The following is a 115,561-nucleotide window of genomic DNA, read 5'->3' as shown; positions in this document are numbered from 1 at the left end:
CGATTCCCCTCCCATGGCACAGTGCTGCTTCCTAATGCAAACCTACCTTCGGCTTAGCAGCAGCTCCCGGAAAGCTCTTGTTGCTGTAAAGAGAGCTCACCACAAAGCTGCAACGTTCAAATCCAGCCCCACTCACTTCTGCTTCAATTATTTAGGCCGGTTTTAAGCAAGAGCACCCACTTGCATTTAATATGGTGCTTGGAGTGGTGTCACTGCTGGGTTTAATGCATGCTCCAGCGCTCTGCAGGCTCTCGGTCCTCTCCCCCAGCGGCACAAGCCAGCGAGCGGGGATGTCCCCGGGCTGTCCCCTGCTAGGGCAGCCCTGCCTGCCACCAGCCCTGCCTGCCACCAGCCGCAAGCCACTCGGAGCTTTCCTGACCCTGACCCCAGCTCGCGACGAGGTTGTCTGCATGATTGCTGCTGTTGCGGTACGAGACCTGCAGTTGAAGAGAGGCAGGCCTCCAGACAGCCTCGCTGAACGCTTGATTCGGTTAAAATCGATGGAATAATTAGCCCACAGAGTCTGCCCAAAGGTCAGGAAGCAGTGATTTCTTTTTTTTTCTCGCAGCAGCTTTGGTCCTGAGCGCTTGCTTTAGTGCAAGGATTGCAAGCAAAGGCACTTCACCAGGTAGGTTATAAAAGTGTTATGACTGCTGGTATTAAGCTGACAGGCTAATGTGACAAGTGCTTAACAAGGTCTCCCAAAATAGAGAGGTAAATGCTTTGCAGTGCTGGTTTCTCGGACAACCCCGAAATGAGCTGACGGGCACGGCGCGGGCTGGGCTGGCTGCCTGGGAGGCAGAGTGCAGGAGAGCCTCGGAGAGCGGCGTGGAGGAAGAGGAGGAGGAGAAGGATGCCAGGAGAAAGAGGACGGGACCAGGTAGGGGCACCCTGCTCTCGCACCCCGTTCTATCCCGTGGCCCCAAAGCTCGTTCCCCCCCCCCATCCTCTCCCCCTCTGTCACCCAGCTCTGTGCTGCTCCCCGCGTGCTGGCAGCAGGCGTCTGCGGCGACAAGGGACACGAGGACGGTGCCATACAGGAGAATCCATCTTTCCCCCTCTCATCCCACAGGGGCACGTATGCTACCAGCTGGACACGCTGCATCCCGCGGGCTGTGTTTGCAGAAACGCTCTGATCTCTCATTTTTAAGCCCCACGTTTCAATCCCCCTCGGAGCGAAGGTAAACGGCTGGGATGCTGCTTCGGTGGATTCAAGGTTTCAAGTCAAACAGCAGTCATTTAACCACTCTTTTAAAGTTCATATCATTTGAATGTCATATGTCAAACTAATGCTACTTCCAGTGAAGGCAAATAGATATTTATTCCCCTCTCAGCTGTCCAGCGGTCTGACATTCATTATTGAAACATTGCAGCTGCCAGGGATTGAAATTACCTGTAGGAGTGCATCGAGCAAAGCCTTCCACCTCTTTAAGGGTTATTCCCTGTAATACTTTTTAGTTCAGGCTCATTTTACAGCTGCTCTTGGTCTGCAGTTGCTTTTTCCTATGTCTGAACAAGGTCAGGCATGGGCTTTTTGACCATTTCCTCCAAGACGATGTTGTAACTTCATTTTTCACAGCTTGTCTTTGGCTCGGACTTGCGGTCACTGCGCACCTCGGTGCAGCTCCAGTCCCTGAGGGGCCAGCACTGCAAATTCTCTTCCTGGGGAGTCCCAGGCAGGGATTGTTATTTATTTGTTTATTTATTTCATGTATTATTTTGCATGCAATAGCGAACATTTTGTAGCTCATTGGGCACTAAAATATTCAGTTGGCTGTGTGCGAGTTCAGGGACAGAAGGAAAGACAGTGGAGATGACTAGATTAGTCTGCATTTAGACATTGCCCCGAACTTCACAGAGCAATTTACACCTGTACGAGGGTCCGTGGAGTTATATTGAATCAGACCAGGAGCATTTTACAGCCACTTTGCATGAGCATAAATGATAGCATAAGGTGCAAAGGAAACAGCCAGCCGGACAATTACATAGCATCTTCACACGCCTTATTAATTCTCATTACATTACCCTCTGTGCTGAGACTCAGCATCTTCCCTTCCCCACGAAGGGAAGGACGGGTGAGGCTGCAGAGCCAATTTAGCCACCTGCCAAATGTACAGCCTCTGGCTGCTGGTAGCTTCACTCCTTGGGTCTGGAGAGCAGGCTGCCCCCTGCCAGTGTCTGAGAAGCATCTTGCTAAATCAGTGATGGAAATCACAGCTGTCTCCTGCCCTACTGGGCTTCTGAGCAACCTGTGATGTTACAATCAACCACGCCTATGTCTTTTTATTTTATTTTATTTTATTTTATTTTATTTTATTTTATTTTATTTTTTATTTTATTTTATATTTTATTTTGTTTTATTTTATATTTTATTTTGTTTTATTTTATTTTATATTTTATTTTATTTTTATTAATTTTTTTTCTGAGCTTACCTCCATAGGTATCTCAGGAAGGGGGGGGGTGCCGATATTCACCTGAAGACCATGCACCCAGTTCCTGCCTGATACTGAAATTCCTTAAAAGAGAGCAGCTCCTTAGCACTCCCAGAGCTCTTGCCCCATTTCCCACTCGGAGCCACTTGCTTAAAAGCTGGCAGACCTGAACCTTTCTAGCCAAAGATGACCAGAAGCACCCGGTGAGTGCTGGGCTCCTCAGGCAGCAGACAGCTTGAATAGTCAGACCAGCTTTATGCAGCTGGGAGAATGGCTATCTGATGTTCTTTCTGGGAATCTTATTAATGTTATCTTATTATTTCATAATAGATGTAACCCATGTGCTAGGGCTGGCAGGCTGTAATTGGGCCTTGCCAGGGAATTACTCATATTTTTCATTCTTGAAGGAATGAACAGCGTATTCGGTTACGCTAACTACCTCATTTGTGTGGATTCCATTCACTTTATGTGTCTCGCTCCTGAAGTATTACGGCTAGGGCAGCGATTTCTCACCCAAAGTAAATGTCGGAGAGTCTCGAAGCAGATGCTCTCTTCTCCCGGCGCTGAACAGACGCTGGCACTGTGTTCTCCTCTCCTTTGGATGCTGCAGAGTTGCCCAAAGGTGTTTTTGGTTTTTTTTCCACAGAACATGCTTTGTTGATGGAGATCCACAGCTCTTCTTCCAGCTCAGTGTCTCAGGGTGCTGCAGCAAAATGTGGAGCTCTCTGAAACAGGGGGGACAATATTATTTATTTATTGTTGCTTTCTAAGTCCTCTCTGCCTATTCAGTAACCTTTATCTGGGCCTCAGGCCTTTTGGGCTGACTTGTAAAGCGCCAGAAAAGGTAGAGCATCTACCCAAGGTCTCAGCCAAAGAGTTTTTTTTACTCTCCACGGGGTGTAAATGATAGTTTCAGCCATAACGAACCCTCCTCCCAATACTTACAATTACGCTCTTTTGTGTGCGTATCAAAGCACAAGCAACATATCCTCGTCAATAAAAGTCCTTCCTAATTCCTTTTTATCCTCCCCGGGGGAGTCCTTAGAGCCCCGTGGATCCTTGAGCAACCCTTTAATTCCTCCCGCCTCGGCCCTCGCTGCAGCCAGCAGTGAAAATGCTGCTCCCGAACCAGGCTGCGGTGGCTGCTGGACGCCACGGAGCATCACCTGCCCACAGGGACGCAGCTTTCTGCAGTGTTATCAGAAATGTTTCCACGCGTTTGTTTGCAGAATGTCTTTATCCAGCCAGGAGAAATGTCCCTTGAAGTCAGCTAACCAAATAAATAAATAACAGTCAGAGACAATAGAGTGGAAAAGTTTCTAGAGGGAAATAAGTGATGGATTGGAAGAGATTTGAGGCTGTTATGGTGTACAACTCCGTGCGTGATGTGACAAGAGAGAATCCTCATTGTGCCCCTTCCTGGTCTTCCATTTTAAATGACGTCCTAAAAATGCTGATTTAAAAGGGTTGGAGAAGCAAAACAAAATAGGCAGATGTACGGGGTGACATTTTTTTTTGTAGACTTGGAATTTTTTTCATAATACAGCTGCTGGTAGCTGTGTCAGAATAGAGCTCTTTGACCAGGGTGCAGAAGGGATGCTGGAGCTGCTGGCAGCTTTTTAGTGTGCTCATGCACAAGTCTGAACAAAGAGAGCAGTGATTTCACTTTTCAACCATAGTAATAGCAAGCAACAGGAATTCTGACCTGGAATTTGTCTTTGCATTCCAAGACCATCCTTGAGCAGTCTGTGGAGACCCAGGGAAAACAGCTGATTAATGCCACCATTAATGAAAATAAACGCAGCACAAAATTCCAAGTACCAGGACTGCTTCCCAAAGCATCCAGGGGTGAGGGATAACAGCAAATGCAATAAAGCAGAAATCTACTTTGACTGTCAAGGGATAATGTTTCTTAGCTCAGACCCAGGCCTGTGAGGGGGAACATACCGTCCGTAGCAAAGCAGTCTGCGACCTTGAAGAGCTCATATGCTTGAAAAGCGATCTCAGAAATGCAGACGTGAATGTTATTGGTGGCTGTTTCCCCCCTCCCAGCCCCTGCAAAGGGTCCCGTGTTATCTCCTGCACTGCACAGGACCTGGCTGCTGTTGATGCCCAGGGTGCTATTGCCCGAAATGCAAATCAGAAGTTTTTGGGTAGGTTTTGTGGCAAAATAGCAGTAAATGTTCTGCCCACCATCAACAGGCAGATTTGTCAAGGAGGTGCCTGTAGTGTGAGGGGTAGGGTGTGCAGGTATTTGTGTGCATGAGCCCACGTCTGGGAGAAGTCTCTGCCTCTTTCTCATGTGTGTATTTATCTCGCCAATTTGACCAAAGGAATTACAGGATTGAAAGGAAATTAATAGCTTAGCACCCAGTCAGCTTCTTGTTTTGAATCAATCCATTCTTGTCACTTGGACTGAACTAAATAATTAACCGTGCTACCTAAAAATAATTACGGCTAATATCACAGAGATTACACTAGCCAGTTCGAACAATAATGTTGTTAAGAACATCTAAATAACCCTATATTTAATTACAGTCTGGCTTGTTTAGTGATGTACAGGTTTGGGGCTTGCTCTCACTGCAAATTTGGGCCAGTTACATTTATTAAATGAGAACTTTTTATAGCTAGTGTTCAAATTATCAAATACTTGCCTAAAGCAATCCCATTGATCAAGTGTATCATTTGTAGTACAAATGTTTTTATTAGGAGGCTTTGTTCAAGATAAATGAAGGATCAAATTAACTGGAGATTGGTTTGAGTAGAAAATGCTGCAGCTGGATAATTTCAAGCACTGAGGCTGAACATTTCTTTCAAATGATGAGAAGTCATCAACTAAGTCTTAATATAAAACATGCACGCACACAGGCATCTTTGTATTGATTCCTCTCATTTCTATGGCACTCTTTATACAAAGCACATCAGGTTTTGTAGGAAAGGTTGCAAACCCATCACATCACTGCAACTAAACCGGTCTGAGATTATTTTTTTTTTTTTCTGGCCAAAATTGCGTATGCTGTCAATATACCAACATGCCCCAGAACCCTCTTCCCACTCCCTCATTTTTCATCCCCGTTCTGCTACCTCTGTTCCCACCCAGGACGATTCCTTGTGCAGCTCTGCTCTTAATTCAAACATCTCCCTTGCATCTGGGCTGGGGCGGTAGCGTGCCTCCTTTTCGGAAGGGAAACCACGAGAAGGGAGCCTGGACACGTGAATATTTACCTCTTTCCAGCATTTGTGGTAGCACAGCAGGGTCTGGATGTGATTGAGGGTTTGCCCATGATCAGCCAGTGGAAAATGAGCATGTGAGTGCAATGCTGTTACATTATATATATACACACATTAATACAGTCTGCGTTAGGAAAGCTATTTGTCTGGGGTTACATTTTTGGCTGTCATGTAGAACTGTAGGTATTAAATAGTTGCTTTCTAAATTAAGCTCTCCCCTCACCACATCCCACTCCCATAGCGATGCGTGGAGCGTTTGCTGATACAGGCGGTACAGATGTCTGGGGAGCTGCTGTAAAACCTCCCAAGATTTACAGCTCCTCCGCCAGGTTTCTCCATGGGTTGGCTTCGGAGGGAGAGGTCTCACAGGCATTCAGGATCCTTCCAAATCTATCTCCAGAGGCACCCGCAATAATCAGAGGAAATCCCTTGAAGCCCATCAGATAAAATTTACAGACCTGGAAAGGCAGCAAGGAGGTCAGTTAATCCCTGGGGACAGGCTATTTCTGGCCTGTTCAGGGACACGAGGCCAAGTTTCCAGCACGTGCTGAGCACGGAGAGACGCTTTGTGAAGAACTCCAGGTGCTCCAGCTTGGTTTGGCTTACAGCAGGAAAATCGATGTAAATCGCCTCAAAATGCCGGGTTTCTTCTTAATCTGAAGTGGGGAGGAATACTCAGCTCATATACTTGGATCTAAACATCCATAATGCCTGTCCCAGCACCCTGTTAATGTACCAGGAGGGTGCTCAAGCAGCGCGATATGCAGCACAGCTTTTAGGGAGAATTATTCCTTTATTTATCACTTTAGCAGAGGAAGTAATGACCCCAGGTGGAATTACAGGTGGTAATGAAAAACAGAGACTTGTTTTTCTCAGCTAGCATTTGTGGCTACTCCAAGTACAGGGATATCTATGCAAGAACCAAAAGTGTGTACCATATATACATACGACAGATATTCACAGGATTACATATGTGTATATGATGTGCTCGTCATGTTATATCTGGTTTTGGAGCTGCAGAAACTGGACTGGGAGAGCTTGTATTTTGCTTTTATGCTGTGGCCAATAATAGCTTGTTACCCTCATTGAAAGGTTTAAAAGCTGTGACCATTATGGTTGATGAAGGTGGTTCAAACTTTGCTTTGGAAAACTGCAGCGTATTGGTTGGAGATGTATTTCCTCCAGAAAAGCTACAGCTATTGTAGTAATAATTAAAAAAAAAAAGGCAAACCATCAAATTTAGGAGTTATATTTAAAGAGACAGAGAGGGAGATCAAATTAACCCCTTTACTCTGCAGACAAGGCTGAAGCACAAGGACATCACTGCAGTCTGCCCAGCAAAGTGAGGAACGAAAGCAACGGCGTGTATTGGTAATGGGTAACTTGATATGAGCCGAGCAATTTAATTTCTATAGGGAACACAGTGATTGAAAGCAGCACTAATGCTGATTAATCCCCCTCCCTCTTTTCTGTCTTCTAATTTCTCGCTCCTTGGTGCTCTTCATTCCTTTCAGACGAGTCCCATTGTACATGTACACCAGGACACCTCGTGCTACACGCGCTGAATACATCAAAATCTTGGGGGTCACACTGCTGCTTTTCTTAACCTGTATTACACTTTATAAAGCCGTGTTTTTCTCTACTCATTCCAAAACATTTTATATAGTTCATTTAATTACTGTTTTAGTCATTGACCATATGAAAGTCATTTTCTCATCAGATTTTTTTTTCAGCATCCAAAGATGGGACTGCAGCATCGCATCCCTGTTCAGCTCACAGGGCTGCTTTCAGAGGACAGCTACTGGTGGGACATACGGCCTCTCCAGCCTCTTTCCTTAATCTGGTCCCAAGCACAAGGACAGATAATTTAGAGGAGAGAAATTCATGCTCATTATACATGTGCTGATTTCAGGAAAGCAGACTCAGATTGATTTCACCAGGAATATTTGTTGTGTTTTGTTTTAGTGTAGTAGATAGTCTGTTTTCAGGGAAAACAAAACAAAACAAACAAAGAAAAAAAAAACACAACAACAACAACAAAACAACAACAACAAAACCAGTGTGATCTAGGTTTAGAAATGACTCAAGTTTGGCCACCCAAATAACATGACAGTTGGGAAATCTCAGCTAAGTTCAATGTCCTGCCTCTGTCTGCAACATCTCCTGGAAAAGCCACGGAAGTGACTCACAGGTTGCTTCATCTGCCAAGAGCTTCCCTGTCTGCTGTCCTTGCAAAAAGAGATTTCCTCATCTCAGGCAGCAGCTGGGTTGTTGTGTGCAGTCAAAACTGCCTCTGAAAGCAGAGGATGTCTGGGAGAAGGGCTGACACAACACAATTTTAGGCAGGAATACATCTGAAAATAAAGTTTGGCAAAGAAAGCTTAAAAGGGAGAAATGTGCAGAAGTTACAGGAGCAAAATCCTGATTTCTCCAGCATTGTTTTCAGAAGGGGAGTGACAACTTTTGGGAAAATGCCAGGATTTTAAATATGCATTTTCTTTTTCTGAATATTGGACATGCCAGCCCAATGGGAACAGTGGATAAGTTTAATTGAGTGGTTAGATTTAATTGATTGGTTTAATTGATTGTTTAGGTTTAATTGATTGGCTTTGATAAAGTGTTCCTAGTCACCAGAGACACCAGGCTGTACAGACAAGTGAAGAGTAGGCACTACTTGTCTGAGCATCTTTGTCACACGTGTAGATAAATAATAATAATAGGAGAACAAACAGAAATTCTTCTCAGGGTGAAACAAAAAATATATGGTTTGGGGCAAAATAGTTCTGATGTCTGCCTGAAGTTATGGACATGAGGTCTATGTTGTCAAAGAAACCCAGTAAAACCACAGCCAGCTGGTGTCAAGATAATGGCTGGGAAAGGCAGGAGCCAACGCAATGGTCAGCAGACAGCTCCCAGAGCAGAGGGTGCAGAAAGTTTCCCTATGGGCACAGCAAGGTCTTGCTGAAAATCAGCAGGAATTCTTCGGGAAAAAAACTTCAAAGTAAGTGTTGTCTATGTTAGCTCAGCTATTGCCAGGACTCCAGCAGTCGGTTAACAGTGTCACCATCTCCTGCTGCCTGATGTCGCTTGTGAGTGGCACGGAGAGGGCAAAGAGGGAATGACTTGTACCGTCCCTCCCAGCAGAACTAAAGACATCAGTTGAAACTGGAAGGTTTTCAGTGCAAGCACAGAGAGGTATTTCCCTTCCTGTGCATATCTATGGACTCCTTGAACCACAAAGCCCAGGAAGCTGAGAGAGCGTTTCTGACAAGTACCTCTAACTCTCACCCTGCTCCCAGGCTTCTCCATGAGCATCTGCTGTCGGCACTGTTGGGAACAGGCTGAGCTGCTCACACTGATGTTTTTATGCTCCTCGGTTACTTTATTGTCTTTATTTGACCAAGAAATCGCAAGCAGAAGAGCAGTGTCTTGGAGGACTGAGGATCCGCCGGGCTGCACTGAAGACCAACAGACCTCAGACTTGGTTCCTGCTGTCACGAGGAGCACAATCTCCGTGCTGCTGACGTTGATTTTACATCTGACTTCAGCCGCAACAGGCTCAAGGATTTCATTATTCAGCAGCCTCTCCATCTGCTTTATTGAAAATGTGTGCAAAGATTAAACATGACAAGGAATTTGTTTCCAAGATACTGATATTTTGGGATGGATTAAGAAGTGTAAGTACACCCTTCTTTCCCTGGAGAGCAAGGCAGGCTGTGCCTCTCCGCTCTGGTCCCCTCCAGGCTGCCCAGTGTCGTGGGGCTGCACAGAAAATGGTGTCACAGCTGTGTGCCTTTGCAAGTTATTTCTCTTCTTTTCCTACAGAGCCTTTTAATTCGAACTCCAAAAGAAAACAGGTTCATCAAATGTCATCTTGAGAATATCCCCCTGCATCCAGGCACCGTGAGTGAGAAATGATTTGTCGGGCACCACTACAGCTAGTTTTCGCCTGTTCCTATCCATCTCCTGTCAGCACTCACACCCCTGTTGACAAAACGAATTTCGCTTTGATTTCATCTTTCCAGATAACACAGATTAACTGGAAGCTGTCTCTTTTCTGTTGTTGTGAAAGCGTACAGAAGGAGCAATCCTACAGAAGAGATGCAGACGTCTGAGCAAAGCTTGCAGTCGTGGTAAGCAGTTCAGACCAACATATTGCTGGAAACAGAGATACCAGAGGTACCAGCCACTTCTGTAAGACTTTGAGCACAATAAATGCAAATGCCCATGTTACTATGCCGTTTTAATACTGTTTTCATGTCTCCCAACCAGCATCTCCTGCAGGGTTACGGTCCCCATCTTCTTGCATTCAGCCTTCCTCCTCCTCTGCTGCAGCTGTCATCCCGTATGCCGCGCGGGAGGAAGAGCAGGGTCAGACAGCCGCCGCCGAGCTGCCTCGTGTCGTCTGCCTTGCCTTCCCCCTGCAATTGTGGTGTGACAGATGCAGGAGAGAAGAAGAACTCCTGGAGGAGCACACAGGTTTATGTATTAGTGAAGATTTCCTCTGTTGTTTCAAGGGCGTAATACAAGGAAAAGGGAAAGAGAGAATTAGATGAGCCATGGCAATCCTTCCCGCTGGGAGACAGCAGCTCCACACTTACCGTTATTGCCACGAGGAGACAGTGATAGTGCAGTCAGGGACTTGTGTGACAGTTGTAGCGAGAAGACCCAGGGAAATTAAGATGGATCCTGCAGATAAGCAGCATTTAATAAAACTAAAGTGGATGCTTTTGGAGGCAAGCGATTTGCTCACCTCTGGAGAGCCTGGACAGAGCTGGAGTTTCTTGGAGTGACCTCATGAGCAGAAGAGGAGCCGTGAGTCACCTTCATCATCATAACGCTTCACAGGGCCAACAATTTAAAATGTCAAGAAGCTTTTTCTGGAATAGTTGAATAAGTTATTACCTAAAGCATCTCCAGGCAGCCCCAGAGCATCTAATGTGGCCTCATGTGGTAGGGAAGGGCAGTCAGCCCACGGCCCAGGCAGGCAAGGATGGAACTGGGGGCTTCATACCCTGGAAAAAAACCATGTGTACTGCAGCATATTCAGTGTGTTTTACAGTGTGCACATACACCAGTGAGAAGAGATCATTTGCTCTCACTCCGTCCACAGAAAGAAAGTCAGGGAATGGAGGCTGTGATGAGATAAATGGTTATTATGAGATATAGACATTTTTAATTAGCTCCTGCAGACTGCACCACACTCCTAATGAGCTCTTGCCAAGTTTGCTGTGATTCCTCTTTACGTTTTGTAACTCCGTAATAGTAACAATATAATCATTTTCTATAATAACCATGATAAAACCCAGATAATCCTTCTGTAACTCCTGCATAAGCTTCATGTAATTAAATCAGTTGGTGAAACATTCTTGGTCTAAGGGACAGATGAATGCAGCACAGCTCTGTCACCCAACAAAAGGGGCTGATGCAGAGAACACATTTCCCATATCTTCCTACACCCAAAGCATTATAAATCCAGTTAATGGGGTTAAAATGGTGAACAGGTGTGTTTGGATCTCAGGTTTGGCCATCACTGCCAAAGCAGCAGCCAGAATATTGCCAAACCAGTAAATCTAGTCTAGTCTGATTTGTGTTACAGGGGTTAGTGATCAGGCAGCTGCTGGAGCACAAAGCAGTTCCCATGTGGGTGGGAGGTGTGAGAAGGGATGAGGGGCAGAGACATCGCAGCACTCCTGCTTTCATCCCTCCTTTATAAGAAGGAGGAGTGCTTCTCAACAGTGCTGAGAAATGCAATTTAGATAAATAGTAGGTGGCTCCTAAGAAGAGTTTATGCAGCCTGTTATCTTTTGCTGCTCTGCTCTGATTGATGTATCCCAGAAGGTGTCATATGTGCCCTTTCCTTTCCTTTCCTTTCCTTTCCTTTCCTTTCCTTTCCTTTCCTTTCCTTTCCTTTCCTTTCCTTTCCTTTCCTTTCCTTTCCTTTCCTTTCCTTTCCTTTCCTTTCCTTTCCTTTCCTTTCCTTTCCTTTCCTTTCCTTTCCTTTCCTTTCCTTTCCTTTCCTTTCCTTTCCTTTCCTTTCCTTTCCTTTCCTTTCCTTTCCTTTCTTCATTCAACCTTCCAAAGGAAGGATCAAGGAGGGGACGTACATCTTGAAGACAACAAAATGCATTGTGAAATGGACACAATGCCCCCAGAACAGAAGTCTGTTTCATTAAGAGATGGGAAAATCAAACTTCAACAGTAAACTCTGAGAGCTTTAGGACTCGTTCTGGTTGGTAGAGCATCCAGACTTTACTGTTTGCAGATTGGGCTCTTAACTGAACCAGGTGCTGAACAAGTGTTTTCCACAGGTCACTGATTTCCAACTTTATTCAGAATAGCACCGGCCCCAGGCCAAATTCAGTCCTGAAATAAATGGACTCTTCTCTCAGGCCGGATACCCTGGCACGGTGCATCTTCTGTAGCAGCCTATGGCATCGGGAAACGCGTGGCAGGCTGATTTCTTCGACTCCACTGCAGGCAATGGAGCTCCACACTGGCCCTTGTGTGGGTTACTGCCTTTCTGCTCCACTTATTGCTGCAGTTTATGAAAGCCTGCAGTGAAAATGTCACATTCATGTTGAGGGGAGGTGAAAAGACAAAGTGTTGTTTGACCATCTTGAATTTTCCTCAGTCTCTCGTGTCCCACACTGCTGGAGCAGCTGCCAAAATGCTGCTCTGTTCCAGCCTTTCCTGCCTGCCACCTATTACAGACCCGATCTGATCTTGTACTGATTCCTCTCTGCTAACTGCTGAAGCTGCTCTCTTCTGAAGCTAGATGCAAGCAGCAAGAGGGGATGGATGATCACAGAACTTGAGCATCAAAAGTCCATCCCAGTCACCTGAAAGCAGAAGTGTTACTTTAAAAAATATTTTTTCCTCTTGCGGCTAAGGGGAAAAAGGACAAAATAATTTCCAAATTAACTAGTTGCTTCCTACTCTGACAGCTGGGTTTCTGGGGCTGCTTACAGTCTCAGGGCTCATTCTGAATTACTAGTGCCGTACCCAGGCTGTCAGATCCAAACACCTGGTGACTAAAGGTAGAACAGATCACACAGATTCAGTATTTATGCCCTGCAATGGGCCTTTATAAACTTCAGCTTTAAAACCCAGGCACCAAACTTATTGACACTCGAACCCATCTAGACAGGCCCTAAACTGTCAAGGCTTAACAAAGATTTTCTCCAGCTGAGGCTGGAAGAGGGAAATTTTCAGAGCCTGGTGCAAAGCGTGAGCCTGAGCAGGCCTCAAGGCACTGACTGGTGTTAACAGCCCTGACCAGCCTCACCTGGGTCTTGCACCCACACCCAGGGCCCTGGGGCCCATTTAAGCTCAGCTTGGTGCCCTTGTTCCTCTTTGAGTTGTGCTGGAGGAGTGCAGGTCTCTAGCTCAGGCATAGCTATACTGCTTGGCCTTGGACCCTGAAGATCCATCTGAAGAAGGGGGGCTTTCTACCTGCTGCTACCACAGTAAGGCTCTCGTTTCAGATTTAAATTGGGGGTTTGGTGACTCATGTTCTCCTCTTTGCACTGCAAAAGAGTGAGTTTGCTGCAGGGGCTGCAGAGGTTGAACAAGATCTGTGCTCAAGGTGGTGCAAACTAAATGGGGATGGCCCTGCCCCTGCTGCCCAACAGGCCCCCCTGGCCCTGCAGCTGCCAGCCTGCAGTTTATATGGTGTTTCCTCAGCCTGCTGCATTGCATGAATTCAACCCAGGATTTGCATAGAGCTGTGACTGTGTCAGAAACCCAATTCCTGTAGGATCTGATGTTTTTGGCCATGAACAAGTGCAGGGCCCCAGTGCCTGTAGGCAGGGGCACAGCAAGCAGCGTAATTCCCTGCTTGTACAAGCAGGTTCATCCTTTCCTATTTACTTCTGAACGTTTTTCATTACAATGTTCTTGTGACGCTCTAGGGCTGGAAACACCAGGAATATAAATCAGAGTTTGTCATTGGCAGACATCATATTTATTATACATGCATACACTTTTATTGTTCAGATAACACACATTTACTTCTGAATCTTGCCTATTATCAGATGTTTGCTATTCTAACACTTTTCTTTTTCACACACGTGAAATAGTATGCTTAATGATTGGTTTCTGACTGGAGAAATCAGTCTGTTAGAAAAGTCTCAGCCTGCATGCCCTCTGTGCTCTGACTTGGCAATTTAGTTGCATCTGGTCCCCTGGGTTTTGCCTTTTTTCCCCACTGGGGAAGGTGGTGAGGGAGCCCAGAAAGCCCCTTCTGTGCCTCTTTTTCACTGCTAATGTGAGAACAGAGTCCAGTATCCCCCTTAGACTAAAAGTCTGGGGATGAAAGACAAAAAGAAGGCATCTATAATTCTGGAGGGATTTGAGGATTTCCCTGGAGAGGCAAGAGCAGCGAGCCCTGCTCTCTTCACCTGCCACCACGAATGCTGCTCAGCTGCTCGAGGAGTGAAGGCATGGAGAGGGGTGGCTCTGGGTACTGCAGGCTGCTGCTAGCAATTGGAAGGGAGGCACATAGCCAAATGCTGTTTTTTGGATGCCAGCCCCCAGCTGTACACTTCCAATTATCCAAGCACATCCATATGCATGTGCAGACCCCTGCCTCGCTGGTGTGTGGGCAGAGGACCCAGCCCCGCTCCCGCAGATGGGCGCAGGCAGCTCGCACAGCCTGGCTTAATGGGAGCAGAACTTTGTCCTTGAGATCCCCACACGTGTGGCGTTCAGCAGCCTTTTGAAGTGCAGTCAAAAGCCTCATCTGAGAGCAAAGATGCTTGTTTCCCATGGAGCTGTTCCTCTGCCTGATGCTTTATTTCAGGACCATGGGCAATTAGTGGAGTCCCAGGCAGAGGAGTTTGGGCATCCTGCAGGACCACATGCGGGTTTCCTGGGGGGTGTGAACAAGGATGCTATTGCTTCTCCAGATGGGTTATTAGTGATGGCAAACTTGCCCCTCTGCTGGGGTAAAAGCTCTTACACCCACACAGTGTCAGTGAGTCATGTCCCAGATAACCGAAGCGGGCTGCCTGCAGTCAGAAAGCACAGGGTGGGGGGGGGAACAGCCCATTATTCTGATCAACAACCACCGCTGGCAGGAGAAGTGGGGGGAATTTAAAGGAAGCTTTTCTCCCAAGTTCTCAGGAATAGCTCCAGGGCCTGGGCTTTATAAACTTTCCAGGAAGGTTTGTTTGATCAGATAGGAAAAAATATCTAAACTATTTTTCATATACGCTTCATTTTTACTCATCAGAGTGCTACAAGTAGTAATATCAGGAAATAGATTCACAGGCAGAAGTATGATTTTTAAGTTAACGATGTTCATTTAATTTCAACTCTTGTCTCCTCGATGTGCCTCCTCCTAATGCTCTAAATAGCTCTTCTGCCTCTTTGATGTTTACACCCTTCAAATGCATAAAGACAGTTCTCTACAATTCCTCATTTTGCCAAGCAATACATACTTAGTGCTTTTCATCTCTCTCCATAAATCAATCCCTTTCCTCCAACAGGAGTTAGAATAGGATTTTTTTTTCCTTATTAGATTTGTACTGAGAATTTCTTTTCAGAAACAGATAAATGATACAAGGCTTTTTCATGACAAAGCATCCTATCATACATTATTAGCAAACACTTCCACAGTGTAACAGGAATAAAAATAGAAGTGGGCTATAAAAAAGAATGTATAGCGGGATGGCATCTAATCTCACAGCATGGCACTAAAAGTGGAGCAGTTCCTTCACATTTCTTTGCAGATCTTCAAGGAAAGATCCAGGAGTCCTAAGAAATGCTTTGCATCTTTTACTTAAGGATTTAGTTAAATTCTATGCAATCTTTGACATCAAGTTAATGAATTTTCTCTTCATTCAAAAAGCCCACCTATTGCTTGCAGCGGAATTGAAGTTGCAGATCCTTCCCAGCCAGCTCTGCTGCTGCTCCCTGCCTTGCTGTCCTCCCCTGTGTTTTGGCTCAGAGATGCCTGTGCACGTCCTCTTCCACAAAACTTTAACTGAGAAACTGCCTGGGTTAAAAACTCTTTCAGTTCCCACTTATCTCAAAAACAAGCATTTTTTTATTACCAATTTCCAGCAGAAGCAGTCAGATACAAACTAGCCAGTGCTCTCACCTGGCAGGACAGGTTAACAAGTATGTGATATGCTTTTAGGATTGCTGCTTCTGATGGATCCTTCCTGCACCCTCCGATCGAGGTGGCTGTGCTTTAGAGGCTGCACTGATAAAGAGTTCCTGGGAAAAAGTCGCCCTCAGATTTCCCATATTTCTGAAAGCAATTTTGGTTGAAGTCCAGCAAACCCTGCAAAAATGATTTTCAAATGAAATTACGAATGGAAGACAAATACTCAAATAGACAACAATTTCAGCAGCTATTTGTCAGAAGCAGCCCAGGACCTGGGAGCTTTCCCTGCCTGGAGATTGCTGCCCTGGGACGTAGGCACGTGCAGCTGTGCACGGGTGGCATGATCTTTCCTGCATTGCTCTTCCAGCTATGAATGTGAGGAAAGGTGAGGCTGATTGATGGGTTTATTTCCCCTGCTTGTGGCTTCAAGGGTGGATTTGAGAAGGGGATTGTACCCTGGGGGCCTGAACACCCCAGCAGGGCTGGCTGCTGGGTCTCCAAGTCTACCTGGGAGCAAATACAGGGACAAGCAGGGGCAAGAAAGGTTAAAATCCAAGCATTTGGGGGGAATTTAAGTAAATGTAGCAAATAATAAGCTGTGCTGCTGCAGCATACATCCAGGGAGGGAGCCTGGAGGTAGCTTCTATCATCTCACAAAGGAGCAGGTGCTCCAAAGGAAACCAATATCTGAAACTTTCAGCGAAGTGCCAAAATCTTCTCTGGAGCTGCTGCCAGCCAGCAGAGAGGAGGCAGGAAAACCAGCACAAAGCCAGCATGGCTTTGTAATGAACCAAAGCAGTGCCAGGAGTTGCTGTGCGCTGGGGTTTTATGACCGTGCATTTTAATGTTTTATTGTTCTTGTCCTTAGCCCTGGGTTAGCACAGCAGTGGGTCAGACTGCTTCCCTCTGATGGCTCCTTGTCGGACGCTGTTGGCATCACTGCAGATTTCTGTCTGACACAGAAGGTGCCCCTCAGCCAGCCCAAACCTGAAAGGTAGACTTCTTAAACTCAGTTTAATATTTCAGAAATGTATAGTGCTCTTTTGGCCTCTTTCAGCTGTCTTCCCTGATACGTGCCTGAATGTCAGCTCCCCTCCCCGGGGAGGCTGAGAACCATTCAGTTCTGCTATTCCTCCAGAAAACAGATTCCTGTAACTGCTCCTGCTGTTGTTGCACAGAATTTTAGTGCAGCAAGAAAATGACAGGTAGGAAGTGGGGGTTAAAAGTTGTTTTTTTTGTTGTTGTTGTTTTTAATTCAGGCTGTGGGTTAGTGAGGAGCCCAGATTGACTGCTTCAATTTAAAACAAAATATAAGCAGTATTTTTGGTGTTTAAATGTTGCTGGTGAGAAGCAGTTGTATACCTTGGTGTATAGGTAAGGACACAGGGAAGCAGAAACTAGGCTATGCCATGGTTCAGGCACTGAGCTCCTCACCCCAACCTTGTGGCTGCTGCAGCTCTCCTCCTGCTTGTGACAGGAGCAGCAGATGCTCTCCTAATACCAAGATCCTCAGGCAACTTCCCAGATTTTTGAGTCTCCAGGAAGTTTCTCTCCCAGGACAGATTTTGGCCACAGATGCACCGAGCTGCCTGCGAGCCCCAGGGCAGCCAGGCACAGACAACCTGCTGCTTCCCCAGGCAGACACCCCCCCCAGCCCTGCGTTGCCTCGTGCTTTGACCATGCCGGGGGCTGTGCTCGTACCTTCCCCAGGCGGATATCAAACCTGGCTTTGGAGAACCTCTTCAAAGGCCAAATAAATGCCCTCTGCCCTTCTCGCTGGCTGCATGGAGGTTTTTCCTTTGGGCTCCTGCTATTATCTGGAGTGTGCATGTAGGTGTTTCTATATGCTCACACACATACAGACACGTGTGTGTATAAATACGCACGTGCTTGCTAAGTCAGTACTAGCACAAGCTGTCTGTGTTTGTGGCGCATTCTGTTTCTCAGGGCAACATTTAGACTGAAGTCCCTGAAGAACAGCCTCTTGCTGAGTGTTTCCAGCATGGCTAACCCTCCTGGGCTTTCATTTCCTGACTGGCTTTTAATGGAATGTAAAGAACAGAAATAATATCTTCCATTAAAACTTTATTAGGTAGCTCTTCCACTTAAGAGAGCTGTTTCGCTTACTCCCAGCCAAATGAATCCTGGTGATTGAAAGCTAAACATGAGGATTCAAGAGGAGGAGGGGGAAGCAGAAAGCCACCTGCAATCTTGAAATGATGGAGACCAGCAGTGTGGGGGCTCGGTGACCTGCCTGGGAAGATGCTTGCAGCTCAGTGTGGAGTCCTGGGCCAGAGCTAGATGTGATGGGACACACTAAAACAAGAGCCAGCCTGGGCAAGGCACTTCATTTCCTGGCAGGGGGCATCTGCAAATGTACACCCCCCCACTTTTATATCCTGCTGATTTCCACTGAAGTCTCTTATAATTACTGGGAGCATCAGACATCTGCTCACTTCCATGGATGTTGCTAAGGCTACTGGTGGCTGACTGATGTGTGGTTACCACCAGAGAGCAGCCTGAGTGGCAGCAGCTGACCTTCTTTGGAGCATCTGTATCGCTGCTCACCTTCCCTCTGGCTTTTGCTGTGACCTTTGGATACAGATCGATCCCAGATTAGTGTCTGTTAACAATAAATACTTTAAAATTAGGATCCAAGCAGACAAGTTCTGAAAAGGTTAGATAAGCTTGGGGCAAGTTAGTGCAAGACCCTGCTCTCCGTGCTGGAGGTTGGTCCGTGTGATCTATTTTCCAAAAGTGTCTTCCAGTCCTATTACCTTTGATTGCAGAGCACAAACAGCTGGACAGCCCTAGGATGGTGGAGTCTGGCACCTGTGTTGTCTAAACAGGGCTTTGTGCAACCCAGCTACAGTCTAGGGGATGGGCTATAACTTATTTTTCTTGGCACTCCCTGGTGTGTTGATAGAACTAGCGTTCTGCCAAGCAAAGATGGATAAATGCATCCAGCTGGATTGGCTTTAGTTTGTGAGTGGCAGGTGAGGGTTTTTCATTTTTCCCTTGGACGGTTATACCATCTTTAACACTCCATTTGCGAGCTTCTGACTGCACAAATATATCAGTATACACATACATGCAATATGGAGGCTGTAGGCTGTGTAACAGACTTGAACCTAGATACTTGCAGAAGCTATGTAGGAAAGCCTACGATATTTCCTGATCAACAGCTATGAACTGGTTAAATGGAAACTTTGATCAATAAAATCAAAGCTATTTTGTGCATCTTTGCAACATCATCTGTTCAGTAACCAAGAACTCTGGGGGTAAAAGTGTGTCACGGGTGATGTAAAGCTGCTTCAGTGCCCCAGCAGTACAGGAGAATGGAAGTAATGAACAGAAATGCTCAGTTAGAGCTTTTTCCATATTTTATGTTAATCATTAGGGTAGAGCTGAAATTAGCTTTAATTGATATTAAGCACTGAAAAAATGAATCCTCTGGAGAATGAGTCTCTTTAACCTTTAATGATGCAGTAAATAAAATATGCTGTCAACATTTGTGCAATAGTAAGGGTTTTCAAAATTCTGTATCTGTATGGTGAGGAATTCAATATGCCTAATTCTCCATTACAACAGATAAAGGTTATGTCAGAGCATAAATCCAGCTACAGGTTTTCCACATTTCCAAGCTATCTGTCATGCCCCGGTAATTCCCTGCACTGGTTTGTTATTTCTAATAGGGAGATGGAGGAAGGAAGGGCTGTGACAAGCATGCTCTGTTTGCCAGCTTCTTTCTTTGTGCACCTTCTTGCACGTAGGCGTCCGGTGGCAGGGTATCAATAGAGAATCTATGGAATCGTAAGCAGAGGGGAAAGAAAAAGGACCAACACTGCCTATTCCTCCTTTTGGGTGAAATATGTCTGAAAATGTTTCATTTTTCACTTTAAAGGCAAGATGGAGTTGCAAAAGACTTCAGTGCTTTAGGGACACTTAGGTTGGTAATAGGCCATTTTTCTGTCTGTCAGGGCTCAGCCTGATTTTGAAACACCTAATAACTGCTTGGGTGAGGCACACGAAATATTTCTCTGCTGTAAGCATCAGGAAACTTGTTTTTTCATAAAATCCATTTGATCACTGCAACCAACTGGAAATCTTACATCATTTAGGCAAGTTACTGTAACATTGGTGGTTACTCTGTCGTAGCTAACTAAGAGGAAACAAATTTCCCCACTTATATTTTTATCTTTGCTCAGAAATGATGCAAGAACAGTTCTCACGTCATGGGGTATGCATCTGCTTTGGAGAGTTCCCAGCAGATCTTTCAGTAGGCTGGGGAATATATTTCTGCATGCTTCAGGAAGTCTTCCTGAGTGATGAGTTAATGCTTCGTGATTTTTCAGGGTGCCATCCCCTTACTCTTGCACAATGATAAAGGTTAGCCCTTTGGCAACAATGAGGCATGCCTGAAAACATAAGAGAATCTTATTGTTTAATATGCTGCTGCATTGCTCTTTCGTTCTTTTCTCATTTTCCTTATTTGGAATCTGGGAGGATTTAGGGATGGGAAGGAAACAGAAGTGTCTCCAAAATAACTTCTATGTTTTATGGTGTTAGAAAGCTCTTCCTTCTGACAGAAAGACACTGATTTCTTGGGACAACACCATGTCCCACGGCTGCCAATGATGTGCTGAGAAGATCAGTGAGATCTGGATAAATACTTCTTTCATTTGTCAGTGAAAACACTCAAAGTAGAGTGCACTGGGATTTTTAGCTCCAACAGTGGTGCCTCTGGTTTTCTTCAGAGGAAACAGCCAAAATGGAGAAAACCAACCTGAATACTGCACAGCTACCAGGACAAGTAGACGCATGGCCACAAGTGATGACAGGCAGCGAGGCAAGGAGAAGTGCTGGGAATGATGGAGGCAGCCCATATAGGCAAAGTAATTTTATGGAGTTAAGACACAGAGGATCTAATTTTCTTCTCGAAGGCTCATTACCATGATTTTGTTACACATTATTTATGGGCTGTTATGATAGTCCTGGCAGGTCATAATTGGCTGAAGCTGGAGAATTAGTCACATTTTTCACATTTGGAAGAATGATCTGTACGGTTACACTAATGACTTCATTCCCGGAGATGCCATGTGCTGGGCAGGGAGTGCCTGCATCGGGGTACGGCTGCGTTAACCCTATCTTGCTCTGAGCACTGTGCATGGGAGCTTTACTTTGTTCACGAGATACCTATAGGCTTTCCTATACTTTGAAGAGGCTGTTTGGTCTGTAAGCGACTTACTACTTTTGTGATGGTTTCTCCTTTCCTTCCCCTTCCTTGAGTCTGGAACTTAAACTACGACTGTTTTTCTGTATTTTAAAAATGCATTTTTTAACTAGTCTGTCCGTGCAGGGGCGTTGTTCTCTCCCATCAGAGCCGGCCGCTGCAGCGTTACGGCAGGTCCAGCTCTTTCACTGGGGGTTGTTAACCCCTGTTAAGAGATGAGCAACAGTTTAAACCGAGCAGGGGGGTTATTGGCAGCACTTCCAACCGTGCCTTTCTGTGTACATAGCAAAACCCAAACAATTTTTCACAGATGATGAATCAGAAGGGAGCACTATAATTGTTTTATCTGCCTTTTGGGACAGCACAAGCTGCTAACTCTTGAATTAAAGCCTGGGGAATGTTACTCTATCTTCCTGAGGAAGGGATAGATTTGGTTAAAGGATTTCCAGTGACAAGGAGCCTACACAAACCTTCTGACCTCTCCCAAGCTGTTAATTGCTGTCGTAGCTAAAGGGATATTTATTCTTGAATAAATTTGTGCTATGTTGGGTTGTAGCATTTGGATCGTGTCACTGTTTAGTCTGCTAGGCTAAAGAGAAAAGCACACTGCCATGAGAGGAAACTATAGATAAGTGGATTGGAAAACATGCCTTGGAGCAAAGGATGCCAGAAGAAAGCTAAAGGGTAACTTGAACCATTTGCAGATCTTCCATAGACCTTTTACATTTTATTAACTCCTCCTTGGTTTGTAGGTCTCGGGACCAGCACAAGATAGTGGGGCTAACCAGCATGTGAAATTCAGATCCAGGAGAACCTCCCACCAGTCTTTTGATATTTAAGCCCTGTCTATATGGTCAGGGATGGCCTAAATCTGCTCACACCAGGCCGACCTCCCACGATGGCAATGCAAGGCTCTGGGAGGAGGCAAGGCAGCCGCTACGAGCCGTGTCCAGGAGCAATAGTCGTCCTGTCCCTCCTCCTGGAGCACGCGCTCTGCAGTCTGTCCTCTGCAGCTCAGGTGTGGCTGAGGGCTGGACAGTGCTGAACCCAAGGCAACCTCTTAATCAGACTAAGAGGTGGGAGTTAGTGTTTGTAAAATACTGTACAAATGGGAGGGCTTGATCGCATTAAATGAAGGATCAGATTCATTAAATTAAGTGGAAAGCAATGTACATGGGTAATTTCAAGGGCTTAGGCTGAATACGTTTTTTTAAATAGGAAGTGATCAGCTGCTATACACAACACAGAACAGCTCTCAAACATTTTTAATGACAGTATTTGTACACACTTTAGTTTAATTAACACATGGCACAAGAGAGGATTGGTAACTAGGATATAGTCTCACACCAATCGGCTCAATTATAACACAAAATTTCAAGCATCAGTACACCAAGAAGAAAGTCACCCGTCCCTGCCCAGCAAGGTCTAGCAATTTGAATTTCCATCACACCTAGTTTCTCTTGGATGCGACAATAATTCCTTCTCTCCAGATGGAGAAGTCCCCTTAGAAGTGAGTGGATGATCAGCTTCTCATTTGGATTTATTTCTTGATTTCTGCAATCAAAATTAAGGGGGCTGTATATTGTCACTGCCCAGTGATCCGCGTTACGTTTTTGACAGCTATGTTATTTGGTAAATATGTAGTAATTGCTTCCAGAATTAACTAGAGTTGCTCTTCTGTGTCTGTGTGAGGTTTCCTGTTATGTGCGATCCCTTCGTTAGCGCAGTGCTCATTAGACACCGGAGAGCTGCTGCAGGCGCAGCTGGGTTTTACGCCTCTGCGGGTGTGGCGTTGGTCCGAGGGACTAACTTCAGAATAATCGGCTTCTCTGGTGCTAGGAGTCCCTGTGAGCTCAGCTTGAGAGGGATCTGCAATGGTGAAAGGGAAAAAGCACACTTGAAGACAGACAAATGAAATAAGGAGAGATTAAAGGAAGGAAGCTTGGCCGTGATTTGGGCATAACTTGGTCCATAGGGATGATTTTTTAGGGGCTTGAGATGGTCTCTTAATTTTGCTTCAGAGCACAAATCTGGTCGAACTCCCTCCCAGCCTGGAGCTGCATTTCAGAAAATATACATTGGAAAAAACACCTATTTCTGGGAGTTGCTGAGCTCCAGTGGAAATACAGACCTGCCTCTTCTAGGTTTTTTGCTGTTCTTCCTCAAGGAAGATTTTCCCTGCACTTGCTCATTGCAGCCTCTTAAGGGACCAGGCAATCTCAGAGCAGTGAAGGGAGCTTTAGTTATCCAGGCCCTTCTCCCAGATCCCCTGTCACCCACCTCTGGCCTCCCTTAGCGCTCAGGAGAGGGACCCAGTCCCCCAAAGTGCAAAGTATCTGCTGCCAGCACCCAGGGTAACCAGGCTCCTGGCTCATGTACAAGTTTCCAAACATAATGCAAGTTCCTCACCTGAGTTTCTTTGCAGGTTTGGAAGGTGAAATGTTGTAACAGGGCAACAATGGCAACTTTCAGGCTCAGGAGAGCAAACCTCATCCCAATGCAGTTCCTGGGACCAGCTCCGAAGGGCAGGTACGTGTATGGGTCTATGGCATCTTTGTTTTCCTTACTGAACCTGGATAATAACATGTGTTGGGGAAACAAAAAATGAAGACGACAAGAAATCCAAAATCTGTCTATTTACTTATTCAGAGATCTCTTGCTGAGGCTCTTCAGAAACTTGCTCATTTTTATGCAAAGGTGTCTCAGCAATTGAGTGCTGTGTTGGGGCCATAGTCCAGGGCAGGAGGTGGGATCCCCCTCCGGTGTTTGAGTTTAATTCTGGCCATCCAGACTAGGAGGAACCATGTGGAAATCCAGGCAATGTGCTGTCCCAAAATGACTGATGTTTCCTTCCTGTTGCTTTTCGTGAGAGGGAAACCAGGAGTCACCTTTGGTAGGAGCATCCTATGCCTTCAGTCTTGTTTGGGAATGAGAGGTAGAGGCCGCTTATGAAAATAACCAACTAGTGATAAGTATCTTCCCTGAAAACAAGGGGAAGGCAACTCTTGGAAGATCAGCTCTGATATACTTCGAAGCAAAGCTTGTGTGGGGGAGGGAAAGAAAGGGTTGGCAATGAAGGTGATACAGAAAGATGGACTAGGAGTTACAAAATATCTACACGTGCTTTTCCAGCAAACCTAAAAACTGTATACAAGCTGTTGTAAAGTATCAATATTATTCTCCTAATTAGATTATGTTGTTTGAAACCCTGCTTTAGCTGCAAAGCTCATTTTCGTCTTAAAATTACATTCCCATGAGCCTGCAATTTCTCTTTGGTATTGTTTGTGGAAAGATAGGAAGAACACCATTAGGAAGCTAATCAGATTAATACTTAATTACTATGTGAAGAAAAAGCAGCAGGATGTTTCTTCCCTTTCACTACGTATTTTGCAATTTTGTACCTTTCTGGTCTGAACTCTTCTGGGTTTGGCCAGTGCTCGGGGTTGCGGTGCAGGATATAAGGTGGGATCATAACAACGGTTCCCTTTGGAATGATCACCCCGTTTATTTCCACGTCTTTCTTGCAGACTCTCTCAAGCCGTCCCCCAAGGGGATAGAGACGAAGGGTTTCATTCACGGTCATGTCAAGATATTCCAATTGCATCACTGTTTCGTATGTGAGAGGAGCCTTCGGATAACAAGAGAGTGGTGATCAGGTATGTTGGTGTGAGGACGGGATTTTCCCAAAATGACCGCTGAAACCAGACTGCCCCCAACCCCTTCTGCCCCAACTATGTCTGACTTCCTGAAGAACAAAACACAAGGTAGAAATTGCATAGCTGGTTAAATTTTCTATCCTTGAGTGATGGAGAATGTGAATAAATTCACATCAATTTGCACGTGGATGCAGGGTATGGCAAATGGGTTTGTGCAGGGATTGGCCTGTAAGGCTGTAGCTGCCAAAAGAAAATCGCTACAGGACTGAGTTGTCAGTGAGTGTCTTGGAGCTCTTGAAAGATCTTGGGATGATGCTTAGGAGCTAAAGAGTCATTGTCTGGACTGAGCTAGGAGGACAGCAGGGTCAGAGGTGTGTTTGCTATTGTTCAGCATCCCCTTACCTTGTTGGGTAAAATGGTATCGATTTCATCTATCAGTTTCTGCTGCACGTCGGGGTGCAAGGCCAGTTCGTAAGCCAGGTAACCAAGCGTGTTGCTGGTGGGCTCATACCCAGCAAAAATAAAGATGAATGCTTGAGACAGGACCTCTGTGTCGGTCAGGGCTGTGAGGAGAGAGAGCATGGGGAGATAAGCAAAGCTGGTGTAGGCAGCCTCAGCAAGGAACAAGGAGCAATGGGTGGGACTAGGGCAGGTTTGCTGTGGTGTATTTCTGGTAATGCATAGCTACTCAATCTGTGTGGAAAGAGTCATTTGATTAGAGGATCCAGGAAATTGTCTGTGTGTAAAGGATTGATTCCCTGCCAAGGGACCTTGGGGATTCTGGTGCTGGCAGCAGGGAACAGACGTCTGCCTGGAGCTGGTCGGCGGGGAGCTGCTGAGTCTTTCTCTGCGAAATGGCTCCCTATGTTCTCCTTGCTCCCACAGGCCCTGTTCCCCTGATGAGTATTTGGACCTTGTTACCTTTATACGTGTGATTCACTTCACTGTTCCCGTTACTGGTTGATTTCTGGGATTCAATCATCATCTGCAGGAAATCCACCCTGCCCTGAGGAGAAAAGCAGGAGAGTTTCTTTGGTGACAGTTTCTGCAGGGAGGGCTCGCACAAACTGCTTCCAGAGCCCAAGCACTGCTTCTAAACTGAAAGTGTCACCACGATGCACATTGACTCCCTTGTTGTAAAATGTGACACCTACTTTTTATTTCAGAAACCAACCTGTCCTTTTTGTGAAAGCATTGGGTGGGAGAGCAGTGTCTCAAGTGAATTTTAGGAAAGGAATTCAAATTCTAAGAGGGAGAGTTTTGTTGGGAAACACCTTCTGTGTCTGAAAAGTGAGAGGGGAAGGCACAGATCTGAAAGGCAGCACTGCTGTCCGGTGCTCTTGCACAGCTTACTCTGCTTTCCCTTATCCTCTTACTAATCTTTGAGGAAGATGAGTGGCTTAGTTTGCTGACTTATCAGAAATTTTGCAAGCCCAAGCTTAAAGCCATTCTGCCAAGCCTTTATCTGTACTCCACTTCAGATCATGGATGTACAAAGTCCACCATGCTTCCCTGCCAGAACTGGTCAAATCAGACTTCTCCAAAGGCATTAAAATCAAGTGTTTACAGTTTAGTAACTTTGGGGTTTTACTGAGTCATTGGACTTTGGCTTCATCTTTGATATCATCACCTTTGAATGATGATATCATTTCACTTGTGTGTATTGAGAAGAGGGAATTTGCTGCCACAACTGCTAGCAAATTCGTGCTTGCTTACCTTTTGACTCTCCTTTTCACGATCCTGCTTAATTTTGGAGACGGATCTCATGAAGAAATCTACAGCATCACTGGGGAAAACGCTTACATTCATCTTGGCCAAAAGAGGACAAAAAAATGGAAATACAACTGAAAGACAAATTGAAAATGAAATTGAATAATGTAAACAAACTCCACGTCATATAAGATAGCTATGGATGTTACTGAGGGAAGTAATCATGGTAATCACAAATTATTTCCTTTGTTTTCTTTTCTTTTTTGCCTAGGCTTTGGCTTTTTTCCCCTCTTTCTCTTTCCCTTGGGATTGCTTGTCTTTGCACAACTCTCTCCCATCTTCCTGTTAACTGGGCATAACCGAACTGGGTATAATCTTAGCTTTAAGAGATGACCAAAGGATATGCCACCTTTTACCACTGTTTCCTAAGGACAGGCTACTTCTGTGCTTTGTGCAGCACTACCACAGAAAGGTGGCTTAGAAGAGAAATATTTCAAATTCTGATTTTTTTTTTTCAGGCTGAGCTATTCAGTGCTGTGCTGTGCTCATACAAACATTTTCAAGTCCCCTTCAGACCACTGCCTTTATCATAGGAAATCTCCATCCTGAGCTTGCTTTATAGGTTCATAAAAATCTATAGCACCAGAATCTCCTCTACACACAGATCACAACCTTCCCTGTGTATTAGCAAGGTGTCTAATCTTGACTTAAGGCTGCAAGTGATTTAAGGTCCATCATCATTACTGCTAGGAAATTGCATCTAATTACAATCCCCACTCAGAACTCTTCCAGAAAATGCATTTCAGATAGCACCACTCTCCTCAAGCCTCACACCTGAACTTGCTTTTCAATTCAAGGATCATTTTCCAGCCTGTGTTTGGATATTGGCTGGGATGTTCTTGTTTGTTGCACTGTGGATGCCAAAAGTCAATGAAGCTTTTACTCATCTCCTTCCCAGAGTTCTAGTATGAAGCTAACAGTGAGGAAACAACGAGACAAGAGCCCTTAGGACTTCCATCCTGGCTAGTGAGATTATCTAAGCAACAGTTGGTTGGCCAATGTATAGGATTCACAAGTGTCTGATATGCTTGCTAAACTCATACATCAATAGTACTCTGACACCTGAATAAAGCTTTCAACAAAAGGTGATTTACATGACACGATGAAGACTGGATCCAAAAAGTCAAACTTGACCAGTTTCTTCATCTCTCTGACAAAGGGGTCTTTGGGGTTGTTCATGGAGTCAATGTTCACACCAAATGAAGTGCTGGTAACTACGTCCATGCTGTAGCTTCCAAAGATGCTGAGAAAAGATGGAAAAGGTACTGTGATTAAACATTTGCGTGATGTGAATATATTTTTCCTAATGCCTAAGTCACATTCAAATATAAATTCTAGTAAGACCTCCTGCCCGGTTGTTGAAACGGAAGTTGGATGTATGGCAACTGGGAGGCACTTAGAGTGAAAGGGATGAATTTTAGAAAGGTCTGGTGCCTGCGTGTGTTTAGAAATCAGACAGCCTTCCTGGGGATGTTAAACAGCATGTGGCTGCATGAGCATGTTAGTGCAAGGACAGCATGGGGCTCTTGAGCATCTTAGCCCTGTCTTCTCAGGGTGGTTACACACCCTGCTTCAAACACGCCATGAAAACAGCGTTGTTTGACCCCGTGAAGCCCTATGATGGTACAAACTGTCCTTCAGGCTGCTTCTACTTATGGGGCTATGGTGTCTGCTGGTGTGCTGCTGCTCCTTCTGCACCTTAGCTGCTGTAGCAGGGGTGAAACAGGTTGTGAAGCATGTTGCTTTTGTTCCAGAGCCCATTTAAAGGATGTGGACAAGGACAACAGACCTGGGGTCATGTAACTGCCTCCCTGTCCAGTCCCACCCCAGCAGTTGGGGCAGGTGGTAGAAGAGGGTCCCATGGTGCTGTGTGGGGCTGGGAGGCCAGTGGCCCTACGGGCATCCCCAGCTTGCTGCAGGGTGAGGAGGCAGTTCATAGACCCCAAGCAAATGTGGGGAAAAGTGGGTTTTCCTGTGGAATTTAGTTGTCGTGGCTCTGTGGATATACAAGGCTGGGCTCATGCATTTTTTCTCCCATCTAATTCTCTTTAGAAGGCTTCTTTGTGGGTCTCTGCTTCTAGGAAGTTTCTCTAACATCCCAGTTTAAATTTCCCCTTATGAATTTCCAGCCAGGCTCGCAGCCAGCCCTGTTCTTTGTTTCAGAGGTCTGGTTTGCCTAGCAAGTGATCTGTGCTGCCAGTAATGAACAAACCACAGCACTTGCTAACAAGGCTTGTTGCTTAGCCTGCTGCTCCTAGCAGCTACTTACTCCTTCACTGGTATAGAATTGTCCTTTTCCACTCTTTTTTGAACATTTTTCACCAGTATTTCCCCGTAGTGCTTCATTATAGGAAACATCTGTAACACAAAACAAAGATGGTCACTAAAGTACAGCACATTTAATTCCTTTAAGACAGGCTTACAAAGACTACAGGGGTTTTCATGAATATTTACAAATAAGATCTTTCCGTTAAGTTTTTTTCTTTGTTTTTACATTAGGCATAAATTAAACAGGCCAGCTCAGCTGCCAGGCTCTGACTACAGAAATCAGACCCCTGTGACTATCTCAGCCTGAAAACAGTCTACTGACTTTCTGATTTAGCTTGTACTCGATCCTCTGTGTTTTACCTCCTTTAGCTTCCCACTGGTGAAGGTTGGAGAGAGCACTGTACGAAGCCGTTTCCACTGCTCGTCTTCAGCTAATGAGACGGCGTTTTTCAGCACCCCTACTAGTTCCATGTGCTGGAGGGAAAAGGCAAGGTGTTAACCTCAGAAGTTTGCAGCTTCCTTGCAAGAATGGGAATGTGTACACATTATACATGCAAATACATAATGCTTTTTCCTGCAGTAAGTCATGTGAGAGGCTATTTTCATATCCAGAACAAGTAACCAAACGCACATAGTGCCTGGGCACATGCGCCCACACCTGTCCATGACACCCAGCGCACGCCAGCTGGGAGCAGCAGGGTGGCACAGGTACTAGCGGGACCCCAGCAGGTTCCTGCATGCTCACACAGGCTCAAATTCATCCTGTTTTTGTGTATATAGACAGAGGGATGAGCAGAATTTGAAGTGCAGGCATATAGCCCGGGTGTGCAGTCCCCAGGCTGCTGTAAGGCAGGGGAACAGTGACATACAGTGGCCACTTACAGTAATCCCCATAGTGCAGTCACGCAGACCCTATGGGAAACCCTGCTGCATGCTTGTTTCCTCCTGTACTTTGTTTTCTGGAGTCTCTTGTACATCACAGTGCTGCTGCTCTTACCCTGCGGTTGGTAAAGGTGGAGTAACACTCTTTAACCAGCACGGATTTGATGATTTTGGGGTCCATGACACCTAACACAGGTTGCCTGCCGTCGTAAATCCTGGCGGGGGGAGAAGGGGAGACAGATGAACAACCCCAGATAGTTGAGCTGCAGGCTGATGCCTGGGAAAGAAAACATGTCAAATGCTCCTCCATCACCAGCCTCGTTGTTCTACAAATACTGAAGTACAAGAATTTAGAAATAAGGGATGGAAGAGGACTCCCAGGCCATCTCCCATCTGTTTTTGTAAATGATAAAGGGGAAAAAGCACCTTCCAAATTCTCTGGGAAATGAGCTGGGCTCAGACACTCAAAGGAGCAGATACTAAATGAAGCAAGTGTCTTCTCTTTCTCCCTAGACTCTGTGTTTTTCCAGGCACTTAAACACATTACAGTATTAGAAGGAAACTTGTTTGACCCCTTCCAGCCTCATGAATTGGGTGTCTGGAGACTTGGGCTGGCAGCTCTGAAATATCCTCGGAGATAAAACTTGATCCTTGTTTTTGTCAATTTAAGCTGCCAGTTCTGAATGTTTTCCTGGAACAGATATAGATTTAAGCAGGTTTACATGTCTTCCCCTTTCATGCAAAGATATCTTTCCCAGGCTCAAATTTTTAAGTTGCTGTAGGGGCCAATAGATGCATTACAGAGAATTTGTATGTTTGCAGTCCAAGACATAACAGCAGCTACAAAAGCCATAGGAGATGTCCAGAGCAGAGCAATAATAGCTGCCAAAGCTCCCACTTCAGCAGGGCAGGATCTGCACCTGCGGCTTTGCTCAGCATTGGGAATTTGCTCACCCTCCTCTGCTGTTTGAAACCAGAACTTGACTTCCCAGCTCCACGTTCCCCCTAAACAGTGGTGTTGCTATTGATTTTGTTAGGAATGGGTGAGGACCTTTTGTTGTTGGCTTTGAAACAGCTTTCATAGTATAGATTAAAGCAATTTCTGTACAGTGTGGCAGCGGCACAGCCCTGCAATTCACAGGCTTTAAGGTGAGCCCCCACTTGTACCTATTGCAAGCTGCACCATCGGGGCTGCAGGGGAAGGGAGATTTCCTACAGATTTTTTTTTTTCTCCCCTTTGTATGGGTTCTGGTTTTAGCTTCAGAAGAGATCAGTGGTTTATACAAGTACTCACCCCCACACTTTCCCATATTTCTGGAAGCATTCATTGTCAAACTTCAAGAAACCCTGTGGAAAGCAATTTAAGAATGAACTCGGGACGCAGCGGAGGGGATGATGTTGGAGAGGTGGTTGGGAGGAATATCTTCAAGCTGATGTTCAGAGCTGCCCCCGCTGCTCCCCTCCCTGAAAGCACTGCAGGATGGTGCTTGTATCACACTTGTGTGAAGGAGGCTGTGGATGAGCTGCTTGCCAGGCCCCCAGCAAAGGGCAGCTGTAAATCAGCCACCTGCAAGTGTTCATTTGGAGACACAGGAGAGGAAAGGCCCTGTGGTCTGTGCTCCTGAGCCATTATCCTGCGCTGGCCTTTGCACAAGCTGCGTGTTAGAGCGGAGCTTGGCATTTGGAGATAACCTATCATTGCCATGTATCTGCTCAGCTACAGCTGTATGAGCAAACGCAGATATTTCTGGAGCCGGGAGGGCTTCAGTGACTTACTTTGCGATATTCCAGGCACGTCCCAAAGAAAGGCAGAGGTCTTGGCCCAGGAATACCCAGTTTCTTGAACAAACCAAACGGCCAGGTTCCGTATCTGTGGGGCAGAAAACACAACTGAGCACTGTGTCACCGTGGGGCTGCGAGCTTCCCGAAGCCCTGGGACTGCAGCAATGTCCCCTTGACTCTGTGTGAGGGAGGCTGAGCCAGGAGGTGGGAAAAAGTGGCCCAAAAGAAAATTGTCCCGCAAAATAAACGCGGCAAGGCTCACTGCTGCCATGCACATTCAGAGAGATGGCTTCGGGGTAAAAGCTGTTGCCTTGTAAAAGCATAGGTGCTCTGGTGGAAACAGGACCTTAAAGCCTTAAGCAAAATGCAAACGAGGAGCTCATTGCCAACTGAAGGAGAGGCAGAAAAGAAAGCTGGAAGAAGGAACACCGAGCTTACATGTTTTCATTGAAAGGAAATCAAAGTCATGCCAGAAGTGATGTCCCAAACAGGGCTTTTGTCAAGCTGCATTTTAATTTCATTTATTGTTCTCCCTCCCCTTAGCCTGTGTTAGCTCAGTCGTGCATTAGGAAGTCTTGTCTTGATGGTGCTCTCTTCAGATTTTATTGACAGCCTTGCAGATTTCTCTCCTCTGAAGCACCCATTTTTGGCAGCTGTAAAGTTATTACTTCTACCTCGGGGCCTTCTGTTTCTCAACAAGGGCCTGGGCTGCAGCCCTTTGAAGCTCTTCTTTGTCTGTGTTGAAAGAGCTCTTCAAAATATTTGGTTTTGGTAAGCAGCTGCAGCTTCCCAAGTGAGCGGTTCATTGCAGAAGGGATGTAAAACTGCAAAGGTTTGGCAAAGGGTTGTTATCAGAGATCGTGTTTGGGCCACGAGCTGGTGGCTGCTCAGCCCATGTCTTGGAGAAACCTTGCTTTAAAGCTGGGGAAAGAGAGGGGTTTCCCTTGAGATTATGAACGCTTACTGTTCCAAACCTGGAGGGGCCTCAATAGGGTCAGGGTTCCCAGCACAGGTTCTGCTGGAGCACAGAAATGGACCTCATCCTGCGGTCCAAAAAAGCGGGCAGAAACCGGGGAACAGGGTGTTTGTGGGTGCAGAAATGTTTCACAGGGCTCAGCTGGTCAATTTTTAACCTTTTCTGTCAAATGTTCTTTCAGTGCAAAGTATAAAACGTTTGTGGATTCTCACTTGGAAAGTTCACAGGCAGCTGAGGAGCAGGAGTGCCAGGAAATGCCCAATTCAGCCGGTTGCAAAGCCCAGCAATGCTACAGAAACATAGGTGAGGCTTAATCTGCTTGAAACACGGCCAGGAGAACGAAATCTAATGCTCTTATGGCTAAAACATGACACGGTTTTCAGCAGGCTGAGAAGGGCCATTCAGTGTAAAGCCAGAGAATAATCATTAGATCTTCTTACCATGGAAATGAACCAGAAATGCCTGACGGTTGTCCATGTGTGAACTGGGACAGCACTGCCCCAGACAGACACAAGGCATTTGAGCAGCCTCCTGGTGCTGATGGCACTGAAATATCTATTTTAGTTCAGATATCAGAGCACAGGCATCTGGGCCTTGTCCTTTTTGCCCCAGTGAAATTACAAGTGGCTGCAGAGGGAGTGGGAGACCGGTAGCCAGCAGTCCTACATCACCACAGTTATTGAAATAGGAAGGTCTGGGTCAAAAATAAGGCTTTTCTTTTTTGGAAGAGCCTGCCCCAAATGAATTTTTGAGTGATCCAAATCATAGGAAAGGGTTCAAAAAACATGGCCAAAAGTTTCAGAGCTTACTGAACCACTGTGTTTGGAGCATTGCCCAGGGTAGATAAATGGATTGTGCCCATGTGCACCACATTAATCATTAAGGTTTATGGCTACCAACATGCTGTCTCTGCCTAAGGGCTTGTCAACACCACAAAGTTTGCCAGTCCAGCCTTATAGGCAGGGACTTCCAGTGGAGGTGCTGCACATCCCAGCAGAAGGGTTTTTTGGCTGGCCCTACGATGCTGAAGTGATGAATGGCAGCTAAGCGGACAAAAGCATTTCTCATTGGCATGGCTGCCTCTATAGCAGCCGGGTACAACTCCTGCCTGATGGAATTTGCCTGGAAAGCCAGGGGCCAGAGCTGACCTTGCTCTCTGGGCTTCCTTTCCTCTCCCTGCAAGGGTGGGCTGGGGGCAGTACATGTGGGTGATGTTCCTGTAGGAACGCCAGATGTTGAATTTCTGCAACATGCCATGCCTGTTGCTGGTGCCTGTGCATGGAGCATCTCACATGGGCACTATGGAAGGGGTCAGGAGTAAGAGCTGATCCTATGGCTGCTCAGTCAGAGAGGCACAGCCTTCCTCAGGCTGTTTCTGCAGACAGTAACCTATGCTAACAAATACAGCCTGTGGTAACGAACACTTGACACCATTATAATTTAATTACTGCCTTGGCACTCAGTAAAAACATTGTAACAGTCCATGGGATTATTCCAGACCTTAGTAAGATCCCTCGTCCATACAACCTTTAGACTCCTCTGCTATTTCCCAGAGCCTTTCACACCTATGTGTTTGCTCTTCAGCAGGCTGGTTGCATGAGAATGAACAACAGCAAGAACAGGAAGAGCAAAGAGCTAATAAAGAATAATTTACTCACGCTATCACGAGGGCTACAAAAATAAGCAAAAGGGCCCAGGTTTCAGAAGAGAGGGAAGGAAGAAGGTTCATCTTGGCTCTTCTCTAGTTGGCTTTGAGTTCTGTCTTGACGCGTGTGACCCTCTGTCCCGGGTCTGCAGGAAAAAGGAGAGTTTCACAATGTTTAGTCTTTGGTGTCCAATCATGATTTAGGGGTTGGCCTCCACTCATGAAAGAGGAGGAGTGAAAGGCAAAGGTAGCACAGTATGCTAATCTGAAAAACATAGTTAATGTGATAGATAAACATCTGGCTGAAATAACTAAGGTTCAAATTATTTAAAATATACGTTTTCAGAATTTCAGCTAGCTTCTCTGTTGCAATAGTAAGTAAAAACTTCTTCAGTAATGCTCCTGGGCTCCTATACCAAAATAAATAAAACCAAGTTACAGTGAAAAGGTAAATCATAACGCAGGTGTCAGAGTTGGTTTACAAAAGGCTAAGGGAAAGAAAAGTGAAAAGGTTATTGGAATATTGTATGACAGGATCTTTTCTGGCAGCTGAATTAACTTTGGCAGAACTTAAGATTTTGTTTAAAATATCTTTATTTCTGTATGTGTTGTGAAGAGGAAGTGCTGCCTGCTTCCTTCTGGGGTGGGTCAGGAACAGCTTCTAACAAATGCAGGAATTGCCCTATTTGCCTCGATAGGCCATGAAGACTTTACAAGTCAACTTTGCTTGCTGGGCATTTTGTAAGAGAAATGTTGTTTCACAACTAAGAGCAGATCTTGACTAAAGCACCGTTGGTTCCAAAGAGCAGCTCAGGGCTCATGAAAAATCTTTTTGCAGTAGTTGGAAGAAAGGCACGAGCAAAGGGAAGACACTAATTTTATAGTGGTTGCCTCCCAAGAAAGGCACAGAAAAATACCAGCATCCTAGAGGTACGGATGTGGTATGAGAAGGTTATGACAGTGGAGAAAGTTTTGCTATTTGGATGGTGTTTGATGTATGTGATCATAGCACCATGGCATGAGGTTACGTGCTTTGCAAAGATGTGTACTATGGCATCTTTAGGTCTTCGTTCAGGACTTTAAAATGAGCAAGTCCCTTCCTGTTGACAGAGCTGTCATCTTCTAAAGGAAGTTGACTGGATGCACAGGTTGGTGTTGTATATATTAGGAGCACCAGATGCTCAGATTGATGCTGGGTTGACGAATGGGTGCGTCTCAGTCCAGGTGGTGACGTGAGACTTCCCAGGAGTTACCATCTGACTTATCTCAAGACTATTTGTATCTCACTTCACCTTTGCCTGGCCCTTGCTCTGACCTTCAGAGAGGGGTTGTTTTGTAATAAACACTCGATGCCAGCTTGGCATGAACAGACAAGTTCGTGACACAGTTACATAAGCCTGTGTTGGGTCCTACGTCTCTTGACTCAGAGATGTTGAAAGCGTGTGTGATTAAATGGGTGCTTTCCCATTCAGACATTTGTCACAGCAGTGATTGTTTTCATTGTGGCATTTCCTTGAAGTCTGAATTTGGTGGGCACCAAATATTCCTAACTCTCTGTGTTAGGAAACCTGTTAATACAGTTTAGCCAAAAAATAAGGTTGATGTAGGGCTCTCCATCCTCACTAAAAATAAGTGTCAGTCCTTGTCCTGTGTAGGTTATTTTTAGGGATATCAATAGTCTCTAAATAGTCTCTCTGATTTTGCATTGGGGTCTTATGACCACTGCCAAGTGGACTGTACCTGTTTCCTTCAGGAAAAAAAAAAAAAAGAAAGAAAAAAAAAGCCGACAACTTGATAGAGGGGAAAAAAAAAAAAAGGAAATCCTGTTGCTAGTCCATGGCAGAGGAAAGTCAATGACCTAGCAATGAATGACTGCTTTTTCACATCATATGTTCAGTCCATCTCAGAGCTTGGCTTATATCCTAACTTGTCCTGTACTGAACCTGTGACCCTCTGCCTCCAGCCTGCAGTGCCTCCGAAGCTGCTGTGATGCAGCGAGCCAGCCGGCCTCGTGGGCAATGCTTGGAGGAGGTCATGTTTTGGAGGTGGATGGGCACCTTCAGAGGGCAGCCCTGGGAAGTCTGCTTCTGCCCTCCATCTTCAGCAGGCAGGAGAAACATCAGCTACTTGGCATCATCTGCAGCCAAGGCTGAACCCCACCTCACAGAAATGGTGGGGAGGAGGAGAACCATGCGAGGCTCCAAAAGGCACGTCGTGCCCTGAGCATTGGCTGTGTGTCTGACAGTGGTTTGAGCCAATAACACACACAGGGTTTTGCCATCACTGCAGTTTCTCCATGTGAAGAATTTTATGGGAACAAGAGAACAAAATGAGCTTATTCCTCCAGAGATGTTTCCTTCTTCCCACAAACTGTCCCTTCACCCTATCCAAGTCCTTTAGATGTGTCTTCTTCCTTACCACCATGACCTTTTGGGCATCCCAGAGGTTTTGAAGTGCACTGCGTCCCGTCATGGCCTTGGGTGAACACATCACCCCAGGCATCTGCTGGCAGCGAAATACTGCTGGGGGCTGTGAAAAGGTGCTCCCCGAAATGGAGGTGCAATGGTACCTGTGGGAACAGCCTCCTGGTGACACAGCCAGCCTCCTTCCTGGGTGACACAGTGGCACGGTGTGCAGTGCAGGGTGCCTGTGCGGTGCTCGCCCTTGCCATGTAGGCTCCTGCACCCTGGGAGCAAGAGGTTTAAAAAGGCAAACTGTGCAGCAAATTCCAAAGAGAACTGAGCTGCTTTTCCATTTCTAATGCTGCTAAGTAGCTCAGATTAATGGATTAATGGCTTTCAGGAAAGCAAAATAACACCACATTGTTATTTGCAGTGTAATGAAAGGAGTACTCCTAATCCAGGTTGTGAACAAGGTGTGATGAGCAGTAGGGATTTCTTGTATAATAATGATAGGGGGCTGGGCTGTAAAATGGAAGAACATGTATTTCTTTCACAGGCCATGAAACCAAATGATGTAGGGGAAGAAAAACACTGTGGAATAGCAATTATGACTGGGGCACAGGTGTGGAGAAGAAAGAACTGCTGAGAAAGGAAAGAACTGTTGGCCAAAGAAAAAAAAAAAGAAGAAAAACCACAGTGGGTAGCATTTTGTGTTGATGATGAAAAGGACTGCATGGGAATAAGGAGGGCCAGGGTGGATAAGCCTGATTCTTTAGGTTTAATTCACTTTTCAGCGCAATCATGACAGATCATGAAAGTATCTCCTGAGATGCCTTAGGGAATTTGTTTTAGATTCCCAGGGCTGAACCAGTTGCAGTAGGGACTCTGCGTTGCTACTTGGGATATAAATATTGCTGGGGAGTTATCTCATTATGGAGTACTTCAGACTCTCTAGATATAGATCAGAAAACTGCTACTGATCGTGGCAGAGCTCAGATAGTCTCTGTGTGGGAGATGGCAGATCTCTGCACTGAAGAAACACCAAAACTGGCAAGCAGTGGAACTGGTTCCTCTTTGGTGTTGGCAAGTAATTTAAGATGTTATAGGAGAACAGTTAGGAGCAAAATGTCCTTGGGCTGAGCAAAATGCATTCATTTCGTTTACCATAAGTGGAAACATAAGCTAAGAGGAAAATTGATGAAATGATCCAGCAGAAGGTCTGGGCCTTTAATGTGGACTATGCCTAGACTCCTCCAGAAGTCAGAGGTGCTAATATTATCAGCTAGTTGTGTGAGAGCCTGAACACGTGGACTCTACACCCAGCTGGGTGAACAGCTGCATTAATAATGGTGCTAGGACCAAGCCACCCCAATAGGAGGGGGAGAAAAAAAACAGCAGCTTTGTAGTTGGACGTACACCATTGCGTGTTCTGCCCGTAAGATCTACAGGGTTAGGAAGTCGTTTCCGTGCCCAACTCAGAGCAGCCCTGTGCTTGAACGTACTGGCTCACTGGGGTCCAATTAGTGGGGTTCAGCATATCAGTGGCATTCCGTGCCCCCTTGGAGATGTGCCCCATAAAACTCTGTTTGTTTAGTCTGGCTAAATAATAGCTGAGCTGGAAGGTGGTTGGTGGGAGATAAATGCCAGGTAGAAGAGCGATTTCATCACATTATGATGTTGGCATAGAGACAAATGGATATAGTCCGGCCATGAATAAATACTGGGCTGGAAATGAGCACAGTCTAGGCCTGGAAAGCTCAAGAGTCCTCCCATCATGGTTTTGGGGTGAAAAAAAAAAACCTCTGATAATGTAAAGTGGGAGTAGATAAGACAGCTGCTGGTGGGAGGAGGGAGCAATATATTAAATTTCTTATCAACACTCCTCTGCCAGAGCAGTGTGAGGAGTTCACTTTCTGCATAGGCAGAAGCTGTAGGGAGGCAACCTATTTATTTTCCCTGATACATAGTGGTTTAGTTACCCAAAGGAAAATACTTCATAATGAAGGCTACATCTTGTTGTCAGTGGTTAAAATATTGATACACTACTGCTGGATAAAAAATCAATGTATTCGGAGGGGTCTCTAATGATACTTTATGTAGTTCTGTGTATGGATGACTGATACCCTCCTGTACATAGATTTCCTTGGGATTTAAAAAGCTCACAAGAAAACTCAACAAAAAAGTAATTAATTCCCCTGGATGTTTTGTTCCATATACTGAGCTTTGGAACTACATAGAAACTAGGACATTTTTCTGATGTTTCTCACTTAAAGTAATATCCCTGATACATACCAATCTTCCTCCATAATCTTTAAAATATATCATTATGTACCTTTTCATTCTAAGAAATGATGCCTATAAAAGCTATATTGTGTCTGAATAGCTAATTAACTCTGAGCACTGCATTTTTTTGACCAATCCAATAAAAATGTGTGTTTCAGGTTCTCTCAGTTGAACCTTGTAAAATGAGGTTTTTTAAAAAAATATTCTACGAGCTGTATGTGCGACAATTTATCTGGGATGTAACGAAAGACAAAGCTGCGTCCCAGAAGCAAGCAACAACAATGTTCCTGGGCAAATACAAAGTAAAAGAGCTGTATTTCCAGCACAAGGTGTAAGGCCATGTTCTTTCCTGGAAGGCATAGAGAGGGTATCTCGATGGGGCGGTTGCATGTGAGCACTGCTTTGTTATGCCATAATTTTGGCAAGGGCATCACAAGAAGCGTCCATGCAAGTCATTGCACAAGCGTTGGTATGTCAGAGCCCGGTGAAGTCACTGCACATGACTCACTCAAAGTGATGGATTTTTTAAAGGGTGACAAAACAAATTGTTCGTCCAGAGTCTTAGGACTGTGTTACGTAAAGCACTGCATAAGATTGTGCCTAGAGCAGGGATAACGTAACGGCTTCCTGCACATCCCCTGCCACCGCTGCAGCCTCCCATGGGGTGACCTGTGCTGGCCGTAACTCAGAAGGCTGAGGTCCACCACCGCTGTGGTTATCCTAGTTAGCAAAGATCATGAGACCGAAGTCTTCTCCATAAAAGAAACAGGAATCGTTCCTTCTCGTGCTTCCAGACCACAGGTCACTTGTCTCTTGACCATCTGACTAGCAAGGTTTGCTTCTTTGCTGCTCCTTGATGGACCAGGATAGGTGAGGCAGCCTCTCACGGTAAAGATGTGTAAAAGAGGTGGATGTCAGTGCTGCTGTGCATGGAGGTTATGGAAAGGGCAGTACACAATAACAAAGGTTACTATTTTTTTTAATGCATTTCTTCTAAATATAAGAGTTTCCACAAGTGCTGCTTTGTCGTCCCCACTCCTTAAGGTCATCCATCTGATATTGCAGCTACCTGTAATGTTAGAAAAGGATTGTCTCAAGGTTATTGACACATCACATGCCAGTGCATCCTGATATATTTTCTTTCTCTTCTGTTGTATAGATAGCATTTCTTTAGTTTCTAAAATTTCAGCTCTAAGTCATATCTTCTCTTTTTGTTAAATGTAAATGGGATTGTTTTAAGAAGCCATACTTGGAATTATCTTATGTAAGGCAAATATGGGCATTCGGGTCATCTCAGCTACAAGGGGTGGGGTTTGGATTACTCTGTAATAAGTTTTTAGGACTCATGTTAAGATAGCTAGGCTGAGATTTATGTATCCAGCAGCATGGATCCGGGTCAGATTGTCCCTGGAACTGGCTTATCTAAGCTTGAGCGCTCGTATGTACAAGTCCCCTGGAATGTCCCAGGTTCCGATTACAGGTCTGTGTGTAAAAACATCTCTCACTGCCTGATTTGCTCCTGCAGTTTATTTTGTTGAATATTTAACCAGTTACAACTCTGTGACAGCATTTCAAAACACTAGGCCTGGAAACATGGAATGGGAGGCATGGAAGAGGACAGGTCCTAGCTGAAGCCTTTCCACCAGCGCCAGAAAACTAGAGATGAGGTTCCTCCAAATCAGGGGGCTTTTATTTGAGCCTCCTGTGCTTTTATGCCATTAGGTGTCCCTCTAGGTTTTGACTTACCAACACCAGCCCCACCTGTTTGGAAGGAGGCACCTTGGCCATATGCAGAGATGAGAAATGCTGGGTTCCACCAAGGGTGGAGTGTCCAGCCCCAAATCTTCTGGGCACTTTGAGGAGTGGAGAGCTTACCTCTGTAATAAGGACACTTGTGCGGCCCCTGGCTTTGTCGGCTGTTCTTTTAATTTAGAGAGAAGTGTATCTTGGAAAGGAGCTTGTGGCAGTGCCTGGGAGGGGAGTTCAGGTGCAAATCTGACAAGACACATATAAATGTATATTTATATAAATGGCACGGACAAAAATAGCGGCTTTAAAGCACAATTATTCCCTTAGGTTGACACTCCTGCCCGTGTGCCCAGCAGCATGCCAGATTCTCAAGAAAAAAGCAGCGATAGGGACAGCAGTTTCAAAACCTGTTTCTGAAGTTTCCTGGCCTCATCCTGCAATGCTACTGCACCCAAGAAATCTTTACACCTGCAATCCACCCCAGTTATCAGGGCTGAGTACCTAAGTGAGGAATGAGAATGAGATGCTGAGCTTGGCTCTTAGGACAGATTTGAGCATGGGCCACAAGGTTGGCCAGGGGACCTCGTTCACCCCTGTGCTGATTTCTGCATTTCAAGAACTGCAGAAATACTGCAAAGCTCAGCTTCTCTCAGAGCTGCTACTGAACCTCCTGCCATTGTATCCCGTCGCCAGGATGCTCCTGGTGCTGCTGTGCAGGCAGTTTTCCTGTGAATGCTGCAGGAAGGGCTCCTTGGAGCCCTGAACACGCTCCTCCCTCCCTTACTCCAGCAACAATTCCCTCTCTTCCCAATAACCTTCAGCTTCCCTGAGCCTAAATGCATGACAAAGACAGACCTTTAAAAATGTTGGACAGAGACCCAAACTGAAGGGCACTGTGATAAATTCCAGCAGCGGTTTGACATGATGGGAAATTCATTCCTCCCACATAAATTATTTTCTGCACTTTTCAGGCTTTAGCCTTTTACCGTGCATTTTCAGCAATAAACAATGAAATATGACATTATTTACTCGTGAAGCACTAATAATGCGTACCAGCCATAAAACCTGATGATGCTCCGGAGAGCACCCCATCACCAGCACAAACACGGGGAAGACAGAGCGTGCCAAGAGCTCACAGAGGTGCCGACCCGCCAGCCCTCCGTGCCTCGTGGTGCGAGCAGCGGATTTATTCCCTGCTTGCTTAGCTGCCCAAATGCATGGGGTGGCCTCTGCTTTCAGGTTCATCTCCCCTGATTTTATCAGCGTCCCTGAGCTGCTCTGTCGCTGCCTGACCCGCCTTGTTTAGTGGCATAGCCCCTCAGAGCCTGGCTCATTTGGGGCTGTGAGATGGATTGGAAGCTGAGCACCCCTCAGCCACGGGGCTCCTCCACCGGTGGCTCGGCGCGGCTCTGCCACGAGGGCCAAGCGTCGGAAGGGATTTTCAACACGTGCACATGGATAATGACATAATGAAGTCTGGCTGCTTTAACTTTCCTGCATGATTTATTGCTTCTCCTGAGGTCTTTCACGTTGGGATTTGATGGGGCTTGACTTTCTGTTGCTGAGCTGCAGGGTAGCTTAGCCTGGCTTTGGGTGATCAGACGTAGCGCCGCATCCTTGTAGTACCCCATCCTCGTGCCCACACCACACCGTGTGTTTCTGGCTCTGGGAGCTGGCTGCTCTGCAGCAGCACACTCTGCCTGGAGAAGAAGTTTGCAGAATGCATTTGTGGCATCCCAGTGGTATCAGTAGTTTTGTCGTGCCAAACAAGAAAGGTTTCAGGTTAAATTAAATGTGAAGCCTGGGATGCTCCTGGGTGCTAGCAAACCTCTGAGCCAGAGGGATTCCCAGGTGTGTGATCGTGCAGAAGGGCTAGATAGCCCACTAAGGGCTTGGGCTAAGTGTGCTGGGTAGCAGGTCGTACTTCTTTGTCCCTTTGGGCTCTGGCAGTGTGAGGAGCACAGTTGGCTTACCAAACAGTCAAAATACATCAGAGACGCACGCTGGCAGAGCGGCGAGCCTGTCTGTGAGGGAGGAGGAGGAACCTGGCCTCCTCCAAAGAAAACACGGAGCAGCTTTGGCCATATCTATTATCATTATTGGAGCTGTCAGACGAGATTCAATACAGAGCTTTAGATAGATGTATCGAGGCCAGCTTCCACGCTGAGTTCCCCCAGCAGCGAGGGAGCCTGGCTCCCATCTCATTTGTGCTCATTTAATCCCATTGATCTCCGCAGAGCCTGGGTGAGGAGTGCAGCAGAGCAGGGGGACAGGACGAGCACGTGGGGACAAACTCTTCCAGAAGGAAAGATTTGTTCCTAAATCGGGTCACTGGGAAGCTGGACCTATTACTTTCTGATTTCTATCCTTCTTCCCCTGCAGTACGTTCTAGCGGCTTGTTTTAACTGTTTCACTCCATCTTCAGGTCGTCTTGAGAAAGGGAAATTTTTATTTTAGAAGAATTCAAGCAAATATTTCTGTTTCTTAGCTGTGCGGCAGTCAGTCTCAAAGGGACAGGACCATGTCAGTTCTCCTATCTGTTAAAAAAATATTGTGTCAGAAGTGGGATCCCTGTGGGGTCTGAAAGATTTACGCTGAGTAATTATAAATTTCTGTAGAAAATGAGAACATGCAGAGGAGGTAGTCAGTTTGTTCTAGGACCTGAAACCACAGCTCGAGTTTGCTGTCCAGATTAATTAGAGAGCTGGAAAGGTTGCATATGTGATTACCTTTTTTTCTTATCTTGTTCCAAAGTCCATGCAATATCTACAGTGCTTCAGAGTTATATATGCTTTTTTAAAAAATCAATAGTAGCAGAGTTCTTATTATCACCAGCCTACAAATAAAGCTGTATTAGAAGCAGAGGGAGAAATACATTGGTATGGAAACAGGCTTCACCTTTACATTTATGAGTGGATTTACCGATAAGAAAAGCTATGGAAAAATCTCAAAAATTACTGAAGGAAAATGATAAAAACAAAACAACAACCCTGTACCCCAGTGCTGTCACCTCCTCTAGCTGAGGCATAAAAAAGCAGTTGTCTGAGCATTCTTGATTGAAAGAGGTGTTGGATTTTGGCTTGGCCACCAAACTCCACCTGGGTGCTTCTGTACCTTTATCTCCATGGACAAGAGCTGTTTAAGAGTAGGTGCACACTTGGCAGGACCCTGCGAAAGAGGCAAGCCCCTCCTTTGGTCCCCGGAGATGAAACAAAGATAGCTCTAGACATCTCTTCTCCCAGGACAAGTGGATATCAAGCAGTTGCTGCTGCTGGAATCACTCTCCTCAAGTGTCAGCGTAAAGGCAGAACGGACGCCTCCAGAGGATGCTCTCTCCCATCCATCCCACCGAGAACTCATCGCAGTTTGGCTCCCTTGCTGCCACCACCGGCCGGACCTTTGGGTGGAGGAAGGCGGCATCAATGCACGGAGGATGCCACCGCGCCAGCTGGGCACTGTCACGCACTGCCACCTGCAAGCAGCAGACTCAGCAAATTTGACCGTGCCCTTTTCGCCCCCTGTGATAAACACCCCGTCACGGTGGTTTTACAACACAGCTCGGAACAGGATCTGCCCTTCGTTATCCAAACGAGGTCGAATTGGTGCCAGCATACAGCCATGAGTCACGGCAGGTTTTGATCGGGATTTCTGACTCCTGAACGAGGACTGATGAGGCTCCCGGTAGCTCCCATTAATCTTATTCCCCCCGAGCAGTGCGTGGCTGCTCTTGCAGAGGTTTTGTGTTCTCCTTCGCTCGTCCGCATGAGAGGTGACAGTGCCACAGGTCTGACAGAGGGGACAGGGACGGGAAGGAACTCACCTGGGTTTCAGGCCGCTTCTCTCACCCTTTTCAGCTTGGGAGGCTTTCCACTCCGTGCTGCGTGGTTCAGGTCTCTCTTCAGCACTTCAGGAAGCTTTCAGACCAATTAAATCCTTAATGATCGCCTCTCGGCTCCTGGTGTGGCGGCAGGCTAGCTGCGTGCCTCCGTACACACAGCTTCAAAGTCACCTGGGACAAGGCAAAATTCATCTCCCTGCTCTCCTCCCCGTCACACCCTGTCCAAGGGCACGGCCCCGGGAAGCCGAGGGGATGAGTTTTCTATCGAACCTCGCATCCTTCCGATGTCAAAACGCTTTGTGGAGCCGGGGCCTGTAGGGAAGCCGAGCTGCTGTTTATGTGATCGATGAAAAGTTTTACACAGAACCTTGGATGCTCACAAAAGAGGGGAAAGGATGCAACAGCTCTTCACGTGAAAACAAGATGTTTATTGGTATTGAAACACCCTGCTAGGCTGAAATCCTAGTGATGTGAGCTCGAGCCAGCGTGGGCCTTGCTTGGCAGGGGGTGGGGGCAGGCTGGCTTTTTGCATAGGACTCTCTAAAATTTCCCTGTCATTACGTGTAATAGTAGAAGGATAAATGCACAGCATGGTGAGACGATTGAGGTTGGAGCCAAGGGGGACAGAGTCAATAACATTTTGTGCATTTTCCTGTCATACGAATTCTTCACACCTTGAACTACTTTTCCTTGATTTTCTTCTTCGTCGTCTTTTCTTTCTTCTTCTTTTTTTATTTTTTTTATTTTATTGAGGCAACAGCCAATAAAAGAAACTAATGGGTTAGAAACCACGTAAGCAGTCTCCCACTGTGCTTTATTCCCCACAGGCTCCTTGCATCAAAGGGAAGGCAGCAAAATAGGGCGACCGAGCGCTACGTAGGAGTGGGAACGAGCTCGCTGCTCCCCACTCTTTTCCGTGCACGGGGATGTCACCCTGCCAGCGAGGGCTTCTGGCCTCGTGAGGACACTGGCAGGCACCTGGCTGGGGTGCAGGGGATATCTCAGGGCCTTACACGGGGCATGTAGTGCATGATTTCATTCCACATTCCTCCTTCCCCATCTCTTCAGGTGCAAACCTGCTGCTCCACGCTCTCGTTCCCTCCCCTGCCACCTCCTCGCTGGGAGCAGCGTCTCCTAGCCGCCTCCTCTCCCTGCATTTCAGTCCCCTTCTCTAGCTGGGGATGCACAGACACACTGGTCCTGGTTGTCTCCTGCTTGACCCTTCATTAGGGAGGATAATTTCAGACAGACCTCGTTCCCACGCGCAGTGCCTTCCTTTCCTCGCCCCAGCGTACTGGCCTCACAAATGTTGAATTAGCAAATCCGGGCCTCGTGGACGCAGCAGACATTATTTCCAGCTCATTTCAAGTTTTACTCCTCTGCTGGTTTTTATCACGCTCCGTTCAGCACTTGGTGATTTTGCTCCATAACAATGGGATCAGTGTCTCGTAATGAGTGTGAGCCACAGGGCTGCATCCTGGAAAACTGGGACACGCTGTAAAGTGCTGACTGTGCCCCCCTTCCTGCGAGGCATTAACCCTGAGATTTTAAGGCAGCGGAGAGGGGATGAGCCCTGGTTATGGGAGATCTGTGCTCATTGCTGGAGAACTCCTCTCCCACCCTAAGCAAGCCACACTCATAGAGCTGCTCTTAATTTCACGTCTTCTTTAGCCACCAGCAGCGCTGCTGGTAACAAGCATGGAAAGGATGAGGGGAAGAGCATTAGGAGACAAGTCTTATTTACAGCTTGGAAAAATCTGCATTTTGGAGTGAGGCACCTTGCTTAAAACTCGGGAAAGACAAAGGGGCACCTTGCAAGGGTGTGTGTTGCCTGGGCAACTAGCACAGCACCTGCAGCCCTGCAGCCCCTGCAAACGTCCTCGCCGTGCTGCTTTGCTGCACGCTCACGCCTCGCGCTTTGCTCCCGCTTGTGTCCGCCTCTGCTTCGCTGAGCTGCCGGCTGAGGAAACGGGCAGGGTCTGGCACAAGGAGCCTATGTATGCTGCTGGCAAGAAATGAATCTTCCTCCAGTCTTTCAGCTCGCCTAAGCTGCTGCATTTTGCAGAGGCTGAGCCCCACACTTACACGCGCTGCAGGCTGCACCCTTGTGCACCTTCAGATGGAGCTGGGTGCAGTCGTATCTTCTGTTCAGAGCTGAATCCTACGTATCTAGCTGTGCCTGGTATCAAAGTTACATTTATGTAGTATTTAGGCTTGAGGACAGATGCTTGCCTCTTTTTTTTCTGCTCCTTTTTTTTTTTAAAAAAAAAAAAGAAAGAAAGAAAGAAACAACACTGTAAAAGAAAAACACACTCATCTTGCAGAGATGGGAGCTCTCTTGACAGCAAAACAGCATGATGGATGTGCCAGGGCATCATTTCATCAGAATATCAAGCCATGAGGTTGGCTACTGCCATTCATTCTTGTCATCTGAATCCTCTTGATGTGTAAGATGACATTAAAATCCTGTAAGAGAGAAGTGCTGCAGCTCTCCTTGTCAGAGCAGGCTGTGCTGGCGCGTCCCGCCAGCCTGGGCCAGGGCAGGCAGAAGGCAGCTCTTCCTTGGGCACGAAGGTAAAACTAAAAAAGCCTGCCGGTACTTAGTCTTCCGAACAAAGGGAAAGACAATTCTCAGCTGCCATGAACATAGGAACAAACTGTCACGGCATTTTATTTTTTTTTCAGTTTTCTTCACTCTGTTCACGTAAAAAGTTGGGGTTTTTCCTTTTGCTGGTGGCAAAAGGGATTTGCTTTTCTTGAGCCTGTTGCTGTTCTCTGCCTTTTTCTTTAACATCTTGAGCAGTGGGCCAGTGGCCAGATGTCTAAAGGTGTTTAAGCATCAACAGATGCATCTGGGTACCTGGAGGGATTTTTCAAAAGCATCTTGCTGTAATTGTTTATGATATTCTGCACTCCTGTCATGATCTCTTCGGTAGCATCACTATTCCTGCCAGCATTGCATTTTCTATTGCAGAACTGAGCTGAATTTTGCTTCTTTTCTTCCTCCTAGTCCCAGAATTCCAGGAAGCTGTACAAAGAGAGAACAAAATGGGCAAGAATTGCTGCGGATGGTTATATCTGTGGAGATATTGGTGTCCTTATAAATACCAACAGCATGCTGACAAGGTGCGTGCTTTCATCTGCAGCAGCAAACTCCAGTACAAGCAGGGCATTTTCGTAGATGTGATCTCAGACCGAGAAACATAGAGAAAAATCAGCTGCTCTGTCCCTTTGAAATGCAAACTATTCCCGTGTTGCAACATCGTGGCCAAATTTGCTAGCGGATTTTGAGCACCTGCGTGCTCTCTTAGAAGCAGCAGTTGCTTTGCAGAGCTTCCTCCTCGCTTTTGTCTGTGATGAGACAACAGAGTTGTGGTAAATTCTGGGGGTGATAGTTGTGCTGTCATTAAATAACTAGGTAAAAACCCGGCAGATTTCAGATAGATCTGCAAAAAGCCCCGTTCCCTGCCCTGGGACAAGCTGCAGGGGTGGTTGCATCGCGGGGCGGTGATCACAGCGAGTGGGTGTGCAAGCTCCATCCTGCACTGCCATCTATAGCGCGGCGCTGAGCACAGCAAATGGCACAAAGCAGACCAGAATGCCCCCAGATCCTTTGTGCAATTAATTAAAGTGGGGATGTAGGGAGCAGGAGGGCACCTCTGCCACCGTGGCCAGTGCCGTGCTGGACAGGACGTGAGCAGCACGCTCGGGGTGTAAGTCCCATCTGCCCTCCTCTCTGCCTGCCCCTCGTCCTCTCTTTTTGTTTGCAAAACAATTTCATCCCCTCCAAATCGATACAGAAATGTCCAGCTTTCTCCAGAGGGCAGCTCCAGATACACCAAATCAGAGGCGTGAAACCAAAACCCATTTTGACTCTGATGAGCAAAGGGAATTTCTTTTATTTTTGATTTTTAAACCAGATGTTGCTTTCATGCTCTGAAACCTCTGAAACAGCTGAATGGATTTTCTTCAAACTCCTCACACGCACAAAAATTCACCTTTGGGCTGCGAACAAGCTTAAGAAATCGCAGCGCGATGGAGATTTTTTTATTCCTCCCCTTGTCCTTTTTTGATTTGGAAAGTTAAAAGGATCCTAAAATAGAAGCTGAGAATTGGATTAAACATCCCTTTGTTAACTCTAGCACTGCTTCCAAGTCTGCAATTATCCTTTCTTAAGGTCCCCGGTTCCCATCCCTCTTACACTTCCAGCTGCCACATTTTTTATTAAAATAACTGCCACGGCTACGATGAGGACCGGCTCCTCCCTGATGCTAACCAAAGAGGGAGCTTTCTGAGATGGATGAGAGAAAGCCCAGGTCTGGCCTCATTTCTTCTGCCTCCAAAACTGACCCATGCTGCTGGGGACAGAGAGCAGGGTGGCAGGAGCTGGGGAGCCCTAAACAGCTTCCAACAAAATGGTCTTGTGGGATGCCTGATCCCAACTGCAGTCCCTTTTGGTACTGTATGGGAATATGTAGGAACTCTCAGAAAACATCTTCATTGACAAGAGATGGACCAAAACCATCAGGTCCTGCTCTTGTCATTGATTTTCAGCAACCCCCATCCATGCTGATGAAATGTCTTGCATGAGTAAGTACACCCAGCCTGAATACAGAGCAGACGAACCCTGGTGTTGGTATGGGAGTAAAGCAGGGGAGGCTCTGCAGGTGCCTGAATGATGGATTTCAGACACCCCAAGAGCTTGGAGATCAAGGGAAAGCTGTTCATAGCATCCAAAAAGGATTTGGTGAGAGCAGCCCGTGACGCTAACGGTCTGGACAGGCTCCATGCAGACCGATGTGATAGCTTGGGCACTGGCTGCTTGAGCAGAAAACAAGATGCTAAATGAAGCCCTGGGAAGCAAACCTCACACTGAGCCTGGGCTGTGGGTGAGCAAAGCACAGGGAAGGAGACAGGAGGGGTAAAGTAGAGACAGATTTTTATCATTTTAGCTAATGAAACTAGCCGTAAACTTCACCTGTTTATGCCTCCTGTAATTCCTCTTCTTGTTCTTGCAAGCCCAATTCAATTTTCTTTTTATCCTTGCGTATGTATCGGTAAATAGCCAATTACCAGCATTGGTCCCTGCCAATAAATTGCTTGCTTTTTATTTGTTCCCCTTCCTTCCAGAGCCCGTCAGCATTAAGCACTGCTGCAGTGTGTGGAAGGGGTGGAGGGCACATAAAACAAGTCACCATTGAGCGTGGCATCTCTTCTTGCAAGAGGAGCATTTGGAGGATGCAAACAGCTGGAATATGGGTAATTTCACAACCGTAAAAACTTCATTTTCCTTTTATTGCTATCGAAAAGCTCCGGATAGGTGCATCTCTCACCCGGCCGATTAACCTGAGGTTAGCGCAGATGTGCACCTCTGCGCACCGGCAGCGGCGTACCTCAGCCTCCCTCCAAAAGAAAACCCAAGGCGAAGTGTTGCTGGCACGAAGAGACAAAGAATAGCCTCCCTTTTTCATCTGGCACTCCGGCGCAGCCTCGCTACGCCCACTTCGGCTGCTTTCAGCTCCCACCGTGCCTCCCGGTTGCCTAGCAATCCTAACAATATTTTATGAGGCTTTATTCCAGGGGCACAGCGTATTAATGCCGAATTTTAGCGAGGCGCTCCAGGAGAAGCAAGGAGGAGGCCTGAGATAACATCACATCGATTTATTACAGGCAGGCTAGGGGGAGAAAAAGAAAATGCCAAGTGGCGATGACGGGGATTTAGTGGTGAGGGCTGAAGAGCTGCTGGGAGCAGCATTTTGGGGGTGACGCGTTGGACCGGTGCTGCCTGAGCAAGAAACCTGTGGTGAAATTATCCCTTCTGGGTAGCCGGATTGCTTCTCTGCAAATTTGGGGATGCTGGGCCAGGGTTTTCCAGCAGTAGCTCTGGGGAGGACGATGCCCGCAGGCACGTGAAAGGAGGCTGGAGGGGATGAGACGCACCAGATGCTGGTGAGGGGCCACCAAATTTCCTTCCACCCTGCGCACAATGAGAACAAAAGCACCAAAATGCATAAATCTGTTTCAAAGCACATTCCCTTGGCTTCTCCCTTCCTATCCCCAATCAAACATATAACCTGGGGTTATATTCTATACCATTAATTAATCCCTCGGGGTTAGGTTCATGTTTTCCAAAGGCTACGGAGTTCCTATTTTTATGTTTTATTTTGGCTAGCACAAACTTTGTCCAAGACCCAAACTTGCTATAATGGTTACTCTTAATGTTTGGTGGTGTTTTTGTTTTAAGCCTGCCTTTAAAAAAGAAAAACAGCACCCTTAATTTTAGCAAAGATTACTCCATAATAGTAATCTCTTGCTAACATAAACTGAATTAGATTCAGCCATTAAACTCTTACGTAATTATTATTTTGTTGATGAAGAATGACCTTCGGTTACGTTCTGCAACTGTTTCATTTCTGCAAAACATGTATTTATAAAAAAATCAATAGAAATGTTTTCATGCCTTCTTATTTCTTTCACCCTATTTTTGGAGGTTTTTTCTTTTTTTTTCCTTCAAATTCCAGGGTATACTTTTTTTTTTTCTAGGCAAATAAACATGTCCCCTCCTGCTTGTAAAGCAAGCGCATTAGCATGAGGGTACTGGTAAGTGAAAATTAGTCTAAACAAAAGTGAAACCTATTTCATTGATTTTTTTCAGTGGCCAAGCTGAAGGACAAGTAAATTGGATTTTTAAAATCCTTTCACTTTTAATACTGTATGGTATTATTAGTAATGTGAGTAAGTAAAACTGTTTATAGCAGATGTTTTTCTAAAGTTGACAGCGTGCCCTTAGAGTGACACGCAGTGATTGTAAATCTAACGTTTTCCAGCACTTAGAGCAAATGCCCTTATCACGCTAACATATCTAGCTAGTGCAACCAGCTGCAAGGGGCAGAGCAGAACGGGAAATACAAGGGAGTTTCACACTTCATCCAGGATTTTACTGGGAAGCAGGGTTAGTGCTGGAAATATAATTGAAGGTTAGGTTTGCTCAGTGCTTTGGAGGGCCCTGCAAAGGAGCAGGATGTTTACAGGGGACTCTCCCCAGCGTCTGCTCCAGCAATCCCAAAGGATGCTTGGAGCCCACGGAGAGTGAATATATTTTACAGGTGCTTTTGCTGGCCCCTGCTTAATAACCCAGAGAGAGCCAGACCTGCAAACAGGTCCCAGTGACTTCAAATCTCCTCTGCAGGATGCAGTGCAGTGGCTGGAGACCAGGGCAGTTCCCATGCAGGCCCCTGGTCACCTCGGCAGGTTGGTGTCAGGACACTGCACCCTTCACCTCTGCCCTCGGTTCCCTGGACGTTATTGGAGAGGAAGCAAAGCCACATGAAGAACGATCACCACGTCCTTCCTCTAGGTCCAACCCAGCTGTTTTGGTTTTGTTTTAAGGATGCTTGAAGCCAGCAGCCTGGTTGAGAAAGGCTGAATCCGGACCTTCTCCTTTTTTCTTGGCATGGCTTTGCCCAGTGTTGGTTTTATTTTATTTTTATTTTTCCTTTTGAAGGGAATCTTTTGGTGTCCAGCTCTTCACCAGCAGGCTGATGGCTGATTAAATTAAATTAAAAAGAGGGAGCTGATTAAAAAGGAGGTTTTCCGTTGCTGGAAGGGGGATCTGCTAAAGAAGCGCTTGAATGCAACCGGTCCCAATGCCTGGGATAACACGAGGTGGAGGCTGCCGGGTCGTTCACAGCACAGAGATCATGAACGTCTTCTGTGCCCACGCTGTGGGTCATGGATCCAGTTCCAGATCACCCAGACTTTCCGCGTGGGCTCTGTGCCTGTAAAAATGCAGGAAGGGAGCTGGGATCAGGTGTGGCCGCTGTGGTTTGGGCAGCGCGTGGCACCCGCTTTACGGAGCTGTGAATCACGAGGGATGTTGGGACAGCAAACATGCAGGCCCTGGCTTTTCTGTTTAAATGTTTTGTAATAATACAGGGTAAATTCTGTAGCTTTACTGGCTTCTCCAGCTTCTTGGGCAGGTTGTAAAGCAAGATACTTCAGATCAGCTGCTTCCAGCCCTCCAGACACTGCACAGAGCTTGTTTTCAGCAGCAGACAGGCAGTATATGCTACAGCTGCTCATAAAAGTCCAAAAACATATTCCTTTCAGGCTGAAATGTTTCATGTTTGATATCAGATTTTATATTTATTGGTTCAGTTGTTTTTAGCTGTTGAGAAGTTTGTGTTTTATTTTTCTTTCTCTGTTCGCATTGATGGAAAGCGAGAAAATGAGATCACTCAAAAACGGACCAAAGCAAATAATTCAGAGCTGGCTTGTGTTATATATTTCACCGAGGCCTGAGTTTCAAGCCAAACTGAAAGAAAGTTAGCAGAGTGGGTTTAAAGCTCAAAACACACATGACAGTGTAAAGTTTATGAATTATTTTAACTGCAACCTGTGAAATGGGATTGCTTTTGTAAAATTATCTCGACAACAAATGGTCTCGTTCAAGGCTTTCCAAAATGGGTGATCGTACATCAGGCAGTCCCTGGCATGGATTCTAGAACAGCGACAGCATATCTGCATTGGGAATGAGCAGATCCTATAATATTTTAGGCAACGGCAGAGTCTGGGCATCAGATGTTCCTGGGTCTTTATTGTGTTTTGGAGACCTTGCTGTGAAAATACATTTCTGATAAGTGTGATTTGAAAAAAAAATCCCTCTCTGAAACCTAAATAAGCTGTGAGAGAAACATTTTCAGCATCATGGAGCTTACAGTAAACAGGATCGCAGCTGATTTAGAAAAGAAAAAAAATTGATTACTATAGAAAGAACAACCTCCCTGGGTGGTGCTGCTCCCGGGAGGGAGCTGCGGGACGCAGCATCTCATCGAGCCCCATCTCGCAGGTGCTGAGCTGCTGCTCAGCCCCCAGCCCCTCGCAGGGGGCAGCCCTGGCCGGGGGGGTCTGTGCTGTTCAGGGGGCAGGTCCCACGGTCTGCCCACCTTTTTCTGACTCTGACGCTGCTCCCTTCAGCATAGCAGCCTGCTGGCATCAGGAGAAATGGTGTTTGGCACCCCTTGTGAGCTTTTGGGACCGTGAGTGTTCCCAGCACATCGCTGAATCACCAGTGTTGTTTTCTTCAGCCTTCTGCTGATTAAAAGCTGTGCAGGAAAAGAAAGAGCCCCTGTATCAATGTATCACCTCCTCCACAGGCGGGCTCTTTCTTATCAGCCCATCTGGATCAAACCCCAGTTCAGATCCACTGTGAAAGATTTGTAAAGCTGTTCTGGTTGAGGAGGGGTACCTGAGGCTGTCCCTGAGGCAATCAGGGCTCTGCTGCTGTCCCCAGACCCTCAGCAGCAGGTTGCATCCTCGCTGCTGCAGACTTCACAGGTCAGGCATCCGCCTCGTGGCTGAAGTTTTTGTAGATGTATGAGAGCTGTCCCAGGTCAGGGCCGAGGGACATCACTGGGGAGGCACACGGATCAGGGTTAAAAGCACAGACCATTCAACAGGATTGAGAAAACAGGTACAAATCCCGTGGGAGGCTGGGGCAGGCACCGTGCCTGTGTGTGGGACAGATACCCTCGTGTGTTTCAAAACAAAACTGGCAGCCCAAATTCGATTTGACTTCTTGCAACAGCTTGGTTAAGAAGAAAATCCTAACAAAGGAGCATGAGAGCAAACCCCCTTTCACTCCCATGTCACAGTGTTGTGATTTCAGAGACAGAAAAGGGAATTAAAACCCATCCAAGTGGAGAAAGAAGTGAGGCCGCTCCCGCACACAGGTGTGTAAGGGAAAGCAGCTCCCCACTTACAGGGCATGGCGCTCATCACTCGCATCTGCTTCTAATCAGCTTGGACAGAAGCCATAAAAGTGTTTAAAACCTGCTTGATGGCTGAGAGAAGGGAAAGGGAAAAAGGTTGTGGAGAGCTGTGCAGGAGCAGTGGAATTGGAGAGAACGCTGCCCTCTTCTTTATTTCATCTAGGTATGTGTGATGGTCCCGAAGCATCTGCTTGCTTGCTAATGATGCATGCTTTACATCCCCCTTAACCCAATCAGGTTGAGAAATGCTGGACTAGGCTTGCGCGGAGACAGCAGAGCCTCTTTTACTTGGAGTAATTGCTTTCCTTCACTCCTCTCCTCCTCCTTCCCTGGGTCAGGGCTGCACACATTAGGCTGGCTTTCATTGTTAGCATCAATGTGTTGTCTAGCTGCTGGGTAAATACATCAAGCGGCTCATGCCCAGCATGCAGTTCACATCTTTCCCCTCTGCCGAGGCTGCTTTTCAATTACGCTTTGGTCTGGGGGTAGAACAGATTTCCTGCGGTGTTGAAGCTGGGCAGATTCTTTGCTGAATTGGGGCTTGATAAATATGTATCCTGTCTCGTGCATCAGGATGGCGAGAAACAGCCACACGAACTGCTTGAGAAACGCAGCGTTTAACTTACAGAAATTAAGTGTTTTTAAGCAGATGCCACCCAGAAGATAGATCTAGAAACATACACTTTTATCGCTGTTTTTATGAGATTTCTTTTTGTCCGGTGCAGTGGTATCTGGGTGACCAGAACAACCCATTACATTCATTTGCCCCCGACTGATAGCACAGAACAGATTCCTGCTATATGTCGCTGCATGAAGACAGCAATGACACGCTGCCAAGCGAATGTTTGACAAAGGAAAGTCGGGTTCTGCGCCTTCCTCTGCGTGATGCTGGGTCTATCCTCGCTGCTTGCTGTTCTTGTCCCTTTCCCAGCTGCTTTGAGCATTTAATTTCCCCTCCCGGTTCAGGCTGGCCTATTGCACAGGGGTGGCGGCACAGGGCAATGCCTCAAAACGGCGCGGGGTGTCACTGCAAAGGGTTTCACCTGCAGCAGGTTATTTCTGCCCGTGCACAGGCTGTGTAGGCAGGGTGTAGGCATCCCACATCTGGCCAGTCTGGAGCACAGAGAAATAGCTGGAGATGGCACCTTCTTGCCCAGCACCGGTTCCTAGGCACATCGCAGGGGTGGCACAGGGACCACGCTGTCGTCCCCCCCGCCCTGTCCCATCCCCAGGGGCCGTGGCTGTTCCTCCCATTTTGTGGTATCCATCTGGTGGCTCCCGGCCACCTGAATATTTTGGTACGCAACTTGTAGAGTCAGGAAGTTTGGCCACACCTGCAGACACATCCGTCCAAAACCTGCTGAGGAAAATGAACCACTTTAAAGTCAATCCAGCCATACGGAATGAGGTTAATTCAAACAATTCTGAGTGCATTTACATCAGGTATTTACACCGGGATAGCCAGCTCGACTTTAAGCAGGATTGGGCGATTGGAGGAGCGCAAAGCGTTTGCTCGTCTGAAGGGCCCTCGGTTTGATGCTGTTGCGGGGTGGATTAGAGCCGAGCAGAGCGTCAGAGGCTGCCGAGCACAGCGTGCTGCTGCTCGCCGCGCAACGAGCTCAGGGAATGGATGCCGCAGGCAAACGGGCTGGTGAGACACAATGCGAAGCATAACCCGCCAGGCAGCCAGGAGGAATCCCGTTTCTTTATGCCACCTGATCGCATTTTGTGTGAAGTTGGGATTTATCTCAGCGGCGCTTCCAGCGTAAGCAGCAAATTCCACTCGGAAGAAATTTTCAGGCAGAAAGAAAAAGATTTGTCGGAAGAAACACAGATGCACGCTGGCTGATTCATGCAGCGAGAGTGTCTTGGTGGGGGGGGGTGACTGTGACATGTGTGAACGAGCCCTTCGGCATTCCCAGCTCCGCTCTCCTGGTGCACAGATGCTGTGTGCAAGTTACTCTCCGACTGGAGCTGCAGAAATCTGTAGCCTATACCCAGTGTGGGACAGGTAATGGGATGCAGACCTTGCAGCGACACGTCTCTTGGCTGTACATCAGTTGTCCACGTGGGTCCCCAGGGTTGCTGGTACCCCCTGTGTGTGCAACCACAGCCCGTTTTCCTGTGCAGCTTTGGAATTATTTACTGACACTGTCTGGTAACTGTCTCACCCTAGTTCTGATTTTTTCAGGGCCCTGCCAGATGAATGGCACAGTGCTGGGTTCTAGAACAGCCTTAGACACGAACTAAAATCCACAGCCCTCCAGTGCTGCTTTCTCTTTCTTTGGGCAGCTCAACAGTTGCTCCAATATAGCGCCTGGTTTCACTTTGCCTGTTTGCACATGCACGCCTACCAGCTTGGGGCCATTTTTGAGCACACTTAGCAGTACTCTCACCCCGGTGCAAACAGACAAAAGGCATGAGCCAGCTCTGATGTCAGGCAGCGTGTGACACTGGCTCTCACCTACCAGATGGCTACGTTACTTGGTGGCCACGAGCATTTGCTGATGCTGAGCAGTCTGGGGCAGGACAGGAGCTTGCATGCCTGAGAGGAGCAGCTGCCTGCTGGAGCCCAGGTTACGCAGCGCGTGCCACTGCTGTGAGCCATGCCCCCATTTATTTGTTCCTCGATGTCTGAGAGTGCTATTTTAGCAGTAATTTAATTCCAGGCCTCCAGGGAGGCCACTTCTGTCCACCTCCCTCCTCCCTCTGTCCCCTCCGGGGATGCCTTTCCTTCATATCCTGCCCTGAAGACTGTGACCCTGTGCTGTGCCAGGCTCACCTGAGTCCCACTGAGAGCAAACACTGCTGCATAGGAAGTGATATTGGTGTTTTGTTAGGTGGCACTGGTCTTTCGTCCTTTCCACTGGTATTGAACTGTAGTGGCAAAGAGCACTCTAACTGAAGACGACGTCTCGGGTGAGATGTCTAACTCAGGTCCCGACTGCTCAGCAGTCATTAAACATCTCAGGGAAGATGTTCCAGGAGCGGGGATGTTAACCTTGTGGTCCTGGACCAATTCCAGCTCGTTTAATTACAGTCTTCATATCTGAAATTTGCTCTGCACTTTTGACCGGTTATGGGATTATTTTTTTCCCATCTCCTCTAAGCTGTTGAGCAGCCTTGCTAAGAGCTGCCACACTCCCCACGTGAGCCGAAGCAATAAGCAATTATGACTGTTCCCTCTCTCAAGATTTTCAAATTTATTGTATTTTCTGGTGACTTAACAATTTGGGATTCTGCATAGTGTCACTGGCTTGCCTATGCAGAAAAGTTTTACCTTTTCAATCTGGATATCCTAACCAGTAGAGTATATATGATCCACAGATGTGGTGTTGTTGCAAAGAACATGACCTTTATTAAGTAGGTAATATAAATAACTTCTGGAAAAATAAAAAATAAAAGGTAATTTAAAGTAAGAAATAGTGTAATGTCAGCTAAACAACCCCCATACACACACGCTCCCTTACACTAAAGAACTGTGTGTGTACAAAACCTAGTTTTTAAACTCCCACCTCAGTGTACCAGGGATGTTTTCCCCTTGGCAGACAGTCCAGGAGATTACGATTGTGTTGGAATTAAATCCCCGTGTAGTTGTATGATGGTTAGGGTGATGCCGGGCGGTCTCACCAGGTGTAAGCCAGCCTGAAGCGTGGCAGCCCTGCTTCTCTGGGGGCCCAGGGCCACGCCAGGCAGGGAAGGCCGGGGAGGACCTCTCTAGGAAACAGGGCTCCAAAATGGACTTGGGCAGCCCCTCCGGGGGCTGTTTCAACGCACGGAGCCCACTGTTGTGGGTTTTTCCCCTGTCATCCTCTCCAAGAAGAAGAAACAGGGGGACGAGAGGGGACGGGGGTTAACCTGAGGGACGACTGAGCCCCCTTGGGGGGTGTCTGAGCCACCTGAGGGGGGATCTGAGCTACCTGAGGGGGGGGACTGAGCCCCCTTGGGGGGTGTCTGAGCCACCTGAGGGGGGGACTGAGCCCCTTTAGGGCTGTCTGGGGCACCTTGGAGGGGGACTGAGCCCCCTTGGAGGATGTCTAAGCCACCTGAGGGGGGGGGGGGGGGTCTGCGGCCCCGCACCCTCCGCCCCCCGGGCCACCTGCCCCGAATAACGGCGCTTCGGGGCCCTCTCCTCGGGAAGCACCAACCGAGGCCCGGCAGCGATCGCGCCGGGGCCCTGCAGGCGGCGCTGCGAGCCCCCTCCCGGCCTCCAGAAAGCGCTGCGGTGCCGGGGCCCGGCCCGGCCGGCGGAGCTGGCGGGGAGGCTGGGGAAGGCAGGCAGGCAGCGGGGCTCGGCTCGGCTCGGCTCCCGCTCCGCCCCGCTTCCCCTCCTCCCGTCCGCCCCGCCGGCTCCGCCCCGGAGGCCGGCACGCTGGCTCGCTCCGTGCCTGGGAACATGGCCGAAGTCGGGGAGGACAGCAGCGGGGCGCGGGCTCTGCTGGCGCTGCGCTCGGCGCCCTGCAGCCCCGCCGCGGCGCCCCCTCCCGGGCCGCCGCCGCCCCCGGCCGGGCCGCCCGCTGCTGCTGCTGCTGCCTCCGCCGCCTCCTCCGCCGCCTCCTCCTCCTCCTCCTCCTCCTCCTCCTCCGGGCCGGTGCTGGCTCGGCTGCAGGGCCGCGAGTTCGAGTTCCTCATGCGGCAGCCGGCCGTCACCATAGGCCGCAACTCGTCGCAGGGCTCGGTGGACGTCAACATGGGGCACTCCAGCTTCATCTCCCGGCGGCACCTGCAGCTCAGCTTCCAGGAGCCGCACTTCTACCTGCGCTGCCTCGGCAAGAACGGCGTCTTCGTGGACGGAGCCTTCCAGCGCCGCGGCGGCCCGGCCCTGCTGCTCCCGCCGCAGTGAGTGGGGCTGGGCCGGGGGCGGCGCCCCCCCGCGGCCCCCTCCGGGAAGCCCGAGGGGCCGGGGAGAAAGGGGGAGAGGGAGAGGGGTCGGCCTCTGTGGGGTGAGCCCCCTTGGGAGGGTCCTGAGGGGGTCCCCGCCCACGTGGAGGAGGGGAGGGAGGGTGGGGAGGGGTCTCTGCCCCGCTGGGGGATCTGCTGGGGAAGGGGGGTTGGGGTGGTGTTGAGAGGGGTGGCCTGTGTCCAAGGTGGGGGTCTCGCTGCCCGCTGAGGGGCTGCTGCTGACGGAGGTGGTCTTGAGGCCGTCCGCAGCTTGCAGGGGGTGCGACGGGGTGGTGTGGGACCCCTCGTGTCAATAAGGCTTCGGTGGGTGAGGGACGTGCTAAGGGTGGCTGTCCCCACCCGATGGGGGGCACGAGGAGGTGGTGAGGGATGTCCACGCACCGAAGAGCCGGGCGACAGGGCAGCGGGTCCTGCTCCCGCTCTGCAAGGGTTGTCCTTGCCTTCCTGGGCATCTGCAAGTGTAAAGGGGGACGTTCATCAGGGCCACATCGCTCGGAGGGAACCACGTCTGGGGACGAAGCATGACCCCGTTGTCGTAGGGTGCCTCTCCGCCGGCTGTCCCCGTGGTGGTTCTGCCTGCCACCAGGCTCACGTTCAACCGGTGGCCCTTACGGGCCTCCCAGAAGATAAACGAGAGAGGGCTCTCACCAGCGGGCTAAAACTTGCTACGCCCAGGGTTTGTCTTCCCTGGAAAAGTTCTAGTGGAAAAAGTTGGAAAACCACTTCGCCTGAGTGCTTATTTTAGGGTTGGCAAGTCGCATGTTGTTCTCCGTGTCTCTACGGGGCAACAGAGAAACAGGGAGTGTCCCGTCCCGCAGGGATGGTGGCCAAGGGTGGTGCTGCCCACCGGGACCCCCGGAGAGCAGCTACCTCGGGTACCTTTCCTTTGGTTACAGAGGAGGCTGCAGGGGTGGCTTTGGTGTTAGCAGCGAGGTTGTTGTTGTCCGCGTTACGTTTTTAGATAAGCTTTCTTGTTGGGGGAAAGCGCGGAAAGAAGGATGAGGTCGACGCCGATCTATTTCTTCCTCCGAAAATCCTGTTTACGGTTGCTGAGCACTGTCCAACTACTGCAGCGCTTCACCCCGGAGGTGGCAGCGTGGCGGCGGTGGGTGATGTAATTCCTGCGTGCATCTCTTCAGGTCCCGCTGGGCAGGCTGTGTCTGCTGTGATCCCCGAGTGAACCCCCCTTAAAGGCGGGGAGCGATATTTCTGTGCCTTTTGTTGCTTGTGTAAAACATCTGTTTTCAGCTGGCAGCGTTTGGCTTTGGTACCGCTCACCTCCAGCGCAAGGGTCCTGGAGTTATCCCTCTCTCGCCAGCGTGTTGCTCAGGGGAGGGTTTTTTAATTACTCATTTCCTCTGCAGGCTGCTTCATTTTGTACTTAGTAATTTAGTTATAACTCCCTAGCTGCTCGCTCTCTGAGGCGTTTTGGTTTGTAACGTGTTTCATTTTCTAAAAGAGATGTCCTTTAGTGTCTGTTTAATTAATCTCGCTTTGTAAAACAAGACCACCCAAAGCCCAGGGCAGTTCTGTTGTTTTGCTCCCTCTGGTCCTGGGTTTATTTGTGCAAGCTCTCTTCTCCCTGTCGTTCTGTTTCTTCGTTTGGTTAATCATAAGCATTGTGCTCAAAAACTCTCTCAGGCAGCAAATGGGTTGCTTATTCCCCCCACTTCCATTTGCTCACGACTTCTGGTGTGGGAATGGCAATTTTCCTTCTTCATCACTTCAGAGGGAGGAGTTCAACGTGCAGTTAGGAACGCTGCTCAGTAAGCCATCCTCTTTGCTTGGTCACTGTTTGAGCTACATAAATAAACTCCATGCTCCTCCCTCTCTGAGTTCTGGAGTAGGAAAATGTTTTGCATCAATCTAAAGGAATTTGCCCCCTTGCTTCTAGCAGGTAAACAACTCCTTTTCTTTTCCTGGCCGGGCAAGGGTTTGTAATCAAGACCAGGGTAAAAAAAAAAAAAGTCCTATCAAAACTTGTAATACACAGCTTCTATTGAGGCTTAAACCTATTCTCCTGTCCACTATTATCCCCGTGTTTGAAAAATCGGACAACTCCCTCCCAGTCACACCCTCGCTGCCCCCACAAACACACACCCACCACACAAGCAAAACAAAGCACTGGTCGCTGCCATTTCTTTTCTGCAGAGAAGCCCGTATGCCTGTTGCTAGCCTACTAATATTGTCAAAGATAGGAGGAGTAAAAATAAAGATAGGTCTCAGTACACCGACTTTACAATTCAAGCTACACTTTTTTTTTCTGAGTATCATTTTCTGGTACCATTACAGTCCTGTTTGGTACAGCCACATATCTCCATCTGCCCGTAGAATGTACAGTTTATATTAAATTTTAGAAATTAATGGCTGCTCCACGCAGTGATTTAGATGGGAGCCCCTTGTGATGTGGGGAATGCTTGCTGGTAAACTTTGAAGAAATGCTTGTTTGAATAGTTGTCCCCTTTTTTTTCACCTTCTAGTAAAGGACAGCAAAAAATATACCAAGTCCAATTTCTTTTCTATGAGTACAGTCATTGCTTTGATATTACAAGCAAAGGAGATGATTGTGGATCACGAGATCATGAATGGAAGCAGAGGATTCCACGGAAAAAACGTCTTTCAGATGTAATTCATACTGTAAAAAATAAGTCCTGGACTCGCAAATTCTGTTTCTGAGGTTTCTTCCCATTTCACTCACTCCGTATAAACATTTCTGTGTTGTCAGCCCTCTCCTGAGTCTAGAAGTAATTATTCCTAAAATTTGCAGAAGATTTTGCAGGGAGGAGTGGGGAAGGGAAGAAAGAGGAAGAGTTCTGAGATGTTTCTTTCTGAAGACTCTCTGTACCTCCTAAAACAATAGACCCGTTCAAAATCAAGGGCCTTGGAAAAGTTTCGTATCGCTTCCTCCATCCCCTCGGTGTGTACGTGTAATAATCTGGGAGCAGAATTTCACTGCCGGGCAGGAGTGTCGTGTTGCACAGCTGTGTTGTTGTGGAAGATTATATTTCACAGATGTGATGACATAACCGTGAAGTGTAATTAAACAGTAACGACCAACAAGAAGGGCATTTCCTCGAGGTTAATGACAGTTAGAAACAAAGTGGGTAGAAGAGTGGAGGGCCCGCAGTCCCGCCAAAGCCCCCTTAATCTGTTTAATGAACACGAGTGTCGCACTACAGCAGGCGTTACAAATAAATCAAGATGAAATCATGGAAGTACTTACACTGAGAATAAGTGCTTTAAGTAAAATTAAGGATCGCTAGAAACTCCTTTTAGCTATACTAGTGGGGGCTGGAAATCTCTAGAAAAATGTTTGTGGTTTTTATATTAAAAAAAAAAATCAAGACTATTGCTTAGGGTAAGCGCTAGATTTTTAAACTATTGGTACAAGCAAAAACTTGAGATACAGCTGGACTCACTGGCTGGAGTAATTTTTCCTGCTGAGGACAATAATATTGTCAAAAAATAGGAGGGGAAAAAATAAAGATAGATCTTAGTGCGCAGACTTTACAATTCAAACTATAGCTTTTCTCTGAATATTATTTAATGGTAACGCTACAGTCCTGTTTGGTACGGCTTCAGATTTACCATGTAATCAGGTGTTTGCAGGATCAGGTCAACATTGGATTATTAAATTTTTCTTTGTAATCTTCAGAAATGACTCAATTTTTAAAAGAAGTGACAGTAACAAGTTAGAGACTTCCAATAACTAAAATAAGCGTTTCTCCACCCCTAGAAGCGAAGGAACTGAAACAGAAGTTGAAAGTTTAAGCTTGCTAACCTGAATTTTAAGCAGCTATGGGTCAGGTTTTCAAATGCTCCGAAGTACAAAAGTCCTATTGACTAAAAACTGCAAATGTTGATCGAGCGTAGCCCGATAATAGCACTTGAGCTTTCTGAACTGGGAGCTCAATAGATTGGAAAATGGTGCTTGTCTGCGAGCGTTTCATGGGATATTTGCTTATTGCTTTTGTGCCCGTTCTGTAGCTTTGCAGTAGAGCTGTTAATGGAGCTGAAAGTTGGTGTTTTTCAGTGTAAGCTGATATTTTCAGCATGAGATTTAGAAGCGTGAAAAAGTTTTAAAACCTGAAATTCTTTTAGCATTTAGGAAAGGGTGAATGGAGTATTTTTTTTATTTTATTTTTTAGTCGGAGTGTAAAATACGAGGGGAGTAAATATGTGGATGTATAAAATTAAACCGTGGAGTTAAAAAATAAAATCTATTATGTGTACGAGCCCCATTATAAATTGAAAACTTACTCTGCATGCGAAGAGCATGCTGCTCTATTTATAATGGCATTTTGCTAGGCACTTAATAAACTTGACAAAAATAAATAGTGCAGTGCTCCAAGCAGATATCGAGGTGCTGAGCCCACCAAATGCTGCGGGCAGCAGCGGTGTCGCTGCAGTTGGGGTCCGGGAACCCAAAAATGAGAGCTGGATCCAGCAGTCTTCCCATTCCCCTTCCTGAGGGAGACGGGGCAGGCTGTTAGCCAGGAACCCGAGGCTCTGGCTCAAATAAAAATTGACCCGATCTAGAAAAATGGAGATGTGCACGGCGTGTCAGTGTTTTGATGACCTCACTAACCACTCGGCCTCTATTCTTGTGGTTAGGACGATGCCATCACGGTGGGTGCGAGTGTGGGTATCCTTACAGCTCGGAGGGAACTGCGAGCCCTGCGTACGCGTGCTAAGGAAGTGCTTTGACCACATAACCACGACTGCAGAGCTGCTCGTTTCTGAAATGCTGCGTGTGTCTGTTGACTCTGTTAGCTCCTCGTGCAGTTTTGCTTCTTAAAGATTGCGTAATCTGCATTTACAACGATTTCTTTCCTTTGTTTGAAATGCTTTGCTGCAGCTAGTGGATGGCGGTTTTGCTCTTGCTAGAAATTCTTAAAAGGTTTGCTGTCTTAGTTCTTTATCTGACGTTTCTCATGCTCTGATTTCAAAGACCGAACAGGTTTTTTTTGTTGCGCAGCAAGGCTGTGATAAAGGGCTGCTTTATTTTAATTACGGAATTTATGTCGAGTAATAATTCCTAGCTACGCGCCTCAATTTGTCATGGGTTATATTAAATGTTTAAGGAAAGTTTCTCATTAAGTGAGGCTGGTGCTCGATTTGTTGATTCAAAAATAGCTGTGCTGGAAGTCAGGCTGCGAATGTAAACTAACGCCATGCAAAACTCGGTGTCTGCTCTCTGAGGGATTCCTTTAAACCAAGCTCGGTTCAGTTTAGCTGATGTGTTGATGATGAAAAGATTAATCTAACCAGAACACGCCGCGCTTGTCTTGTGCATTCTTGTGCAGATCTCAGCTGTGAAGGCTGAGGCTGTAATGTGGATTCGAGTTGTGCTGGTGTAACTTCTGTGTTCGCAACCTCTCAGTCATGACTTCTGTGCTCAGCTGACTGGGGGATGCTTCCAGTTGCAGTCTGTGTACAGAAGTCTAGGGGATGAATGAGTGTAAGAGGTTTTGCTCTTACAAACGCTGGAATAAAAATCATGAGATCTTTAGTAATTCACATCTTAGTTATTTTGGTGCCAGTTGCGTGAGCATCCCCGCTGCAGGGTTCCTGTTTTGACTTCAGGCAACAGATCAGAAGAACCTTTTTTTTTTTAATCTTTTTTAATTTCAGAAAATGGGACACAGCCTTCCACCAACGAACTGAAAGTACAGATGAGGACCAGCCTGACGCGGTTGTTTCCTTTGTAAGCAAGCTCCCAGTAACTGCGCTCCGATAGCCATTTGGCGTCCGAGCTGTTGTGTGCGACGCCAAATTCTCTTGCTCGGTGTTGCAGTTTCCTGGAGGAGTAGATGTGGCAACAGGATGTTGGTAAAGAACAGGAAACTACTTGAATTTACTACTCATGACATACAAATAAACTCTTCTTCCTGGCCCACGTGTAGTACTTGGTGTCTGCCATCGACCCGAGTTTCTGCAGCTCCTGGGGGCTGGAGCTGGGAGGTCGCAGTGTGCTTTGGGGGAGCCGTGCTCTGGCACTGGGGGAACAAGGAGGACGTGGGCTGCTTGGTGCTGGTAAGGGATTTGGTGCCTGTCTGCGATCTGACACTTACCTCCAGCTGGCTTTGCTCCGTGCATCAACCCCTGAAGGGTTTCCCAAGGCTGCAGGATTACGGCTGGGATATCTGCTTCTGGGTTCCTGCTTAAAGGGGGAGCAACACGAAACAAACGAAGAAGAAAGCTGAATGTGCTTCCCGGAGTGGGTTAGGTGGTTAAGGCCTTTGTCATCTGACGATTTTACACAACTGGGACAGGCAATAAACGCTGTAAGAGCTGGTTCAGTGCTTTCTGGCTGGTTAGCTTGGGTAGCTTTTACACGTCGGTTTAAAACATTTAAAACAGAAGCGGCTGGTGGGCCCCGATGTAGCAGACCGAGAAATACAGGGAGCTGGAGGTGTGAGGAATTACAGGTTCATTTTGTGGCCGTGGTCCGAAGGAATCGGTAAGGTGAAGAGGTTCAAGCAGTTCTTTTGTCTCCCGAATGTGTGGGCTATGACAAGACACCTTAACGTACTTCCAGGTTATTTGGTTAATTGACTAATTGTGGGTACAAATGATTTTATGGTCTTGATGCATTTGTTCACTTCAGTGACTAGTTCCATATGAATCACTGAATAGCTTTTTTCGAGTATTTATAAGTTTCCCCCCTTCAGCTGACTTCAGGCTGCCTGTAATTAGACATAGCGCTGATCTCTTGCCTAGGTAAATGAGTGAAAATTTCTTTGCAGCAGTGTATTCTCTGTTTTCATAATAAAGATGCAGTTTTACTAACATCTGTTCACTCTTGTCCATAAATGTTTTTTGCAAGTGATTTATGTCTTTAGTTCCTTCAGAACAGCTCAATAAAATGCATGTGTGCATTACTTTTGCATGGCACTTAATTTTTATGAAATACATATTTTATTGGACATTTAAGGGTCTTAATGGCCTAATTAATACTCTGTATCCACTTCTGTCTTGTGTGTTTTGCTCTTCATTAGACTGCTGCGCCTTTTTTCTCATCCTTGTACATTTCTTATCATAAAAATTTCAAGCAGTCTTTGGAGAGCACTCTGTCAGAAGCCTGTTCTTTGAATATTCAGCAACTCTCAGCAAGATTTGATTGATAGTCCCTTCCCTCCCTTGCCCACTCTATTTTTAGTGATTCAAAAAGGAGTTTAATTTCTCGGGCTGTCATTTGTTGTGTATGCGTGCGCGCTCCAATTTGTTTCGGTGTTTTTCTCCCGCCTTTCAACGCAGCAGATAGGTAATTTTCCTGTTGTTTGATGACACCTTGACAGTTGCTGAGAAATAATGCAGAAGTGAATTGGGAATTCCACCTTAGCTGAGGGAGCAAAGCTGAACAGTCTTCGGTTCTGTTAATACGTGCTGCGTGATTAGTAGAGGAGGGTAAGTGGAAGGAAACTTAAAGCGTGTTATTATCACTTATCCTGCATTAAGAGCTGTCTCGCAGAAGAGCCTGCATCTCTCCACGTGCACCTACGATGCACTCCATCTTCTGGGGCAGATCGGGGAGACAAAAAACCTGCGGCCTAAGCAGAGTGGAAGAGGCATCCCTTTCCTTCTCTGAAACGCGATGTTACAGCTATGCCCCTTTTTTCTGCTTCATGCCACTTTAAAGAGAGCCTTGGGAAGGCTTCCCACACAAACTGTTTTAATCTTCTGTCTCCCTTAAGGCCACGGACGGAAGCCACCAGCATTTTGACTAAGCAAGACCGGACTCCCTGCAGAGCCAGTTTGTGCACTTGCTAAAGGATTTGTTCTTGAGCAACTGAAGGCCTTTCCTCTCTCCAGGGCACAAGAACTCTGAACTCTTTAAACACTCAAAATCCTGGTGGTGTGGGAGGAGAAAAGAACCAGACACAGAAAGCAGATGCTGTTTCCACCTGATGGGTAGACCAGAAATGGTTTTGCTTTTCGTACTCAGTTTGAGCGCAGTCCAAACCAGCGAGGGCAGGCTCTCGGTGTCGGAGATGTGCCAACTGCTATTTACTTATTGATCTTTTTTTTTTTTTAATTGTTTCACGGCTTGCGTAAGGTGGTGTATCTTGGCTTGGCTGCCAGCCCATCATGTGTAAAGGGGTGTTGACTGTCAACAAGCCTGGCAATTGGGTGGCTTTGCCTCCTTCTGTCTTGGCCGTTTGGCTGTATAATCATTATCTCTGTTCTTCTACCACGTCTCCCTTAGACACTGGCTAATGAGACAAGCCGTAATGAAACTGTTTAGTGCCCTGGTAAGACCTGCGAAGGAAGTCAGAGGCTGGCACATGCTTTGCTGCTGCTGCTGCCTTTCCTTATGGAGTATTAAGGCAAGTGCTGATGTTTTCTTCAGGCACAGGAGGTCTTAGGTGAATATTCTTGATGTGCACTGGTTCAATAAACGTGTTGCTAGCTCGGTTATTTTTTTTGTGTGTGTGTGTGTTTTGTGTAAACAAGGCATATACAAACTGGCTGTTAGAAATCGGTGCAGTCACGTAGTTCAGACTTACACGTGGTCTGTTTACAACCGAGTGGCCCAGATCAGCGCTTTGCTGCAAACTGAGCCTCAAATGAACTCGGGAGACAATTTTTTTGATGAACGGCGATACTAAATCTGAGGTCTCTGGGTGGCATGTGGGTGCATCCTCTTTTCCACGTGATTCGGTTTCTTCTCGCTTTCATCTTGCTTTGTGCTTCACCAGAAAGTATTGCAAGTGTGAGAATTGACAAAATAATCTGTAGCAGAAACGGCATAGAGTCCTCTTCCTCAAAAAGCTGGTATTACAGACTGTGAAGTTTGTGTGAAGCTTCCAGGTAAGATACGTGCACCAAAGTAAAATGTTTCCCTAGCTCTGTACACTATAGGGAAGCAGAGGGAGGGAGGGGTGCAGCAAAGTATGCTGGTAATATGACAAGTTAACTCTTTAAAATGTCCTGCTTTAAGGTAATGAAACCATTGTGGTGGCAGCTTACATATGTCCTGTCATTTTGCACAAGTCTTTCACTGTAGTAGATTAAACTCTTTTCAGGGAAGAAACTCCTCAGTACGGTCAGATTTGCTGTCAGGATTTAAGATGCTTGAACACCCTTGGGATTATTTTTTGCTGTTTGCCATCTTAGCCGAGTCCTGCTAGGTGGTCTGTCCCAAGCCAGTCCAGTATGCCTTTGCCTTAAAACAAACCACAGTAGGATAAATTTCTTTTCTGTTTCTTTAGTAGGAAGGCTTTGTCTTACCAAGCTGTGCCTGGGATCCTCTTCTAACCTTCATTTCCAATGTCAGTATTTCGGAGGCTGCAGGTGGGTGTCACTTTGTAGACATATGTGTGAGGGATGCTCTGTGATGCCCCAAATGCTTATTTGGCTCCGAGTCCAAAAGATGCCAGCTTTTAAAACATCTAAATTACCCTCGGAGCAGCCTTTAACGCTAATCCTGGCTTCCTCTACTGGGCATTGAATGGGTTGTGAAATGTCTTCGGAGGGAGCGGAACGGACTTGAGTGAACGTTTTGCAAAGTCTGAGTCCATATGGATCGTTTTTTATAATGTACATAAATAGTACATTAGCTCCTTCCAAATCACTTTCTAAATGAACTGAACCAGCCTCAAAGGAAAATACATCATAGTCATGCTCTGTGTGTGAGAGCCCTCTTAGAGAGCCTGACTGCATTCAAAGGTTAGCAACATCCCACACACAAGTTTTTTCTGGCATATGTATGTGGGAATTAAGATCTTTTCCTGAGCTTTACTGAGGTTACTTTGTTTTGCACAGCCTTCGCTAATGTGTTTATAGGTAGGTCTTAGCTTTGGAAATAAGTCTCCTAGGTGGCTGCTGAGACCTTTCAAGGAGACCAGCTGGCTCCTTGAAAGCAAGCCCTGCGATGATGAATGGCCCATTAGAAGAAAGTTGATGGCATCGCAAATGAGATTTACATGAGAATCAAACTGCTCTAGTGTGTCCAGCAGAGATGCTGAAACAAACGCCCCTCGCCGGGACGGTTATTGAGAGATTTTTTTATGAACTGATCTTTTCAAATGGGGAGTTTCTTCTCCTTCTCCAGGATATAAAAATACTCAAAAACCTGTAGTAATAAAGGAAGGGTCTTCCCAGGAAGCTGGGAAGGGGCATGAAAAGGGGGATAGGACACGAGCTGTGTGCTGTGCGTGGCCAAATTTCTGTGGTGGAAGGGGCAGGAGCTGCGGCAAGCTGGAAATTCCCCGGCAGTTGAGCAAAGTTTGAAAAATCTTGGTGTTGAGTTAGGTATGGAAATGAATAACCAGCACGACTTGTCGAGGCCAGCGCTGGCACTGCCACTCGTTCCATGCTGTCACTACATATTTAATTCTCGGTGCACTGCTTAATTTCTTATTGAAAACAGAACTCTTTGTAGAAGCTGTTACGGGGAAGTTCCCCAGAGCGTGGGTGCAGGTGGGGCTTTTTTTGGCACTGAGGTAGGTGTTAATTGTGGTTTATGATTGAGGGAGAAACGTACTTAGCCGAACGTTTCTGCCAAGATGAGCAAAGAAGGAAAATAGTTAATATTGACCTTTTGAATTTTAACCGAGATCGGTGTGAGCAGCAGAGGCTTGGAAAGCTGCTCAGAACGGCTCTCAAGTTTCGCAGAAGCAGGGAAGAAATGAGAGGTACTGGTCGTGGCCGGGCTGTGCTGAGTCACCCCTTGTGGTCTGCGCTGCGGTGCAATTGAAGCCAGGCTCCTGCTCTTATCTCGAGGGCTGTCTTGGAGGGGGGAAAAACTCAGCCCGTGATGAATGAATGGGGAACGGGCAGTCCTTTCTGTGCAGAAACTCCCTGCAGGCAGGCGTGTGTGTGTGTGTTAGAGAACTGGTGCTTGCCGTTGCTGCAACACCTCCGAAAACGAACCAGCTGGCAGTCCGGGTGCTCGCTGCCCGCTGCTGCCCCAATTTCATGCACGGGGGTGCCGAAGCAGCCAGGTGCAGCGCGTTGGTGCTCCTCGGCCTGGGAGCTGTGGTTTGCCCGTACACCCCCAGGTCCGGGGCGGTCGTAGGACCTGCAAATTCCTGCGGGAATGGCTCTGAGACCTCAGTGAATGCTGAGCCAAACTTGCTCAGAACCCAAGGCTTGTTGCAGCATCTGCCATTAAGTCTGAAGGCGCAGGGTTTGCTGCTGGCTCGTGGAGGACAAGGGTGGTGGTAGCAGAATGCAGACAGAGCCATTTGTGTGCTCAGATTTACTTCGTAGGGCAGCAATGGGGAAGGGTGGAATAACCTCGCTTGCCATCATGGTGTGTATTGGTTTTTCTCTTTTGTTTTTGTTGCATAAAGCCTTGGCTGCTGTCAGGCACACAGTTGAAGAATATTTATTTTTGCAGTGTGTGTTTTTTTTTTTTTTTACTTCTGTTCCATTTTTCTGCCAATTTGATCTGTACTTTAGTTTTGTTTAGTGGTTATCTGATAGGGTTGGGATTTTATTTTTGATTTGGCCTTTTTTTTTTCCCCATTTGAAAAATCACATTAGGCTCTAAAATGGATCAGCTCTAAAACTGAACGCTAGGACAAGATATTTATTGCTGATGCTGTCGGAGAGAGACCCCTATAAAGTGAATTTCTGTGTACTGAGAAGATGCCCCAAACTTCACTAAGTGCCATGCCAATGAAAAGACTTCCGAGGCTTTGCGGAAATCCTGTCTTAAGGCAGATGTCCACTCTTCAAAGTCAAAGCAGGAGTGACAAGCGTGCTGTTGGTTCTTCTGAGCCGGACCCTGGCTTAGCAGGATGGGAGCAACCGCTTCCACATGGCCGTCAGAAGAGGCCAATATTGACTGGAAGGTATTCAGAAATATTTGAATAGAGCTGTCCAGCCCCTCAGAGTGGTGTGGTTAAAATCCCAGGAGAGGTCCTGCAAATCCCGAGCACGCCTTGCTCCCTAAACCAAGGTGCAATTTCTGCCCCGCGCTGCTGTCACCGGCGCTAGCACGTGCGGTAAGCAGGAGGAGAGGAGTTAATTTTAGCTTGATTGGCAACACAGAAGGGAACCGAGATGACTGTGCTGGAGATGGCAGTGGGATGAGATCAACGAGGGGAGTTTATTTTCATACATCTAAGTGGGTGTTCTGAGCAATTTAATTATTTTCTTTAAGGGAACCAAGACTGTTAACGCATTTAATCCTTGAAATGCTCCCGTGGTAGCCGTCCTGCACGCTTAGCGTTGTTGCACAAGGCTGGCTGAGATAACACCAGGTGCGTGTCCCATTCCTCTGCAGTTCCCAGTCCCTGCGCCCTGCTGCCTGGCTCCTCGGCAGCGTCTCGGGATTGGGCTCCCCGCTTTGCTCCTACTCACCTTTGTTTATGTTCTGGAGCCCGTTCAGAGCTGTTTATGATTAAACATTGCTCAAACAGCCAGGTTAAGATTTATTGACATAAAGGAGGCTGGGAGGAGGGAGCGGCTGGCTGGACATCTGCGTCTATTTCCAGCCGCGGGTGATGTTATTGGAATTGCACACGTGTCTGAGGCCGCGGCGTATCAGACAGGCTTCTGTTCAAAGGCACGGTGGCGAGGGACTGATCCCTGCCGGCACAGCACGGCGTGCTGAGAGCTCAACTAAGGCCGCGTGCGCTGCTGACGCTCCTTCCTCTTGAGCTCGGGGCACGGAAATCACCCCGCTGCTCTCGAGCAGGGGGCCACGAGCTTTCTCGAGGTGACGAGAGAGATCCGGCTTTAAAACGTGCCAACGGGGCGATGGCCAAGCTGGGCACGAACCCTTTAAGAGGCAGTGCTGGTGTACGGGTGGCAAGGAGGTTGAAAACGGAAGGCTGGTAGGCGAGCGCTCTTTTTAGGAAAATAAATTCAAAGGAAAATAGAGAAACATCAGAGCTAGAAAGAGGTAGGTTTGTAAGAAGCCATCCATCGTTTCTGAGCTAAACCAGCCTTTCCTAGCCTCTTTGTTATGGGCAAACAGTGGGGTTAAATGGCTGTTCAGCTTTTGAGGAACACTATATGTAGCACATCAGAGTTTCTTTGTTTTAAAAATCACAGATATTGATATCTTTCAGGCTTTAAACTTTTTTTTTTTTTTAAATACTGGTAATATGGTAAGAAATTTAATTTACTGATCAGCCCAGTGTGGAAAGGGACTTTCGCAGTTATGAGACTGGATGATGAAAGAGAGAGGTGCCCCCCCAATATTGCACATAATTTACATTTTCTCTGAAGATCAGATATTTAGTGTTTGGTAAAGAAATTGCTGAGATACAATCTAGACCTCTGCAGGCTAAAATACCTGATCACGGCAGCAGCGGGCACACAGAGGCTCGTGCGTGTTGCACGGAGTTTCTTAACTATCGTTATTTTCATGTATACAACCACACACACAACAAAACAACATAATGGGTGTGCTGTGTGTTGCAGATCGTATCAGCCATCTGCAGCGCTGATAGAAACTTTCTGGGGCCGGCAGCCAGCCTTGTTTAAACAGAGGCATCGCCTGCACCTTGTGCCAGCCCACTTCGGTGGCAAGCTTTCGCACCAGGTTCTGAGGTTTCATCAGGCCGCTCTTTCTGACGCTTAAAACAGCTCCTTATTGCCAGACTTCAAAATAAACAGCAGCTTTACGGTTAATTTTAGACCCGAAAGACAGTTACCTAGATGCTTTCCGCAGGTAACTGTTTGCACACGAACGCAAGGGTTGTTTTCTCCGCTGCCTTTGTACCGAGAGGCCCGGTAAAGGAGGGGAGGCTCTAATTGACACGCGGGGCGGTGGTGGGTTGAGACGTGGCTTCCCATCTGACACACACAGGAAAAAAGTGCACTGTATCTTAGCAGTTTGCTCAGAAACACCAAGTTGTTTACAGTAAGGAGTACTGAGGGGAACAGAGCAGCCTCTGTAGCTGCTAGAAGTGGGGCCAGAGCTCACCTTCAGAGACCTTGAAAATAATACAAATAAAACCCTCCAATCGCTGTGACTGTTGATGCTGCAGATTAATTGAAGTTGATGTAAAATCACAGCCAGGCTGGACCTTTAGATGCTGCAGGCTGGCTGTGCTCCGTGCCACCGAGCTGCAGCTTGCTGGTTTCTAAAGGAATGGGAGTGCTTGGGAGGGGAAGAGGAATTCGTCTTCCGATAGCGAGTCCCGTGCCCGGCGCTCCTCATTTGGAGTGAATGGCATATTTTGAAGCTGACTCCAATGTTTTGAAATGCGAAACTGACTGAGGTACAATTATAGCATCACCTCTTTGTTTCTCCGTTCCTCGTGGATAGGCATCAAGTAACTCCCATCTTTTTTTGACGTGCGTATTTAACAAGGTTGTCTTGGTGGTGGGCTTTAACAGAGTCACTGGCCCAAGCACCAAAAATAATCTGCCTTAATGGTATTTGTTAAAAAAGCCTGGTAGGGATATTCTTTTGACTATAGCAAGGCTTTATTCTTGATTTCTGATATCATCCTGCATATTTATTATCAGTCTGGAAATATTTGTCAGACCCACGTCTGGATTAATTTTAAAGTAAGTGTTCATAGATTTTTTTTTAATTATTATTATTTTTTATATGTATAGATGAATTCAGATCCAGTCAGGTGTGGATTGATCCAGTCAGATGCTCCACTGAGTTCAGAAACAAGTGGTAATGATGGTTTTTCCAGGGACATCTTTCAGCTTTTTTGCAGGCATGAAAAGACACAACGAGCTGACTTGAGTGGCTTCTGCTGGAGAAGTTTCAGGAAGGTTATTTTTCAGAAACTGCAGATTCTTGTCCCTTTGCACTCTGATAGCATTCTGGAGGAGATTGGAGGAGCTTCTGGTAGGTTTTTTTTTCGGTAGTGGATTGAGCAGCTTTGCTGTAAGCCCTGTCCCACGATGCTGGGGATGTAGGATCTGGACAAGACCCATCCATAACGTGGGCAAGGTGGTGACTCCAGGGGGAACCCCCTACCTCTCCTGCTGGCTCTCCACCACCTGATTGAAACACCCTTTTCAGCAGTTTCCATGATATTCTTCCCTGCTCTTCTACGAGATTCTGTTTTCATACTCACTGAATTTATTCCCTGACCTTGCTGTGCTATTTCATTACACAGAGAGGAAAAAAAAGGCAACTGCAGTATCTTGTGTTTTGTGTTGTATTTTTTTTTCCCCTTTCCTGTGCTGTGCTTTATTCTTCAAAGGGGAGAATGTTGAAGTAAAGCTGTGCCTGACGTCTCAAATAATTTTCAAAGAATAAAATCAGAACATCATTAAAGAGATGTGAGGGATGTACAAATAAAAATACAGCCCTTGGTTCTTCGCTATTAATTCTCCAGTGTGGAAGAACCTAGCACGTTCTCACTTGAAAAATTAACTGCCATTGTTCCTGGCGGTGTTGTTGCTCGTTTTATCAGTTTGCTCTCTGACAGCAATTAAAAGGTTTGCTAGAGAGCCTATCAGAAATTGTAGGGAAGCTGTGTAGAATAAAACGATTGTTTTTTAAGTTGCCCAGCATGGTGTTTCAGTGCAAACCCTCCTGAAGGTTTTGCTTTCAACATCTAGTTGTCAGAGCCGCAAAAAAAAAAAAAAAAAAAAAGCCTATTTTCTGCGTGCTTTTAAGGAAGATATATGTGAACCAGAACAGCATTTTGATGTTCATGGGGTTGGGCTTCTGGTATCTCTTTTCCTTTTTAGCCTTCCTGATCCGCCGGGGGGTGTTTACCCTCTCCCCCTCCGCCACCTGCCTGGCTCCGTTTCCCTGGGATGGGCAGCAGCCACCTGGGATGTCTGCAGCGGCCGGAGAGGGCTGAAGGTAGAAAAAAAATCTGTTCAGGTCCGTCTGCGTGCGTGGTGCTGGCCAGGAGGGGAATCCCGGAGTTTGCCCAAACTTTCCTGCGAACGTGGCTTTTTTCAGAGGGGCTTGCTGAAGGTTTCAAAATGTGCCTGCATGGGGAAGCGTTTCTTGGTGCGTTTGTGAGCCTTGAAATGGCATAAAGGGAAGCCCTGTGCAACTGAGCTCAATAGAAACAGTCATTATAGCTAATTTACTTGGTGCTTTTAAGAGGCATAGCTATTCATAAGTTGTGGTTTTGCCTGATGCTGCTGGTAGTATTTGTTTTAAATAGATACACTTGCCCGCACACGCTCTTTGCCCATTTGAAATCTTGTCTGGCTGTGTTGGAAACCTCATTTTAGACACGGTAATATGAAGTGTTAGGCAAATCCCAGTGTAACCTGTGGTGCCTTCTCATTAAGGAAAAAATCCCTTACCCCGTGTACGGTGCCAAGCAAGCGGTAGCGTGAAGCCCAAGGAAAAGGTCGTGTCTGTGACAAAGTGGCAGTTTTATTTTGTTTTTTTCTGACGTGCTGTCCTTGTTCAGCCGTTTAATGTGCTTGCTTCCCTCAAGGACAACGGGTGAATAAACTCTGGAAGCATGAGGGTGCTGGAAAGCACGTGTCGTGCAGTGTGCGAAGCCCCTTCAAGGTGACAAAACCCGCTCCTGGAGCCCTGACCTGCTGCTGCCTTGTGAGAATTGTCATGGGTGTGGGACATGGGAAGCGCTCATCGGGATGCAGAAAACGCTTCCCGGCTCTGTTCATGCCGCTGGTGTCTTGCCTCAGCTGGTTGACTTTGGGTTCGGGATAATTAAGCTGAATTTAAAATAAAATTGACTTTTCAGTTTCAGGAGCTTTTGAAAATTTCCAGCCGTAAAGCATTGGCGTGGTAGCTGATGGGACGCACCTGACACAGAGCGGAGCTTCTCTCAAAATGAATGAGCTGCATTTCGTCCTCTGAGAGGAGAAGGCGCTGTTTGGATCATGTGATGCTCAAATCTGAGTCTGTGGTTACGTACTCTGTTTTTTAATTATCTGCCAGAAATCTGCAGCACTGCTGCTGGTGCCTCCTTCCTCCCCTCAGTTCTCGTCCCCTCCGCCTCCTTCGTGTCGGTGCTGCCACGTGGAGGGCAAGGCCAGGGGGCCGCTCTGCCTGGCAGTTCCCTCCAACAAAAAGCAGAATTAATATCACCTCCACAGGTATTTGGATGGTGCTCTTGGCACGGGGGTGACATTAGGAGGAACTGGCCAAGGGGAAGGAATGGCAGAGGGGGGAAAGGAGAAGAACAGCAGAGGAACAGAGACAGGTGTTGTTAAAGTTGATCTGCATGAGATTGAGCGGCTTAATTGGTGTCATTTCGGGAGGTTGTTTTCAGGGAAGAAGGAACCAGTGAGCCGTCCACACGAGCCACAATTTCACCCAGCTGGCCTCATCCCGGTGAGCCCAGGGTGGCCAGAGGAGCATTTCCAGCCACCTCGGCTGCCTTGTGGGGAAGGACAGAAAATCCTTCCAGTAATGCAGAGCTGTAGGCTAGTTGCTGCTAACGCCACTGGGCTGGATATGAGGAATGCTCACAGCTTCCCAGTGAGTTTGCCTTTACTAAAAGCAGTTTGGTGCTAGCTCTGGTGCAGACATGAGAGCTGGGAGGCAGTTAATGCCAGGACCGGGACAGTGAGGTTTGAGTTAGACATCTGCTGTCACAGGGCAATGGGAGTGGTTGCTGGCATTTTTCTGGAAAAAGCTCCCAACAGAAGAAAACTGACGTTCTTGAAGTAGAATTAAGATCGCTCTCTCTTGAATTCAACTCCTTATTTCAAGCCTGACCTCACTCCTGGGCACGCAATTACAGATCCGTCCCAGCTGGCACACCTCCTCTGTGTATCTGTGATGTTAAGCAGGACAGTATGGACAATATACAGTGACTGTGTTACAAAGCATCCAAGGCAAGCGATCTGTAAACTTGTGGTAACTTTAAAGTTAGAAACCAGTCTTCCTGGATCTAAACTCCTATCGTGCCTTACAGAATAACCATGACCAAACATTTCAATGGGTTGCTCGGTCTTTGTGGTGGTTACGGAGATAGCTGTACTCCTTTATCTGCAGATAAGCCCCATGCTTTCTGATCCCGGTTTTCCAGCAGTTATGTTAAAAACACTAATGGTGACTTCTATAGCTTTTCTTCTAACTAAACAGCAGTGGATAACAGCAGAGGTGTTTTTGCAGGGAGCTCTGCAGTTTATTTCTTTGTACTGGTGCTGTCTGGCCATGTGCTCATCTTGCCTCATCCTTGGCTTGAGTTGGTTCATCCCGGGAAGAACAAATGTACCGAAGCGTCCCTGTGGCCTTTATCAAGGCGCAGTGGATTTGGGGCTTCACCAGGCCCCTCGGTTCTCTCTTTGTAAAAGCAGCAGGTTATTTTACTGACAGTCACGTTACAGATACTTCTCTGGACTCTGTGGGTTAGCCTTCAGTAGGATTTCTGTGTTAAATCTGGTCAGACCAGTAGTGCAGTTGAAAGGGAAATAGCAAATGCTGAAAGCCTCATTGGTTTAAGACTGTGGTAACCTCCAAAATGGACGAGGCAGTCTTAAAAACCTGGCAGTTATGCTGCCCGTGTCCCCTAGCCTAAAGAGATGTGAAGAAAACAGACAGAACGACTTTTAGATTGCCATGGTGATAGGTGCATGCCTGTTTTGTAATGTGTATTTAGACTTAGGAGAATAAAACCTATTTGTCTTCACTCCTCCAGAACTCCTTCTGTAGTCTTGGTGCAATTAACTTTTTCATTTGGGATCCAGATAGCACCAGCCAAGTAGACAATAAAGCAGGTTTCTTACTGGTGTTGGCTCCAAAATGTTATTTTAAAAAAATAAATCCCTGCGGTGGGGAGGGGAGCAGGAAATGTTGGCTGATGATATTATTAGTTTGTTATAAAGGAGGGGTGAGTAGTACATAATCTCCTGTGACAGCTAAGACAGCTGTACTGAGCTTGTTGTATGGTTTCATGACATCCCTTCAAAATAATATTCACTATAATTCACTTGCGATTGAAAGGTGGTTTTGTTACTCATGCTTTTGCTTACCTTGCTGCTTCAGACAGCTGCAGTTCCAGCAAAATAATCATTGTGAGCACAATGCTGCTGCTGATTATTGCCATCGGGGAACAAGGGGCTACCTTCCCTTTGGAGAAGACGGAGAAAATTGATTTGGCTGCTTCCCTTACTGAAAGGGGCTGGGTGGAGGAGGAACCCTTCTAAACATTATGCAGTTGAATTTTTTGTGTTTTGTGTTTTTTTGTTGTTTTGAAACACGTCGTATGCCTGTGGTCAGGCTCCCCACGGTCAGATCGAAGCATCACAAAGCAACAAATCTTGTTGTGCAGTGGTCGCAGCAATGATTTGCACCTTGTTTTGGAAGAAGTGTGAATCTGAGGTAGTTGCTCTTGTGTCAGGTAGTTTGCTCATCTGTCCACGGGCAGACCTTCAGGGCTTAGATACGTGTTTAGGTAAGTGAAGCAAACTCTTATCTCCTTCTAACCAAATTTAGTTTGATCTTGGGTAAACTTTCCCAGTGAGTCTTTCATGTTGGCCAAGGCACCTCCTTTCAGACTGCTTCAAAGTATCGCAGGAACAGGGAGTGGATTTATGACTTAATGGGAACGTGATTTTCATAGATGCTAGCGCGTTGTTCTTCCCTTCGCTGATTACAGAATACCAGGAAAATTAGCTGCAGGAGGTGATTGGGGCACTTCTCTGTGAAGGCAGCTGCATGCACTACCTGCACGCTGAAATTTTGGTGTTTACCCTGCATCTTGCATTAAAAGGTGAGAAGGATCTGTCTTGCCCTGTGGTGAAATCGAGTCAGGTACCTTGAAATAACTGGAAATGGTAATGGCTTAACAAAGGTGACTGAAGGCAAATTCTCACTTGAGCTGAGAAACCCAGCGTGCTTTTGGAGCTTTGTGCGTGGGAATAATATGATGTTCTTCTGGGGGAATGGCACGGAACTGGTGAGGAGTTGGTTTCAGAGAAGTTAGAGGGGACTGAATAAAGGCTGGTGTGTGTGGTTTGGTTGGGGATTTTAATACCTCTTAGGAGGGCTTTTGTGGGGCTCCTCAGTCAAATTTTAGCTAGTAACGGTTCTGTTTCACCACGGCACTTGGTGCTGTAGTGAGAGCTCTGCCTGTCAGCGTTTGCTGGATCTGAGCAGGGCACTGATCGGGGAGGTGACCGCCACCTCGTAGGGTATGGTGTGGCTGCCATCCCCTTGCGTGGCGTGGCAGAGGGAAGGGTGTCAGGGTCAGGGGGTGCTAACGGTAGCTGTGAGCTTAAAAAGAAAAGGTGGTAGTCGCAGCAGAGGGAGACCATCGTGCTTAACTTCATTTTTCTGAATGGAACCACAGCCCCGTGTTTCAGTTCTGATTCAGATGGCGAAAAGCGTTACTCTCAACGAAGCATCTCATGAAACGTTTCTTGCTTAGCCTGTGCCCTGGCACTGCTCCTAGCAGCGGTGCTTGGGGCATGTTCGCAGGAGCAGCGGCTTCCAGAAACTGCAGCATGCTGGAGGAGGCAGACATGGTGCTGGCTCGCTGGTGGCAACTCGAGTGACAGCTCTTCTGGTTACTCCCCTTTGCATAATAAACCAGAATGACGTTTAATATATATATAAGTACACGTGTATGCGTATAAGCTTCTTTATTTTACTTGGCCTTTTCATGATCTTTGTCTTCTCCGTTTCGACACCGTGCTTTTCTGCAGCGTAAATGCACAGCCCTGAATCCAGCTCCCATTTCCTGTCTCCTTTCTAAGTCTCTTCAAGCAGCCTTTTCTTGCACTTGTGAAACAGATTTTAGCAGAAGCCATTTGGTGTAGAGCAGCACGCAGGGTGCTCTAACAAAGAAATCAGTGAATAGCCTCCATTTCTACCGAGTCTGGCACTACCTTTTGGCAAATGCACCTCGATTCCCTTTGCATCTGTGAGTAAAAGGCACTTGGAGGAAGGGGGGGAACATTTCTGGTTTTTATGGTGTCGTGCAGGGTATGGAGTTGTCACGTTGCCTTTTTTTTTCCCTAACCATTTTCCCCGAAGCCTGCATTAGGGGTGAATGTTTATGTAAAGTCTAGTGTTCCCTAGCGTTTTATTTTCAGGCCTTACGTAGATGAAATGCTTGTGGTCACTGTCACTGGTTCACCACATGAAGGAAGCCTAATAGCATGGGTGCTGTGTTGTCAGCGTGAGGAGCTTGTCCAGGAAACTTTTGAAATTCTGTCGTACTTAAAGCAAACAAACATTTCTAGCAACATTTTCTTTTTCATTACGTCGCTGTAGCAATGTGTGGCATGTGCACTCCTCCTCCTGCCCTTGGTCTCCAATGTATATATAGCGTGCGTTCAGTGAGCTCAGGCATGCAGCAGGGAGCCAGCAATCCGTTTGCTTTGACTTTCTCCTGCCTGCAATCTCACAAGGCAAGAATTGTTTCCGTGCAATTTCTGGAGCTTGGTGCGTGCATGTGTTCTTGGTTTTAAGACAGATATTCTCCCTGCCTTGCAAGGATCCTGGAGAAACGGGAATCCTTTTCCCACAAGGAATTCAGATGTACTCATACACAGTTACATCATGTTTTATACAATAGGTGAGGTTTATATGGCCTGGGACTGCAGGTTGGACCTGTCTGGAGCAGGTTATCGAGGACAGCTCTGCACTTCTGCAATCGAAGCCGGCTGCCTCCTGCCTGCAGGTGACCGAGAGCTTTTTGTGGACCGTTAATTCATTGCTCTGTAATCAGCTGGGAATTTCCAAGGTGATTAAAAGTGTTGCATCTTAGACACCTTTGGAAATAGCAGTTGTCTTCATTATGCTTTGTATGTTGAGTCTAACCGGTGCTTTCAGATTGATCTTTTTCTCATGATGGAAGTGTAAAGCCGTGGTAGTAATTGCTGTGCTTCTTTGATAGGAATCATGCGACATGGATCAAATAGTCTAATTCAGCTTAAATAACTTCAAATATATACAGTAATCTTAGTGAATGCGTGCTCGGTTCTGCTTGGGCTGCCCGTCTTGTCCTGCTTATCTTCTGGAGAAGTATAATTCTCATAGGCTTAAATCCTGCACTAATGTGCCTCGGTTTCTAAATAGGACTACCTGATACAGTTTGCATTTATCCTCCTTGGTAGGAAAGAGGTTAATTAAGGGAACAATTAGAAAAGCTCATTAAAACTGCATCCAGCTTTAGAGTAATGAAAAGCAGCTCTCTGTGACATGGTTCAGAAGTGAGGCTGTCCCGAGTTCCCGTTGACACTGCTCCCCGGTGTCGGTGCGTGTAGGCTGACCTGGGGCAGTGTCTCCGGCTGCACCGAGGCTGTCCCTGCTGGTATTTCTGCGGTTGTTGTAACAGGGACTCGAACAATAACGCTAATCCCAGGCACCTTCTTTCCCCTGAGGGAGGGGAGGAGTTGTGCAGGAATCCGCGCTCTGCGTTTCACATCACATTTCCATTTCTCGCGTCCCAGGTTTTTACAGCACTGAAAGCATGCAGGCACTTGGGACCAGCTACCCCCACGCTGGCTGCGCTGGCAGCAGGAGCTAGCACAGCCCAGGCTGCAGAAGCCGCCTGAAACCATGCCCACCCTCACGTATATCCACTCTCTGCTTTTTGTGGGACTGGTTCTTACAAAAGGGCCACGTACGTGCTGGCCAGCAAGATGTTAAAGCTAGCTGCATGGCCTGGGTTCTGCTCCAGTGGGCCGGGAGGGCTGTCTTTCTAAAAACGAAATCCCAGCAGCCAACAAATTGTTTGCCTGCGGAGCCAGCCCAGCCCAGCCTCCTGGTTTCTCTCCCTCGTTCCAGTGCGGGTAAATCACGTGGCTGAACCCGATAGCTCCGGGGAGGGCTCCCAAGGAGACGCTGTGCGAGACGGGCCTCTTCGGCACACGTCTGCTGGGTCGGCTTAGACTTCATAGTTAGCTTGATTTAGGATTTAGGAAAACCAAAAGTTAGCTTTGTGAAGATCGCCCGTGCTCCCGGACTGGTGGCACTGGCCTGGGTGCAGTTATCTAACGTTACAGCATCAGGAAATAAAGTAGAGTTGAGGAGCTGGATGCGTGACCTGGAGGCAGTGACGGGAGGAGATGCATGGCCTCGTGTTACTCGGCTCCTCTGAAGAGCAAAACGTGGTGGCGGTGGGACAGGGCTCCTTGCTGGTGTGCACTGCGGTGCGCGGCTGGCCTCGGCCGTGCTGCGGAGCTGCCGCAGGGCAGCTGGACCTGTTGGGATTGCGCTGAGTGCTGTTACACGAGGGCTGGGCTGTCCTGGGCTCGGTTAGAAGGGCTAGGTAAACATGGCCAGGCTGCATGGCCAGCAGCGGTGTTCTTATTTAATGCACTAACGAGCACAGGACCTCTGAAGGGAATGAAATGCAGGGCAAGCTCCTGCTGTACGTGGCAGCGCCACTGCGATTCCATGCTGCCGGATGCTGAGCCAGCTCCCTCGAGATGAGATGGGAGATGAGGAGGAGCTTCCCTTGCCAGAATGATAATTTTGCTCTTTTCACAGCAGGTTTCTGAACGTTACCTTACAGCAGAACTAGATTGTGAGGCACCAAGAGCAGGAAAGTATGTTTTTAGAGCAGCAATAAAATGTTTCCCTGTATTTCTCTCGATAGCAGAGGTGAGATGAGGCAGTCGCAAACACTGACTTACTTGCCTACCACCTGGCTCCGTTACCTGCAGGATTCAATAATGCCCTGGTTAAAGGGATTGTGTTCAGCCGTGCTCATGGTGCTAGAACAACACTGCCCACGTCCCTTCATTTCCTTCTATAGGCGAGGTGCTGGAAGCCAGCACAATCGCTGTGCTCTGCTGGCCTTTCCCACGGTGAAACCTGGTTTTTATTTCCTGCTTCTTTAACCTTAGTATCAGTGAAATGATCCCTGGAAAGCTTGTATTGATTGCACATTATTGTCTAATTAAAGTGCAATAAGTAGAACTGCAGAACACTCGCTTTTACAGCCCCGTGCCTATTGTAGACACTATAAATTAGAAAGCTTTCTGTTCAAATACGGAAAATGTCAGTGCTTATTTCCTTTTGAATTTCACAGCATCTCTTGAAGGCTACACGTGTAGATGTGTGATTATTTTCTTTTTCTAAGTAACAATTGGAAAGAAATGTTTTTATAAAAGAAATGAAACCCTATAGACTTGTAGGGGCCCTGTTCTGACCCTCTTAGTTATAATCTACACTGTCTAAAAGAGGCACTTGTAAATAAATGTGGTTTTTTTAATAGGAAACCTGCTAGATGATGTTTTAGCATCATGTGCAGAGATATAAATGGGTATTAGTTTTACAGCGTGTAGAGGCCGGTCTCTAAATGGTGCTGTCTGGTCTTACCTGGAGGCTGTTTGGGCTGTCTGGTCTTCATGGCTTTTTTGTGCAGTGTTACTCGTGGCCTGATACTTACTAGTAACTCGTACCTTCCTGAGTTATGTGCAAGGAGCTAATAAAAGATAAATTCTAGACCTTGATAAAGCAGGAACCCAACAGTTTGTCTTTGTAGTTCTACGTCATGCTTAGTCATTGATGGAATACATGGCCTTGGGGAAATCATTTAGCCTACCCAAGCCTTCAGCTTGCATCTGAAATCCCTGTGATGTATATGCAGTGATTTGTGAATGATGAACAATTCCTGCCCAGGACTCTGGGCAGAAAGACGCTATAGCAGATGGTGGATTTTTATGCTATGAATGTGTTAATGATTCAGTAGTGGCATATAAAAACATTTAAACTGTTTAGCATCATGTGTGACAGTGACTTTCCCTTTCTTTCCCGTACAGGTGTACTTTTCGATTCCCTAGCACGGTTATAAAGATCCAGTTCACATCTTTATACCATAAAGAGGAAGTAAAAGAAGAAGCCTCATCGCCTCCCCTTCGGCCACTTTACCCTCAAATATCGCCTCTGAAGATCCACATCCCGGAGCCGGATCTCCGGAGCGTGGTCAGTCCCCTCCCGTCCCCCACAGGCACTATCAGGTAAGACGTTACCCGTCCGCTGTCACCCTCCTGAAGTTCTCATCTTTCTGTGCGCGTTCTGGAAACTCCATCTCTGTTCTGACACCGGCCTTTATCAGCCTTGTGTTCTTTATCTGCTATACTTGATGCGTGAAATGTCCTATTAAAAATAACTTGTTAAATATCTGATGTTCAGAATGACGGAAGACGGTTAAAATTTTGTTGCCTAAATGCAGGGCGCAGGGGTTTTGTTTAAGAGCTCGAAGGGCGGGGGCTGGCCTCAAGTGTAGTTTCACAGCGTGGAGCTGTTTATCTTCGGCAGAGGAATTAGAGAGATCTATCAAGAACCACCTATATACGCGGAGAAAAGAAAGCAGGCAAATATTGTTAGGACTGCCTATTTTATTTTTATCTCAATAACATTCTGTTGTTGCTGGGTGGTGCCGGTGTTATCTGGAGCTAGGGACGAGGGTGGCCATTGGCATGTGGTTTCGTGGGAATAGAAGGAAACGGGGAGGATGCTGACCGTGTACCGAGGGGCTGTAGCGATTTGAATGGACGTCTGTGCGAGTATCCTGTTTTGTAAGCTATCCGATTCAAGAATGTGCAGTAGACATAAGCTGAACATCAAGTTACTGTCTTGACTGCTTTCCCTCCTCCTTTCTCAGCGAAGAGTTGATGTTACAGCTTTGCAGTGATCTCTTTTAACATTAAAGTTGTTACTTAAAGCATAATAAAGTAGTAATAATTAGTTAATAAAGTAATAATCAGTAGCTGATGGTATAGGGCGATGTATTACAGCTTTAAAAAGTGCAGACCCCAGAATAACGAGAGTGTACCTGGTAACAGTAATAGCTGCCGGTTTGTTTTCGTGTCCATAGATTTGTAAAACGTTGTAATAAACAAACATATTCTGTCAGTTAGTGCTAATTCGGTGAGTAGTATTCAAATCGACATGGCTGAGAATGACTTGAGGGTCACAATGAAGCCCGTTTGGTTTTGCATAGGGCTGGAGGCCCTTGCTTGTTTGGGTTTTTCCCCCCTCTTGCAGAGCTGCACAGATGTGCAGTGCAGATATGCTAGAAAGAGGGGGCTGGAGGTAGCTGCGGTTTCAGCCCTCTGTTCAGGCACTGCTTTTAGTTTATATTTAACCTTCTCTTTTTAGATGAAGCTTGTTGCTGGGAGGGGAGGGGGATGGTTTCTTTGCCAACATATGGTATTTAGTTTCCATTCAGTCATCCTGCGCAGAGCAGCGCACTGTGGTTTATGTTACTAACGGAGGCTGTATCTTTTGACTCTGGCATATGCCTGCAACTGATATTTGACTCCCCGAGAATGTTTCTTTTGCATAAGGAGAAAGTGGAAATAGTGGTGTTGAATTGTGCTCGGCCCCTAACGGGGTGTTTACTAAAGATGATTAATGAGTGCATCCGTTTGTCTCGAGCAGAAGCGAACCCAGCAGAGTCTTCAGAAAACCTCAAAAGACATCTGAGGTTTCACTTGCCAAATCCCTTTCGTTTCTGAGTTCCTCTTCCAGAGGAGGGGCTGACACGTTTGTAAACATCCCTGCTCAGCCCCTTCAACCTCCCTCTCTGCCTCTGCGGGGTCTTGCAGCTCTCGCATCCTGCGGGGCCGTGATCTGGGACACGGTCTGGGTGTTTTTCTCTGAGAAGGGGAATGTTGCTCTTCGGGAGCGTGTCGATGTGCACTCTGGCTCTCTGTCTTGGTGTCTTTCTATCAGCACACGAGGCTGGCACGGTGTCCTCAGCCCGTTCCCCAGGGCAGGGCTGCAGGGGGCTGGGGCTGGGACCCTCACCCCGTTCCCCCGGCTGTCTCAGGAGGCGTTTTCACAGGCTCTGCTCTCGTCCTCCTCCTCCTCCTCCTCCTCCCTCTCCCCCTTTCCAGTATTTACTTTCCTAATTTGGTTCGTTTGCCTCGCTCCTCCCTGATTGGCCCATGGAAAATTAGTGCACTTTGGAAATCCTTGGCCGGGTGAAATTTCCTTTTTGGAAAGCGGCTCCCGGCCTCCTCTTCCTGCCTCCACCCCGCAGCAGGCCGCAGGCCGGGGCCTTACCTGCGCTCCCCGCACCCGGACACCCCTTGGTCCCAGAACCAGCCCTGCCCTCCTGCCCCCAGCCCTGCTCTGCCTCCCCGTTCACATTGCAGCTTGCTTCCCTGCAGGTTCCCCCCCCCCGCAAGCTGCTGGGTTTCTTTCCAGCCTATTTATTTTCCCTCCGCGAAGTGCACCGCCTAGAGAAGGAATGAGCTTTAGTTAAACAAAAGCAAACCTGCCACCCTCAGCAGCTTTGCAAAGCAACATCCCTGCTTACTCCCAGGGAGAAGTGTTTCCACTGTTTTCTTAGTTAGGTGTTTTATCTCCAGGAGGGGCTGTTTTGCAGATGTTTTCAATGCTGTTGCACAGCTTTAAGGGGAAATGTTGGCCGGCAGCATGCTTTGTGAGGCTTACACACAGGCAATAACTTATTTCTTCCTGCTTTGAGTTCAAAAATCCTTTAAAAAAAATCAGACTTCCACAGTCTGAAACGAAAAGGCCACTGTGGTTGCAAGAAACTAGTAGAAGCTGCCTGTCCATATTGCACGTGATAAGAAAGGGCAGAGTAGCACCTGGATTCAAGCACAAATCTCTTTTCAGTAGACTCAAGGCACTGAAAAGCTGTCTGAAAGCCACATGTAGTTTGGCTAAATTCAGCACTGCCCGTTGGGAGACATCTGATGTTCACAATCGATTTCAGGAGTTACGGGACTGGCTTTCAGTATGTGGCTTTAAGGTTCTGCAGTTGCATCTGGAGCATCCTCTTTTGGTGACGCTCTTACTGATGACTTAAGTTCCTCACCTGTGTTACAAACCCCCTTAACTTTGCCTGGTTTTGCTGTAAATCCGTAATACCTACATGGATGTGTCTCCATGTGTGTTGTAATCCAGTCTTCAGAGTGGCTTGTGCTTGGATTACAAACAGATCCACAGAGACAAGGTATGATGCTGGAGCTTTTTCCTGGTCTTGAAGCAATGCTGAGTTTTAAGTTCAGATTTACAGTGTTTAGTTGCCTTTTTTTTTTTTTTTTTTTTAATCTTCCAGTTGGTGTTAGTGACCCTGTAGTGGTAGCTTAACTCTGAAGTTGAGCTTACACTCTGAACAGCAGCATCTCTCTGAAGTACTGCCCTTCAGGGTTATTGGTTTGGTGTTTGAGGGTATTTCTGAAAACTAATTTCTCTGTATGTGCTTCCCTGTTCTAAATAGTAGTAATGTTCACACTAAAACTAAATAAATAAATAAATGCTGCAATAAAGAAATTCAGAATGCTGCAGTGTGGAGGTCAGTATCAGTATTCACGTTTTCCAGCAGTTACTTCTGGCTTATCTCTGCCCCAGAATGACTGTGGGCTTGAACACTGTCTTGGACTTTTTCGCTGAAAGGGGATGGGAATGTAGCTCACACATGCGGTCTTTATCAGTAAATAAAAATAAAAAATCTTTGACATGTAGGAGGAAGAGCCCTTAGAGCCCTGTGAGAACTTCTTGGGAAGCATCTGGTGAGGTTCAGTGCTAATAGTTAAACTGGTCCGCATTTGTGTGGGGGCCTAAACTTATATTTAAGAGAATTTTTAGCACTCAGTATGCCTGCCCATGTTCAGTCATTGCTAGAATAGTCAATACCTAGTTTGCAGTGAAATTAATGAGATGAATAAATGAAAGATCAGCTGACATCCTTCTTCACTCTTGTTTTATAGTTTTGATTAGCAAAACAGAAGACGTGAGCTGAACTGTTATAGTTCCAGAAGCTATAAATTTTTCAACCTTATTTGCTTCCCTGCCCCCCTACACACACACTCCCTTTATTTTCACAAGGCAAAATGAGCTCAGTAACATGCTGCATGCCCTGATTGTGGGTTATTCAGAGGCCTGCATTTCAGGAACTGCAGTTATGTTGGTTAAGTCACCAATGGGTTTTGTGGCCTTTAACAGGTCATTTAAATTCATTGGCTGCTTTTTATGCATGTAGAGCGTAATAAGTACTTTCCAAGACTGTGTAGTAGATAAATTATGGATTGGGCTTTTATTCTGTAAAGAATCATGGAAGTGTAAGTTGGCAGGGGGTGGTGTGTATGTATGTATTCTTACGAGCCATGTTATATTAGATGTGTAAGTGCTGGATATGCTTTGCTTCAGACTTGGCTTGCTAACGAGGGAGTGCTTTTTTCTAGGATCTAGGACAGCCATACAACACCGTTTCAGAACTCTTGGGTCTTAATATGAACTTGCATGTTTCTAAAGGTATGCAGTGGGAAGTTGAGTGAACCCTGACTTCAGTGGTTGCATGCACTCAGTGGGACAGGATGCATAAATATTGCATGTTCCAATTCATTCAGGCTTTCCTTGTTCCTATAGCATGATTAGCCACTTAACTGAAAAGCCAGTGAAGAGCTCGAAGGCAGGATTTTTGCAGGCTCTTTTGCATTGTCTCGGTCATCCATTACTTCCTGCATTTGGGCAGAATACATAGCCCTGGTAACTCCCACAATTGGACAGAATGGTGATCGTTCTTAATCGCCCTTGTCTCCAAACCACAAGCCAAGTAGTGTGATGCATATACATCACATAAGAAATGCAGCGATCTCTACCAGGCTCGGGGGTTCCTACGCATGTTTATGTCAGATAATGGGCCATGTGCTAGCGGAGATGCGCCAAGCCATGTGCTGGAGGAAAGGTTGCAGATGTCACCAGCTACACGAGCACTTCCTCTTCCCTTCACTTCCCCTGATCAGCGCTGGTGTAAAACGCTCACTGAATCCACAGTCAGAGTGAGCTCACTTCCTTTCTAAGAGGGGAACCGCTGGAGCGCAGACAAGTAAAAACAATTTGAACTTTTGTGGATAGCTAACTTTCTCTCGCTGTGGCTTGTTCAACAGCTTTGCGTTTTTTTCAGCATTAAGCAGGCAGAGTAGCTCTCATATTTCCCTTTTCACATCAAAATCCAGCGTGGTTTGGCAATCTCACCACTTGTGATTGTTTCTGAAACCTGTCTGAAACGTGCAACGTGCAAGGGCTTGCCTTTCTTTGAGTTATGTTTTTGGGGCTAGGCTGGGGAAGGAGACAGTGGCGGAGGATTCGCACCCATTACTTCTGATTGGTGTATCGTGGAAATGCTTGTTTCGCAAGCTGAAGTGCTGTACTTTGACCTGGTTCTTGCTTATTGCACATGGAGAGAGGAAAAAAAGTCCCTGTATCTTTTGGTATCCCATGTTGTAGGCACTTGAAACGGAGTATAGGAGTAGTCTGAGATTTGTGGCGTTTCTCTAGCACAGTCCTTGTGTGCAGGGAAACACACCTCCAATTAGAAAAGATCCTGTTAAGAAATGAGGATTCTCCCTTTGTACTGAATTGGGGCTTAAAAAAAAAAAAAAAACCTGCTCAGACAGGAATCTTTGTATTGGCAGTGTTGCCAAGGTGGTTTCTTATCACTGCTATGTCTTTGTACCTGCCTCAGAAATGTGCGTTTAGGCATTTTTCAAAGGCACTGCTCATGTGAGTACCGTATCCCAAACCACAAGAGGTTTTTTTTTCTTCTCTTTAGCGATGCGGGTTCCAAGTCAGGTGAACAATTTTATGTGGAATCCCGGGTAATCTTTCCTCTTTGCCATTAGGGAGGGAAAGTGCTTTATCCATACACCTGGCTTAAATTAAGCTTCCATAGCTTGAGCCCTACAGATATCTTTCTTGCAGAAAAGAATGGAATTAAGTAACAGCAGTTTTCCTGCATTCCCCTACTGCCTGTCCTTCTGGGGAAATTGGCACTGGAATTTGGGAGTGTTCCTGTTCCCAGCTTGCTCACAGACTTATAATATGACCATAAATAAATCATTTAAGCACTTGTTGCTCCCCCGCCCAAAGTCTGTAAAATGTGGTTGGATTGAGAGAGTCTGGAGATCTTTACATAAGACCCACTGCGTGTGTTCAGGCAACGGATCCATCTAGCCTGGTATTCTGCTTCAGACAGGTGTCTTTGGGGTAATTTACAAACACAGAAAATATTACACAGTAATGCTAACTGGTGTTCAGTCTGCCTCCACCATTTTCATGGTTCAAGGACTGCCTTGGAGCAGTGACTTCTTGACTTTGTGTCTCATAAAGCCCCTGATGATTCCCTGTCTTCCTCCTTTTCCCACAAACTTTTATAATGGTCTTTTGTGTTCACATAAACTTAACATCAGCCCCGTCTTACAGCATGTTGTTCCACGGTTTGACTACAAACATAGAAGGACTTCCTCTTCGTTTGGACCCGCTGTTAGTTTCATTTCACGTTCACCAGCACTTCACTTAGAAGAAGCTGGGAGTTGTACGCCTTCTGTTGGCTCTGTTTTTGTAAGCTGTCTCCTTGCACCTCAGCTTTCTGTCTTCAACTATTTGTCTTCTGTGTGGAATCCATTCCCTGCCTCTGATCATCCCAGTTACCCCAGTCAGTACCTTCTCTGATCCTGCTGTGGTAATGGTGGTGTGATGTTTTTGTTTTGTTTTGTTTTTTTAATGAGATGAGACAGAACAACATCCCGCATCCTCTGTGTGGATGCACCATGCGCACAGTGGTACATCCTATTTTTGCACTCTGATTCTTTAGTTAAAACAAACTGATTTGGAGCATTCCAGCAGAAATGCAGTAAGTTGTACATCTTCACCAATAGTTGGCATTTAAAGTCTTTTTAGTTGTTTAAAAAGTGCTGTGAACTTACAAGGCTGGATTCTTGTTGGCAGGAGTCAAAAGTGAATCATGATGCTACAAGATCTGTTACGTTCTTAATAGCCAGAAGTAAGCCCTGTGTTTATGCCATTCTGCCTGTTACACGGGCGAGTGTGTTGCAGACAGTGCTTTCAGCCCTCGTCTTCTTGGCCTTACAACCAAAGAAGGGTTAAGCATTAAATGGAAAACACGCTGCAACGGGCTGTTGTGATTCAGCACGTGGTCACAGTCTGGTCCTAAAGCTGAGTCTCGGCGTGATGTTTGAGGAACTGTGTCTCAGTGGCTGCCTGCAGTAAGTGTTTCAAGTCGAGATGCTGAATCCTCGGTGGATGTTGAAGATCTCTGGGACGTGGGGCGTTAACCGTGGTGTCATGGGGTTAAGGCTGTGGGCAACTGCAGCTGGTTTGCTTTTGTGCTGTGTGTCTTTCAATGGCATAAAATGCATGCTTCCTCTCCACAGAGTGCCCTCTTCCAAACGGACAAGTTTAATGCAAATTAGCTTAGATTGCTTGTAAGCTAAGGAGTGTTCTCATGGACGGTAAGCATGGATCACAGCAGTTCGTTCAGGTGGCTGAGGGCTGGGTGAAATTGCATACCTAGCCGTAGCTTTGCTCAGTAAACATTTATAGCCTTAAAATGGATCGCATTCTCTCTTCAAGCATTGAGGGGATGTCAATATCCAGCAAGTTGTAGCCACTATCCCCACATTTGATTGTGTATTATAGCACAAGCAGGTGTTTGGAGGAAAAAGTCTTTGTTTCTTAATATTTCTTAATAAGGGGGGGGAGTGCATGCAGCGTCCCTGGCCAGCCCCTGCTCTGGGTGGTGAGGAGAATTCCAGGAACTCCAGGAAACTGATGTCACTGCATTGTGTTTGCTTGTTTTCTTTAAACTCCACTAATGTTTAATTTTAACTTAACCCTCGGGAGGGTATTTTTAGTAAAACCGTTTCTTCACTCCTCCTGTTCTGCGTTTGGGGGGGAACAGATTGTGTCACCTTGTTTTTTCCCCTAGTCAGCTCTCTCTCCCTTCCTCTTAAGAGCTCTCCGATGATTGACGGAGAGCTTGAACACTCAGCAGCGTGTTACCCTGTCTATTTGCTTGGAGTGGCTAAAAGATCGTGTTGTTTGTTCTGCACCCGTGTCTCTTGACCTGATGATTGATCCAGGCTGAAAGGAGGCAGGTCCACCTGGATGGAAGTGCAGCATTCTGGTGAAAGTCCAGTACTTCTCCCAAATCTTCAGATACTGCTCTGGCTGTCCCGAGGGACAACTGCTTCCTTAGGGGACTATCAGGCTCTTCAGCAGCTATCTGCTTTTCAAAGAGTTAACAGCTCTTTAGGTTGGAGGGGCTTTGTCAGCACTCTTAATAGAATCACAGCCCTGCAAGGGGAGGGGTTTTGGTTGTTTGTTTATGTATTTATTTATTCAAAGCAAGAAAGTTATACTTAAAGCTCATGATAAGCTCCAACAGTTCAAATCTGAACAGTAAAAATGGGGCTACTTCATCTTCCTTCTTGAAGAGTTACATCAATTCCTGTGTCTGAACTGCATGGGACGATTTTTGAAGCCATAATAGTTTAAAATAAAAGAGGGGAGGTGAGGAGGACAGAAATATAGCTCTGAAGTGTTTTTTTTACTGGTAAACTGCTGTTTTCAATATCCGTGACCTAAGTTTTGGGTGCTGTTTATATAGATTGTTTTTCATGTATTTCTGCAAATGAAGAATCAGCAAACTGTTTCATGCTGTTCCATTCCTAGTCTGTGTGTTACAATAATTGCTCACGTGCCAAATTCTAAGATAAAAAGAATTGCCATGTTTTTGATTTGTCATTGTTTCATGTATGAAAATTACTTTAATTTGTAATTATCTACACGTTTTAAGAAGTGTGTATAGGGAAAAGCTGTTGAAAAATGACAGCAAAATAATTAAATTCACACCAGCTCTGCATGTGAATACTAAGACATCAAGAGCGTCTTCTGTGGTGTGGTGTTACCGCTTCCAAAGTGGGCTCAAAGTGTGGAATAACAAACTTGGATTAATTTTTCTGCACAGACAGGTCTTTTTGAAAGACTAGGTGAGAAACGCCTTTATCTCTTGCAAAGACGGATTTCTGTATGGGCTCACTGACACTATTTACCTTACACCTCCTGAAAGCTTCACCTCCTGCCATGCTTCTGAACAGCAGCACCCACTGACACAAAGGACCATCAGCGGGTGCTGGAAACGATACCAAGCCCTGTGCAGTGGTTTGTACGGCTCACCCCATATGCCAGACGGGTGAGCTCGGGTTTCCTATTGCAGGGGTTTGTTGTGGCTGGATTATTTTTGTTGCCTTATTTCTCACCCAGCATCCCCCTTCGATCCTGTCATTCCCTTTTTAAAAGAAAACAGTCTTGGTTGGTGTGGGCTCGGCACCGCAGCCGTTTGCAGAGGTGTCACAGTGACAGGAGATGCTGCACTTCTCAGTTTACGGGGTGGACTGCTAGGAAACGGTCATTCTTTGCCCTGTCACATTGCTTGTGCACAGGAGGTGTTACCCACTGAGCAAACAAGGGTTGTCTCACCGTTTCCTCTCTGTCTGCATGTCTGTGTGTGGGGAAGGCTGGTTGGCCAGCCACCTTAGTGAGGAAGGGACCATGTTTTGTGTTTCCCGTGCAGCGCTTAGCACGGTGTGGGTATCGCTGCCTTTATTTGTGTCAGCGTTAGCACTGCTGTTGGGCATTTTTCTGGTAAGAGGATTGTTTATGCCAGTTCTACTGAATGCTGGCTCCAGCTGTGGGCTTCATTTTGCATCTTGTCATACAATTTGAACCGCTTGTTTTGCTACGTTAATCTTCTGTGTATTGTTTTGCTTTCTTGCTCATTGTTTCTCAGCTCTTACGCAGAAGACGTATGTAATCCCGGGATTTGGCTATACGTCGTGCCACTCTGGCTTTGCACCCCTCCCAGCAGAATGGAGGAGAGATGGAAGAGAGGAACTTCAGGTCTTAAATTTCCCAGCCTCATCCTTCTCCTCCTGTCCTTTGTGCCCTGCCAATCAAGGATGTGTGATCCCTAGACAAGTCTTTCTGATTAGTTCTCATCTTGTAGCACTCACTTCTGTGTGCCTAAGTGGTGCTGCAAATTACGACGACCTTTTATTTGTTTGTAGGTTTTCATCAGCTTTAGCGTGGTTTTCCTGCGCCGTAGTTGTTCCTGTAATGCCATCTCGTGGTCGTCCTAGGACTCAGATGTCTCTTCCCCGTGCTAGCCCAAGCTGATGAGATGAGCTGCCTTCTGTAGCAGAGATTGCAGCTCCCTTTTGTTAGCTGCATTTGTGTGCTTGGTGAATCAAGGCAATACCTGTCTCTAGCTATGTAGCACTAATCACAGTATTTTGTCTGATGTTCTGAAGTTCATGTTTTCTGTTAAACAGGGACCTCGTGGCAGATGCCTACACTGGGTGCTTTAACTGTCCTACAGTAAAAATACGTAGCCCCTATCTATTAGAAAAATTGGGTAACGATCACCTGCATCGTAAAGAGAGTGGTGGTATTTTCTCACAAGTTACTTGGTTAGATATTCATCTCAAATTCAGTGTATATTTTTCTCAGTCCCATGTATAGAGAAGCTGTTCAATGCTTTGAGACTGTTTTCTTGTGGTCATGGGAAGGGGGAGGTGGTGTCAGGATTTGTATTCTCTGATTGTTTCTGATTATTTGTATTTATTTCCCATCTTTCCGTGCTTTGGATAAGCCACAAAGGCAAAAATAAATTCAGGGCATATACAATTCTCAGCAACTTGGGAGCTTTCCTGTACCTTAGGAAGTAAGAACCATGTGTCTTGTTAATAAATAAGGTAATATTTTTTTTTTTCCTTTTTGCCTTTCCAGTGTTCCCAACTCTTGCCCAGCCAGTCCACGTGGTGCTGGATCCTCAGGATATCGTTTTGTTCACAACATTACCTCGGATCTGCAGCTGGCAGCAGAGTATGCTGCAAAAGCAGCATCAGAACAGCAGGCAGATGCATCTGGCGGGGACAGCCCAAAGGTTCAGAGAAACATTACTTACCCAACAGTGCTCACTGGGAGGCTTATTAAGACCTGGTAGTTTATTGCCAGTGCTGAATGCACTTAAATGAGTCTAAGAATACCCTGGCCATAAGGGCGCTGTGTGCAATATCCTCCAGGGTTTTAAGACCATGCCTTCAAACCAGCGTCTTGTTTGTGGTAGATGATGAATCTGTTGCTTAGCTGCCCGAAATGTATTCAAGTCATTCAATAACAGGGTTAAGCAAGAATAATTTGTCTTGCTTGTTTGATAAATCAAGAACCCATAAAGAAACAGAGCATTAGAATTCAGTTTTGTTTTCTCCTTTTAATTAATGGTATTTTGCAAAACGCAGTTGAGGAAAAGGGAAACAGGAAGAAACTAGATCCTTGTCATGAGAAATCTGTAGTCAGACTTTAAAACAAACACAAACACCTGTCAAGCAAGCGTTAAATGAGGAGAGTTGCAATGAAATTTAGATTAAAAAAATAACTGAGTTACTATGATAAAACTTAATTTTGGTGAGCTGATCTTCAGATCAAAGTTAAAGGTCTAGATTCAAAACCACCTGATTTGAGATTGGGTGGAGAAGCACAACACTAGATGACTTCTTTTTGTGGGTTGAATTCTCCCTTGAGACAAGAAGGGCTGTTCTTGATGGAATAGTATGAAGGGCTGGGAATATGAGATCTGTAAAACAAATTGAAGTTCCTAGAATGAAACAAGTCTTGCTGGAGACTGAAGGGACAGGATCAAGTTTCATGTTGGGCTTGTGGCTGGAAGAGAGCTGGTAGCGTGCTTGCATGAAACTTTCTAACAAAGTTTTAGTTGTAATTGGGCAGAATTCAAGGCTTTAGTTTCATGAACCCTGAAAGCACTGAATGTGCTCTATACCCTGTAACTCTTTGCTTCCAATTGCTTGTCCTTGTTCTATCCCTTGTGCTGATATAAGCACATGTGGAAAATTCAGTGGAGAATGGAGGCAGATTAAAGTTAGCATTTTTGTCTGTGTTTGATGGTGGGGATGTTGGGGGGGAGAAGATCATTTAATCTGTTCTAAGTTCTGTTTGTGCACAAATGCTTGTGCTAAACTGGGAGGTGGCAGTCCAAAGCAGGAGTGAAAGGGAAGAGGAGGGCTTTTTTAACTTGAGTTGTTGGTGAACTTTAGCGTAGGAAGTAACTAAACTTTTGTGTTTTTTTTTTTTCCTTAGGATGAGTCCAAGCCACCCTACTCTTACGCTCAGCTAATTGTGCAGGCTATCTCTTCAGCACAGGACAGGCAATTAACACTAAGTGGGATCTATGCCCACATTACCAAGCATTATCCATATTATAGAACTGCTGACAAAGGCTGGCAGGTAAGTTTTTGATATGACAAGCTTTTAAACTACTTTGACAGGTCTTATCTACTTTATAATACATTTATTAAAAATTTGGAGCACTGAGAATAGAGCTGCTTTGACTATTCCCAGAATTAATTTGTTTAACATAAGCTAACTAGTTTGTTTGTGGGTGATTAGTTTTTTGAAATACTTTATAGGGCAGTGTAGTGTTACCAGTGGGCAGTTTTCTGAAACTCTTCTAATTCCATAGTCATCTGTCTTTCATATTTGTTTATTTTTTATTTTTCCACATCCTTCCTATGGGTAACTCCCCTGCCCATATACTTGCCTGAATTTTGCATAATCCTGCACATTGTCTTTCTTTGGAGTAGTCTGTCCGAGCAGATGTCCAACCTAAAACTGAGATTGTATTTTGAAATCCTAATATTGCCTTTAATCATCACAGGTGTATTCTTTTCCCAGTTTATCTACTGCATTGTCGAAGTCAGTTTCCAAGTTTTGAATCTCAGAATGGGAACTTGAGGAAACTTGAATCTGTGCCTTCCATGTGGTATTAAAGGAAATCTGACCAGCTTCACTGGAGGGTTTGGATGTAGCTAACACATGCTAAATCAGACTAAAGTGATCACTTGAGGGCTGTTTTCAAAGTCTCAGAAATTTCAGCTCCACCTGCTTTCAGACTTTTTCTTGGCATCACACCTCTGAAATGGGTGTTGTCATTTGAATATAATACACCAATGCAGCTGAAGAGTTCCTTGCAACTGCTGATTTCATTGTGTTCAACTGGCAGGAGCAGTATGGCTTGGTGCACTTTGAGTACAATTGGAATAAATACATTCTGCCTTCCTGGCTTTTCCCTGCAGTTCTAATTAACTGTGGAATTCATTTCCTGCCTTAACCTGCTCAGCAGAGTTGTGCTTTGTGAACCAGTTGCTGCATCCTGCTTCAAAGATAGCTGCGTTTCAGTGGAGGGTGAAGCTGCGTTTTTATTTTCCCTAACACAGTATATAGGCTTTACTTCTGAAGAACTTGTTTAAGGCTGCTACAAAAGCTCTTCTTTTGTTTTGAAAGTGGAAGAGGAATGAGTTGGTGCATACCTGGGCTTGCTGAGCCTTTCCCCTGGCCCAGCAGACAGTGCTGCGCCCAGTCAGAGGTGGGCTTTTTCAGTGGAGAAGCTGATTAGTCTTGTCAACATCTGAAGAGCCTTACGGTGCTAGACTAGTGCCACATAAATAATGGATTCTTCTCGGAGCTAGATGTTTGAGGGCATGTTGGCTGGCTTGCATTGTGATTACCACGAGATGCAGTGTCCTTTAGGGCATGTTTGGGCACCCCAGTGATCGTTTGCAGGTAAGCAGTTAGCACAGGCTCAGACAGCTTTTTCCGCTTGCCTAGAACAAAGCCTGTCTTGAGAGAGTTCTGATGTGGTTTGCACTGCTTTTCCCCTGCCTCAGAAAAAGCTCTGCTTTCATTCTTTTCCATAGAAAAGCTACCATATTCCAGGACTCCAGGTGTATTTAAGTGATTGTACAGTACCAAGCAAACACATCTTTCTGCGTGGTTAGTAGAAGCTGTGTCTCACTAATTTCCCCAGATTTTCTCATGCACTTCTCCTGTGACTTTGGAGCCCTGTGAGCTGAGTGACTTGTTTCTGTCTTCAACACCGATTCTGGCAGTGTGGATTTTATTTTTCCAAGCTGTGCAGCGAAAGCCGTCCGTCTTTGTTACATGTTTCCTCATGGCAAAATAATCATCTTGTTCCTCTGCTTCCTGCAGAATTCCATTCGGCACAACCTCTCCTTGAACCGTTACTTTATTAAAGTCCCACGCTCCCAGGAGGAGCCTGGAAAGGGCTCCTTTTGGCGAATTGACCCTGCCTCTGAAGCCAAGCTAGTAGAGCAAGCATTTAGAAAACGAAGGCAAAGAGGAGTGTCCTGCTTCCGAACACCTTTTGGGCCTCTCTCCTCCAGGTAACTTCACCTTTCTCTAATCTCTGTGCCAAACTCCTTACAAAGAAAACAAACAAAAACTTCATCTGAAGTACAGTGAGCATGCTTCTGTTTATAGTTTTTGAGTGGTTATATAGGTTAGGTAGTCCCAAGGCATAATCGGAAAATTGTTCCGACTTCTTAAGTGTTTACAAAAAAAAAAAAAGCCAGAACCAAACTAAAAATGCATCAAATACCATATCTGTTTTGGCATCATTTCAAAGAAATTCAAAACGTTTATCAGTGAAGTAAATGTTTTCAGATGCCAGCCTTTCATTTCAGGAAAGCTGTGTTTATATGTGGATTAGATCACAGTGGGAATACTTTTTTGTGTTATTTAAAGCACCCTCCTATAGGGAACATCACATTGATCGTCAGCATGAGCAGCGAAACAGTGAGGGGGGGTGTTCTGTATTAACTGCTCCAGTCAGCAGAGCATCTGCAAAGAGGAGCTGCATGCAGTGACAGCCTTCTGAGCCCTGTAGCTGTGGGACCAGGACTTGCCATATAACCCTAGCTGGAGCAGTTTCATGTAGCATTCCTCCCACACCTCACTTCCTTTCTGTCTTTTAAAATGGGGGAAAAGCAGGAGGAGAGATTTTTTTTTGGCTGATCAGCTTCTCTATGTTTGTCATTAAAGAACTGTTGGATTCCTTATGCATTCAGTGGCCACGTGGGACCAGAGGTGGGAACCAAGTGGTTGGGTGAGGGAGGCAACAGGGAGAAGGGATAGCAACTGCTTTGCAAGCATATGTGGGGCCAGACACTTGCATCTACACTGTATCTTTCTTCCTCAAACACTGACAAACATCCTTTGAGAATGCCCTGAAATTATAAAAACTGATCTGAGCATGAGGCACTTTTAGCATCTCCATCAGCCATGTGAGTCTTAAAATGAAATGCTAACCATGCTCTGAAGGGTCCAGTTTCCTTCAGCAGGAAATAACGTGACTGTATGTGGTGCTAGAGGGTTTTGGGGATCACCGTGTACTCTTCCCAGCAAGACTACAGTGGGTAATGTGGAAGAATGGCTCTCCTTCTCCCTAGAGGATCCTCTGCTGAAGATAATGCTCGGTCTCTGCTGCTGTCTTGTGGTTGAAATACATCTACACCTGCCAATTCTACGTTCTGGTGTTTCAGGAGCGCTCCTGCCTCCCCTACTCACCCTGGCCTGCTGTCCCCTCACTCTAGTGGCCTACAGACTCCAGAGTGCCTGTCACGGGAGGGCTCGCCCATTCCACACGATCACGACTTTGGGTCAAAGTTAGCTTCAGTTCCAGAGTATCGGTATTCACAGAGTGCACCTGGTGAGTAGCTCTTGTTTCACAGCAAGTGACTGTGCCATTGCACTGAGTGCAGTGCTGGGGACACTGCAGGGATGCTCCTACTAGTCTGCTACAGGAGGATCTAGGTCTCTTTTCTGGCTTAGTTGTTAGACACTGATGATGCATGTGCAACTTCAGATCATTTTTCTAACTAGTCTTTGTATTAAAGGGCAGGAGATAAAGGAATGTGTGGACACACACGAGCTAACCTTAAGCTAGGTGTCTCTAAGGAACTGACAGCGGAGTAGCCTTGATAGTGTGTAGCTCACTCATTAATTTGCCAGGCTTGATAAGATCGTTTTGTCTATGCAGAGCTCCATGGTTCTTTGGCCTTGGTAATTTGTTAAGCCTTGGTAAGTACCTGCTTGTCAGTTGTGCTGTAACTGGCCCGATGTATAGGGTGTTCCTGTTGAAGTGGGAAGGCAAAGCTCATAATGTAAAGCCTCATGTTTTGGGGCGTATCGTGGTGTTTGTTCACAAAAATGTGCTGGGATGGCAAGTACTTTTTTTATGTTAGTACATAGAAGATTGAAGGTGGCATTTTTGAAGCCTTACTTTGTTTTTTAACCTACCCCCACACCTTGCTGATGTTGGAGGATTGAGTACTGAAGATTTAGAAGTGCATAACCAAAATGAGTGGAGGCCCTTTTTTGCCTCTCCTGTTAATGTGTGCTTCTCTTTTCTGTTTAGGATCTCCGGTCAGTGCCCAGCCGGTGATTATGGCTGTTCCTCCCCGGCCATCTACTCTGGTGGCAAAACCAGTTGCGTACATGCCTGCATCAATAGTGACTTCTCAGCAGCCTTCGTGTCATGCAATTCATGTAGTTCAGCAAGCTCCCACTGTTACAATGGTCCGAGTTGTGACCTCCTCTGCAAACTCTGCAAATGGATACATCCTCACAAATCAGGGCACAGCAGGAGGAGCTCATGAAGCTGCAGGAGCGGTGTTGGACTTAGCTGGTGACCACCGAGGTAGCTTTTCACCTCCCTTGCTACTTCACTGATAAGTCTTGAGCTCTCTTGGAGTGGGGGGGAGTCAAACAGCTGTTTCACTCAGTGGGTGCTTAGCCCTTGATAAAAGATGCTTCCCTTGATAAAACTTAAAAACAAATAAGAGTTCATCCAGTTGTGTGTGGCACCAGCAGCAAAACTGGTTACTTTGAGTGATGATATACGGGCAGTGGTGCAAAGGTCCCTTCTCTAAGGGAAAGAAGAAATGACAGAGACCTTCCCCTACAGCAGTAGCAGGACCATTGGCATTTTTAGTTCATCGCTGGTTGTCCTGCTTGAATTTCATTCACATTCTCTAGAAATTCCTGTCTGGATCCCATTCATGTTGTTGAAGCACTAACAGTTGCAGCTGCCCGTCACCTGCTCCTTTCTCTCACTCACCAGTTCTTGCTGCCTGTCATTTGTTCTTTCTCTACTTGTCCATTTTATTTACGCTTTTATTTCCCTCTGTTTTTCCTTCCTACTCTCCAAGCTTTCCTTGCTTCTTTTCCTCTTGCCTCCAATCATCCTGCCTGCAAATCTCAGCTCAGTGCTTGTGTTCCATCCAACTCCACTCCCATTGTCTTCTGATGTTAACATGGAAGAAGTCTTCTCTTCCTACAGGATTAATGAGTTTGTGCTTCCTGCCTACCTTTTCTGCTTTGAGACCACAGAGCCCCTGGAAGATGAGAGTGGCTCTCTGCTCACGCATGCCCAGCAGGAGGCTGTCCTGCAGCTGTTCCATACCTGCTGAACTGAACCTTTTTACTTGTCCTGGGAAGTGAGATAGGCAGCAGAATGCTCTAAGTTATTTCTCTGCAGGATTTCTGCCCTATTTATTTATTCATTATTTTTAGTTAGTTTGTCCTTTATTATTTATTCCCTTCTGGTTTCTTCCCATACCTCCATAGCTGGCAAAAGCTTGTGACTGTGCAGAGACCTTGTAAATCAACCTACGTGCAGGCCTGACAGCAGGCTGTTGCAGACAATGCCTGGGGCTTTGTTTGAGATCTTAAATGGCTTCTGCTGCTGTGTGGTGTCAGAGTCAGGCCAATTGGCTTGCAGTTGTGAATATCTCGTAGCTTACTTTTGTAGTGGCTGCTGTCCATATCACAGCTGTAATGTACAAATAAGGGAGTTGGTGTCCGTTTAGGATGAAGGGTCAAATTTATGGTCTTTATTTTCAGCTGGGTGGCTTATGTTGTAATAAAAAATGTTCTTAATATACATAGAGTGTATGTACAGAATTCAGAAATTCATCCCTAGGCTTCTGATATGCTTCAAAATAAGCATTTCAGAGGGACTAATATTCTCTATTCTTATGTCCCTGGTTGCAGTGTTCTTCCTCTAATGAGCAGGGTGAGTGAATTGTTACCTTCTCAGAGCTGACTACACTGTATGAATCAGCCCACAGAAAATGTGTGTTTAGAGCCTGATCCTGCCTAAAGTGTTCTGGGCAGTTTTCACAGGGCTCTAGGAATCCTCTGAGCTCCTTGGAGCCCAAATATCTTACTTTTGTGACTAAGCTGCCTTAGCCTGAGAAGCAATGCTTTCCACTCCCACTCTGTAAACCTTGTAAGACACATCAAAGGCAAGTGACTTTATGGTGCTGAGGTATTCGCACATCTGTAAGCCTGGGGTAGGTATTACTGCTAAAACATTAATGAGAAGAAAGCCTGCTCCCAAACCAGCAGGGTGGTAATGGTGGTTGTCTGTTTTTCTCTCCAAGCAGGCATGGATGAAAAGCCAACGATCGCGTTTGCCACAATACCCACAGCCAGCCGTGTTATTCAGACAGTTGCCAGTCAAATGGCACAGGTTCCAGGACAGACAGTCACGATCCTTCAGCAGGCAGCTCCAGTGGCCATCGGACAGCATCAACTCCCCGTGCGGGCAGTCACCCAGAACGGGAAACATGCTGTCCCCACCAACAGCATCACGGGCAGTGCTTACGGTAGGCTTTGTTTTGATTGCTCTCTGAGCTTTGCAGTTCAGTTGTAAAGTTGTGAGGTCTTTCTCTTCTTAGCTATGCAAGTTATTCTGCGTGTTCAATTCCAGTGGTTATAAATTGTGCAATTTCTGTGGCTGTAAATGTCAGTGGTAGATACCCCTCTGCCCACCAGTTTGCTCAGTTCTCCTTGATGGGAAAGTTTTGCTATCTACCATTGTTGCTGAAAAGTCTGGTCTCTCTCCTTGTCCTTGGCTCTGCATGTATTACTGCTTATACCTTTGGGGGTTACTTGTTGAAAGCATTCTTGATTCTTGCGTTGAGTCTGCTTTATCATTTGTTTTCCTCTGACAAACAGCATTTGCTTTCAGCATGCTAAATAATGAAATTTCAGTGGTGCTCTTTAGATCTTGTGAAATATGACTCCATAGAGTATTAAGAAAATAACATACTTTCCCATCTTAAAGTCTTAGAGCCTGAGAGAAATAAGATCTATTTCATCAGGTGAATGAATGTAGGATTGTTTATATACAGGATGTGTTGTAGTCATTTGTCAACCCCGATTTTTAAAATCTCATACTAGCTATGTCTTGGCAGCCTCTTCTTATGCTTGCTCAGCACCTCAGGTTTGTGCAGTTAAGGATGATGACTGGGGGTGGTAATATCCCAGCTTCTTACTGCCCTTCTCAGTGAGATGCTAAGTACCTCTGCTGTCCCAGGCTGGTGCTTACAGGGTGCTTGAAATGAAGGACATTGAGGTTTTGATGGTATTCTTAAAGCAAAGTAGGAGCCTTTCTACAGATTTTTCTGATACTTGTATTTGCATTATCACCTGGCTTGCACTTTGAATTGCAAGAATCTTACTGGAGCAATGAAAAATTGATAGTAATAAGGTTTTTATGCATCAAAGATATTTAATAAATCAAATAGGTGCAGTTGCTATTACCCTACAGTAGTATTTGTCTAATATAGAATCTGTTTTTTTACATTTATGTTAAGACACTCTAATCTTACCAAGTTTTTTGTAGCTCTCTCTTAACATTGAAAGTATTCCAGGTGCATCCAAGTTGGGTGGTTTTCTTTTTGTCTTTTCTTTGTGATAGGTAGTGAATTTTCTAGTTGACAAAATGGAGCCTGAGTCTCTTGACTCTTCTGTATGAAGTTAACTTCTATTCAACTGCAAGGTTTAGGTTCTTTATCAGTCATTAAATAGTAATTGGTGACTGCCCTCACCCTTACTCTGTTTCTTTCCTTCATCCCCTTGATACTGTATAGCCTCCTTCCCATGCCTTGGTAGAAGTTGCTGGGCTTTGAGGGCCTTTGTTCTGTTTCCACTGTTTGTTTATCTTAGGACTTCTTTTTTGATGCAGTTAGCAGCGAGCACACCATTAATGTTTTGTCATTCCATCCTCTGCAAATCGGTCTGGAGGGCAGAGGATGTGCTGTCTCCTGAGTCCCCTTTGGCTGCTTCTCCTATTGATACAGAGTCCAAAAACTGCATGTGTTTTGTTTTTCAAGCGGTGTTGTGTGCCAAAGCCAATGTGTAAGCACATTCTTTGTCTGGAACTAGGAATAGTAGACATTTTTACTCAGGGTTGTTACTTAAACCTTCTTTATTTTCTCACCACTTCTATTAATGGGAGGGTGAGAGGGTTTTTGTCAGTACTAAAATACAAGATTGGGAGCCAGAAATTCTTAAATTTGGATTCCAGTTCTGATGGAAACCTGTTTGATTGTCTGGGGTAATCTTTCTGCCCCTTTTACAAGTAAGATGTCAATATAGTCAATATTTGGATTGTAATCTAGTGTCCCAACAGACTGGCTGTTCCTACTGTGCAAGCTCTTCCCCAGGTTGCCTTTTTCTTTTTTGGCAGTCTCGGGAGGGGGGGGCGGCTAAAGAGGGCCCTCTAAAACAAAGGTGCAGCACAAAGCTGTAGCTTGCAAAAAGCTAATTGTAGGTGGTGAGAGGACTACCTCTCCAAGAGGCATGCTGCAGTTTTAGCAGAGGATTGGTTCTCCTTATCTGGAGATGAACGCTCAGCTGGCAGTGCCTTGTTTGACAGTGGATAGAAAGAATGGAGTTCTCCTTTGAAAGAGAACAATTTGCCAGTTTGGTAAATTTGGACAAAGCTAAGATTGCTGTGGGCCTTACAAAATGGATTTGAACACTACAGTTGAGTCCGTGCCCAGGTGTTGCATTTGACTGTGGTGTTTTCTTGTTTTCTGGAATGGCGAACACGTGTGTTACTTGTCACATTAATTCTCTTTTCTTTCTTTTGTCCTTCTTGCCAGCTCTTACAAATCCATTGCAGCTTCTTGCAGCCCAGGCCAGCTCGTCCACTCCTGTTGTAGTCAGCCGGGTATGTGAGACAGGGACCGAAGAGACAGCAGCAGCCTCCCGCAGTCAAGACAGCAGTGAACCTGAAGTCAAAAGACCCCGGATAGAAGAGTCCAGTGGAGCGGTCCCAGCCCAAACTGGAGTCATCACATCTACAGTGCCACAAGGACAGGCAACCAGTGAATGAAGAACCGGTGGGAGGAGCTGGAGTGGTGCGGGGTGGGCATGGGATGGCAGCAGCCCCTAAAGCAGCTTTCAAAGAAAACAAACCACAACTGTAACAGCTCTAAACATAGCAAATAAAGAGCTCTTTTTAAAGTCAGATTTTTATAAATGGGAGGCCAACAGTTGTTAGAATCACAAGGTGCCAAAAAGAAAAGAATGGAAAACCCCTCCCAAGAACCCATACCTGGAACTCTGTTCTGTCTTTACATATGGGATACTTTTCCTTTTTTCTTCCTTTTTTTTAAAAGATTCAAAAAAATACAGACAACTGATTGTATGACTGCTGGGATTTTTTTAAACTGTCTTTTCCCCTTTTGGCTCCAAGGGGATGGTATTTGCAGTTCAGCATCTAGAGGAATGTAACACAAATACAGTCTGCTCCCTGGAAAGAAAACTCCTCATTTTCTATGCCTTAATACTGCGCTTCTCAGAGCTTTGAAACATAGGACCATTTTAAAAAGGCCAGCTAAGGCAATCAAATACTGAAAGATGGGTGCAGTATCTCACAATAACAGCATTAAAGAAACATGGTACCAAGCTTAAAGAAAAAGGCAAATGATCCTTTTTTTCTAAAACAGAAAAATTCTGAGTATGAATGAATGTTTATTTATGTGGGGATTCAGGAGGAAGAGTTAAAGGGCTCAACCACCTGGATTTCCAGATGCAATTTCTCTCCATTCCCTCTGAGGGAGAATAAGATGACAGAGGAACTGTGTTAATTTGGTTCCTGTAAAGATATTAAAGGGTTTTGTACCTTCAGTGATTTCTTACAATGATTCATCACTTGTTCTGGACAACAGCCGAAGTATCTCGATGACTGAGGATTGCGTGGGGAAGGGTGTCTCCCAAAGGTTGCATGTGTATTTTTATTTTTTCTGTAATCACATACTGTGCTGGAGCACCAGGGTTTGTTCCAAATAGCACTGCAGATCAGAGGCATTCCCACCGTCTCAGTAAACCTGAGAAAATGTCGGTTGGTTAACTGCATTAACGTGGTCTGCTTTCACCCTCTGTTGGTAGTGTGGTCCTCAACTAGATGGATGATGTCCAGGAGGTCAGAGGTGGGTTAGAAGTCTGTCCCTGACCCTCTCCCGTGGCTGGAAGAGGCTAAATGCAAGGCTTTTGTGTTACTCTGAGAGGGAGGTTAAGGGCTATCATGAGAGGCAGCGGAGTTCGTATGGTATTTAGTACAAATCCTGTGAGTGTGTGGAGACAAAGGCAAAAAGACCTTTTATTTTCCATGTGGCAAAAGTCATTGGAGGTCTTAAACAGGTTTTCCAAAAGGAATTCAGAGGTTTCCTTTCATTCCTCAGCTCCCTCTCCTGGCTCTCCTACCCTGAGGACTGTTTGGGTTGGCCAGTGGAAGGAGGCTTTTAAACTGTGTTCCAGGCTCTTCATGTAGTACAAGAACATCTTATGAGTAAAGCAGACTCGGGTCACTTTCACCACGTGGAGGAGTGGGTGCGTGTAACACCTTGGGACTGGCAAAGAAATCAACTTCTGCGTAACTCCAGCTAACCCCTGTGGGTTTACACCTGCGTGTGATTCCCTTGGCTGGCTTGTCTTTGGCGACAGAACAGAGATCTTAGAAAATGTTCCAGCTCTGTTAATGGCAAAAGTGACTTAACAGGGATGGGGTATGTCTTCGGTAGGTTATCCCTCTACCTGTGCTGGTACAGTGTCGGGTTCCTGTCTTGCAGGATCGGACAATACTGTCACAGAGCAGAGAGACAAGCCCACTGTATAAAGATTTTTCAAGATTTCCCCAATGTGCAGTAAATTATACTTCCAGTATGTCCGTGGGGGCTAGGGGGTAAAGCACAACAAGTTAATGTCTTCTAAAATTTGGGGAGGGGGAGAAAATCCACAAGGTAACAGCTGGCATCACTTTGAGGTTTCCTTTCTGTTTGCCAAATCCTACTCAATAGTTAAGTCCTAGCACTCAAATAAAACCCAAGTGTGTTTTATTCTCAAGCCAATTGTTTTGTGAGAAATATTTCCGAAAGAAGGAAAGAATTTCTTGGTCTTGTGATTCGCGGTTACAGTCCATGGTTACAGGCACACAAAGCATCCAGGACAGTTCATTCGTCTACAGCTAGGCCTTCATAATTTAGGCGTGTGCCTTTAGTGACAAGTTATTAGATTGGATTTTAGTACTTTGAAATCATTTCTGTGAAGGAGGATTGTTACAGACCACAAAGTAATTGAAGCAGGCCGGTTTCCAGCTGTCACATTTCCCGCTAGGAAGACGAGGTGCGGCACAGTGGAAAAAGCACATGGGTGAGTCCTGTGTTTTCTGTAGCTTTCTCAAAGCCAGAATTCAATAAAACAGACTTCAAGGAAGAACGCACAAGTGAGAGTGCAGCATAGCTTATCTGTGATTAATCATTACTTTTGGATGAATGCAGTTTTAGATCCAGGCACGCCTCTGAAACCGCCCCGAGGCTAGGGAGCTTTCCTGCAGCAGTCTTTGGTTTTCCAGGACGTTAGGTGAGTCAGCACAGGATGAGCAACCAGCAGAATGCTGTTCAGGGTGTGAAGCTGCCAAAGTTTGGGGGGATATCTTCACTGCTTCTCTTCTTTTGGAAAGTCTAAGTAATTAGGACCTAAACTAGTCTAGCACCAGAGAAATGCATCAGCTGAATCATGGTGTTTTCATAAAGCAGCTGCTACTTTATAGATACCTCTCAAGTCCATCCTCAGGTTGACTGTATAGATTTGCCTCCTCAGTATTTCAGAACAGAATAACACTTCCTCAGTCTTCCTTCCGTGGCTTAGTGCCTAGTGGTTGAAATGCAGGTTTGTGATAAGCAAATAGCTCTGATCTGCTCGCCCATTCTTCCTGAGGTGCCTGGAACCCATCAGTTCATCCTATCAGGATTTTTGCTTTATCAGTCTGGTGCATTCCACTGCTACTGTAGAAAGCAGCCATGCCACTTGGTTATTTTTTCTTTTTTTTTTTTTTTGTAGGCTTGCCTATACGTTGTCTTATATCATTGCCTGATACTAGGTAAAATATCAGTTCTTACAAAATCCTGCTGAGAGCTGTGGGAAAAATGTTGTTCTCATCTGCAGCACACGAGGAATGGCACATCATATTTCAGGCTTCCAGATGAATTGTTTCAGCACACTGCTCAGTCTGGAAAGCAGCGTGCTTAGAAAAACAGACCAGAGAAGAAGAGCCTCAGAAAGTGGCAAATCATAAAAATGAGTTTGAATCTTTTGGCTTGTTTTTGAATCACAGAATAGTTTAGGATTTCTGGAGATCATTTTGAGTAGATAACTTTTCGGCCTCTTTTAAAATGCCTTTGCAGTCCTTTAAAATACAGGATAATATATGTACACACCAATTAAACACATGTTGGTATTTTTTAAAACTTTTTTGAGCTCATAGTTGAAAATAGAAAACGTTAGCTGGAACAGACAGACATCGAAATTCACTGCATCAGCTAATCTTAGCAGTTTGTGGATGGAAGTATGAGGTGACAGAAGTTCCCAGAAGTTTGTTGCCATTCCAGAAGCAGCTGCCATTTAAATAATCCCCCCTCGCCCTGAGGATTGCATTCAGTATCGTGACCAAAAGACTAGATTAGTCCTACTTAACAGGGTGGGGGCATGGGGGTGGAATTGCTATCAGTGTCTAGGATTCAAGCAGGAGGTTTTGGGCTACTCCCTTCACTTCTCCAGGCCATCTCTCTTCAGCTGGCTGTCGTTCCTGCTTCGCTTTTACTTGACTTGGTTCTTCTCTGATTAAATCCAGTGCAATTTGAAGGTCATCTTGAAAAACAAGTGACTTTTTCTGCGCTACTGTTTGCATGCAGCTCCATTCCAGTGTGCTGTCGCCTGATTTCCTTCTTCATCAGCGCTCTGTTCACAGAACTGTGATGCTGTGGGGATGGGTTTTCCTTGCAAGAAAGACAGTGTTGTTTCCCCAGGGAAACCATTAGAATCTTCTTAAGAAAAGCTGAATTGAAATTTTTTCATCTTCTGTTTCTAACTGATTATTGGTACCATCAAGTGCTGTGCTGAGGTGAAAATCCTAAGCAGAATCTCTGGTTTGAAACTCGTGTTTCCATTTTGCTTCTTTTTAGTGGCACTGCTCTTCCTCATATATCCTGATTCCCCAGGCTTTCAACTCTGAGCGCTGCAGAGGAATGAAAATTAATGTGATGGTAGAGTTCGGCTTTCAGCTACAGAGAAAATGCTACCTTAATGGTTATATGCAGTAGAGGGATTGTATTAAATCAATTCTCCAACTTTTTTGTCTAAAGCGTTGCATCTCATGTCCTCAGTTAATTGACTGAGGGAGGTTTGATGGGGAGAGGAGTTTCAGTGCATCTTCTGCTATCTGTGTAACAAAGGTCAAGGCATGTTGAATATTTAACCTGCCATAACTTGGACATGGGAAGACTTTAAAATTGGGTTCATAAAACGTGAATTCTCTGTTCATGGACTTTTTTTTTTTGTCCTAGGCAATGACAGACAATTTTACTTTGATTGTGGTCAGTTTATAGCAACTTTTGTTGCCTCAGTTAGCAAAAGCTGAATGCAGTTGTTCTTGGTTTTATTCGACTGAATTCCTTAGTTCTTGTTTTGTCTTGTCTTTGTCTCTTGTGATACAGGAAGTTTTCTACAGCGATAACACAGTGCTGGACCCAGAAATGAGTTTTTACAGTGATAACACAACACAGTGCTGAACACAGAAATGAAGTTCATGATTAGCTCGTATATTCTTTTCTACTCCTCCTTCTTCCCATATCCCTGCTTCCCCCATACAATTAATGCTGTCGCCTGTAGCATACACAGTCATTTTTATCCACTAGCAGGAGCAGCACCTTGCATTAAATTCTGCCCAAGGGCTTGTGGATGAAAATACCTGTGGGGATACGTAGGGCTTGAGTTGAATAAGGTCACCCTAACGTAATTTTCATGATGTATTTTAGAAATGTTACTGTCAGAAACAGCCAAGGAGAGGAGTGTTGGGCACTCTCCACTGTTCAGGAGAGTGTTTTTGGAGCTATGTTAAAGCTTTGTAAGTGAGGAGAAACAGTTAAATAGCACCTGATGCCTTTACAGTGTTTCTGCAGTCAACGCCATGGTCTGGCTCCAGGTTTTTTGGGGGGAGTAAATTTGGTTTTGCACGTGTCTCAGACATCTGTCTTGTGTACTTAGAACTGTCATTCAGAGTTGACTTCTACATTTCCCCCCAGCCCCTTTTTTTAGTAGGGAAATGCCAGCAGTAAAATAAAACTGGAAGCACTAAAGGCTAGGGAACTATGTGTAAGCAAGTGAGGGTGGCTGACCTGAGCTTTCGTACAGCGATGTATGAATGATGTTCATTGCATCCCGTGTTCACTGCCTCTGTATCACTGCACACCTCTGAGGAGAGCCTAGCTCTGCCTTCTTGGCATCTTCCAAATAGGTGATTGACACCAGTAAGGTTTCCTTCTTTCTTGCTTTCTCCTCTTAAGGCTGAACCAATCTGGTTGTCTCAGTCTCTTCTTGTGCATCGGATGCTCAAGCCTCCAAGGCGTCAGGTGGAATTGCACCAGAAAATCCCTGTCTGTCGGGTACTGGCAAGCCCAAAGCTGGACACAGGTCTCCAGGTGCAGTCTCAAGTGCTGAACGGAGTGGAAGAAAAATCTCTTTCCAGGGCCTGCTGGCTGCACTTTTGCAAGTATAGCCCAATGCCTGCATGGCCTCCTTTGGTATAAAACACACTGCTAGCTCATACAAGAAACAAGAGTGAACAAGAAACACTCTGGATTGCATTTTTACACATTTAACCATCTTGTCCAAGCAACAGTGCCAAGAGTTCTTGTAGTTTTTTGAACAGGAGGCGGTGCTGGGGGATCCTGATCACTTTTAAGAATACTTGTGCTTCACCCTAACAAGTGATAGTTTTGTTCCAATGTGAATCTTACCTTGAGCTTCTGCACTGATGCAAAATTTCACAGGTTTGCTAGTCCTGCTGCTAGTAAGTTGTACTTGGGCATTAAGAAGGAATTTCTAAAGGAACATGACTTGGTTCCATAACTTTGTCCTTGCCTCACACTGAGCTTTTGAGGTTGCAAATGCCATCCTGCAGCAAATGCTCTGTCTTCCCTTGTCAGCAAGTCTCTTGGGCAAGCTCCTGCTTCTGCTCCCTATCAGTTTTCCCCCTGTACTTGTAGTTGTTTCTATCAACTCTGGAGTCCTTTAAAGTTAATGCAATTGCTTGAAGGTCTGCATCTGGCGAGAATCTGTGCGTTAGGTTGCAGTTACACAACAGATTGTTCTGTCATGTAACTTCTTGTTTCCTTCTGGGTAAAAATTATGCCAAAGCTGCTATTACTGTAGCATACACTACTGCCATAAAGTGTAGCTTACCGTGGAGCCAGCTGTGCTGCGGAAAACAGTCATACTACAATGTCATTGGGGTTTCTGGAACTGGTGAGGCTGGGAAGTGATGCTTTCTTGCAGTTTGGCCGGGACCTGATCAAAATGTAGCTGTGGCTTTGTGCTGGAGCATCCCGTCGCTGCGGCTGCCTAGCAGCTGTTGGGCTGTGATTAGTTAGCTCAGCAAACGCTCTCTCTGCTGGGTGGGTTATTTGCAGGACAGTGCATGTGTTTGTGCACACACGTGGATATATGCATATATAGTAATGTGATATAGTGGAAAATAGCTTGCTGTGATGGTGGACTTTCTCTGTTAGATTGTTTTTCATGGGGCAGTAATAGAGCAGTGAGCATTTCGCTTTGGACTGAGCAAGACATTTGGAAAAAATACTAGGTTTTCTTGGAGCACTATTGGTTAGATTCCAAATTTTTAATCAACTTGATATTTAACCATTTGATACCTTTTAAGTTCACGAACACTGAATTAAATCCTCCAGAATGTATGGCTGGTCCTCTCCTTACGTGTCACTTTAAGCTGCAGAGGGTAGTTGTGCCACGTCTACCCCTTCACTCTCAAAGTAGAAAAACCATTGGCAAATTATGGGTGGCAGCTAAGGTAGAAACCCTTTAAATATTTTTTTCAGAGAATATTAAATTAGATCTGTGTAAACATAAAATTTATATTTATTAATGTGTGTGAGTGTGTAAATATAGATATATAAATGGTCCATGACTATTTCTTTCTCTTAAATGGTACTTTACACAGACTTTTTATACAATATGTTGGTAAATTCCCGCACCAGGCACTGATTCTGAAAGAATGATGTTCCTATTTTTATAACAGATGTGGACAGCCTGTAGAAGCAGCTTTACTTCAGCGGTTGCTTTCATTCCTCTCACAGAGCAGAAGAGATGATTTGGTACTTGCATCTTGCTCGTGCAGGAGCCCTGCTTCTGGCCTTGTCGTGTTTTCAGCAACCCCAGTCTGTGCTGCTTTTCTGGCAAGAAAATCCCCAAAATGGCACTAATGAAAGCTGGAAGCCTTTCTAGTCTCGTATTATCTCTAGATGTGGTATCAGGGAGCTCTCTACAGATTCTGCTCTGTAAGTAATGGGACCTTATTGCAACAGAGGAAATTGATTGAGGGTCCGTGAGGATGCTGTAAGGTTGAGGAATTCCTCCCTGTCTGTCCGTCTGTCAGGTGGATAAGCTAGCACTGGCGCACTGAGAAAGAGTTTCTTTTCCTCCATGGTGAGATTATTCTCCTTTTGCAATACTTTTCTCTCTTTATGGTGCATGAGGTGTGTGTATACCCTTAAAAGCAAATGTGTAAGATTTTTCTGATGTTCACATTCACAGAGTAATTTTTACCTTACCGGTCAAATTTCAGTCCTGGTTTAACTCCATGCATTTTGACCCACTTGGGCCTTTTGAGAACTATTCTTAAATACAGATCATACTTGGTTTCCTAACCCTTAGGGCTCTTACAGAAGTAGCAGTTCCTTTGTAAGGACCTGAGTGAATGCTTTGCCTCGGTTTCTCCTTACTTTCTGGTGGTTGGGCTTTGATATTTAAGGGAGAATAGGATATTAAGGTGATAGAGTAACCAGAATAAGGGCATAGAAAGGAAATGGCTTTCCTCCTCAGCAGAAAAACGAACGCCCTTGCAACAAATAGATTTCCCCTAGTGTTGGATTCTTTGTCTGCCACTGGATTAAGCAACGCACCCAGTACCCCAGACCTTGGCACCCTTGCCATGATCGAGACCCTTCGGTCTCACTTCTGCCGCACTCGGTTTCATTTAAAGCAGTACAAAAGAAAGCCTTCCCTAAAGCTAAGGGCAATGTTGAGGAGAAACGTCTGTTAGCTGAAGAAAAATTAGATGTAAATGGAGCAGAAAAAGTGACATTTCCTTCTGTTTCACTGCCTTGCTGCTAAAAGTCTGGTGCAGAAGATCCTGATGTTCTGCTGATCTATGTGCTGCTCCTCGGATGTGGACAGGCTGCTAAGTAGGCAGGTTGGTTCTGTAGCAAATGGCTTGCTGTAAGCCTAAACTCACTTTATTCCTCCCCTCCCTGGTGGTCTTAAAGTGAGGGGAACCAGAGTATTGTTGTTTGTAAGATCTTTTTAATGGAAAAAAATGTGTTTTGTTTTTTTTTAAAAAAAAAAGTATTCAAATGTACCAATATGGAATGGTTTAAAAATACAAAAATCTTACAAGACAGTAGGTTGTCTTGGTTTCTGGACGTGCTGTTTGTACCACGATGAGACTGGCCTTGTCCAGCCTGCCAACCTCTGTGTAGCTGAGAAGTGCGTTCAAGAGTCTGTAGCTATCCAAAGAACTGTTATCCAAAGGACTACTAACAGCTGTTTTAAGATGAATCAAAAGATACGTGAGCAACGGATGGTAAAGCTGGAAGTCGTGGTCAGATTCTGCAATGTTTGCTTTAAAGAAAAAAAAAAGGCAAAACAACCAAGAATTGGAGTCTTCACCTGTTCTGTGCGAATGCATTCCCACCGAGTCCTCCAGGGAAGGCTGCGGTGAGACAAGGACCTGGAATACCTCAGTGGTTTGACGGACGTGTGACTGGTTTTGCTATGGAGATGGAGAGCCGAACCTTACCTCTCTCTCCTAGATTTGGCACTTAATTTAAGGAATCGTGTGATGGGGCGGGCAAAAGCCATGCTTGCATTTCAGTTCATGGTTTTGCCTGTACAAGACACCTCCAACAGCTATTTTTTTTTTTTGCTTTTTTTTTTTTTTACAGCCGATATCAAAAGTATTTTTTGTGACTTGTTTTCATTATCAGTGCTTTTCGCAAAGCAGGTGCGTATCCCAAAGGGGAAAGCTCCAGCTGGGGCAGTGGATGTGAAGTTCATCTTTACCAGCCATGTTGCAGCACTGCTCCTGCAAGATGCTGAGCTGCGCGGGCAGACCGTGGCTTGCGTGAGGGGGTCGGCTGCATCCCGGTGGTGCTGACACGGCGAATACAAGCGTCCAAGGAGCAGGACCTGCATTTTCGCATCAAATGGGATACAGTGGTTATGTTTTTGTTTTTTTTAATATGGAGCCATACTTTTTTTTTAAAGTAATTGGAGATCTGAATGTGATTTCTAATGTATCAAGAACGTTAATATTTTAAAGCTATAACAAAGTTTTAAATTTCTACTATTTTTTTTTCATTTATTTTAACTGTTCTGTTCTGTTACCTTAATTTTGATGTATGTGGTTGGGGAGTGTTGCTTCTCCTCTTAGCATTTGTTTCTATAACCAGAAATAAAATTATATATGAAAGAGAAGATACCCTGAAATAGCTTGCTGCTTTTGAGTGACAGACTTGCATGCTTCCAGTGTAGTACTGTAGGGGGGTTAAGATTCCTGCAGCAGTCGGTGGTCAAGCCTGCCACCTTCTCACGATGAACCTCGTGCAGTTGAACCTTCTGGACACAGCACTGTCTTAACGAATTGTGGTTGGCTTCAAATGAGATGCAAACCTTCATAATAATGCAAAGCCAATGATTTTGGCAGCTCACTGTTCCACTCTAACTGAGCAAGCAGGTATTTTTTCCTATAGCAGATCTTATTAGGAGAGAGTATTTTTGCATGTTTTCCCCTTCATTACCTTCATTGAATCGCGTAGGAAGGAAGTGTGTGTTCGGATAGGTTGCTGCATTTCAGAGTTTACAGATACCTGTACAAGTGTTCAAGATGCATAATCCTCCCCTTGGGGGTTATAAACCATTCCTCAAGCTCTAGGTTTAATTTCATCAGGAACCGAAACATAGTGATATTTTGAAAGGTAAACTACTTTGGTATATTTGCCTGGAATTGATAATAAGTGTTTTGTTCAAGTGTATGAAGACAAAATATTTCTGTACCCACTCTACCCAGGTTAAATAGTTACCTTTGTCTTCCCTTGTCTTCTTAAAGGAGGTGGAATTTAAGTTCTTGGTTTATTTGACTAATGAAAGTCATTCTGAGTTCCAACATTGAATAGGATTTTTTTTTTAAGACCACTGTTGACATAAAGTAGCTGCGTATGACTTAACATTTCCAAATGCTTAAAACAGAAATCTTTGCTGTGTAGCAAAGATATTCACCCGGAGCCTTTTTTTGGCATCTTAAAATTGTCCTTTCATCTCTGGCTCCCTGTGCACATCAGGCATGTTTCCTAATGCAGCCAGAGGAGAAGGCGTTGGGGAAAACCTGAATCTTCTGCTTGCTCCCCTCTGTGCGTCAGCCTGCTGCCTCTAATAGCTTTGACTGTTAACAGCTGGGATGATGGATGCTGCTGCTGCTGCTTCTGAGGGCAAATGGGAGCTGATGCTTTGGTGGCTAATTGCCAAGGCACACTGTTAATGAACTTTTATGCTGGGGGAACCGTAGGGCAGAGAAGTACCAAAGGGCAAAGCGCCAAGCTGCCTGGCGCAGCGTCCTCTCCTCCCCACAGGCTGATGCAGAGCGCTGCAGTAAGAGCTTCAGGCTTATTAGCAGTCAGGAGGAAAGACATGTCTAATGGGGAAATGTTAAT

At 46.0% G+C, this 115,561-nt stretch overlaps 2 protein-coding genes and 2 long non-coding RNA genes across 9 annotated transcripts; 3 read left to right on the top strand and 1 right to left on the bottom strand.

Annotated features, from left to right (window-relative positions):
- The first annotated feature begins 641 nt into the window (after positions 1-641).
- On the top strand, positions 642-11,168 carry LOC310882250. Its single transcript, XR_014572869.1, has 3 exons — positions 642-880; positions 1,073-1,181; positions 6,962-11,168. It is a non-coding gene; the product is annotated as an uncharacterized lncRNA (long non-coding RNA).
- A 1,815-nt stretch (positions 11,169-12,983) lies between these two features.
- Positions 12,984-51,468, top strand: LOC310882244. Of its 4 annotated transcripts, XR_014572861.1 has the most exons (7): positions 12,984-13,132; positions 23,436-23,539; positions 24,538-24,666; positions 47,272-47,387; positions 49,392-49,520; positions 50,805-50,861; positions 51,451-51,465. It is a non-coding gene; the product is annotated as an uncharacterized lncRNA (long non-coding RNA). The 4 variants fall into 4 exon arrangements; XR_014572860.1 differs by lacking the exon at positions 50,805-50,861 and having other exon boundaries at positions 51,451-51,468; XR_014572862.1 differs by lacking the exons at positions 50,805-50,861; positions 51,451-51,465 and having other exon boundaries at positions 49,392-50,722.
- On the bottom strand, positions 22,259-34,159 carry LOC310882243 (cytochrome P450 3A9-like). The gene is made up of 13 exons (XM_083800724.1): positions 34,003-34,159; positions 31,363-31,456; positions 30,881-30,933; positions 29,702-29,801; positions 29,065-29,178; positions 28,706-28,794; positions 27,531-27,679; positions 26,383-26,510; positions 25,588-25,672; positions 25,069-25,229; positions 24,412-24,638; positions 23,420-23,582; positions 22,259-22,879 (listed from the first exon to the last, which is right to left on the bottom strand). Exons 1-13 carry the CDS (start codon positions 34,071-34,073, stop codon positions 22,781-22,783), a joined length of 1,533 nt encoding a protein of 510 aa, XP_083656850.1. The 5' UTR covers positions 34,074-34,159; the 3' UTR covers positions 22,259-22,780.
- A 2,616-nt stretch (positions 51,469-54,084) lies between the features above and the next one.
- On the top strand, positions 54,085-104,931 carry FOXK1 (forkhead box K1). Of its 3 annotated transcripts, none has more exons than XM_083800723.1 (9): positions 54,085-54,194; positions 83,531-83,728; positions 94,338-94,494; positions 95,706-95,852; positions 97,614-97,807; positions 98,966-99,132; positions 99,841-100,122; positions 101,870-102,094; positions 104,381-104,931. In XM_083800723.1, the coding sequence occupies exons 1-9, from the start codon at positions 54,100-54,102 to the stop codon at positions 104,611-104,613; spliced, it is 1,698 nt and encodes a 565-aa protein (XP_083656849.1). In that variant the 5' UTR covers positions 54,085-54,099; the 3' UTR covers positions 104,614-104,931. The 3 variants fall into 3 exon arrangements, with proteins under 3 accessions (XP_083656849.1, XP_083656847.1, XP_083656848.1); XM_083800721.1 differs by lacking the exon at positions 54,085-54,194 and adding an exon at positions 58,119-58,870; XM_083800722.1 differs by lacking the exon at positions 54,085-54,194 and adding an exon at positions 58,126-58,870 and having other exon boundaries at positions 101,873-102,094.
- The last annotated feature ends 10,630 nt before the right edge of the window (positions 104,932-115,561 follow it).

The sequence above is a fragment of the Anser anser genome (assembly GCF_964211835.1).
Source record: "Anser anser genome assembly, chromosome: 15".
Taxonomy (NCBI): Eukaryota; Metazoa; Chordata; class Aves; order Anseriformes; family Anatidae; genus Anser; species Anser anser.
This window is presented reverse-complemented; position numbering and strand designations above follow the sequence as displayed.

What these genes read in the sequence shown, in the direction of transcription:
- LOC310882243 (XM_083800724.1), bottom strand. Translation starts at nt 34,073, where the DNA reads ATGAACCTTCTTCCTTCCCTCTCTTCTGAAACCTGGGCCCTTTTGCTT. An exon ending in AATTCTATACCAGTGAAGGA is followed by an intron (nt 27,680 to 28,705) that starts GTAAGTAGCTGC and finishes ATCTTTTCTCAG; the next exon opens with CATCTTTGGAAGCTACAGCA. An exon ending in GTGAAAAGGAGAGTCAAAAG is followed by an intron (nt 25,673 to 26,382) that starts GTAAGCAAGCAC and finishes TTTTCTCCTCAG; the next exon opens with GGCAGGGTGGATTTCCTGCA.
- FOXK1 (XM_083800721.1), top strand. Translation starts at nt 58,428, where the DNA reads ATGGCCGAAGTCGGGGAGGACAGCAGCGGGGCGCGGGCTCTGCTGGCG. An exon ending in GTATTCACAGAGTGCACCTG is followed by an intron (nt 99,133 to 99,840) that starts GTGAGTAGCTCT and finishes TTTTCTGTTTAG; the next exon opens with GATCTCCGGTCAGTGCCCAG. An exon ending in CTTAGCTGGTGACCACCGAG is followed by an intron (nt 100,123 to 101,869) that starts GTAGCTTTTCAC and finishes TTTCTCTCCAAG; the next exon opens with CAGGCATGGATGAAAAGCCA.